General features: G+C 47.9%; 4 protein-coding genes and 1 long non-coding RNA gene across 6 annotated transcripts; 1 reads left to right on the forward strand and 4 right to left on the reverse strand.

Annotated features, from left to right (window-relative positions):
• Nucleotides 1-1,169: 1,169 nt before the first annotated feature.
• On the reverse strand, nt 1,170-15,665 carry DCAF15 (DDB1 and CUL4 associated factor 15). The gene is made up of 13 exons (XM_066593726.1): nt 15,538-15,665; nt 10,719-10,816; nt 5,966-6,101; nt 5,778-5,884; nt 5,296-5,417; nt 5,058-5,216; nt 4,564-4,977; nt 4,363-4,454; nt 4,162-4,290; nt 3,230-3,312; nt 3,048-3,152; nt 2,834-2,949; nt 1,170-1,794 (listed from the first exon to the last, which is right to left on the reverse strand). Exons 1-13 carry the CDS (start codon nt 15,625-15,627, stop codon nt 1,739-1,741), a joined length of 1,707 nt encoding a protein of 568 aa, XP_066449823.1. The 5' UTR covers nt 15,628-15,665; the 3' UTR covers nt 1,170-1,738.
• Nucleotides 15,666-30,269: 14,604 nt separating this feature from the next.
• On the reverse strand, nt 30,270-48,362 carry CC2D1A (coiled-coil and C2 domain containing 1A). Its single transcript, XM_066593727.1, has 29 exons — nt 48,216-48,362; nt 44,958-45,081; nt 44,632-44,732; nt 44,361-44,429; nt 43,627-43,758; nt 43,270-43,546; nt 43,067-43,185; nt 42,528-42,600; nt 41,629-41,697; nt 40,694-40,824; nt 38,518-38,590; nt 38,168-38,319; nt 37,945-38,032; nt 37,011-37,183; nt 36,826-36,936; nt 36,469-36,527; nt 36,122-36,238; nt 35,474-35,541; nt 35,341-35,399; nt 34,481-34,532; nt 34,308-34,407; nt 34,142-34,232; nt 33,540-33,671; nt 33,258-33,310; nt 33,112-33,172; nt 32,914-33,040; nt 32,498-32,574; nt 30,763-30,810; nt 30,270-30,681 (listed from the first exon to the last, which is right to left on the reverse strand). Exons 1-29 carry the CDS (start codon nt 48,276-48,278, stop codon nt 30,661-30,663), a joined length of 2,820 nt encoding a protein of 939 aa, XP_066449824.1. The 5' UTR covers nt 48,279-48,362; the 3' UTR covers nt 30,270-30,660.
• On the forward strand, nt 38,225-84,846 carry BRME1 (break repair meiotic recombinase recruitment factor 1). 2 transcript variants are annotated; one of them, XM_066593729.1, is made up of 7 exons: nt 38,225-38,351; nt 50,117-50,153; nt 53,246-53,445; nt 53,805-54,611; nt 61,008-61,129; nt 68,240-68,311; nt 84,595-84,846. In XM_066593729.1, exons 2-7 carry the CDS (start codon nt 50,129-50,131, stop codon nt 84,692-84,694), a joined length of 1,326 nt encoding a protein of 441 aa, XP_066449826.1. In that variant the 5' UTR covers nt 38,225-38,351; nt 50,117-50,128; the 3' UTR covers nt 84,695-84,846. The 2 variants fall into 2 exon arrangements, with proteins under 2 accessions (XP_066449826.1, XP_066449825.1); XM_066593728.1 differs by lacking the exon at nt 38,225-38,351 and adding an exon at nt 48,439-48,557.
• LOC136612954 (uncharacterized) lies at nt 73,889-81,690 on the reverse strand. The gene is made up of 2 exons (XR_010790430.1): nt 81,031-81,690; nt 73,889-78,426 (listed from the first exon to the last, which is right to left on the reverse strand). It is a non-coding gene; the product is annotated as an uncharacterized lncRNA (long non-coding RNA).
• A 4,028-nt stretch (nt 84,847-88,874) lies between the features above and the next one.
• Nucleotides 88,875-89,366, reverse strand: NANOS3 (nanos C2HC-type zinc finger 3). Its single transcript, XM_066589502.1, has one exon. It carries the CDS (start codon nt 89,364-89,366, stop codon nt 88,875-88,877), a length of 492 nt encoding a protein of 163 aa, XP_066445599.1.
• Between the last annotated feature and the right edge of the window lie 54,813 nt (nt 89,367-144,179).

Below are 144,179 nucleotides of genomic sequence, written 5' to 3' on the forward strand. Positions count from 1 at the left end.
ACACCCATGGGTAAAACGCACATGGGCAAGCATATCGGGTAACGTTTCTCAGCCCAATGTCGCGCTCACCTGTGTGAATGTAGCTTCAGTCCAGGAAAGCAGTCGTGTAATTTATGAACTATCTATGAGGGTGTGTGGGTGGGGCTAGCAGACCCTCAAAAATAAGCTCTACTCAGCCCCTGCTGAGCGCTGCAGAAACAACTTGTAAGTTCTTAAAACCAGCTGCACATTATCCCGTAAGTGACAGACAGCGAGCAATCTTAAGTCATCACTGTCCCATGTAAATGCCAGACCCAACAGTGTACTCAGTTTGAAATTATGAAATTTCTCACTAAGTGATTACTGAGCGACTTCTAACTCCGTGTAAACAGTCGCTCATCTTTGAATGAAAACCTGTTCAGTGAATAGAGACGGCAGGAAGAGATCTCCGCCTCCATCCGCTGAACCATCGCTTGTGTGAAGCCACCATCAGCTACAAAACAGACCGCAATGGCATGTGAAGCTATGCAGTTGCAACATCCACAGTGCCACCTGGTGGATGGCGTGCATTACTACAAGTATGATTTCATTGTAGCCAAAACTCACCTCTAAAAGTCCACTTAGACAACGATTATCGCTAAAAAGATGTCGCTCAAGCAACTTTTGAGCGATAATCATTGTGTCATTTACAATGCAAGATGAGCGGATCCCCTTGCACTGCAAGACTAGGTGTCCCCGCTTGTCTTCTGCATCCAGCTGTTTTCTGCACGGACTGCAGGGTATGCAGAATAGAGGTGGACCGCTCTGTTCTTCATACCCAGCCTGTGATCAGGGAGCGGGATACAGCTGAAACAATAGTATCAGCTGTATCCCGCTGTGAATCCCTGATAAGGCTCATCGTCGTCTTTCAACAATGAGCGACAGCATAACGAAAACGGCACGATGTAAATGCAGTTACGCAACGATTATCGCTCAGAAGACGGCTTTTGAGCCATAATCGTTGTGTCTAAATGGGCCTTACCATTTCACAAAGAGGGAGACGTTGAGAGGAAACTAGAAACGTCAAAAACAAGATGTGTAGAATATTCAGGAAACCATGAAAAAAAAAATCATGGCAGCCCACAAGGGACCAAAGTCCTCCTTTTCAGACACTTGCCATTGTCAGATCTCCCCCCTAAAGCACAGGAGACTCCATATGTTACAGTTTTATTTCATCCATCTGCCCAGAACAAGCAGGCATCACGTTATACAGCTTTAACATCCATCAGAAGGAACAAACTCCTTAAGGTTCTGCATCCATAGAGGAGAAAATCAAGATAGTCGCTAGAGAAATAGGCAGACTGAGTGCAATGAGCCCCACTAACAACGGGGAACATGGAGCTTCCAACCTGACATTTGTGAACAGAAATAATGAGATTTATTTGACAAGAGGAGACGGACATAACAAAAAGGGGATACGGAATATATACACATATACATGCCATAAAAAAGAACCTCTGCTCCTTTCTGAACAGACAATGCAGGGGGAAAAAAAACATTAAAATGTCCCATGCCCGCAGCACCCATGTTATCCAGGACCGCGGTCTTCATACTACACACAAAAAGCAGCTCAGATCCTGATGCACTGCTGTGGTCTTCCAGGAGCAGCCACTAGATGGCAGCATATGAGGAGGGTTAATACAAAGGTCCCGCTTCAGCATCTCTAGGTGCACCGAGACGCTTGTGCTGAGGTAGAGTTAGTCTCTCCAGATAAGCCGGGTCACAGCACAATCCACGTGTATCGTACGCTGTCCGCCAAAACCTTCAGGGAACAACCTGTTGAGAGGAGACATGAGAGGGGCTTCAGAAAGCTGTACATCTGATAAACAAGGGTCTCCCGTTGACATCCCATTGGCGCCTAACAAAGGGGCTGCGTCGCACCAGCAAGCACGGTGCGCCTTAATCTTTACTGCAGGGAGTCCGTCAGCAACTATAAACATAAGGCTCATAACGGAGACCGAGGCTGGGAATGAGAGTTTAAGGGCATCTCCACATGGGGCGAAGTTGGCTGCAGAGTGCCCACAACAAAAAATCCCCATCATTTTGTGTGCAACTCACCCCCTGATGTGAAGAGGTGGGATCTGCACCGCAAATCCGCTGCAGCCAATTGACATGCTGTTGTATTAAATTCCGCACGGATTTCGGGTGGATTTTAGTTGCAGCGTGAACAAGATTTTGAAAGTCTTATTCACATTGCTGCTACTGTAAACACTGCAAATCCTACACTTACCCCTCACCACCGCATGCAACCAACGGACTACATCGGCGTGCGCATAGAAAGAACGAGGACTAGTCCCCTGCTATCCATGTCTGCACAAAGTAGCTCATTGCAGCTTTAACATACGGGGGGGGGGGGGGGGGGGGGGAGTGATGGGGAAGTAGAATGCATTTCTGGACTCGGCGTTTCAGCTCCTATGAGCCATAAGTTTAGTTTATCGGTCCATAGGAGCTGACAGACTGACTTTAGGGGGGCTGCGCCAATATATAAGATTATCCTCTGTGCACAGGATAGGGGTCCCTGCGTGAATGTAACAGAGGTCACCCTCCCCCATTCAGTTCAATGAAAGCACCAAAGATTGTCAAGTGCCTGTAACTGCAGTAATTCCACTGCTCCAACTAACATTTATGGAGTGGCGGCACGCATTTGGGACCACCGCTCCATTCATGCAGGGACCTTTGAGAACCCTTTGGTGCCCATTATTAGCCCAAACAGATCATAGTTATCGCCTATCCTATGGACACAAGAGTAGAGTCATCCCTTTAAGAGGTTTCCATTGATGTGACGGCACAATTGCAGCTGCAGATTTTGCTGTACCTTTATGTAGTGACTCATTCGTCATACGATTCACGAATCGGACGCTGTTCTCTGGAACCAGACATTTCATGACCGTATCCACGCAGTTTTTCCGGTATGCGCTCCACACGCTGCCGCTGGAAGAAAAATTAAATGAGTGAGAGACTTCAAAAATTTCTCAACAGAAATGGTTTAGAGCAAAAAAATAGGGAACAGAACAGAGGGCGATCGTTACCTGGTCTGAGATTTCACCGGAGTGAGATCATCCACCTTCAGGGTGCGGAAAACGGCAGTCTGCAGGTCCCAAGCGATTTTTATGCTTGTGTGATAAGTGATGGGCCTAGAAGATAGCGTGGACAGGTCTGAGCAAGACTCCGCAGATACAAGACAAGGCACAAGCGACTTAACGTCACCCACCTGCAAAACCCGTCTGGTGGATCAGGCATAGCAAGAAGCAGGAGACCGATGTTCATTACCACCTGGTTAGTCTCAGGACACGTCTGCACAGAAATCAGAACAGATTACTCAATCATTTGTCTGAATCCCTTCCTCAGAGCTGGACTCATTGAGAAAACCTGTCAGGTCCCCAATGATGCCCGAGCTGCGGGCACAGCAGTATATCATTACCACTCAAACCAGTGTGCCCGTCACTTATACTGAGTGCTTCAGGAGTTTTCAAAACGTACATTGCCAAGTTTGCAGCGGGCAATAGAGAGGCGTCCTGTGCGGCTCATTAGGTCAAATTCACCGCTTACCCTGCTGCTGATCGGCAGGTTCTCTGCATTAGGCTAAAGGCACACGGCTGTAATGAGAGTTACACCCCAGAAACTTAAGAGGCAACTCGTATTATACAGGACGAAGACATCCATTCGGGTGTTGTCCAACATGCATGGACACCGTACAACCATGAACACAGATGGAAATAGGTCATGCCATCCATCTGTCCATGGGAAAAATTGTGCATTTGTAAAGCCTCATAGGCTATAATGGGGCTGGGAGCCATCCACTGAATACACCGACGGCACACAGCCTAAAAGTACATCCGTGTAAGCTTTAGTGCATTAGTCGTCTGGCTACCAACTGCATCTTCATTTGAATGTTTTAACCCCTTCCTGCAGATGGACATACTGTTATTACCACAAATGTACACAAGAGCTGTGCCTTAAGCAGCGGGTCGCTAACACAGCCGACATCCCTAAATATGGCCAGGCTGAGAATTGCCTCTGGTCCTGGCCGTTTAGCGGTATCTAAGGAGTTTGTTAAAGTGAGACAGCGTTCTCTGTCAGTCCTTCAGCTCACCACAACGCAATTGTGGGATGCTGATGGACATGCCTATAGAGACCACTCACCTCCAGGATAACTATATCATAGTCATTGAAGGCGCAGAACTGATGAGACCAGGAGGCATCATGTCGGATGACTTCATTTATGACATATTCAAAGTCCAGGGTGAGTTGCTCCACAACCAGCTGTTGGCCCTGAGGAGACGAGACCGGATTAGAGACAGCAGATAAGGGAAGAAAAAAAAGGGATCAGAAAAGGGTCTGCACCTTAAAAACAGCTTTGTTATTCAACACTTTCAGCCGTTGTCCCTTCAGATCAGTGACCACGAAAGGTAGCGAGATCTTGTCATCTTCTAGTTCTGCAGAGAAAAACAATTAAAATGTGCCCAAACAGCCCGCTCCCCCGGAAAACAAATGCCCCATAGATAAGATCCCCCCCAAAGCCAAACACATAGGCAGCGCTCTCACCGCTCTCACGCATAGTGTGCGGCCCCTGGCCCAGCACGTATCGCAATTGTGTGTAGTTAATATAGCTGGGCTCATCTGGATGATTGTTGGCCTTCATGTATGCTGCGTTGTTAGGACGGGGCCAAGAGGTTTCTGAGTCACAATGCAGAACAACACTTGGCCTGCTTGGTCCGGGTCGCTCTCCTCTGTCCTCAGCCTCCACTCCAGACCCTTCTCGAGCACGTCGCAATAGGCCAGCCATAAATTCCCGAGCGCGGGTAACAGATGGGGGCGTTCCAGGACGAGTGGGAGAGCAGCATTCAGACGAGGGGGGAGAGTTACTGCTGGAGGAAGGAGCGCTAGTGCTGCGTGAGGAAGCACGGGCAAAGTGTTCACTCTGTCTGCTGTACAAAACTCGCCGGCATTCTGTATCACCTGAAAAGACGAACAATGGCGCATGAAATCATCTGTAAAAACGGACTGCAGGTGGAGGTGCGCAGAGGCTCGGTACTCACCTCCAGGGTGCACGGATACTGCACAAGCCACTAGGGTGAAGCTGGTATTTAGCAGAACAACGTGGTCCTTCTTGAGCTGAAACGCCGGCTGGAATGTGGGGAACGGGTAAACCACCTGGTACTTCGTATATAGCATGAAGTTGTGCAGCAGACAAGAACCTGCAAACACAAATACCGTAACCCGCTGGTGTACCAGAGACCCCCTCACATCCGTAGATGAAGCCAGAACAGCAATTACCTTGTGGGGACTCTCTGCAGTCTGTACAGGGGGTGACCGGGGGTGAAGACACCGTGCTGACATAGATATCTCTGTGGTTATCATCGGTGATCATGTTCATTAGCATCCCGCTAACAGATGTGCTGAGGAAGAGTATGGAAGACAAGGTAAGCTCTCAGGAAGAACACCCGTCCCAATCTCAGCCCGCACAGATGGAACCTCGTAATGAGCACCGACTTCCAGGTTTTCATCCTCTGCCACCACCACAGACCCAAACCCGGCTGCTTATGCGAGAAGTCAGCTTTGATCATGGCATCTAAACTGTTAAGTAACTCCAATCACAACAGATGCCAGTGGCTGTGAATTGTCAGAAACAGCTGATAGCCACTGGATATTGAGATTTGGCTCCTGAGCCGCTCCACGCACTCTGTGACCGCATAACGGTCAGGAAGGGGGGAGAGGAAATCAATACGAGACGAAAAGCAATTTGAGAAATGACTCACTTGAAGCCAAACACAATGAGTTTGGAGCTGTCGCCCGGCCACTCGCATATGGTCAGATACAAGTCACTATAAATCTCCTCCTCCTTAAACAGACGCACCTGCTGCACCTGGGAACGAAGAGGGGACACAAGTGATGAGGGCGTGATGTATACAGGGCAGTGCCCGCCAGCGTGCCATCAGGTACTCACCAGGCGCAGCTTGTTGTGTACTTGGAATTCCCACCAATAGAGGCGATAAGAGTAAAAGGAGAAATCATCATCCAAGACGTCGTTGGTGTAGGATAATACAAAGCGACCGCACTTGGTGAACCCCAAGAAGACGTGACTGGAGGAGGGAGAAGAGAACACAATAAGAATGTGATGAAACAAAAAACAAAAGACTAAAAACCAGCAAGTGGCGGAGGCCGCATCTTGTGAGGGAGAAGAGCTGGGTATTAGAGCACAGATCGCGGAGAGCAACCTCTGTACAGGGGAGTCTATGAGATCCGCTTCACAGGCACACCGAGTTGTGCCAACCGCAGGGTTTGAGGGGACGGAGCAGGGCTCAGGGGCCACCAGAGAGGTCCGGCATGCACTAGTGTGCACCGGTAGCGTTCGGCTGGGGCTATGAGCAGACGGGTTTATGACATCCAGTCTTACAAAAGACACAACAAAAGTCTGAACTGTGACAAACTGCAGACGGACCCCAGGAGCTACAATCACACAGCGCCATCTGTAGTAGAAACCGGATGGGAGGTCTTGCGACTATCTTGTTAGGTTACACTTAGACCCCACGTGATCTTCATGTCGTGCGACTGAAGTCAGCGTGTAGCCATGATCAGCTGCTACACAAGGACATACTTCACTTTATAGTTCACATGTTATCCACCTTAACCCATTAAGGACCGAGCGCTGGAAATTTACGGCGGGGATTAAAGCCTCCTGCTATCAGCCAGAAGCAGGACAGAGATAAGTGCATCCAAGGTGAGGCTTTAAAATATTTATTTTTATTAGTCACAGCTGATAACCTGGAGGAGGAGGGAGAAGTGGGTTTTAACCCTTTCTGCCTCCTCCTTTCTTTAGTACACATCGCTCAACGAGTGCTATGTACTAAAAAGTGGAAGTGTTCCTTCCACTACGCGAGCCCGGCAGTCACATGACCATCGGGTCCCCTGGCACGACAGAGCTACAGGGTCCTAAAAGACCCTGATTAGCTCTGCCAGTGACTAATGTCACTACAGGGGATGTTTTTTCCTGTTACTGGGGCTCCTATGGATGCCCCAGCTGCAGTGGGAAAGTGTCAAATCAAAAGAAAAAAAAAACAAGTCATGTGATTGTCCCCCAGAGGTGTTATATGACATCACGGGGGACATAGATGGGAAAAAGAATAATTACATACATAAGAAAAACAAAAATCACAGAATAAAATAATATATACACAAGAAAAAAATAACCCAAACTGTTGCTATAAGCGCCCTGTTAGCGCAAAACCATACATATTATATATCAAAACGTTCGAAACAAAATGAGGAACCCGTTCACGTACCTTATTTTAGCGTAAATATACTAATTTTTTTTAAAAAAAACAGCTATAAAATGTAAAAAAAAAAATCATTGAACTAAAAACACGAAGGAGTCAGTGAAAAAGAAAAATCGCCCTCTGTGTCACGGAAAAAAGAAAGCAGCAAAAATAACTGGTAGCTGAAAGGGAAAAAAAAACAAAAAAAAACGTAAAACCGCCACATGGGTAAAATTCCTAAAAAGTGCCTGGTCCTTAGGGGGTTAATACATGGACAGACTAATACCAATACCATGTCCTCCCTCTTTGTCAAACATAAGCTCTCAGAAACGGACCTCCTTGTCTTTTCACCCTCAACATCTCCATTCCAGTGTCCGGCACCATCATAACCCCCAGACGGCCCGCCCGATGCCTTGGGGGTCACACTGGACTCGGACCTCTCCTTTTTTTAATACTGTAGTTTTATTTGGAGTTTTCAAAGTTTACAGTAAGGTGGTGAACATTTTACTGAGACGTGTTACAGTCATTGGTATACAACGAGCATAGATTACAAAGAAGTAGATTAGACTGAGGGGATACAGATTTAGAAACTTTTGGGGTAATCCTCTTGTTGTATCCCGGCCCAATCTTGGTTTTGGACTGTTAAATAAAAGAAACAGTGTATAATCGGCCTGGCCAGGGCCTAACTTGGTTTTAGGGGGGAAGTGGAGAGGTGGGGGAGGGGTGCCTGAGAGAGGTTGAGGATTTCCCATGGGGTGGACATGGCCAGAGACAGCCTTGGTTTATGTAGTTGTAATATGGTAGATATCGATTGTTGCTTTCCCTGTTTTTTTTTATAGGGAGGCTCTGACCTCTCCTTTACCCCCCACATCCAATCTCTGGCCCAAACATGCCACATGCACCATATTGCTAAAATATGTCCGTTCCTCAGCACGGACACGCTAAAGACACTCGTGGTCGCCCTAATCCACTCCCGACTCGACTACTGCAACTCGCTACTCATCAGCCTCCCCCGCACTAGACTCGCTCCACTCCAATCCATACTAAACTCCTCTTCCTCGCCAGCCGTTCCTCAGACGCCTCTGCCCTGTGCCAGTCACTGCACTGGCTGCCCATACATTACAGAACTCAAGTCAAACTCCTCCCCCACAAAGCTCTCCATGGCGCGCCCCACCATACATCACCTCCCTCCTAATCGTACACCACCCAGCCCGCACACTCCGACAATACTCTTATAGTACGAACCTCACATGCTCACCTCCAGGACTTCTCTAGAACAGCACTGATGCTCTGGAACGCTCTACCCCAAAACATCCGGACAATCCCTGACACACAGAGCTTCAGACGCGCCTTAAAAACGCACCTCTTCAGGGAGGCATACCAAGTCTCCTGACCTAGTCCCCCTGCCCCTCCCCATATCTTCCACCCCACTTATTATATACGACCTCTACCCCTGCACCTCCTTACCTTCCTAATAACGGATTTCCACATGTCACTCCCTACTGCCTCATCTCCCCCACCCTGTTTGTATATCACATGTAACTGTTGTATTATCTGTGGCTGCGGAATAAGTTGGCGCTATACAAAATGTTATTATATACATTAAATCTAAAGCTCTGATCACCAATTAAGGAGGTGATCACGTACCGGTGAGTCTAGCACCTCGCACTCACTTTGCCTTTGCTCCCTTTTTTTATGTCCCCTTCCCCTTACACATTTCATATTGGTGGTGTACACCCGATCCAACACAAGCAGAATTACCTCCGCAGTGCAGCCAGGGGGCGCACTACATATTTTCCTTAAGAGATAAAATTCTCCTACTGCCATTTTTGAGGACTAGTTTTAGGGGGGCAGAATAGAAGGGCGTACAGGGCGAAGAACTTACTGAAGAGATATGCGAGGTCATATAGCCCAAGTTAATAGTACCCCGAAAGGAATAGCACCCTGTTTGTGCCACAGGCAGCAATAGCGCCCCCCGAGGGTCTCCACAGGCTTATAGTGTCACTTTCACAGACCAGGAAGTAATGGTGCCCCCTTTTTCTGTCCACACAAGCTTACAGCGTCCCAACAGGCTGATACCGCCCGTCTGTGCGCCCAAAACTCTTCCTTCATGCCCCACCCCCACCCCCCAGACAGCAGTCTTTACTCCCCCATGAGGCACCAAATTTTGGCATTATGTTTTGGTATTTAGCCACACCCCTTCCCACCAAACACCCCTCTCTTGTAAGCCACACCCCTTCCCACCAAACATCCCTCTTCTAAGCCACACCCCTTCCCACCCAACACCCCTCTTGTAAGCCACACCCCTTCCCACCATACATCCCTCTCTTGTAAGCCACACCCCTTCCCACCAAACACCCCTCTTCTAAGCCCCACCCCTTCCCACCAAACACCCCTCTCTTCTAAGCCCCACCCCTTCCCACCAAACACCCCTCTCTTCTAAGCCCCACCCCTTCCCACCGAACACCGCTCTCTTCTAAGCCCCACCCCTTCCCACCGAACACCCCTCTCTTCTAAGCCCCACCCCTTCCCACCAAACACCCCTCTCTTCTAAGCCCCACCCCTTCCCACCAAACACCCCTCTCTTCTAAGCCCCACCCCTTCCCACCAAACACCCCTCTCTTCTAAGCCCCACCCCTTCCCACCAAACACCCCTCTCTTCTAAGCCCCACCCCTTCCCACCAAACACCCCTCTCTTCTAAGCCCCACCCCTTCCCACCAAACACCCCTCTCTTCTAAGCCCCACCCCTTCCCACCAAACACCCCTCTCTTCTAAGCCCCACCCCTTCCCACCAAACACCCCTCTCTTCTAAGCCCCACCCCTTCCCACCAAACACCCCTCTCTTCTAAGCCCCACCCCTTCCCACCAAACACCCCTCTCTTCTAAGCCCCACCCCTTCCCACCAAACACCCCTCTCTTCTAAGCCCCACCCCTTCCCACCAAACACCCCTCTCTTCTAAGCCACACCCCTTCCCACCAAACACCCCTCTCTTCTAAGCCACACCCCTTCCCACCAAACACCCCTCTCTTCTAAGCCACACCCCTTCCCACCAAACACCCCTCTCTTCTAAGCCACACCCCTTCCCACCAAACACCCCTCTCGTCTAAGCCACACCCCTTCCCACCAAACACCCCTCTCTTCTAAGCCACACTCCTTCCCACCAAACACCCCTCTCTTCTAAGCCACACCCCTTCCCACCAAACACCCCTCTCTTCTAAGCCACACCCCTTCCCACCAAACATCCCTCTCTTATAAGCCCCACCCTTGTCTAGTGAAGCCCAAGAAGTATCCACCGAGTCGGGCACGAGCCGCGGACGCCTGTTATTGACGCAAATTGTGGAAGAATTCTGTCCCATTTCGCTAATAATCCCCCCGATGTTCTGCTGACCTCCATGGGGTGAACGGGGGCCTAAATAAAAAAAAAAAAAAAAAAAGAAATTACCCCTTTTTCAGGAACTCCTCGTCCACGATGCTGCGCAGAGACACACAGAGGCGCGGCGGAAGCTTCCGGAACAACCGAGAGGCCAGCTGTCCTGTGATCTGCAAGAGACACGTTATCTGTGTTAACAGGACTGTAACAACTAGTAGTTATCGGCAGGAGCGCCGACCGCGCGGCACGTACCGGCACACAAACCAACCGCGCCTAATAGGGGGAGCCCAAACCAGGAGCCCCCCCGCCTACATTACAGAGGTCTGGTGGCTTGAGAGCCTTTAACATGGCCTGATGGCTGGGTATGGACATTCGCTTCCCCAATCATCGGGCCTCGTGAAGGCGCCAGCTGACAAGAAGTGCCGGGTGATCGCATTTGATGATCCCTGCCGATCAGATGATTCCCAGCGCTGATAACATTGTAGTGGTCTGGTTTGGTACTACAGGCACACCATGCACTGAATTCAATGCAATACCAACTACGGCCACTGCACTACAGATAGCGCAATCTGCTGTCAGGGAGAGTGGATGCCGACCGAAGAGTGTCATGCAAGAAAAACATGTACAGCAGCCGCCCGGCGCCGCGCTCGTTAGTGTAAGTGCCGCAGCGCTGGGCCGTCATCACATCAGTTGCATCCATTTCCTGTAAGAAACCAACTGATATACCAGCGGCGGCGGCCGGGCCACAAGTGTGAAGCCTGTAAGGGGCAGAAGTAACCAGCAGATTATGGGACTTCAACAGCGCTGCAGGGACGCCGCTATCTGCCTCACGTTCCGTACGGACCGCGCCGCGAACCTCTCCTATAGGGCTGTGAGAGGGACAGCGAAAACCAATGTGCTTGCATTGGCTCCAGTCAGCGTGTATCATGTGCGCCCGTACATCGCACGCGTGATATGCTATTATGTCACACTTGTGCGAGCCTAAGGGAGCGACTGATATGCAGCAGCCGCATTTACTAATAGCCATTTTGTAGTATTGCAGACCCGGCTGAAGCGGCACCAACCATGGATCGTGTGCGGGACGGGCGGCTGCTGTACCGCTCATCTCCAGCAGAGGCGCTCCAGTATTTTAGGCAATAGGCCTTTGGGAGCCAAAAGATAGGTAAAACTAAAAAAAGCAACATTTCGGTGCAAAACGTCTTTTTCTTAATGAACTAAACAGAATGAAAACCGTGCGGTAATACCGCGTCCGTAAAACATGGGAGAGTGAAGAAGAGGTTCAGTAACGTGCCGCCAGTAGAGGGCAGTGTGAGAAACCGAGTGATCATACACGATGTTACAGCAAGCCTTCAGGCTGTGGATGACAGTAGGTTGGGTGGCACATGATTGCAGCGTATAGATGTATCTGCCACCCTCAGCCCGACACGGGGGGGGGGGGGGGGGGTATAATGAAAGCTCGCGGTTCCATCATGTAGTTTTGTTAGATCTACAAGGTTACTTGGTTTCTCTCGCTGAGAACAATCAGAACACAGAAGAGAAAACGCTGAAACGGCCGCTCATCATTCGCTGGGATCTTGGGGAAGAAAGCAATAAAAACTGTCAAAAAGTGGTTTGTAGCAACGAGCGCAGTAAACACCGCGCAAAACTCAGCAAGTAAACTGCCGTGATCCGGGCCGCCGCGATGCGGGAAGTATCACAGAAATCGGATCGACCCAAAGAACAGTTATTACTTGTACTGCGGGGGGCGCCGCAACCAGACAGGAGAACAACGCCGCCCGCAGAACCCTCTCAGGGCCATCCAGGCACTACAATAAGGGAAGAAACGGAAAAACAGATCATTTCTGGCAAAAATCACCCAGAACTCCTATATATTATCTATTTCACTGATGAATCCAGTTGGTTTATGGATGTGTGAGGCGGGGGAGGGGGAAACCTCAATGCAGGAGTGCTGGGAGGGGGTCTGAGGCGGGGGAGGGGGTCTGGGTCCAGGCTGTAGATGCTATCAGCTCCACATGTGATTTACACTCCTGAGGACACTGAGATCCAGCGGGGGAGGGGATTATACAAGGACCCAGCGGAGAGCAGAGCCAGCGGGGGAGGGGATTATACAAGGACCCAGCGGAGAGCAGAGCCAGCCGGGGAGGGGATTATACAAGGACCCAGCGGAGAGCAGAGCCAGCGGGGGAGGGGATTATACAAGGACCCAGCGGAGAGCAGAGCCAGCGGCTCCAGGGACACCAACACAACCGTGTAACACCAAACAGTAATGGTGGCCGCCGTCATCAGCCGGTCTGTAATACGGACGAGGGTCCTAAATGCAGAACATCGGACAGAGCGACACACACACGGCTGAGGACTCCGGTCAGCCTACAACACCCGCCTGCAGCACCAATACACGGATGTGGCCCCAGTTTTATGTGTGTCCCTACCCCATCGCCCCCAGTTTCTCGTCCCCTTCGATCGCTCGGCGGTCCCGTCTCTGCCCCCCCCCCCCCATATATCGCTCGGCGGTCCCGTCTCTGCCCCCCCCCCCATATATCGCTCGGCGGTCCGGCCTACTCGTCCCCCCCTATATCGCTCGGCGGTCCGGCCTACTCGTCCCCCCCCCCCCCTATATCGCTCGGCGGTCCGGCCTACTCGTCCCCCCCCCCCCCCCCATATCGCTCGGCGGTCCGGCCTACTCATGTCCCCCCCCCCCCATATCGCTCGGCGGTCCGGCCTACTCATGTCCCCCCCCCCCTATATCGCTCGGCGGTCCGGCCTACTCGTGTCCCCCCCCCCCATATCGCTCGGCGGTCCGGCCTACTCGTGTGTCCCCCCCCCTATATCGCTCGGCGGTCCGGCCTACTCGTGTCCCCCCCCCCCATATCGCTCGGCGGTCCGGCCTACTCGCCCCCCCCCTATATCGCTCGGCGGTCCGGCCTACTCGTCCCCCCCCCCCTATATCGCTCGGCGGTCCGGCCTACTCGTCCCCCCCCCCTATATCGCTCGGCGGTCCGGCCTACTCGTGTGTCCCCCCCCCTATATCGCTCGGCGGTCCGGCCTACTCGTGTCCCCCCCCCCCATATCGCTCGGCGGTCCGGCCTACTCGCCCCCCCCCTATATCGCTCGGCGGTCCGGCCTACTCGTCCCCCCCCCCCTATATCGCTCGGCGGTCCGGCCTACTCGTCCCCCCCCCCTATATCGCTCGGCGGTCCGGCCTACTCGTCCCCCCCCCCCCATCGCTCGGCGGTCCCGGTTTCTCGTCCCCCCCCCCCCATCGCTCGGCGGTCCCGGTTTCTCGTCCCGTCCCCCCCCCCCATCGCTCGGCGGTCCCGGTTTCTCGTCCCGTCCCCCCCCCCCATCGCTCGGCGGTCCCGGTTTCTCGTCCCGTCCCCCCCCCCCATCGCTCGGCGGTCCCGGTTTCTCGTCCCCCCCCCCCCATCGCTCGGCGGTCCCGGTTTCTCGTCCCCCCCCCCCCATCGCTCGGCGGTCCCGGTTTCTCGTCCCCCCCCCCCATCGCTCGGCGGTCCCGGTTTCTCGTCCCCCCCCCCCATCGCTCGGCGGTCCCGGTTTCTCGTCCCCCCCCCCCATCGCTCGGCGGTCCCGGTTTCTCGTCCCCCCCCCCCATCGCTCGGCGGTCCCGGTTTCTCGTCCCCCCCCCCCCCATCGCTCGGCGGTCCCGGTTTCTCGTCCCCCCCCCCCCCATCGCTCGGCGGTCCCGGTTTCTCGTCCCCCCCCCCCCATCGCTCGGCGGTCCCGGTTTCTCGTCCCCCCCCCCCCATCGCTCGGCGGTCCCGGTTTCTCGTCCCCCCCCCCCCATCGCTCGGCGGTCCCGGTTTCTCGTCCCCCCCCCCCCATCGCTCGGCGGTCCCGGTTTCTCGTCCCCCCCCCCCATCGCTCGGCGGTCCCGGTTTCTCGTCCCGTCCCCCCCCCCCCATCGCTCGGCGGTCCCGGTTTCTCGTCCCCCCCCCCCATCGCTCGGCGGTCCCGGTTTCTCGTCCCCCCCCCCCCATCGCTCGGCGGTCCCGGTTTCTCGTCCCCCCCCCCCCATCGCTCGGCGGTCCCGGTTTCTCGTCCCCCCCCCCCATCGCTCGGCGGTCCCGGTTTCTCGTCCCCCCCCCCCCATCGCTCAGCGGTCCCGGTTTCTCGTCCCCCCCCCCCCCCATCGCTCGGCGGTCCCGGTTTCTCGTCCCGTCCCCCCCCCCCATCGCTCGGCGGTCCCGGTTTCTCGTCCCGTCCCCCCCCCCCCCCATCGCTCGGCGGTCCCGGTTTCTCGTCCCCCCCCCCCATCGCTCGGCGGTCCCGCTTTCTCGTCCCCCCCCCCCCCATCGCTCGGCGGTCCCGCTTTCTCGTCCCCCCCTATCGCTCGGCAGTCCCGCTTTCTCGTCCCCCCCTATCGCTCGGCGGTCCCGCTTTCTCGTGCCCCCCTATCGCTCGGCGGTCCCGCTTTCTCGTCCCCCCCTATCGCTCGGCGGTCCCGGTTTCTTGTCCCCTCCCCCACCTCAGGCTAATTTCTCAGTCTGTATTTATGTTTCTGTGATCGCTGCCATCCATAAATGCTGCAGGGACCCCGCGGTCAGGATGCAGCGGCCTGGGACCCTCTACCGGGAGTCTGCAGCTTCGGGCTGTGGCAGCAGCTCCCCGGTATTGGCCGCAGGCTCGGGGTTTTACGTCACAGCTCTATTCAGCGCGGTTCTCAGACACAACGGCCGCAGGAAGGACCCGCCGGGTCACGTGGTCTCTTACTCCGCACAGCAGGCCGGGAAGTCACACGTCTCCATACAATGATATAACTCAACGACTCCGTGAGCTCTACGGGCAGAGCGGCCGCCGGCGTGACCGGGGCTAGCAGACACACACGCCCGCCTCTCCGGTCACACACGGCTCTCTCCCCGCGACGTAGAGTTACCTTCGCGCGGTTCAGCTGCCTGATTATATGGTCCCTCGGGCCCCATTTCCGGCTCCCGCTGCCCCGGTCGGATTTCGAGCTCGGCGCCATTTCACCGCCGGTTCCTTCGCTTCCGGCAACAAACTCCGCCCAAGCTTCCGGTGACGTCACGATGCAGCATTTAGAGCTGCGTCATTGGATAGAGAGGAACTTTTAGAAGACGAGTAGTGATTGGCTGTACGCTGCATTCTGCGGGAACGCTGACCAATCGGGGCGCAAGGAAGGAGTGGCCACCATGGTGACCGACAAGCGCTGAGAGCTCTGGAAAGGCAGTAGTGCGGCGCACAGCACACTAGGGGGCGCTGTCATACCCCAGACTTTATCATGGGCCACTTCTTACGTGACCTGAAAGCTGAAGGTGGTTCCAAACTAACGTGCAAAACCTGGAGGCCCAAATAAGTGCAGGACACAGAGACCCTCAGTGGAGCCCCCTAGAGACCAATAGAAGTGTTACACCCACCCAATATACACGCCCACCACAGGCGTTACAGCTCCAAGAGATGGCAGCCGGCGCTGCCCGCTGTAACTTACTGTACATATGGCCACAGATGGGGCAAGACCTATCTTTTCATGCGCCGTATAAAATAGGTCGCCGTTTTCGGTCGCCGTGGTTCTATTTTTTCATCGCTCATCTGAATGAACACATTGGAATCCAAGACTTCTGATGGCCGTTATAAATGGCGCAGCTACATTATGCTGCGGATATAGGCCTAAAACACAAAGTGCGCAAGAATGCAACACCCATCGCATAAATATGCAGCGCAGACGTGACACATGGCCTACGGCCTCACTCAGACGAGCGTATTTGGCACATGTAATACGCTGTACGCAGCAAACACACAAGCCATATGCCGATTATATGCAATAGACTGATAATGGTGCATATTGCGCACCAAAATAGGGCGCGCTGCTGGGTTTTTTTTTGCACGCGTGAAAAAAGGAGGTCTGTATGGCCCAATATATATCCATGGGCTTGTAGCACTGTGTATTACATGCGGAAAAAATACGAGTGTAAGGCCGCTTCCACACGGGCGACGTGATATAGCCACGAGAAAATTGCAGTAGTATTGCATCAGTGGTCTGGGCGATATCGCTGCGTTTTCTCGTGACAATATTGTGATTTTGTGTCGCTACACAGTCGCACGACTTTATAGCACCACGTGGGGGGGACTTGAAATATAAGCCCTACCCCAAAAAAATAAGCCCTAGCTGCATACATTAAAAAACCACATACATCACTTAAGAAGTGTTGTCAGCTACGCCACGTCTTCCCCCTGGTCCCCGGCACTGGTCTCCAGGCATCTCTTCCTGGTCAGAGATTTAAAAATCCCCACCTACAGGAAGTAATCACAGACAAAATGGGCTTATTTTGGGGCTTTTACAGTAGGATCTTCTACTGTAAAAGTTGCATCGCACCGCATGAAAACTGCATTTTTGTGTGATGCAATACATAGGGAGGCGGTACTATTGTACCTTGTCACCACCGGAAGCTTGGGGTGGTGACAAGGTACCATCTGTCAAAAAAATTTTGTAATGCCCCCAGCTTCTGATTGGCTGAGGGCGTGTGTAATCCCCCAAGTGCCGGTCTGACACAGCAGGAGGACAGCGGCGAGGCTGGGAGCGGGGCCGGCATCACCAGAGGTGCTGGAGGACAGCAGCCAGTGTCGTTCTGAGACAGCAGGAGGACAGCGGCGAGTCTGGGAGCAGCGAGGCGTTGAATCCCCCAAGTGCCGTGCTGACACGGCAGGAGGACCATGCCAAGAGTGGGAGCAGCGCTGACAGAGGTGGCGGCTGAGGCAGAGGGAAAGCGGACCACAATAGTGGGTGACCAGGGCAATTTTTTGCCTGCCCTGGAGGGTTAGGGTTAGGGGTTCATTTTCCTGTTAGGCTTCCATTTATAGCTGTAAAGGTTTCTGCAATTAGAGCTAATAACGTAAGGCTGACAGGAAAACTAACCCCTAACCCTCCAGGGCAGGCAAAAATCACTACAGACGCTGCAAGGATCTTCAGGAATTTAGCCAATCGGGAGCTAGGGGTGTCACAGGGGCGTTCCTCCATCCAAGCCCTGTCAAACCCCTAGCTTCCGGTGGTGACAAGGTACAATAGTACCTAGGAAGGCTGCATAGGGAAAAATGGGCTACAAAAGCTCGCAAATCGCGGATGTATAGAGCATGCTGTGAGCTGTATTATCGCAAAGTCACAGCCTACAAAACATCGCTTGTGTGAAAGAACCCATAGGAAAGCACGGGCTTCACATACATGAAAAAAATCGCAGCCTACTAATACATGTTAAATCCGCTCATGCGAGTGAGCGCTAAGAGGTTACTGGTCATACAGCAGATGAATTATATATAATAGCTCTGTTGGAGGACCCCTTTAACCCCTTATTGACAGCCCTATTGCCTTTTTACGGCCTAGCTAAGTGGGCTTTAATCCTAGAGGACATAAAAACATGTATCCTCTTTGGATTAAAGCCCTGTGGGCTGAGGATGTGACAGCTCCATGCTATCGGTGCCCGGAGGTAGCTGACAACATGGAGCTGTTATAGGGGGCCGCGGGGAGCCCCCACCCCCAGCAATTAAAGTAAATAAAAAGTTAGAGTTTCAACTCCCCTTACGGAGCACATCCATGAGGGACGCTGAAAGTACTCACCTCCCTCCTCCATGATGTCCCACGATGATCTGATCTGGAACGGACCCTCTGCTGTCTTCTGTGCATGCGCAGCCAAGGTAGCCGGGAACCAGGAGATGTCACTGGGGACCGCTGTGAATGGTCCCTGGGCCAGTGATCGCCGCTATCCAATGGATAGCGGCGATCACTGAAAAGTTGGAAAAAGTCAAACAAAGTTAAAGTTTAACCTCCCCTCATGGATCTGATCCATGAGGGGAGGTGAAAATACTTACTCCGGTCCTCTGCAATGTCGCAGTCTTCCTGGGACCTGAAGTCCCCTTCTGCGCATGCGTGCCCGACGTCATACATCGGGCGCACGCACAGAGGGTCTCACGCCCTGGCAAATTTAAAATCCCCCTGCTCCTGGCTACCATGTGTAGCCGGGAGCAGAGAGATGTCACCGGGGACCGCTGTATGTGGTTACCGGTGATGTGATCATTGGATAACAGTGATCATTTAAAGTAAAAAATATATATATATTTTAAAAAAAGTTTGAAAAAATGTTAAAACTGTTTAAAAGGCTTACGTTTCATCTTACAGATCATATCTGTGAGGGAGGATAAAATTACGTATCTAAGGCCCCCGGACCTTACCCGGCTTCTGTGCACGATACCATCGCCAAAGTGGCGGGCGCATGCGTAAAAGCCACAGATTGCCAGGGTAATTTAAAATTTCCCTGCTCCTGGCTACCAAACACAGCCGAGAACCTGGAGATGTCACGGGGGGCCGTGGTACGCGTTCCCTGATCACGTGATGGCCGCTATCCGATGGATGACGACGATCACATAGAAGTAAAAAGAAGTTAAAATTTCACCTCTCGCCATGGATCCAATCCATGGGGGGAGGTGAAATTACTTGCCTTAGGCCTCCTGCACACGGGTGTATTTGCATTGGGCGTCCGCCTCCGGACTCTGCAGCAAATACAGTCCATAGTATTTTAATGGCAAAACGCCATTTCATCTCCACGTCTGGATATCGATTGTGATTTTCTGCTCTCGGAGAATAAATCGCAGCATGCTGCAATTTTGTGCTGGTTACGCACGTCCAGCCGCCGGACAGATACTCTGGGGGAATTGGGTTGAACTTCGCTGCGGGAATCCCACATGCGGGGTTCGACCTGCCCGTGTGCAGGAGGCCTAAGGCCTCCAGCGATGTCTCCCGATGGGATCTTAGTCCGTTGACCTTTTACTGCATGCACAGGTTGGCAAAATGGCGAATGGAAGGGCGGAAGCTGGGGAGGGTCCAGGAAATTTAAAATCTCCTTGCTCCTGGCTACTAAAGGTAGCAGAGAGCCTGGAGCAGTGACCGAGGGCAGCGGTGAGCGGTCCCCAGTCACATGATCGCCGTTATCCAACGGATAATGGCGATCACGTAAAAGATAAAAACAATTGAAGTTCAATTCTCCTTGCAGTTTGGGCCCCGTTGTGCAGCCAGACAGAAGACTGTCTGGGCCATAATGGGTATATTTCAGAACACGGGATAAACAGGAGTATCCGTTTTGGGGTGAAAGTCTTCATTCATCTGTGTGCTGCACAAAAAAACCTATTTTTAAAATGACACAATTGCCAAAAAAATGAAAATTGTAACTTTTTCCTTCTGCTTTGCTTAGATTCATTCAAAAACTGTGGGGTCAAAATATGCAGTACACACCTAGATGAATTCGTTAAGGGGTCTAGTTTTCAAAATGGGGTCATTTGTGGGGGTTCTTCATCATTTTGGCCGCTCAAGATCTCTACAAGTGGGCAATGGGGCCTAAAACACCTTCACCTGCATTCAGTGAAGGCTTCATTTGCATACCTAATTGGTACTTAATAAGCTGAGCAGCTACTTAATAGTTTATGCAAAATGATCGCTCCAAACTGTCACTGTCCTTTGAGCGATCTTTTAGCGATCCTCGGCTGGTGTAAAAGGGCCTTTAATGGTTAAAAAAAAAATCAAATGTGTGCCAGAATAAAGTATACAGATGAAAATAGATATCTTAGCATAAATTTGTACAGTATGTTTGCACAGATTTTAGATATTACAGTTGAAAATGGGAAAAAATAATTTTTTCCCCCCAAATTTTCCCAATTTTGGTGCTTTTAATATATATTCACACATTCTATCGGTCTATTTTTACCACCTAAATGAAGTACAATATGTGGCGAAATAACAATGTCAGAATCACTGGGATATGCAAAACCTCTACGGAGTTATTCTATGTTAAGGAGACACGTGTCAGATTTCCAAAATTTGGCTCCGTCACTAAGGTAAAAACAGGATTCGTCACTAAGGGGTTAAATTTAGAATCGGCAATAAGGCTACCGCAATTCGAGTTCTCTCATGCGTCCAAATTAATTAGTGATCATCATCGGAGAAAAAAACAAGAGACTTGTCAGCAGCCAGCAATGGGAGGGGGCGGGAGCTTAACAACTAGCCCCGCCCCTGTCCCAAACCTCCCATTGCAAACAGCCAGCAAGGAGCAGAGAGGAGGAGAGAAGGGGGAGGGAGTTTAGCAGTCACGCTGCTAAACTCCCTCCCCCCTCCCCTCTCCGGACGTTGTCATTGGCTCCCATAGGAGTCTATGCAGCGGCCGACGTATTCCGGGCAGAAAGACAGTTCCAGGACTGTCTTACCAGCCGGCTGGGTGCTTTTACGCTGCGGAAATACGCCTGTGTGATCTGATGCATTGGAATCCAATGCATCAGATGGAAGCGTATATCAGCCGGCCGTGAAAATGGTGGCAAAATACGCCCGTGTGAAAGAGCCCTCAGGAATAAAAAATTATTGTATGCATCAAAAGCGGCAAGATGGCCACGACAAGATCATCGTTACCTGCGTCCAACCGGTCAGACCACACATGGAATGTCATGTCCACCTCTGAGCTCCCGGCTACACGCTAGTAGAACTGGAGCTATGAAGCTTGCACCCCATTATCAGATGGAAGGATCTGGTGGTAGGCCTGGACCGTTCTCCATGGGAGTCACCAGCAGGTTGGATGGGGATTCTGGAGACGGGATTCATACAGCAGCCCTTTCAGGCTCAGCTGGCTTGTGGGGGGTGTTGGATGTGGCCCCTGCAGGGACGGATCCGCTAAGGGCCCTTGTAGATGAGCTGATTGTCGTTTGAATGAGCGGGTGACATCATCGTTGGCTCGTGCAGCCGGTTTATATAGCAGACACATTGGTGGTGCGTTAAATCAACAATCATTCACATTCGCTGTGTAAGTTAGAAGAACCGAACGAGCGCCATTTATACTATTAGCGAACGAGCCAACGATGATTTTAGTGCCGGCGATGTTTGAGCGTCCATGATGCTTTTTCCTGAAAATAATCTTGTATCGCCGCGGCTTGAGATTTTCTTGCGCGATAGACAATAGGAGTTGCTAATGTTAAAAACGCATCGCACGAACAAGTTCTTGCATTGCGATAAAGTGGAGGCTCCATAGGAGAACACGGGCGAGAAAGAAAAAAAAATCATGAAATGCAGAAAGATAGGGCGAGCAGCGATTTCCAAATCTCGCAACATCGCATGATAAAAAACATCGCAGATGGGAATGAAGCCTTCGAAAATCATAGATTTCAGAATTCAAAAATTGAGCGATTCGCTCGCCAGTGTGAAGGCAGGCTGGGTAAAAGAAAGCAGAATGCTCAGCTGAAAGGAGCTTTTACACGGAATGATTGTCGCTCGAAAAATTGTTTAAAGCAAGCAAAAATGAACGCTAATGATTGAATGTGAACACGGCGAACGGTGAGCGACAAATCATTCACTCAATTATGTTCAGCAGGCAAAAAATTATTGTTCCGTCTAAACAGCCTCTGTCCAATTGTTCGCAGACTCCAGGGGAAAGGGGTGATTTCCTGGCAGTAAATGCTCTGCGATAGGCTCCCGGCAGAACAAATTGCGATCCTCTGACAGCAGTGGCAGGGGACTCCCTGCAGCAAGAATTTTTGGGGAAGAGGGGGGGCTTGACATATAAGCCCTACCCCGAAAATAATCCCTAACTGTACAAAAAAAAAATATATATATATAAATAATCATCTTAGAAGCGCTGTTATCTCTGCTGTGTCTTCTAGCAGTTCCCCGACACTCTTCTGCTTCTCTTCTGGTCGAGGATTGAAAAATCCCCGCCTTCTGAAAGCGCTGCCTCTGATTGGCTGAGTGCTGTGACCAATCGGAGGGAAAGATCAGCTGTCATTCAATGAATGGCTGAGCGCTGCCTCTGATTGGTAACAGCACTCAGCCAATTAAAGGCAGCGCTTTCAGGAAAAGCTGAAGAAGAGGGCCGGGGACCTGCTAGAAAACGTGCCGGACATGACAGCGCTTCTAAGGTGATGTATTTTTTTCCCCAACAATTAAGGATTATTTTGGGGGTAGGGCTTATATTTCAAGCCCCCCCCCCAAAAAAAAAATTCTTGCAGCGATCCTCTCCCATTGATTGCAATGGGGCCAGCGCTGCTGCTGCCGACCCCGTTGAGAACAGTCGGTGAGATCGCAAACAGAATGGACATGCTGCGATTTTGTTTTCACGCTGTATTGAAGTATTAAAACATCGCACATGTGAATGGAGCCATTGGCTTCATAATTTTGTGATTTCTCGCAGCACTGGGAAATCGTGCGATTTCATCGCCAGTATGAAGGCACCCTTAGTCTGTGTGATGGTGTTACATGGTTCCTACCACATAAACCCCAGTCACAGCTACTAATGATCACACAGCTCCTGTCACACAGTTATAATGATCACAGCTCATCCTCCTGTCTGTATACCTATGGTCTGTCACTTATTCAGGTGAATATAGAAGATAATGATAATTAAAGCATCCCCCTAGCAGGCAGAAATGGTATAGCTCCTAGCTAATGCTGTGCTGTTGCATTATAGGATTGATAGGAAACATTTAAGTAAAATAAATCATTATCACAATAGTGCCTGATAAGCATCAGACAGGCAGCTGCATTGCATGAAAGTGGCTAAATGAAAACAAAGATCTGGTACCGTGTTAGCCAGTAGAGCAAAATGTGATTGTTCCCAGCAAGAGAAACGACGTAATCTTGTAGATATGATACCTTTTAATGGCTAACGAAAATACATGATGTAATAATAGCGAGCTTGCGAACCAACGCAGGGCTCTTCTTCAGGCTTATGGATTGGATCTGAAGAGGCATGGATATTTATACACACTTATAACATACATACTTATGACAAGGCACAGATATGGATGTGATTGGTTCGCACTTAAAAGGAATTCTGCAACAGCAAACAAACTTCTTTTGTCTAGGCACTGATAGCGGAGTGAATGTTTTATGGTCCCTAAATTACTGTTGGGGGGGGGGGGAGGGGAGGTCGGCAGGCTAGAAATGCTACAAAAAGGTACACTGACATTTTTAACTAAACACTGATAAGGGAGTGAATGTTTATGGTCCCTAAATTACTGTTGGGGGGGGGGGGGAGGTCGGCAGGCTAGAAATGCTACAAGAGATACACAAACATTTTTAACTAAACACTGATAAGGGAGTGAAAGTTTATGGTCCCTGATTTACTGTTGATGGGGGTCTTATCTGTGCAATAAATGTCTCACACTTCCCATTCACGCATAAATCCTGGGGAATAATTTAACCCAGTATTCAGCGTGTCAAAGGTTGTTATCAATTTATATTCCCAAATTCTTCTGTGGTTTTGTGACTTGAAACTACCCTTCAATATCAAAACTCTCATATCTCCTGTGTCATGTCCGTGGTTAGAGAAGTGCTCGGCAACAGGTAATTCTCTTTTTCTGTGTTCAATCGTGTGGCGATGAGATCTCATCCTGGCTTTGAGTTTCTGTCCTGTTTCTCCAACATAAAGCCCCCCAACAGGACATTTACTGCACAGGATCAGGTACACAACATCGGACATGGAACATGTGAACGTCCCTGGGATCTTATAGTCCTGCTGTGTGTTGGGGATCCGTATCCTGTCCGCAGTCAGTATATGTGAGCAGGTCTTACAGCTCCTTACATTACAGGGATAAGTTCCTTTTTGTGTGTCAGAGGGTAATGCACTCCTGATTATAAAGTTCCTCAAGTTAGGAGGTTGCCTGTAACACAGAAGCGGAGGGTCCAGGAATATGGTTTTCAGACGGTCATCCTTGTGCAGGGTATGGTGGAGTTTTCTTGCGGTTTTCCTTAGTACCTCTAGTTGCGGATTGTAGGTCACTACTAGAGGCACACGATTGTTTCTTTCCTTCTCCTTGTATTGGAGTAGTTGATTTCTGGGTATCCTGGTGGCTCTGGTGATTTGGTCATCAATTGAGGTGGGATGGTAGCCCTGATTTATAAATGTTCTTTTAAGATGGTACAAATGTTCCTCTCTGTCTGTTGGGTTGGAGCAGATCCGGTTATACCTGATGGCCTGGCTGTAGACAATGGACTTTTTGATGTGTTTAGGATGGAAACTGTCCCATCTGAGGTATGTGGGCCGATCAATCGGTTTTCGGTACAGGGATGTCTGTATTGAGTTGTTTAAAATCTTTATGGTGGCGTCCAAAAAGTTGATTTCTGTATGCGAGTAGCTTAATGTCAGGTTTATGGTGGGGTGGAATGCATTGAATCTTTCATGGAATTTTATTAATTCTTGTTCGGTGTTGGTCCAGATGATCATGATGTCATCAATGTAGGCCAATGGTTTGCTGGGGCAGGAGGCCAGAAAATCACTCTCCAGTTTTGCCATAAAAAGGTTGGCATATTGCGGTGCCATTTTACTACCCATGGCAGTCCCCGTGAGTTGCAGGAATATCTCTTTGCCAAAGGAGAAATAATTGTGTGTGAGAATGAATCTTGTGAGTTGCAGCACTGCATCAGAGGCGACCCCATTGGCCTCAAGGTGCGCCTGGCAGGCAGTCAGTTCATCCTCGTGTGGGATGTTGGAATACAAGGATTCCACAATGATAGTGGCCAGGATGGCGCCATTGGGGAGGGGACCTACGGTTGACAGTTTGTTCAGTAGGACCGTGGTGTCTTGCAGATAGCTGGTTGTGTTGCTCACCAGTGGTTTGAGGATGCCTTCCACCCATCCTGAGATTATTTCAGTGAGGCCCTCCAGAGTGTGACGGGCAATCAGCGTAGGGGGCAGGGGTGCAAAATGTGTTTTTTGACAGCCCTTTAAACTACCCACGTAATATTAAGTCCTCCTTGTGCCACTGAAACAGCCATGACCCATTAAGGCCCAGATCTCACAAGACCTCTGAAGATTTCTTGCAGTGTCTGTCCAAGACGTTATAAGCAGATCTTTTAAATCACATGAGGTGCGGCCTCCATGGATTGGACGTGTATTCCAGCAGAGACGGTTGATCGGGTAAAGATCTGGGCCATGCGGAGAACAATTCATCACCTTGATCGTGTTCCTGAACAGTTTTGCAGTGTGGCGGGCACATTATCCTGCTGAGAGAGGGTAGTGCCATCAGGGAATCTCTGCCATGAAGGGAGTAAAATTCCCCAGTTTTCATTCTTTAGACCACTTATGACAGGTACTAACCTCTGCATACCAGGAACACTTCACAAGACTGGCCATTGTGGAAATCCTCCGACCCCGCCGTCTACACATCACATCGCCCCTTGTCACAGTCGTTCAGATCCTTACCTCTGCCCATGTTTTCTGCTCCAACACATCAACTTCAAGAACTGCTGCCTTATATAACACTAGGGCAAGTTTAAATACCCATCATGAGAAATAGCAAAACACTGCCACCTGTTGGGCAAGTATTGTAACTGCAGTCAGAATTACTAGCAACCAATCAGATTCTAGCTCTCATTGTGAGAGAAGGTTTCAGTATCAAAGTCAGCACGGGATTGGTTGTCTATGCCGGCGCCATTTTTACACAACCTGTAATAGCTCTCAGATACCTTTTTTAGTATTTTTGGTAGTTCTTTTGTAAAGTGCATTAGCCCAGCTAAATACGACGGCCGACACAAACAGATCAGACACAGTGTGTAATATAGTATTTATTTAATGTGTCGATCATCGCATATACAATAACTACACAATGCATAGTGTTTATTGCAATAGCACTGGTCACGTAGCAGCGGCAGCCATGTTTGTGACTGGCACGGTATACTGGTAGTAATACAGCAGAGACTTGTCGGAACGTTATGTTACTGTGACAGAAGCCTAAACCTTCGCCAGATCCCAGGGATGGCGCTGCAGTACAGGGGTGCAAAGTGGTCCTCCGCCTGAGGGAAACCTCTCACTAGTGCCACCTACTTGTGACTACCCTGTAAGGCAACGTCAGCACTTTTAGGGTATTTTTACACGTAGCGTAAATGCGGAGGATGATCTGCGACATTTTACAGTACAGGGCGTGTGAATGAGATGTCAGGAAACGGCAGCCCCACTCTGGGAAGAATCGGCAGCGTAGATTGACCTGTGGTGTGGATTCTAAATCCGAAGCAACTTCACACGGGCGGATGCGTTTTTGGACTATGTACAAGCCTTTTTGGCACACCAATCGGCGTATTTCACTGTAGGTTTTGTGCACACAGCACATGTTTATTTGTGTGCAGCAGCCAAACACGCCTCAATTTAAATGGCTATTTAGCCTAATGAGTTCCAGATGTATTCTTTTTTTTTCCCTACGGAATTGCGCGCGCATTCGTACACCTCCCATAGACTTTTATGGGGATCCTTGGTGCACAGATGCACGCAAAAGGTCAACAGGTCCTATTTTTTTTTTTGCGTGCGCAAAAAGGAGACTTGAGAATCAGCCCACTGAAATCAATAGGTTCTATTCTCTGCGCACTGCGTGCGTAGATTGTGCGCACGCAAATACGCCGTGTAAAGGGCCCTCATACAGCAGATGTTTACTTCTTGAAAGGAGGCGAAATCTGTGCCATATGCAAACCAAACCCTGCATGGTAATACATGGGGAGTGACACGGACCCACACCATACAGAACCTGCAGCTTGCTTGCGTTCGGACAGGCGGAGCATGCGGCCTGGACAGTAAACACTGAAGCTTCCGCAGCAGGAGCCATGCGGAGATTATTTCAAAAACCATTCTTCCAAAAAATGTTCACCTCTTGAAATCCACAGATCTGCAGCATTTTGGCCACCGCGACTTTCCAGCCTATTTGCTGCTGCAGAGTCTACAGCGACTCTATCCTGTACGAACGTACCCAGTAGGTGCATTTACACGGTAGATTTTCGCACGCGATTTCTATGCGTTGCGAGGCACAGAAGGCGCACGGGAAACGAACTATTGTTTTTAACGTTTGCATTTATGTTTGCAATTTTTCTTTCGCAGCACTACAAGAAGCAGCGAGTCCTGTTTTTGGGCGATTCTTGCCTATGGGAGCTGGAAAAAAAATTAAAAATCACATTGCGCTTGCGTGTACATGCGACTTTCATACAAGTGCGACGCCTTTTTGCTCCCATAGGGAATAATGGGCGCTTCACCTACATGAAAATCGCAAGGGCAGCGATGATATTGTCGCACAAAACGCATCACTTACGGGTTTGCAAGTGTAATATAGATCCAAGCGATATTGCACTCGCCGTGTAAATACACCCTTATAGAGACTTGAAATATGACCCCGGGCTGTTTAACCCCTTCCTTCTTTGCACAGAACTTCAAGGGGGTCAAAAGTAACCAAAGGGGCTTCACGGTGTAAATGCTGGGGAATGTTCAAAGCAAGTTTTGCTGTAGAAATCCTGCATCATTTCCAGTCGAGCCGCGGAGAGAGGATTTCTAGAGTCTCTGCAGATAGAATTGGAAGTTTCCACAGCAAAGTCGTGTTTTTCAAAAGCGTTGCAGATTCAGAATCCGCGGGATTTCAACCATTTGTGTGCAGATTTCCAGCGGTTTTAGTACCACATAAGCCCCCACCCATTATCCTATATGTGAAGATACTGACATGTTCCAGATAACCTGGAAGGACATTATTGAAGATGAAGCTGTGTATTTTGTATGATGGCGCACACAAACATCCTGCGGGAAGGATTTATGTTGCCACATATTCTATTCTGTATGTTTATTACACTACAGACATTTACTGACCTTTGGAGGATGATTTTTGCCCCATGCTGTATTGTGTTGAGGGATCTATGTAGTGCCCAGACACTGATGTACTAGTATCTAGCATAGTGATGGCCAGAAGCCGTACATGCACCATTTTTGTAGGTGCTGCTTGTATTATTTGAGAGTGTCATTATAATGGGTGCAGCCGCATCTGGGCCCTTGAGCCTCAGGGGACCCATAAGGTCTCTCTTCCCCATATGAGAAGGGGGCCCAATAGATTACATTGCATGTTACCCCTCTGTAATATAGTCCATACCCTGATCTAATGCCCACTTTTGAAGCAGTGTCTGATATGCCTGTCAGCATATATCTGAGCGGTAGCTTAATACACTGCATTACAGAAGTGCTGCGCTGTATTATGTAAGTGAAGCAGATGAATGCATGGTCAAGTATACTAATATTCCGCACAGTAATAAAGATTTTTTTTTTAAAAAAAGCCAGAATAGTTTTATTTTTGTTTATCCCACCTCCAGAAAACATAATAAAAGTGAACAAAAAGTTTTGTACTCCAAAATAGTACCAACAGAAATAGTACCAACCAAGTAATACAAGCCCCCATAGAGGTACGTTGGTGGAGAGATAAATACGTTCTGGCTCTCTGAATGTAGTGACATGAAAACATTATTATTTTTTTTTACTTGCTTTTATTGTGCAAAAGCAAGAAAACGTAAGAGCTAAAAATCTGAGATCACCAGAAATCGTAGCAACTCAAAGCAATGAAAATATAAAAACTTATGGCTTTCGAAATCTGAAATAAAAAGTTAAAACCCTAAATTAAAAAAATCAAGCGCCCAATACAGGCCGTTTCATTAAAGGGTTAAAAGTTTCTATATTGACTTACAGGATAGCTACCTATAGGTGGCACTAGAGAGACAGTTGCTTTGCTTTTGCATACTTTCTCTCCCAGGTAGCATTGCTCCCTACCTTTGCTTGATCTCCACAAGGAGCAGGGGTACCTCTGGTTGGTGGGGGAGTGATGCTGCAGTTGTGGCGGAGGGTCGTCTTACAACTCTGTTACTGCCACCTAGTAAAGGAGTAGGCCTCTCTATGAAGGATACTGGTTCAGCAGCAATATGGCTGCCCTGCAAATACGCCGCAGTGTACTTTAATGCTAGATATTTACAATTTACATAACTCTACTACAAAGTGTGCTAAGTGTGACAGGAACCTTCATGCACTCAGCTGAGGTAGCCTCTGACCACGCCGCCCGCTACATAACATCCCATTCACCCTGCACTCAACACGCGGGAGTTAAAGGGGTTGTAAACAGCAAACTGACGGTGTTTAATACCAGGACAGAGGGGATGGCAGCCGTTGTACATGGTTTCATTTTTGACCAGAAACAGCGCCACTTTCCTTCGTGGGCATGACTGGTATTACAGTGAATGGAGCTCAGCTGGAATGACAGTCCCCGACCATGGTGATATTCCTTTGATGCCACACTTTTGGTGACATGCCAATTGGCAGGATGGTGATGCTGGCAGAGGGTGGCACTTCATTCACAGTCATGGCTGCTGCAGAGGCCGAACCACAAACCTGCTGATTTAGAAGCCCTTTACATGGAACGACTGCCGGGCGCATAGGCATCCGACTATCACTCCTGTGCGAAAGTCGCAGCCATTCATGGTAAACAGGAGTCACTCAGACAACGAACGGCTCCCATTTACACGGTCGGACGGTCGCTTGGTTTGTAGTTCTGCAATAAGCAAAGCGACTCGGACTGGCGAGCGACTTCATTGCCCCGGGACAATTAGGACCTTATTTCTCTGTTTCCAGTGAGGACTTGGCCATAATCGTCCGGACAAGTGCCTTTAAGCATGAAGCGGAGAGTAATTCATCATCCATTTTAACATGGGGGGTGATGGTTGAGGCAGTTTGTGTGTTTACAACTCCTTTAGCACACAAGCAGACCGGACGGAGGACACATAACAAGGACACAAAAACGTGATGCCCACATTAACACGACAGACAGCGGTGGTGATGATACAACGGCGGCCATATTATTGTAGGTCTTTATTACTACTCTTAGGCGCAGCTCTATGTTATCTACATTAGAACGCCTATCATTTACACATAAAAAGCGCATGGACTGATGGGAATGATCAGTTATCATGGAGTGTGGAGGAATCGGGTACAGAAAGGTGCGGCATCAGCTATCGGGAGAGGACAAGGACAAGGACGCGCTCACACTCACACCACCCGCACACTCGCTGCTGGTTAGCACTAGTGTTAGTGTAGCCGAGTGTTAACAAAGTGCTGAAAGGTTTGATTGTCACGAGAGATGATAGCATGCCAATGTAGTGTGCTCGGAGGTATAAGGCACTGATCCCCAGCGTCTACGGGAGTATACGGGTGGGGGGTGTAAACATCTGGATCCAAAATACTCTTCATCTGGACATTTTCTGCAGCTGATGAGAGAAAAGTGAAGAAGAGGTCAATACTGATGTTATCCAACCCCCCCTACAGTATAACGCTTCCACTGCACCCACCTCATTGCCTACAAGGTTCCTCTTGTATAAAGCCTCTTTTGCTCCATCCTATGAGGCAATAGAAGAAATCAGTACTGGTTCCATAAGAGCAAATCTCCATACAAAGTCCCCGGCACACAGAGGTACATCGTATTCTATGGACATCATACAGGGGTATTACAAATAATCTTCCTGATTTAAAACCCTCATAACTCACGCTTAATGATACAGAAATTTGACATCAATGGAAACAAACTCAAAACGTTTTGTCACACAACATCAAAATGTTTCCCCATCAGAGGTGTCACTGTCGCCCCCTTTGTCACTGGACACACATGGAGCCTGCATTTAAGTTCCTGCCATACATGCTGTAGCAGATCGACATGGAACGACTAACGGATGCAATGACTTCTAGGATGCCGCAGATCCTGCCTGGTGGGCGGTGAGGGGGACATGAAGACTAACACCCCCTAGAGAAAACATCACAAGGTGTAAGGTCTGGGGGTGCACGGAGGCCAAGAAGAAGTTCATTTATTGTCAGCACCTGTGCAGTCGACAGAGTTACCTATTGAGCTCACTGCTGACAATGGGGAGGGGGGCAGTCATGTGGGAACCTCCTGTCCCAGCTGTGGCAGAAGCCATATCTGTAATGTCCAGGTACGAAATAGACAGTTTGCTAAATGAGGCCCCAAATTTTTAACAGTAAGACGTCCTTGTTGCTCAAAGCAACCAATCACAGCACTGCTTTCATTTTACCTCATCTGCTAGAGCAGTGGTTCCCAAACTTTTTCAGCCATGGAACCCTTTCTGAAGTAAAAGTTTCTTGTGGAGCGCCTATTATAATTCGCCATTGGTCCCCGCTGTACTCAGCCCTGTAGCGGTGTTCAGACAGCCTGTAAATGAAAGTCCAGGACCTGCGGTCGACATAGCAATGCTGATCACATGGCTGGAGCCGGAGCCCCTGGTAATCACTTAGGGCTCCGTGGACCACACCTTGGGGAACCCTGTGCTAGAGAAATGAACCCTGCTCTGCACTTGGTTGCTATGGACAACAAGGACATCTTATAGTCGAGTTTTGGTAAATTAACATTTTGTCAAGTTTCTGTTTCCATTAATATCAGAGTGTCAATGGAGGGGGTCACATCGGGAAGATCATTTGTAATAACCCACCGAATGGCCACTTTATCAGAGACCTCCATCTAGAAGCACACTGGACCTCCTGACCTTCCGAACCGTAGACATTTAGAGAGACGTCCATCTACGGCCACCAGCTCCAACTGTGAACAGCTGACAGGATGGATTTATAGATTAATGCCACTTACGCCAAGAATTCTGTCCCTCCATCCGCACAGTGCAACAGAAATCTGGATTAATCTGACCAGGTGATGTTTTTTTTGCTCAGTGATACAATTTTTGCACTCTTTTGCTCCCTGGAGTCTCGTCTTTCAGAAGATCCTTCTTGCACTATACCCATCCATAGTAAGAAATGCTGAGCTGTGCGTTTGGACACGTTAGTTGGAGCTCCAGAAGTGTGTTTGCTTGCCGTTTCTTTGACTGTGCAGCTCCTGCTGGTCAGAACGATTCTTGACCTCCTCCTCTGACCCCTTTTGGCAATGAGTGTTTTCCATCCACAGGATCGCCTTTCACTGCTTTTTTCCCTTAATCACACCATTCTCAGTATACTCTCTACACAGTTATACAAGAAAAACGACCGTGTACATGGGTGCTTAGACACCAATGATCATTGGCCACTTACCCTGTTCCCCTCTTGTCCCAGTTGCCGAGCAGAATCTGAGTAAAACTGCAAGTACCGCTCCAGCTGCCGCACATACTCTGAATGGGGGAAGAAGGGTGAAATGATGCAAAACCTGAAGAAGTCTCAGAGATTCAGACAATAACATTTTATACAATCTTGGTTAGTTAGCTTGGAGGCTTTATGTGTCATAGATATCCATAAGGAACCCTATGGTGGTCTCACAGCAGTGGTGTAGCTATGAGGGGTGCAGAGGCTGCGGTAACACACAGGATCTGATATTTGAGGAGGTCCCGAAAGACCCCTATAGTACCCAAGGTGATAGCAGTAAGTCGTAACATCTGTGCAAAACCTTCACGCTTCATTAATCCCCCGCAAGACACAACATACAATGCGTCCGGTTTCCCCTTTTTGCTCACCTGTGCGTATGGCAGGTCCTCCTTGGCGTAGTTGCTGCACTTGTTGCTGGCTGCGCTGAGTGACATCATGAAGCAGAACTACGAGGTCTTCAGGAGGGTTGCGGTGCTGCTGTCTGTATGCGAGAATCTGAAGGAGAAGCAGAAGAGATTGGAGTCCAAGGAGAAGAATGAGAATGAGCCCTGTAGATGTATACCCACCTTCTTCTCCAGCTTCTCCTTCTCAAAAGTCAAGACACTCAGGCAGTGAAGGGTCTGCGGGCTGAAATACAAAGACAGGTGGGTGTAAAGGAGAGCAGAGACCAAGCTGCTGCAAGTCATGCAGATCATAGAATCTTTGGACCCACCTACTAGAAGAAGATTTAATTGGAGTTGGCTGTTTGGGTTTTGGAACGGGAGCCTGTAAGACATGAAGAGGGGTGTCAATATCGCCTCAAATACAGAAGATCCCCAGCAAGACTTTAAGACATATAGTCTGTCTTTAAGAAAGCTGGGTAACAGCCAATGTGGCTGCCACAACAGTAAGAGAGGCAAGACATGAGTCCGGCATGACGGCCCCTGCTGTGTAGTGGTGGGTACCAGTCTCTTGCTCTGGGTACTAGTTGTGGGGAGTCTAGTAGTAGTACTACCGGAGGAAGGACGATGGGTTCTACGACCAGCCATTTCTCTGTGCTGCTGCTTAGTTGTTGTGATGAGAAGGGCTCACGTATTCGGACGCACAGCTCTAATTTCCCCCCTGTGGGTCTGCGGCCATCCATCACCTATAAGAAAAAGATACATTTACTGATGGAGAAGATAATGAAGTCAGAAAACAAGAGATCAGTCTCAAATGCATAGAGAGAGCAGTGCAGAGGGAAGTGATACCCTGTTTCCCTGAAACTAAGACATACCACAAAAATAAGACATGGCACGATTTTTCAGGATTTTTAAGGATGCAGAATGATTTTGCAGGCTTTTTGAGTATTCTTGAAATATAAGCCCTGCTCCAAAAATAAGCCCTAATTACAGTTAATAAAAAAGCCAATTTAAATAGTGTCCAGGGAGCCATACATGTAAAAAAATGAAATCTTTTGGAGCAAAAATTAATATACGGCACAGTCTTATTTTCGGGGAAACGGAGTACATATACAACAACACAGTGGTATGGGTGGGGGGTTACATATAGAGCAGTATGGGGCGGGGGTGTAACACCTATAGAACAGCATGGAGGGGAGGAATAAGAGTAAATTACCTCCAGAATATCACGGATCTCACAACTGTTCTCTAAAGTCTCCAACTTGAGATGCGCCGTTCCCAGAATGCGGTCAGACTTAAAGAGCCCCCTACAGACATAACAGTATTAATACTGAATTACTAGTTGGCGCTGTATCCCATCTCCTGTCCTTCTGCCATTTTACCCTTTCTGGATGACTTCAAATTTGATCCCCTTGGCTTGTATCGCCCTCTTCAGGCCGCGGTGATTGCGATTCATCTGCAGATTAAACTTCTCTTTGTAGACTGGAGACAGAGGAGACATTGTGAGTTGTGGTACAAGTAATCTGAATGCAGGTCACCCCCGACCCCAACTAACCTGGAGAGTTGGTGCCTTTTATCACATTGGTTTTATCCCTCTGCGCCTCCTCCTGCAACGATGAAACGAGGTTTATGTGCATTTTAGCAGAATCATTTCTTATACTCTATATGGCTCTTTTCACATTTCCTTATTAATTTGGCGGCTGTTGAGGTACTTAAGCCTTAACGATCCCATCGGAACTGAAGCCCATTTACATGAGGAAACACTTTACATGCAAAATACTAAATAGAGACACAACAGACAAGAGATGCATCACCAGCAGCTTACTGATGGTTTCCACATGGCACCAGGCTCCGTTTTCACACAACCAAGATAGTCGCAAAGTTCTGACTAGCTAGTCTACAATGCACATTGATAGGGTGTTGGACTACTGATGCATTACATCTGCTGCTCATATGATCAGTGCTGGCCAATCAGAGAGAAGCGCAGTGTGCATTAGGTAGTTAGGAGGAGGAACCCGGGCCTGAAACTGGCAGATCAAAGGGGACAACAGCACAGAAGAACAGCAGCAGGTACTATAACTCTCGCCTCTACTGCAGAAAACAATTTTGTCCCAAGACCGAATGGGTCACTTTAAAGGGGTTTCCAAGAATTACAAAAACCTTAGGTGCCTTCTTCCTAAAACAGTGCCCCACTTGTCCCCAGGTTGTGTCAGCTATTGCACCTCAACATCACTGAAGTGAATTTAATTGACTTGAGTTGCAATACCACACACAACCTGTGGACAGGTGGGGCATTGTCTTAGGAGGAAAGCACCCATGTTTTTCTAACCATGGAATAACTCCAATAAACAGGTGCACTGATTCTATAGGGTACTATACATCCATGCCACGCAGTACACGATCAGCAATTCTTACCAGACTAGGGTAAGCAAATTCAAAGCGCACAAAAGTATCCATGTCACTGGGCGACGAACCTGTAACAAAAAACGTATCAGCGGAAAGCGAAGATGAAGGGCAAAAAGATAGACAAGACACTGATTGGGCCTACCTGTGGGTAAATTCACAGCTTTTTTCACGTATAACACAAGATCCGAACTAGTCAGTTCTGGAAATATCCTGTAGAGGGCAGACAAGAGTCAGAAAGAGCCTAGCACTCCTAGATAAGTATACATCAGAGCATGCCAGAATTAAAGAGGCATTCCTAAAATTAACTTTTATCACCTATGCATAGGACAAATGAAAAAAAAAATGATTGGTGCAAGTCTCACCGCCTCTGATCCCAAGAACGAGGGTCCCATGTCCCTCTATCCTCCTCACTGCACCCCCCGCAGTGAGGAGATTGAATGAAGTGGTGGTCGAGCGTGCGCGGTGCTGCTCCATTCATTTCAATGGGGCTGACAGAAATAACGGAGTACAAGTTCTCGGCTATTTCCAGCAGTCCCACTGAAGTCACCGCACATATGTGACCACGTCTCCATTCACTCTTCTCCTCATTGCCAGGGAGGAGATCAGCGAGCTCGCAGGGAGGAGGACAGGGTAATGTACCGCTATCTCATGGGAAAGAACGACTGTACAAGTGATCGTTTGTCCCCATAAGCCAATTTTCGGTGTATGTAAATGAGAAACGAAACAAGCGCCAATTAACACCCTGCCGATCAGCGCTCGCTGCGTTGGGTGTAAAAGGACCTTTACTCACTTGACTACGCTGACTGTCCTCTCCTCGTAGTGACAGTGCGGCAGCGGGAGCCCCCGCGCATGCGCCTGTTTCACTATCTCAATGTACTTCATGCACTCCTCCGCCATCTTCTCATACCTGCAGATATAGAAAAGACTTATTAGTGAGGAGTAGGAAAGTGTGATGAACAAGGGGCCAGATGAGAGGAGCAGTGAGGGATCCCTACTGCTAGTAGTCATCCTCGAGGAGGAGGCCACATGAATATTTAACCCATGCACGTGGTATGGAGAATTGGTTCAGAGACAGAGGCATTAAGCATGGGAGAACATTAGTCGTACACCGATCAGTCAAGATTTGCGAGCACTCACTTCACCGTCTCGGTGATATTTCCCAGATGAGTGAATTGCTGAGAATACGACTTAGACATCTGCGAGAAGAATGGAATGAAAGAAATAGTCAGTAATAGCAGAAACTAATCACATTGGGACATACTGCCCCTACCGGACAAAGTACGATGCAGAATGCTGTAGTAGTGACCTCTATGGGTGAAATTGTGCAAATGCGTCATATATAAAACTGCAGTAATAAGGAAGAGCATCCAATCAAATTCTCCCCACTCCTCCTACAGGGGGCGCTCTCCTCCGTTTATGGATGGTGCCGGTAATTGTCTGCTCTTCCCCATTACTAGAACCCTGTGTGCGGCAGCTATGTATTATAAATCCCACCTCGTGTTGTTTCTTCAGCTGCTCCATCAGCTTGGCGTACTTCTCGCTGTTCTGGCCTTTACCATGCCGGTCCAGGGTGAAATCCTCCTGGTTTACAGGAGCGGCGGGCACCTGAGGACGACATTGACAACTCAGCTTCTGAGTATAGTGGCTGTCAGACCACATTGACCACCTCCACTCAGTACCTTAGTAATATCTACAGGCAGGCCTCCCCGTGAAGCCTCGATCATGAGGTCCAGGCCCTTGGACTGGCGCAGGTACATCTTGGCCCCTTCAATGTCCTTGTGCTGCTTAGACCGGAGGGCGGCCGCCAAAAGCTGCTTCTTTCTTCCTTCTAAAAACTGAAGCTGCTGCAGAGCTGCATGAGGGGGCAAACGCGAAAACTTAAAGGGGAAGGGTAGATGAAAGCGAGAACAGGCATATATACTGAACCATCACTGCATTAGGAACACCCACTCAATAACGGGCTGGGCCACCTTCCTGGGTGATCATGGCTTTCAGACGTCGGGGAGCAGATGCCACAAGATGGGGAACATCCTCCATACTCTACTCGCTATATGCGGTTGCTGAGATACAAGACGTACCACCCAATGCTCACCTGTAGGACCAACTACCTGTGGCCTGCCGCTGTCTGATCTTCTGTCGGATGTCCGTCCATGGTTCAACCAGTCTTGGTACATTCTTGATACTGTGGTTCATGAACAGCCAACAAGTGCGACTGTTTCAGAAGTACTGGCACCAACAATCTGCCCGCGGTCAAAGGCACTCAAGTCACCGCGCTTACCCATGACTGCCAAATGTTGCCTTCTGCTGTGCAGAGGTCAGCGCAGTATCAGATGCGACCATCATGTGGTACGGGGTTACTGATCACAAGAGGTCATGTGCCAAATGTTCCTAATACAGCAATTGTCCAGTGTAGTGAAATTCCTTTAATTCAGCATCAATAGGATTGTTAAATACCAGATTATCAGACGACCACAGACTAGTATATAGAACTTTTTAAGTCTAGTCTGTGCTTCTGGTATTAGTACACATTTTTTGGATTATTGGCTGCCAGATTAAAGGAAATGTGATTGTGAAACACCAGATGAGGAATGCAGTCCACAACTTTCAACAAACCTTTTCCAGACAGTTTTGGGCTCTTGGGTGGAGAAGGTTTAGGTGCTGCCGGCTGCAGATTAGACCCGGGTCCTGGGCGGGCAACAGTCTGTAAGGACAGGGAAATGAGCCTTACAATGGATCTGTACTCTACAGGTTACATTTTATAATGCGGGACAAGTCCCATAAAGGGGTTCTCTAGAAGCGGTAATAGTGAAGAGCCTATTAGGAGTGTCTAATGAACCTTTGGAGCTCCAGCAGGCACTTTCTTTTCCTCCTCCTCCTCCTCATCATCACCGTCACCATCCTGATTGGCCAGCTTCATAGCGGTCTCCAGCACACCAACCAGACTTTGCTCCTGAGGGACACCTTCCGACCCGTGGATTGGTGGGAAACCTGAACGCCAAGGAGACCAGGAAACAAAAACGGTAAGCTAAAGTAAGGCGGACGAGCTCCTGAGTGCTGTGCAAGTATGCAATGTGTGCATGAGCTACATAGCCAGCGTAGAGCGTAGGGCACATGAATGGTAAGCTGTACCCTATGAATCAGGGGGCTTCACCCATTGTCTTGCTGACCCATATTCTCCATACAGACCTGGAGGCACCGGTAGCTCTGCCAGGTTGACTTGTTTTCCAGCCTTGTGGCTCCGTATGGTATCTTGGTATTGCTGCAAGAGGAAGAGAAAAAATACACAAAGCTCATTAAGAGAGGGGTCTCACCAAAGCAGATATCGAGAATGCACCCCCGTGCGTCCTCCTCACCCACAGTTGCACGTCTGCTACATTCACGTCAGTGGGACCACGGGAGATAGCCGAGCACTGAACTCAATTATCTCCGGCAGTCCCACTGAAGTGAATGCAGCAGAGGTGCCCATGAGCTCGGGACACGCCAGGGACTGCATTCTTGATGCCAGCTTTGGTGAGACAGCGGCTTTAAATTGCAAACACATTACAACAAAATCTACCTGAGCAACACCACGGCTAGTTATAAGGGTTTTCTTCTTTTATGTAAAAAGGTCTCTGCTTGCTGTCAGTGAATGGAACCAGTCTTGATTGCATGAAGAAGCTGAAAACCTATTTAGACCCAACACTTCTCACAGCTGTTACTATTGTATTTAACTTCTAGAGGATTATCTAGACTGGATTCAATACTAACAAACCCTCAGCTGGGAGAAATATTCAGTCTGTAAAAGGTTTGCTGCCCCTGAAATTAAACAATGAATATTCACATTCACTGACAGGAAGCAGAAAACGTTAAATATGCTGAAAATAAAAATACAAGTACAGAGTAAAGGCCCACTTACACCGGCCAATGATTGATTGACAGGAAAAAAAAGAAAAACTTATCGGCGATCGTTTTAGCGATAATCGGTGCGTGTAAATGTGCACCCATTGTGCACTTTTCGGGCACTGCTAGCTGATCATTAAATTCAGTGCGACCTAAAAATCATCAGTCAGTCTTATCAGCAGTTCTCCACGGGTAGTGCTGAAAGCATTGTTTCCCCTTGGAGAACAAAGGATCTGAGAGCAGATAAGAGCCCTCGGGCTATTAACTGCATCAGGGAAGGCTTCATTTGCAAAACTTAATTGCTTTTTTAGTAGCTGAGTAGCTACTTAAGGCCCATTTACATGAGCAGATAATCGCTCAAACAACAGTTTGAGTGACAGCTTTGAGCGATCATTTTGCATAAAAATGAATTGGTATTTAAGTAGCTACTTAAATACCAATTATGTATGCAAATTAAGCCTTCACTGAAGGCAGCTAATAGCCGGAGGCTATTATCTGCCCTCAGATCCTTTGTTCTCCATGGGAAAACAATGCTGTCAGCATTGGAGAACGACTGATAAGAGTGAATGACGATTTTTAGGTTGGACTGAATTTAACGATCAGCTAGCAGTGCCCGGAAAGTACACGATGGACACACATTTACACACATCATCGGCTGGTGTAAATGGGCCTATTATCTGTGCTCAGATCCTTGGTTTCCCCTCGGGAAACAATGCTATCAGCACTCCCCCACACAGAAATAGGACATGCGCGATTTGTTTACCGCACGAGTTTTCACGCAGTCAAATTGCGTCTGTCTGCATAGGATTGTATTATCTAATGCAATCTTACGGCAGCGTGCACGGGCAAAAAAAATCCCGCTGCGGAATTTCCACCCGTGTGCAGGAGGCCTTATTCAAAAAAGGAGCAGATTTGGGGATTTAATTACAAACTACAGAAGAGAGGTACACAATCCGCACGTCACAACCTTCAAAAAGGGAAGGTTCAAAGTTTTTGAGACACCCCAGTAAGTTTCAGTTTTTGCCGCACCTCAGCGCTGTTTCTTGTTTACAGTTTAATAGGAAAATGGCGACACTACGGGGAAAATCGTTTTGTGTGCTGGAGCTTATCAAGTGCAACGTGACCTCCAGCATCCATTCCAAAAACAGCCCCTTCGTCACAAGCAAATTTATGAGTGGCACAGAAAAAGTGTTGCATGTGCAAACAGAACAACACGAGCCGCTCACACACGTTTCGAGAAAATGTGGAACATTATAGAGGCGCACGGCCTATAAGTGGAACTTATCGGTAAGTCATAGGCTTTGAACCTTCCTCTTCTCAGTGATGTGCGGATTGTGAATCTGTCTTTTGTAGCTTGTTAGTAATTCTATCCCCAGATCTGCTCCCTCTTTTTGAATAACCCGTATATTAGAAAGTCGCAGACGGTTTTATTATACAAGGATTCAGTCTTTATACAGAGCCAGTGATACAATCCCGCTCTCACCTTGACGATGCGTTCATGCATCCGTGCCTTGCGATCGTCTCCCTTTGCCTTTGCCTGATCAGCAGCGCTGCGGTACCTCTCCATCCTTTGCTGCAGCGCCTCCAAGGTGTCCTTAGGGGGAGGAGGTAAACCTGAGACAGGAGGGCGGTGACTTAGTATATAAGGACAGTCAGACCTTCACATATAGATTATACTTGTATAGAATCCTTCCTGATGGCTGGGTCAGTATCACAGTCAAGTGGTGACACCTAGGCCGCCTGCACACAAACGGATTTGTATTGGCACCCGCAAGGCCGATCCGCTGTTAAGGCCCATAGGAATGCATGAGCCTTCCGCAGCTCCGTGCACACATGCGGATTTGAATTGCAGTATCCGTGAGCGGGAAAAAGAAAAAGCAGCATGTTCTATTTTAGCGCAGAATCCGCACGGATGGGCTCCATCTCTATGGAAGCGTTCAAATCGCGGTGCAGTCGCAATTACATAGCGGATGGGCACAGATTTTAACATATAAAATGAATAAAAGGAAGCAGGAATGTGTAATCACCTGCTTGAACTCTTTTTTCCGCATGGACAATCCACTGTGAATCCGCGTAGATCAGTGCGGAAAAACGAGCGCATCCGCTATAGGCCACAAATAATCGCAATTTGTTCCCACGCGGAATCGCAGCTCATCTGCTGCGGAAATCCGCTTGCGTAATCTGGCGTTGCCATGTGCAGGCGGCCTTAAACGCGTATCCCATCTGGCTTTCATGGTACATGCCATTAAAGTCTGAGAGATGCAGGTCCCACACAAGTTCTTGGCAAAATTGAATGTGGTGGTTGAAACCAGTGGGGCACAGCGGGCTACGCCCCTACTCTCAAATGACAGAAACAGCATAACTAATGAGATGTTACAGGTGTATTCCTCTCTGTCCAGCAGAGGGCGTAAAACTCACCTGAGGACGGAGAAGGGACTGCGCTCACTGGAGACTGAGGAATCGTCGTCTTACTTGGGACCAATTGATCTAATCAAAAAATACAGGAAGAGTTCAACAACAAATTCTACATAAAGTCCCCTAAAATAGTCTATTACTGGTCGGCTGTCAGTGAATGGAAACATTCTTGTTTACATCCAAAGATAAAAACCCATCCTGACTGCTCTCAGGGATGAGAATTTGTTACAATGTATCAATCTATGCAGTTCTGTGGGAGCGGAAGTCAGCAGCAATACCTAAAGGAACGCTGATACATTGTAACAAACTGCAGCTGTGTGAACGGGTCCGGATAGGTTTTCAGTTTGCATATAAACAATAGTGAGGAATTCTTACATTAAGTTGATGACAAAGTTTCCGAATATTTCACTATGAAGGGATGAAACCATTTTCATCCACCCCATTAGTGAATAGTGAGGAGAGTTGAGCGTTCCGGACCCCTAGGAAGTGGCTAAAGGGCAGACTAGCTACAAACAGCGTCACCGTCTCTGGACGACCCGGCACATCTTTGCAATATACAAACAGTCCAGTTATTTGCATGGGAAGTGTGTTATGCTTCATCTTTCCTGTGGGGGCGCTGCAAGGAAAGTGTATAGATGTTGTCAAGTTCCCTTAATGTTTACATGCTTGATATCATGGCATCTGTAATGCCCAAGGGTTGCGTCTGGGACTGTAGCTGAGATACATTGAGATGAAAGGGCCTTAGCTGCAATACCACACACAACCTGTGGAGAGGTGTGGCGCTGTTTTTTGAAAAAAGCAGCCATGGACTTTAGGCTTCTACGTCACTTCCCAAAGTGCTGCATGCAACGTCTCTCAGAAACCCGAAAGTCCATCACAACTATCAGGGTGGGGAGACTCACCTGGTGGAGGAGGGAGATTGTCCAAGTCCACCGACTGTCCAGAATCTAACGCAGACAACATTGGGTCTAGAGACTGTAAGGAAGAGAACAGGAGGATCATCACCATCACCTGTCGAATTATAATCAGCACATGCAATTTCTAGGAAGAACGTTGGGTGACAACCAATATGGCTGCTATTACAATGTTCACTGTCACTCAATCTTCACAAAAAGCATTTAAAGGGGATGTGGGGGTTCAATTATAAAAAAAAAAGTCAGGTGACTGCTGCAGCCAATCAGAAGCTGCAGAGTCACCTTCCCGAATTCCAAGCATCGCGGTGCCCAGGATGTGAGCGCTGATGCCAGGAGAACAGAAAGGGGATGCTGCGGCCTCCGATGGTCTGCCGCCCACGATTCGGTCAGCTGTACTCCTGCCCGGCTGGTAAAAATGTTTAACTATAATGACTGATTAGGATGTGGGGAAGGAGTCTCTCTACTTAATGCGCTGCGGAATAAGTTGGAGCTATACAAATAAAGACTATTATTATTAATGCTGTCACCTTGGCAACGCGGTAATACTTCGTGGCCATCTCGGTGTCTCCCTGCTGCTTGCTTTGAATGGCTGCCACTTTGTACTCCCTCTGGAGATCCATCACTCGTGTCCTGTTCTCATCCATCACTGCGAGGACAAGAATGGGAGTCCCCATCAGACTGTGCCCACATCCCAAGGTTTCCCCAGTACGAGGGACATGGCGCTGGTTACCTGGGCTTGGAGTGGCTGGAGCTGACGAAGTGACGGGCGCTGCTACGGTCACGGGACGTGGAAGGCTCTGAGGCTTCATGGGCACCGGGGGAGGGGTCTTGCTTGGTACAGGGGCCTGTCCTGGGATTCCGTTCACAGCCGGTGGGTCCGGTGTGACGACAGCAGCGGGCGGGATAATGGGAGCACTTGGGTTTTTCCCAGTTGCCACTGGAGGAGGGATGTCTTCTGTGGGCACAGATCCACCCTTCTTGGCAGTACGCAGCAAGTCCTCCAGAGTCTGGGAGATTGAAAGCAGAGACAGGGGTGAAGAAAGAGGGAGGAGAGTACAGCAGAGACATTACCCGTAGGACACCGTACCTTCACCCCTCGCTCGTATCTCCGGATTTTGTTTCCTTCTCCTGCCTGTTTGGCATTACTCAGAGCTTCCTTGTACATGGCCAGACGCTCCTGCAGTGTGCCCTCCATGCCCCCTGCTGAAGCTGGTGTAGCCTGAAGTGGACAGAATACATAGACTGGACACCAGAAGAGAAAAGCCGCAATGCAGCTGGGTCAGCGAGTTCAATTTCCAATGCAATGCCAGTCATAATAGTACCAGGTCAAAGTGGGTCAACGCAAGGATAACTGGTGCCAGGATAAAGCAGTCAACAGAGCAGTGCCAAGGGCACGCAATAATACCAACCTCCAGAACAGAGCACTAAAATAATATCAAACGGCGGACAAAAGCTTGGCATCAATGTAAAGTGTCTGATGCCAAGACTTACCAGTTGGCACAGTGGCATCAGGGCAAAGAAATCAATATCCTGATATCAGACACCGATCAGCCGGAGTCTGACCTCTGAGTCAGCGCCAATGTGAAGGTGCTGCAGCACTGAGATGCCAATACTCCTTAAGGTTGCCTTCACACGTGGCATATCTGGGTGCGGATTTCACCCTCTCACTAATGGTGAAACTGTTTCTGCACCAATCCCGCCATGTATGAAGGCACCCTTAACAGCAGGGCATATATATTATAAAACACATTCATACATACACCCTACATGGACGGGGCGGGCGCTGCAGGATTTACAGGGTGCAGATAGCACTGACTATACCTGTGCTGGCGGAGGGGACAATTTCGGCTTTTCTTCTTCTCGCTCCCCTAGAACTTCATCCAGCTCTGCCTGCGGACGATAACAAGAGCTAACAATCTGATTGGACATTATATATATATATATTCCGTGATGATTTCCCATGGACTGACCGACTATCTCATGTGTACGGTCTCCTACGCACACAGCCTAGCTCCCAACCGGGGGGGGGGGGGGGGGTTCACATACTTTTATCACTCCTGTTCACTGCTTATCATAAGTCTTCTCTGCTCACCATCAAGTCTTCATCATCTTCCACGTCATCATCAACATCCTCGTCGACATCCTGCATACAGAGAGCGGCCATACGCTCAATATGCTCCATGGGGAGAGGAGCTGCAGGACAGAAACGGGGAAAGCATTAACACATGCGCGGACGGGTCACATGACCAGCGTGATCCCTGAACATGTCTCACCACTACTACCTGTATTGGCGAGTGTAGTGGTACAGCGGTGGTGTAACTACAACTCTCAGCATGCCCCGGGGGAGGGCAGGCGCAGCGGATGACACGGGGCAGACGTACAACAACATGTTCTTTATTGGAACACCCCATTACTCACTTTTTCCTTTGGGTTTCTCCCCCTTTGCAGCCCTGTCGCCCCCCGTGATGGCCATAAGCTCCGCCTCCAAACTCCCATCATCATCCGAGTCTCCAGCTTCAGGAAGACCGAGGAGGAACGGGGCCTGTAAGAGCGAACACAGCAACAAGTATGAATAAGGGCCCTTTAACGCGGCCGATCCAGCGGGAATCAAAATAATTACCGTTCAGAGTAAATGAATGTCTTGAATGAACGATGAATGAAAATTAATTCGCTTTTCGTCTGTCATTGTTTCTGCATGCAGAAAACTGAATGATCACCGGCCCGTGTGAACAGGCAGTCATTCATCTATGAACGGCGCCACTTTACTATGAATGGAGGCGGGTGGCCGGAATAATCCCCGATCCGCTCCTCCTCCATTCACTGAGCGATGATCGTTCCTGTATGAAAGCAGAGGAGCGATGATGGTTGGGGCGATGATGGTTGGGGCGGTGATGGTTGGGGCGGTGATGGTTGGGGCGGTGATGGTTGGGGCGGTGATGGTTGGGGCGGTGATGGTTGGGGCGGTGATGGTTGGGGCGACCTGTTGGGCATCCGACAGATCACACCGTGTAAAAGGGCCCTGAGCTGCATGTGATGATAGATGTGTATACATGGCAATGCCAGACTACATACGCACATATACACTGATTGGCCCCTTTATTAGACCCCCGGCCCGCTCACGGTTGGCGCCGCCCTGTATGTATATTCTCCCCGTGACCCCGGAGTGCGCCATAAAACCGCGTGACAAGTTCTCCGTGAATCAGTTTCAGTGTGAATCCACATTAGATGGGAGAATCCAGCGATCTGAGTGACTCCCCTCCGTTCCTCCCCGCTCCCCGCCGCATCTATAGAGACGAGCGGGCAGGTACTCACATAAGGCACTACTCGCTCGAGTGGTTTGTCTTATCAAGTATGCCCGCTCAGCTCTAGTCTCTAATAAAGTAGCCATGGTAGGTCCGCGCGTGTATACGTGCGGCAGTGACAGGTAGGTCCGCGCGTGTATGCGTGCGGCAGTGACAGGTAGGTCCGCGCGTGTATGCGTGCGGCAGTGACAGGTAGGTCCGCGCGTGTATGCGTGCGGCAGTGACAGGTAGGTCCGCGCGTGTATGCGTGCGGCAGTGACAGGTAGGTGCGCGCGTGTATGCGTGCGGCAGTGACAGGTAGGTGCGCGCGTGTATGCGTGCGGCAGTGGCAGGTAGGTGCGCGCGTGTATGCGTGCGGCAGTGGCAGGTAGGTGCGCGCGTGTATGCGTGCGGCAGTGGCAGGTAGGTGCGCGCGTGTATGCGTGCGGCAGTGGCAGGTAGGTGCGCGCGTGTATGCGTGCGGCAGTGGCAGGTAGGTGCGCGCGTGTATGCGTGCGGCAGTGGCAGGTAGGTGCGCGCGTGTATGCGTGCGGCAGTGGCAGGTAGGTGCGCGCGTGTATGCGTGCGGCAGTGACAGGTAGGTGCGCGCGTGTATACGTGCGGCAGTGACAGGTAGGTGCGCGCGTGTATACGTGCGGCAGTGACAGGTAGGTGCGCGCGTGTATACGTGCGGCAGTGACAGGTAGGTGCGCGCGTGTATACGTGCGGCAGTGACAGGTAGGTGCCTGTCTATATCTACGGCAGTGACAGGTAGGTGCCTGTCTATATCTACGGCAGTGACAGGTAGGTGCCTGTCTATATCTACGGCAGTGACAGGTAGGTGCCTGTCTATATCTACGGCAGTGACAGGTAGGTGCCTGTCTATATCTACGGCGGTGACAGGTAGGTGCCTGTCTATATCTACGGCGGTGACAGGTAGGTGCCTGTCTATATCTACGGCGGTGACAGGTAGGTGCCTGTCTATATCTACGGCGGTGACAGGTAGGTGCCTGTCTATATCTACGGCGGTGACAGGTAGGTGCCTGTCTATATCTACGGCGGTGACAGGTAGGTGCCTGTCTATATCTACGGCGGTGACAGGTAGGTGCCTGTCTATATCTACGGCGGTGACAGGTAGGTGCCTGTCTATATCTACGGCGGTGACAGGTAGGTGCCTGTCTATATCTACGGCGGTGACAGGTAGGTGCCTGTCTATATCTACGGCGGTGACAGGTAGGTGCCTGTCTATATCTACGGCGGTGACAGGTAGGTGCCTGTCTATATCTACGGCGGTGACAGGTAGGTGCCTGTCTATATCTACGGCAGTGACAGGTAGGTGCCTGTATATATATATACGGCAGTGACAGGTAGGTGCCTGTATATATATACGGCAGTGACAGGTAGGTGCCTGTATATATATACGGCAGTGACAGGTAGGTGCCTGTATATACACGGCAGTGACAGGTAGGTGCCTGTATATACACGGCAGTGACAGGTAGGTGCCTGTATATACACGGCAGTGACAGGTAGGTGCCTGTATATACACGGCAGTGACAGGTAGGTGCCTGTATATACACGGCAGTGACAGGTAGGTGCCTGTATATACACGGCAGTGACAGGTAGGTGCCTGTATATACACGGCAGTGACAGGTAGGTGCCTGTATATACACGGCAGTGACAGGTAGGTGCCTGTATATACACGGCAGTGACAGGTAGGTGCCTGTATATACACGGCAGTGACAGGTAGGTGCCTGTATATATACGGTAGTAACAGGTAGGTCCGTGTGTATATACATGGTAGTGACAGGTAGGTCCGTGTGTATATACACGGTAGTGACAGGTAGGTCCGTGTGTATATACACGGTAGTGACAGGTAGGTCCGTGTGTGTGTGTGTATGTATATATATATATATATACACACACACACACATACACGGTAGGGACAGGTAGGTCCGTGTATATATACGGTAGTGACACGTAGGTCCGTGTGTGTGTGTATATATATATACACGGCAGTGACAGGTAGGTGCCTGTATATATACGGCAGTGACAGGTAGGTGCCTGTATATATACGGCAGTGACAGGTAGGTGCCTGTATATATACGGCAGTGACAGGTAGGTGCCTGTATATATACGGCAGTGACAGGTAGGTGCCTGTATATATACGGCAGTGACAGGTAGGTGCCTGTATATATACGGCAGTGACAGGTAGGTGCCTGTATATATACGGTAGTGACAGGTAGGTCCGTGTGTGTATATATATATATATGTATACGGTAGTGACAGGTCCGTGTGTATATACACGGTAGTGACAGGTAGGTCCGTGTATATATACGGTAGTGACAGGTAGGTGTGTATATAGCAGGCACTCCGTATTCTCCAAAGATAAGCTCACCCCTTTGCTGGGCGCCGCTGGCCTCCCTCTCCCGCCTCCCCGGGCCTCTCTCCGGCCGTTCATCCTTCTCACTACGGTGAAAACAAGTACGAATTACCGGGCTGTACTTCCGTGTCCGCTGTCACGTGACAAAACGAGACTACAACTCCCAGCGTCCCCCGCGGCTTCCTGAGGGCAACGCGTCACGTGATCCATGTGCGGTAAAGGCGGGAAGAGCCGAGTAGAAAGCAGGGGAGGAGCTGAAGCGTCCTGTGTAATAAGCTGTGTGCATATATGTACCCTGCCTATAGTGCCGCCTCTGCTCGGAGCCGGTGTATACTACATACAGCAGGTCTATAGGAGGTATATAACAGAAGACCGAATGGGCTGTTGTTGGGGATGATGGGAGTTCTAGGAAGGGCTGAGGAATGTCTGGCTGTGAGGTGGCCGGTCATGTGACCTCTACCGATCATACATAGAATAGAACCCGTAGATTTCGGTGGGGTTTTTGTGCAACCCCCCCCCCCCCCCCCCCCCAAAAAAGCTCAGCGCGCTCCATCTTCGCTCCATCTTCCTACACATTTGCGCATCAAAAGCCCCCATAGGAGTCAATATGCACAAAATACGCTCGGAGACGCGTGAGCCTCCACAGGTGAAAGAGCATCTGGAGCGCCCGACTAATTAGCCGTGTCAATCAGTGCATGTTTTTTCTGCTGGGTGCCAATGAAAATGCCTTCTGGGCGCCAAACGTACAGAAAAATACGCCGATGCGCCTCGCGTGACTCTGGCCGGAGGGCCAGGACCTAATCATTGCAGGATGGGGCCACGCTACATTCTATATCCAGGGGCCGCACCAACCGTACAGACCGCCATGTTCTAGTCCCCGCTAAGCTGGCCAGTATCCTCTATGCTCAGGTGATCGCCTAACATTACAGGCCGGAGCCTGAGGCTGCACTACTGACAGGTTCTGATGACAGCCTGACCAATTCTGGTTTCTGTTGTCATGGAGATGGTGCGCGGCTCCAAATCGCGGTCCACACATAACGGTCATGTATTCAATAAAGGTCTCCATGTCAGCGCTGCAGCTGAGAGCGATCAGGGATCGCAGTGTCAGTAGTGCAGCCTCAGGCTTTGGGCCTGTAACTTCAAGAGGTCGTATCTCAGCCTAGAAGAAAGATATTATCAAACGGTTTCCACCAATGTGATCTACAGCCAAGGATCTCTGGGAGAGTACCCCGTTGTTGTAGAGACCACGGCGTCCACGATTCTGGGTCACGCCACTTGTATCGCATCCCATGGCTGGAGAGCAGCTTAAAGGGGTTTGTTGGAGGCCAGAAAGAAGAGCCTGCTGTGTTTCCACAAGTCTGGTGTTGCGGCTCATCCCCATTCATGTGAGCGGAGTAAACTGCAATACCAGACTCGGCACGTGAACATAGGTGGCGCTGTTTCTGCAAACACAGCAGACGCTTTATTCTAATGCTGGAAACCCCCTTTAGGTCGGCTGCACACGGGCGGATTCGGATTGCGGAATCCACGATCATCACGATCCGCAGCATTCCGCATCCGTTAGCAAGAGTCGAACATTCACATGTCCGCTCACACAAGTGCGAAGTCGATGGAAGCCATCCGACCCCGTGGCCCTTCTGCAATTGTGGAAAGATCGCCGATTCCGCATCTTCGCATAGCGACGGCGCAGTAAAAGCCGCGATTAAAAAAAAACAAAAACTGTACTGCGTGTATCCGACGGCGAGCCGCCCAGAGAAATACAGGTACACGCGGACGCCAGTCCCGTACAGGGCCGGCTCCCACGTGCGGAATCCGACCCGTTCGTGTGCCGCCGGCCTGATGTCTCCCCCTTGTCAGAATATTTGGGCTGCAATGAACACATTTGTAAAGACGATTCCCCATTTTTTCTCTTTTAGGTATCTGAAGCAATGAAGAGGAAAAGGAAGGCCACAAGTGAGGATGCAGAGTCACTATCATGTGTGGCCACTTACAGACCGCGGCCGCTGTGAAATGAATGGAATCGTGCCGCTCCATTCACTTTAATTGGACTGATGGAAATAGCCGAGTGCCATGTTCGGCTATCTCTGCCCCATTCTCAACTACATTACAGAAACGGGAGAGGGGATCCGGACTGTGAAATAGGGAGGACATGTAATATTATCCACTGACCAGAATACGTCTTCAAAGAATAGCAAAACTTTTTTTTTTTTTATAAATCCATAATACAACAAAATAGATAACACTTTGTAATATTTCTTATTAGAGGCAAACGCCCCTTTTCCACTTATCAGACACTTCTGGGCTGATTACTCTGCTTATAAGATGAATATCCACAACTCTGTACACTGACTGACCAGATTAGCATAGAATAGATAAATTATGCTTGTCTCCTCCTCTTCCCCTTTCATAGACTTCTACTGCGGTTATCTGATCTGGCTGTGTACAGGTCTAATCAGTGCATGCAGAGTGAGTGATCAGTGCAGAAATGTCGGTGGAGAAGGAAGCATTTTCCTCTAGTAAGATATATTACAAGTTGTAATATATGAGGAAATCGGGGTTACACAATAGTTTACAATCTATGAGGAAAGAGTAGTGAGGGTCCTGATCACAAGAACTTAAAATGTATGAGAAAATAGGGGTGAGGGTCCTGATCACAAGAGCTTACAGTCTATGAGGAAATAGGGGTGAGGGTCCTGATCACAAGAACTTAAAATCTATGAGAAAATAGGGGTGAGGGTCCTGATCACAAGAGCTTAAAATGTATGAGAAAATAGGGGTGAGGGTGCTGCTCACAAGAGCTTACAATCTATGAGGAAATAGGGGTGAAGGCGCTGCTCACAAGAGCTTGCAATCTATGAGAAAATAGGGGTGAGGGTGCTGCTCACAAGAGCTTACAATCTATGAGAAAATAGGGGTGAGGGTGCTGCTCACAAGAGCTTACAATCTATGAGAAAATAGGGGTGAGGGTCCTGATCACAAGAGCTTACAATCTATGAGGAACTAGGGTGACACAAGAGCTTACAATCTATGAGGAAGTATTGTGACACATGAGGTAGCAGTGCTTCTGCTATTCTATAGTCCGTCCATCTTTTATATAAATAGGATACTGTACACACAGCTATATGAGCCGGTATCTGTGTATGTACAGGTGGGACGTGTGTTTTTGAGTGTGGGGGATACTGCCAGATGAAGGAATCAGATTCTGATGGAGAATGTAGAAACGGGGTCGATGAAGAAGAGTTAAGGCCCCTTTACACGCAATGATAATCGCTCAAACTTTGTTCAAACCGCTGAACTCAAGCGATAATCCTTATGTGTAAACGCGGTCAGTCATGCACTATTCGTTCAATTATTATTACAGCGCTGGTATTTAGCCAGCATAAAATCAATCGTGAAGCTGCTGAGAATTCGCTCCATATAATTGCAGATAGTTTAGTCTTTTCAGCAACTTAAAGAGTGTTTTGTTTGCTTTGCATACACAATGAGTGCAGTGTTTACATATGCCAATGGGGGGGGGGGACAACATACTCATTGTGTATACAAGGGAGAAAGACAATGGACTCTGCAGGCCAGATAATCTCTTGTGCAACTCCCCCCCCCCCCCCTGGGTTTACAGAAACTAATAAGTGACAATACAGATTAGTAGGTGTGAGTCATTTTATTTTAAAAATGCCTGCAGTTCGTTTACAATTTCATTCAGGTGTGCGGTTGTTTAAGCAATAATCGTAGCGTGTAAAAGGGCCTTTAGATAAGACAATGTGGTAGGCCTCCTTAAAAAGATGTGATTTTAGGACACACTTTAAGCTGTGGGTGTTGGGAAGTCACCTGATTAGCGCGTTCTAGAGAACTGGTGCAGCTCAAGGTAAGTCGTGGAGACAAGAGTTGGAGGATCGGAGAACAAAGGCTACTAGAATGGCTTCACGCAGAACAACTATTGTTCAGTCACTGGAAATAGTTACTACAGCGAGTTTGAAGAAGTATGAACGACCATTGTGTGCGTCTACAGAGAGCGATTGTAGTTCATGTTCGCTGTAACTGAAAAGCACCCCATGCTGCAAAGTTTATTGACTAGTTGTAGAAAGATAACAGTTAGGCTTCTTACACCCCTGCATTAGGGGGTCACATTGTATTCTATAGCGAAAAGGGCTACCAGTGTAGTAACTGACACAGGGTGGAGGCATTAGTGCAGTGGCTGGCATGGGGTAGAAGCATCAATGCAATGGCTAGCCTGGGTGTAGAGGCATCAGTTCAGTGGCTGGCATGGGGTAGAGGCATCAGTGTTGTGGCTGGCATTGGGTAGAGGCATCAGTGGAGTGGCTGTCAAGTGGTAGAGGCATCAGTGCAGTGGCTGGCACGGGGTAGAGGCATCAGTGTAGTGGCTGGCATTGGGTAGAGGCATCAGTGGAGTGGCTGTCAAGTGGTAGAGGCATCAGTGCAGTGGCTGGCACGGGGTAGAGGCATCAGTGCAGTGACTGGCACGGGGTAGAGGCATCAGTGCAGTGGCTGGCACGGGGCAGAGGCATCAGTGCAGTGGCTGGCACGGGGCAGAGGCATCAGTGCAGTGGCTGGCACGGGGTAGAGGCATCAGTGCAGTCGCTGGCACGATGTAGAGGCATCAGTGCAGTGGCTGGCACAGGAAGGAGGTATCGGTGTAGTGGTTGCATGGGGTAGAGGCATCAGTGCAGTGACTGGCACGGGGTAGAGGCATCAGTGCAGTGGCTGGCACGGGGTAGAGGCATCAGTGCAGTCGCTGGCACGATGTAGAGGCATCAGTGCATTGGCTGGCACAGGAAGGAGGTATCGGTGTAGTGGTTGCATGGGGTAGAGGCATCAGTGCAGTGAATGGCAACAATACGTTTTTGCTGTTTCTACAGTAAGAAAGCTTTCCTTTGGGACTGGGACAACCGCCAATTCCTTCCCATATAGAAACGGATGAACCGGTCATCAAGGCCTGATAACTAGGGATATATTTGCAAAACAATATGGGAAGTATTGACTACAGGCAGAGATTCTCTTTAAGTCATTCATGTATTTCCACTCGTCAGATTCCAACTCCACTTCTAGAAACATGGCAAAAAGCAGTGTCATGTCTCCAGGACCGAGCGCTTCACAGCCCGACCCAAAGGAGTCTGCAGAGAGCCATGTGAAGGAAGACGCCTCTTTAGTGGACCACAACAAAAACGTGGAAGCTCCTCATCAGAACATGGATGATGAGACTGATGACCACCAGCCAGGACCCTGCTCGGCGAGTATCTCAAAATCTTATATATGTGTAGTGAGGTCAGCAGCGCAGTATACATGGACTGCATACGGAACCGCGGACACAACACCCACGAGCTTTTATATGCTTGTGTGCTCTAGGCATAATACTCTAGATGTGGTGGCATAGTGATGGTACTGAATAGTTGGACCATAGACCACAGCAGATGAAGGGGCCACAATGATGCGGTCGGTGGAGTGGGGTCCGTTCTTCTTTACTGGTAGATCTGTTGAGTTCCTCACATTAGTGATGATATCACATCTGGAGCAGCGATATCATTAGCATCAGCTCTTGTGCAGTCTGTCAATGTAACACAAAAATGTTTACTTCTTCATTTATTTTAGAGCCCCGCTGATGCAACTAATCCAGAAGTGTCCTCTCCATTGCCACTTACTGCCAGACCCCCAGCCTGCTACCAGGAGGATCATCATGATGTAAATGCTGGAGACAACATCGTCCTGATAGAGACAGACGCTACAGAACAAGTCAATGATGGTCTCACGGGTAATATCTGCTCTTTGCCCATAGAAATGGCCGAAAGTGACGTCCTATGCCCTAATGAGACAGACATGGCAGGCGCCAGTATTACAGAGACCATAGACATCAGCGGGCAAGTAAATGGAGACTATCAGATGAGTGATACCTCTGATTACCCCATTATGGAGGGGAGATATAAGACAGGTGATGTGAATGGTTGTAGGGCAGGAGATGTCTATGAGACAAAGGAGAGCTCTCAAGAACAAAAGCTTGATTTACAAGAAGCATCCCAGAAAGTTCAAGCCATTAAAGAAACCTCAGATCTTCCAGATGTATCAAACACTCCAAATATTCCAGAAATCGCCTTCCATTCAGACCAGCAGGATTCCCAGGGAATAAAAGATGTGACCCGCTTACCTGACTGCGATGTGAAGCTTCAGGGAAGGGACGAGGAACGTTGCCAAGATCCCAAATCAGAACCACAAGTTGTAGGATCACCAGGAGAGACCTGGGCAAAGCCGACAGACCCAACTCTCCTGTGTGGAGTGGAAAGTATCCCGTCACACCAGACTGATGTCAGGTGTGAGGATCCCAAAGGACTGACCAATGGCCTGGACCTGCCGGACAGACGGCTCCTGGGAGCCTTGGATAAGAGCTATTATGATTCCAGAAAGGTACGTTATGTGTTTTAAAGGAATGCTTCAGGCAGAACTAATAATGTGCCAAAGAAAATCAAATAAACCTGTCACTAACTTCATGCTGTTCAAACCATAGGCAGAATGAACTCAGGACAGGCACGGCCATTGTAGTCATGCGTGTTGTATTCTGAAACGCCATGACATTTCAGAAAAGGCATGCTTTAAATAGTCGCTTGGAATGGGTCTAAATATCACAGGGGTGCGGACCCACCGGCCTCTACCTGTCTGGATCAGCTAGATTAACAGGTTTCTCGGTGTACACAAAGAATTGAAAAGTGGTGTAATAAATGCCCTTTAAAAAAATAGAGCTTGCGATTTAACATGGCTGTACACATTAAATGAACGACAGCGAAACCCATTGATTTTACCAGCGGACCATCTAATGTGTAGAGGGAAGTGATCCCGCTCTCCTCCAATGGCAGATGTCGGGAAGCAGCATGTTGGATTTGGACATACTTCATCCTTTGTTCTTATGAGAGATAAGTCGCCAGTGGGGTCAAGCAGCGACTTATTTCCCTCTCCCTACTGAGAAGACATGCGTGGACAGCTAAACTGATCATGTATGTGTATAATGTGGTCAGAAGGAATAGCTGTCAGACTAAAATGCAAGTTTCACACGTATGAAAAAAATCGCGGGTTGTTCCCATACTTATAATGATGATAATTTCACTTGCATGCACATCACATGAGACGATGCCATTTGTTTGTCTCCCATAGGAAATAATGGACAACACTACCAAAAAATAGGATGTGCTGCAATTTTCTTTCTCAGCCTCTCAGACCGACAGAATAATCACTCATGTAAATTAACCGATTTAAAATAATGGGTTCTTTTCACATGCGATGGCCTTGGTCACACGGGCGTTGTTTCCCGTGATTTGCAGATCGCATGATGGATGCGCATCCGCAAATCGCGTGACCGGGGCCGAAAAATCGCCCGAAAAATCTGCTCCTAGCCGCGTTTCATTAGAAACGGGCCGGAGCAGTGCAGCGCTGTCCAGTGCATTGAATTCAATGGAGCCGGCAATACAACTGGCTCCATTGAAAGCAATGCGCTGCGGGCGATCGCGGGATGAATTGTCGGGAAGGGCTTAAAAATATAAGCCCTTCCCTGAAAACCATCCAAAACTGTGTAAAAAATAAAAAAAAAATATATACTCACCTTGTCCCGGCAGAAGGAGTTCAGCCGCGGCCGGCCGGCAGTTCTCCTGAACTGCTGTGAGTAGTATTCAGCAGCCGGGGATTTAAAATCCCCGCCTGCTGAATGAGCTGCCTCTGATTGGTCACAGCCCTCACCAATCAGAGGCAGCTCTCACTCACCCATTCATGAATGGGTGAGTGAGTGCTGCCTCTGATTGGCTCAGCACAGGGACCAATCAGGGGCAGCTCTCAGCTGTCATTCAGTTTTGGATGATTTTCAGGGAAGGGCTTATATTTTTAAGCCCTTCCCGAAAATTCATCCTGAGATCGCCCGTAGCCCATTGCTTTCAATGGAGCCGGCTGTATTGCCGGCTCCATTGAATTCAATGGGCAAACATCATTCTTCTCTGCCACAGCTTTTACAGCTGTGGCAGAGGAGAATGATTTGTGTAGTATATGTTCTCAATGGGGTCGGCGCTGCTGCCGCCGGCCCCATTGAGCGCATATAGAGAACAGGAATCGCAGATCGCAGATAGGCGTGATCTGCGATTTCTGTTCTATAATAAATCGGACGAGCGCATAAAAAGCGCTCATGTGTCCGATACCATTGCAAAGCAATGGTTCTATAAAAACGGCGATCGCATGCGCAGATCGCACAAAAAATCGCCCATCTGACCGAGGCCGATCTGTGCATTGAGCAACACGCAGAGATCACGTGTGAAAAACTCCCTGTAATTACGCCCTTTTACACTGAATTGGATCGTGTAAATTTGTACGATAATCGTTCAATGGAAATAAGGCAAACGACTGAATGACAAATGGTAATTCATCCGCTTATCGTTCGTCCTTCATTTTGTGCTGACATAAAAGTCACCGTTCAGTCGTTCTCCAGTCGTCATGTGTAAAATGCGATCGTCCTGTCGTTCCCATTCTCTTATACAATCCCCACGCTATTACTATGCCCTAGATGTACAGCGCAGTGTGCTTAGTCCCACATGCCAATGATGTAAATGTAGCTTATGGTGCAGGAAGGGGTTAATTAGTGCGCAGATGAGCAGTGAGAAAGTTTTATGGTCTCTAAATTGATGTTGCTTCAATAACATCTAGGAATCCGCACCACGGACAGAGGGGCAGCAGGTCTCTGCTTTACATTAATTTAGGGGCAATAAAACTCTCAGGCCGGCTCACCCCACTGATCAAGGCTCCAACTCATTCTGTTACTCTCTTATCTCTTTCTCCTTTTTTGTTTTTATTTCTTTGCGATAGATATATACCAAAGCAATGGGAAAAAAAAGAAAGCGATAAGAGTATAACAGAATGAGTTGGAGAGTAAAGCCCCATTTACACGGGACGATTATCGCTCAAAATTCGCTCCAACGATATCTTTTGAGCGATAATCATTGCGTGTAAATGCTACCATCGTTTGCTTTTCGTCCGAACAATGATTTTATGTTGAGTTTAAAATCCATTCGGCCGGGCAGCTAGTAGCAGAGATGGCACACAACGATGATTTTCCACGGGAGCGCTGATAACTTTGTATTCAGCTGCAGTCCTGTGGCAGAACAAAGGGGCTGTATGCAGATAACAGACCACCTGCAGTTCTCTGTACACAGCTCAGGGAGGCTCATATACATGCAAATGAAGCTAATAAGCTGCTAATGGGCATTAGTGCCCATTAGCAGCTTATGCAAAATGATCCCTCAAACTGTCATTCTCCCTATCTTTCAAACGAATTTTGAGCGATCATCTTTGTGTGTAAATGGGGATTAAATCCTTAACATTTTAAGGACACAGGGCATACACGTCCTGCAGCTTCGGGGTACGTATTGAGGAGGATCGCGTGTCAATCCCGCTCCATACAATGCGGGTGCCGGCTGTTACCTCCAGCTAACCCTTTAAATGCCGCCATCAATTCTCAGAGCAGCATTTAAATGCCACGGCTGATGTTTGGGCGTCCTGTACAGTCCCCCCATGTAGGGTCCTGTAATGTCCCCCCACATTGTCATGGCAGCCGGGGACCTTCTGAAAGGCCCCCGGGCTACCATTGTAGAGTGCCTATCAAGTCTTGTCCATGGCTTGGCTTAATAGAATGCCCTCTAGAGACTAAAAAATAAGTTTTAAAAAGTTTTACTAATTATTAAAAAAAATAAAAGGTAATAAAAGTAAAAACCTTTTGCCATATTTATAATAAAAGAGTCTAAATAATAAAACAAAAAAACATATTTTGTATTGCTGCGTCATTAAGGCTGCCTGACCACAGGTGATGATCCACTGGCGTGTTAAACTTTCCATACAGTTGCTATGGAAAACGCAGCGCCGGTGTCCATGAGCAGAGAATCATAGCCAGAATCATAGAGATTATCTGCTCGCGGGATTTAAGTCGTGGCATGCCGCTTTTCTCCGCGGTGAGCCTATCTCTTAGATAGGCTCACAGCTGAGACCTGTCAGCTCTTTCCCCTCGTCCCCCACGGCGGAATATCGCTGGTGATATTCCGCCTCGGCCATGGACAGAGGCCCAAAAGTCCGATCTATCAAAGTAACATTTTACTTACCATGCATGGTGAACACCGTCAGGAAAAAAAATGAACGTCATAATTGCGTCTTCCCCCATCTCCAGGAAATCATGTAATTAAAAGCAATCAAAAAGTCGTTTGTACTCCAAAATGGTACTAATAGAAACTGCAGGACTTCCCGCTAAAAATGGGCCCTCGCACAACTATGTTAATGGAAAAATAAAAAAGTTATGGCTGTCAGTATACGGCAGCAGAAACTTATTTTTAAAAAAATTAAAGGGGCTTTCCAGGAAAATACTATTGATGATAACCTATCATCAGGATAGGTCATCAATAGTTGATCGTCCGGGGTCCGCCGCTCGGGATCCTGACCGATCAGCTGAGCCAGCGGAAGTCTCCGTGTAGTGGCTGGCGCTTGTAGCTGCAGGCACGGCTTTCATTGAAATCAACAGGAGTCGTGCCTACACATACAAGTGCCAGCCACTACATTGGAGGTTGGCACGGAGACTTTTGCTCCAAATACACAGATGTCAGAGCGGAAGCCTCCGCGACAACCTCCTTATAGTGGCTGGCGCTTCTAACCGCAGGCACGGTTTCCACTGCCACTACACGAAGGCTTCCTCTCCGACCTGTGTGTTACTGCGGCACTGACAGCATGTGTTTACTCAGCTGATCGGTCGGGGTCCTGAGCTGTGGACAGCAGACGACCAAGTCTTGATGGCCTGTCCTGATGATAGGTCATCAATAGTATTTCACTGGAAAACACCTTTTAACTATCTTTGAAAAATAATGTAAGTTCTGCAGCAAAAAAAAACTATATAAATTTGGTATCGCAGTAATTGTACAGACCCATAGAATATGATTATCATGTTTTTTTTTGTCAGTGTGTACCCGTAGAAAAAAGACGCACCCAAAGATGGCGGAATTTCTTTTTTTCCCACTTAGAATTTTTTTACATTTTTCAGTACATTATACGGTACATTACATAGTACCATTGAAAAATATAGCTTGTCCGGCAAAAAAACATCAAGCCCTCGGACAGCGACGTCGTTTAATTTTTGTAAAGCACAGAATAGGTGATTAGAAGCATTTTTGCAATATTCTGTATGTGTTCACTAGAAAACCTCCTATTCAGCCATGTAGCTAGGAGCCGTGTCGTGTCTTCACTGTTGGGGGCTAATCACACTGCTGTATTTTGCCTCCGTTTTACGTAAGGAATATAGAAGTGTGTCCCGGCCTGTCCCATGCTTGGAGTTGGGGACAGATCTGCGATCGGCCGGGTTACACAGCCCCGTCATGCAGGCACAGCAGGTTACATAGAAGCCTTTATTAATCACACCTGTTTTTTATTTGATTCGTTTGTCCCTATATTTCCCAATAAATAAGCGCATACTGTTGCCCCCCGGCCCCTCTGTGGAGTTGGCAGTCATTTTAGAACTACTGACAGATTGCTGAAGTGAATTGGGGATAAAGGAATGAAAATAGAAAAGGAATGATAAATAATAAAAAATGAACGCTGATAGGTCCGTGTAAACAGGCAGTCACTCACCTATGAAGGACTGCCTGTTTACTGTGATTGGAGGCGGTTGGGCTGGAACGATCTCCGCCCTGATCTGTATCACTGCGATGGCTGTCAGGTGTATCTGTGCTTGACAGTCGAGCCACGTAAAAGAACTCATTTAAGGGTGCATTCCCACGAACGTATATCAGCTCAGTTTTCACGCCAAGCCGATATACGTCGTCCTCATCTGCAGGGGGGAAGGATGGAAGAGCCAGAAGCAGGAACTGAGCTTCCGCCCCCTCTCTGCCTCCTCTCTGCCCCTCTGCACTATTTACAATAGGGAGAGGCAGAACAGGGCGGGGCTAATTCTCGGAACCTAACCCCGCCCCGTCTCGCCTCCTTTTATTGCAAATAGTGCAGAGGGGTGGAGAGGAGGCAGAGAGAGGGTGGGAACTCAGTTCTTGCTTCTGGGCTCTTCCATCCTCCCCGCCCTGCACATGAGGACGACGTATATCGGCTCGGCGTGAAAACCGAGCCGATATACGCTCGTGGGAATGCAGCCCACAGCTGATATTGGCCCGGGTGAAAGGGCTCTTATCTAGTGTAAATTTTTAAAAAAATGGTTCAGTATTAGTAATCGCTGAGTTTCAGTCAGCATAAAAAACATCGCTGGATCGCGGGCTTGTCGTTGCACTGTTAAGAATGTGAAGCGCTGTGAAGAAGGTGAAGCGCTGAGCGAGAAGCCCGTAACCCAGTGGTGATGTCTACATGAGCGCTAACGACCTTAGCAGTGACTTCAGCACTCATGCAGTTGCTTAGATGACTGTCGTCCCATTTAAAAGATCTCCTAAGCCCCTTTTACACGAGCTGACAGGCGTTTTAGCAACTCAACAGCGCTAACATCACCACTAAGGTTGTTGGCGCTCGTGCAGTGCTTTCAAACTGTAAGTCCTGCCAGCTGCTTTCTGGCTTCTCGTTCCTTACTCAGCGCTTGCTATAGGCACGAGAAGCCAGCAAGTGCTAACGAGGTTGTATAATCTGACAGAAAAGTCAACTTAAACGACTGCTAACAACAAGTGTGCGGTAGTTTCGCTTTCACACTTAACGATTATCGCTGACTTTTGTCCATTTGAACAAATTTTGATTTATAATTGTTGCGTGTAAATGGGCCTTTAGACTAACTACAATCTGTCATGTACTGACTCTTTGTGTTTACAGAGTGTTGGGAACCACATCAGTGACCAATGGACCTCAGCAGCGCACAGACAAGAGACACCGCAGGCCAACTCTTCACCAACAAGTCTATCAGTGAATGCGTCGCCAGCACAGGATACAAGGAGGTGAGTGATAATTCCACATTTGGTTTATCCATAAAGGAGTAGTTTGAGTTTCTTTTTTCAAATCTGTGTTTCCCAAGCCCACACATTATAAAACATTCTAAGCTCACCATTCCCGACTCGCCTTATATCCAACATCGCACCTCCTACGCTATGCCTGGTCTGTTTAAAGGCTGCAGTCACCCCCGGATGTCATGGGCTGCTGTAGTTCATCACATCCCTCACATAGGCTGACTGCAGCATTAGGCTAACTTCACACAAGTGAGCACAGATTCACGGCCCCATTTTGCGCGCGCCAACATGCATTTTCCTTGCAGATGTGAGGCATTTTTGTCAAAACTGCCTCGCATCACTTCGGGTAAGCAGCGATCCTCTGCCGCATCTATCAGCTGCAGAAGATGATCACAGAGTTTCTCCTATTGTTTTCAATAGGAGACCTCGCATTACATGCGCAATGGGTGCTGCGATGAGAGAACAGGAAGAAACATAGGACATGCCGCGGTTTGTTTCCCACATTGCATCACATTACAGTGTGTTGCGGGGAAAAAAAAATCGCTCACATGTATGACCCCATTCAAAAGAATACGGCTCATATTCGTGCGAGATCTGTGTGTCTAGCAATGCACAAATCTTACGCAATTTTCTCACCTGTATTCTGTTCATTCCATACAAATGGATATTCAATCCGAAATACATATACCACTTGATATACCTTTTTTTTAACAATAAAGTCTATGGACTTCAGATGCCTGTACATTGGCACCCATCAGAGGTATAGTATATTTTAGGAAACCCTCCTGACATATGAGGGCCCTTTTACACAGGATGATTGTTGGACGCAGAAGTGCCCGACAGCTGTCCCAGCACGAGGTGCGCCTGTGCTTTCAAGACGGAGCATGCCGGAGATCACTCTGGCCACCCCCTGCATTCACAGTAAACAGGCAGTCATTCATAGATGAACATAATGTTTACACAGGCCAATCATCATTTGATTTTTATGCCTGCATGATAAATGATGAACAATAAGCAAACAAATTCTCGTTCATCATTCGGCTCGTGCACACTTGAGATTATCGTTCAGATTCCTGCGATCTGAACCATTAAGGCTCACTCACACGACCGTATGCGTAAAATGTTGCATGGGTCACGCTGTGTTTTACCAGTCTCTGTGAGCCGGGGGAGAGCCGGCTATTGCCACTTATGACCGTGTATCTCACGCACGCAGTGTGACTTTTTTTTTTTTAATTTCCCGCTCTGTCTTCTAGTGGAGTTATGTATGTATCGCCAAACATAACCAATGTACTACTTATAGGCAAGTATAGGGTTCTCGCTGCACGATACGCTGTGAAATAGAGCATGCTGTGACCTTTTTCACGTGTGTATCTACACGCAGTGTTTGCACGCTAATGTGAACAGATCAATGAAAGTGCATGTAGTTTCATTGACTCCATTCACCACGTATTACTCGGCCCTGCATTATGTACCTAATACTGGCCGAAATGACGGTCGTGTGAATGAGCCCTAATCGTCCTAAAAGGGCCCTATTACACGGTACAATTATTGTGCAGACAATTGCTACGTCGATTGGTCTGCACAATAACTGGTAGGTGTAAACGCCCCCCCGAGCAATCTGTTATATTATTGGTTATTGGATCTTTCATGCGGACCTAAAAATAATCGTTTGGTTGGTTTACACAGGCATCTTAACGATTCGCTGAATAGAAAGAAGTGGTAGAAGGGTCTATTAGAGGCACCCTATGATCCAATGAACAATTGAATCTACCCAATTGTTCAGTGTAAATGTATGCCAAACCAACAATATACGATAACTAGTTCGCAGCCGGGGCCTTTACGCCAACACACACTGCAAAAACACAATGTGAAAGCTTCTAGTGAAAAGATATATTGGCTCCACTGTGAGGTGATGGGAGATGTCATGTAGACACAGCTGCCTCCTCCCATGTGTCCCTAAGGTGTCGGCCGCCCACCTCAATAGCCTCCTTATCTCCGTCTGAGATTCACCTTTGTCTTCTGCAGGATTTAGGACTCTTATCTCGTGTTATTGTAACCTCTCAGGATGTAATGGGGGAGATGGTTCTGCTATGTAATTAATGTATATAAATACTGAAGAACCACATAACCCCCTAAGTGTAAACACTGCCGACTAAGTAGCTGAGAAATGAAAAATCCCTTCCTTATGATCTCTACTGCATGTCACATATCCGATAACAGCCATAGAAAATGCAGTTAAACCAATAGCAGTAAGGCCTCATGTCCACGCGCAAAACTGAATTGCAGAATCCCTGCGGGTCGCTCGCGCGACAATCCGCAGTTCAATATGCGCATAGACAATCGTTGCAGTGTGACTCTGCAATTTTTTTTAAACTCCCCGCTTTGTTTCACAGCGAGGTTGTGTATGAAGTTGCCGCCCATACGCAGTGTCTACACGCTCATGTGCATGGATCCATGAAAGTCCATTATACTGCCGTGCTCCGCACATGTAATACACCGTGAAAAACCGCCCGTGGACGTGAGCCCTCAGGGTGCTTGTAGATGGAACGACTATCTTTCAACAAATCGCTCAAACGAGTGAAAGTGAAGAATAATCATTCAGTCTAAACGAGAGCCGACAACTAAACGACGAATGAGAATCGTTCACTTTTTGTTTGTCATTCATTATATGCAGCATAAAAATCACCGTTGGCTTGTTCACGTATCATTCAGTTTAAACAGCGTTCATGCAGTTGTTTTCATTCACTTATAAAGCAAATGTAAAGACTGAATGATACTGAACGGTTCTCCTTTGAACGAACCAATGATGCCTCAGCCTGTCTAAACAGGCTGCACGAGAGCGAACGAGGTAGCAGTGACGGCACTCACTCATGCAAACGAGAATCGGCTCGTCTAAAAGGACACTAAGCTAACGGTAATTAATTCCAGTTTCCAGGTCCAGATGAATAATGGGCCATTAACACGGGACGATTATCACTCAAAATTCATTCAAACTAATTCGATCAACAATCGTGCAGTGTAAATGCACCAAAATCACTCACTATTTGTTTACAGGATGGCAGTCTTGTCGTTTTGTGTAAATGCTCCCTGCTCATCGCTTAACCCCTTAGTTACCACCCCATTGCTTTTTTACGTCCTGCTTTAGTGGGCTTTAATCCCCAGGGACATAAAAACATGCTTCCTCTGGGGATTAAAGCAACGTGGGCTGTGGACGTGACAGCTCCATGCTGACGGTTACTGTAGGTAGCCAACAACATGGAGCAGTCATGGGCGGCCGTGAGAAGCCCCCCACCCCGCCCCCCAACCTGGTCATGCGATCATCTCTATCCAATATTAAAAAAAAGTTAAAGATTCAGCTGCCCTCATGGATCATATAGAGCAGCTGAGAGTACTCACCCCAGTCGTCCCCAAATGTCCCGCAGCGATCTGGTCTTCTAGGAGCTGACGCCAGTCTTCTGCACATCGCGTTAGACATCATTACGTCACCCGCATGCGCAGGAGGCCTGGGAAATTTGAAATCTCCTGGCTCCCAGCTACTGAAGGCTGGAGATGTCACTGGGGACCGCTGTGACCGGTCCTCGGGCCCGTGATCGCCATTATCCAATTGATAGCGGCTATTACGAAAAAGTAAAAAAAATGTCTAAAAAAGTTAACGTTTCAGCTGCTCTCATAAATCGGATGTCATCGGCGATCACTGTACGTGGTTCCTGGTCACGTGATCACCGTTGTCAATTGGATAACGGTGATCATGTAAAGTTAAAAAGTGTAAAAAAAAAAAGTTTAAAATGTTAAAGTTTCATCTCCTCTTACAGGCCGTATCCGTGAGGGGAGATATTACATACCCAAGGTGTCCGGATTTGTCCCCCGATGGGATCTTTATCCGCGGACCTTCCCTAGCTTCGGCGTATACGCACCGTCAGCAAAATGGCGGACGCTGCTCAAAAGTCAAGGATTGCCCAGGAAATTTAAAATCTCCTTGCTCCTGGCTATCAAAGGTAGCCGAGAGCCTGGAGATGTCACAGGGGGCCACGGTATTCAGTCCCTGGTCACGTATTCGCCGTTATCCAATGAATAATGGCAATCACGTAAAAGTTTAAAAATGGCAATCACGTAAAAAAAAAGAAAAAGTTGAACTTTCATCTCCCCTCGCCGATGCAATCCGTGAGAGGAGATAAAACGTCTTACTGGAGGTCTCCGCATTTGAACCCCCGATGCAATCATCCTCCACAGACCTTCCCCGACTTCTGCACATGCGCCCACCAGCAAAATGCCGGGCACCTGCGTAGGACCCGGGGAGCCTGAAGCAGTGACTGGTGAAACATACCCATTGTGGCTCTGATCTTGTGTCCATATGCACAACTGGGCCCACACCAAAAAGGGGAGGAGCCGGTGGCTTTCAGAAAAGACGTTTTGCTTGAAGGTGTTTTAGGCCCCATTGCCCACTTGTAGAGCCCTTGAGCGGCCAAAATGATGGAGAACCCCCACAAATTACCTCATTTTGAAAACTAGACCCCTTAATGAATCCATCTAGATGTGTACTGCGTATTTTGACCCCACGTTTTTTGAATGAATCTAAGTAAAGCAGAAAGAAAAAATTATGACGTACGTTTTTTTAAAAAAATTGTGTCAGTTTAAAAACTTTTTTTTTTTGTACAGCACACATATGAATGAAGACTTTAACCCCAAAATGGATCCCCCTGTTTGTCCCGTGTTCAGAAACCTATCCATTGTGGTAATAATCTACTTATAGGACACATGGTTAGGCCTGTAATAGGGGGAACACCTGTTGGATTTCAGGGCACAATAGAATAAATTCCAGACCTCATTGCTCACTTGTGCAGAAAAACTACTTTCTAAAACACCCCCCCCCCCCCCCGGAATTCTGCGCCCTTTTTGGCACTCCTTTGGTAGTCAGAAGCAGGGAGATTTAAAATTTCCTGTGCAATCCTCGACTTTTGCGCACGCTACCGCCATTTTGCTGACGGCGCATGTGCAGAATCCTGATAAGGTCCATGGACGAGGATCGCGTCGAGGTTCAAATGCGGAGGCCTCCGGTAACAAGCTTCATCTTTTCACACCGATCGGTGAGGGGAGATGAAAGTTCAACTTTATTTTACCGTTACATGATCACCACTATCCATTGAATAACGGCGATCTTGTGACCAGGGACCACTCACCGTGGTACCCCGTGAAATCTCCATGCTCTCGGCTACCTTTGGTATCCAAAAGCAGGCAAATTTTAAATTTCCTGGGCAATACTTGGCTTTTGTGCATGCATCCGCTATTTTGCTGACGGGCGCATGCGCAGAAGCCAGGGTTGGGTTAGCGGATAGAGATCCCAAATCCGTGGACCTTAGTTTGATCCATAAGGGGAGATGAAACTTTACCTTTTTAAACTTTTTGTATTAACTTTTTTTAACTTTCCATGATCACTGTTATCAAAAGGATAACAGTGATCATGTGACCGGGAACCGCATACAGCAGACCCCGGTCACATCTCCCTGCACTCGGCTATCTTTTACAGCCGGGTGCAGGCATATTTTAAATTTCCTGGGCTCTCCGGCCTTCTGCGCATGGGGGCAGCTGAATCTTTAACTTTTTAAAACTTTTTATTGACTTTATTGCGATTGGCGCTGTCCATTGGATAGCTCCGATCGCATTGCCGTGGGGGGCTCATCACTGCCCCCCATGACAGCTCCATGTTATCGGCTACCTCTGGTAACCAACAGCATGTAGCTGTCACATCCACAGCCCACGTGGCTTTAATACTCGGGGAGGACTCTAGCTAGGATGTAGAAAGACAATTGGGCCGTCACTAAGGGGATAATGTTGAATTTGTATGTCTCCTAAATGGTTAAAAAAACTAACGTTTTTCAAATGTGCGTCCACAATAAAGTAAACTGATGGAAATGTATATCTTATCAAAAATTTGTACAGTATGTTTGCACGTATTTGAGATATTGCAATTGTAGATGTAAAAAAATGACAATTTTGTACATTTGTTCCCAATTTTGGCACTTTTATTATATATGCACAAATTCTATTTTTACCACCTAAATGAAGTACAATTAGTGGCGAAAAAACAATGTCAGAATCACTTGGATATGCAAAACCTTTACAGAGTTATTCTATGTTAAAGAGACACAGGTCAGATTTTCAAAATTTGGCCTGGTCATTAAGGCACAAACAGGCTTGCTCACTAAGGGGTTAATATAAAAGGTGAAGCGAGAAGCCCGCAATCTAGCGATTAAGTTAGTCAGTGTAAACGCTCTGCACGACTGCTTACGCGCTTAGCGGTGACATCAGCTCTCATGCAGTTATTTACCCGACTGTTGGCCCATGTCAAAGGGCCATTATATCCTAGGATAGGGAAGGGAGCAGCAGAAGTAATTGCTGAACCACTCGGCCGTAATCTTTGAAAATTCCTGGAGAACAGGAGAAGTCCCAGAAGTTTGGAAAAGCGTAAATGTTGTCACTATCTTCAAAAAAGGGAATAAGGTGGATCCAGGAAACTACAGGCCTGTGAGCCTGACTTCTATATCGGGGAAGATCTTTGAACAAATTATTAAACAGCATGTATGCAAGTACTTGGATTAAAATGGAGAAATTAACCAGAGCCAGCATGGGTTTGTAACAGACAAGTCATACCAGACGAATCTAATTTCCTTCTATGACAGAATCGCCGACTGGGTTGATCAGGGAAATGCGGTGGATATAGTATATCTTGACTTTGGTAAAGCATTTGACAAAGTATCTCATATCATACTTATTGAAAAAATGAGCAAATATGGGAGTTACAAGGCAACTGTTAGGTGGATTCACAACTGGCTGAGTGATCGTACTCAAAGAGTGGTGATAAATCGAAGAACATCCAAGTGGAAGAATGTATCAAGTGGGGCACCACAAGGACCCGATGACCCTGGAGGTCCCTTACAACTGTACGATTTTATGATTACCTTGATGGCAGGCAGAATCTTACCCCACCTGGATAAGCGGTGCTGCGAGCATCTAGTGGACACTTCTCCTTGCTTTTCAATTGATATACACAAGTTCCTCTCAATATCAAAATATTGATGTCATTTTTTTACTCTTCCTTGACAGACCTCAACAAAGGACAACAGAAGATGCGTCCTCTACTGTACAAGGTCTCATCATGGAGCTATCAAATATAAAGTGAGGCAACAATATTTCTGTAACTACTATAATACTGCACTCTACACACAAGAATATAACTATTATAGTACTGCCCTTATGTAGAAGAATATAACTACTATAATACTGCCTCCTATGTACAAGAATATAACTACTATAATACTGCCCCTCTATGTACAAGAATATAACTACTATAATACTGCTCCCTATATACAAGAATATAACTACTATAATACTACTCCCTATGTACAAGAATATAACTACTATAATACTGCTCCTATGTACAAGAATATAACTACTATAATACTGCCCCCTATGTACAAGAATATAACTACTATAATACTGCCCCCTATGTACAAGAATATAACTACTATAATACTGCTCCTATGTACAAGAATATAACTACTATAATACTGCTCCTATGTACAAGAATATAACTACTATAATACTGCCCCCTATGTACAAGAATATAACTACTATAATACTGCTCCCTATGTACAAGAATATAATTACTATAATACTGCTCCCTATGTACAAGAATATAACTACTATAATACTGCCCACTATATACAAGACTATATCTACTATAATACTGCCCCCTATGTACAAGAATATAACTACTATAATACTGCACCCTATGTACAAGAATATAACTACTATAATACTGCCCCTTATGTACAACAATATAACTACTATAATACTGCCCCCTATGTACAAGAATATAACTACTATAATACTGCCCCTATGTACAAGAATATAACTACTATAATACTGCTCCTATGTACAAGAATATAACTACTATAATACTGCTCCTATGTACAGGGATATAACTACTATAATACTGCCCCCTATGTACAAGAATATAACTACTATAATACTGCTCCCTATGCACAAGAATATAACTACTATAATACTGCCCCCTATGTACAAGTATATAACTACTATAATACTGCCCCCTATGTACAAGAATATAACTACTATAATACTGCCCCTTATGTACAACAATATAACTACTATAATACTGCCCCCTATGTACAAGAATATAACTACTATAATACTGCCCCTATGTACAAGAATATAACTACTATAATACTGCCCCCTATGTACAAGAATATAACTACTATAATACTGCCCCCTATGTACAATAATATAACTACTATAATACTGCCTCCTATGTACAAGAATATAACTACTGTAATACTGCTCTTTTGTACAAGAATATAACTACCATAATACTGCCCCTATGTACAAGAATAGAACTACTTTAATACTGCCTCCTATGTACAAGAGTAGAACTACTAGAATACTGCCCCCTATGTACAAGAATATAACTACTATAATACTGCCCCCTATGTACAAGAATATAACTACTATAATACTGTCCCCTATGTACAAGAATATAACTACTATAATACTGCTCCCTATGTACAAGAATATAACTACTATAATACTGCCCACTATATACAAGAATATATCTACTATAATACTGCCCCCTATGTACAAGAATATAACTACTATAATACTTTCCCCTATGAACAAGAATATAACTACTATAATACTGCCCCCTATGTACAAGAATATAACTACTATAATACTGCCCACTATGTACAAGAATATATCTACTATAATACTGCCCACTATGTACAAGAATATAACTACTATAATACTGCCCCTATGTACAAGAATATAACTACTATAATACTGCCCCCTATGTACATGAATATAACTACTATAATACTGCCTCCTATGTACAAGAATATAACTACTGTAATACTGCTCTTTTGTACAAGAATATAACTACCATAATACTGCCCCTATGTACAAGAATAGAACTACTTTAATACTGCCTCCTATGTACAAGAGTAGAACTACTAGAATACTGCCCCCTATGTACAAGAATATAACTACTATAATACTGCCCCCTATGTACAAGAATATAACTACTATAATACTGTCCCCTATGTACAAGAATATAACTACTATAATACTGCTCCCTATGTACAAGAATATAACTACTATAATACTGCCCACTATATACAAGAATATATCTACTATAATACTGCCCCCTATGTACAAGAATATAACTACTATAATACTTTCCCCTATGAACAAGAATATAACTACTATAATACTGCCCCCTATGTACAAGAATATAACTACTATAATACTGCCCACTATGTACAAGAATATATCTACTATAATACTGCCCACTATGTACAAGAATATATCTACTATAATACTGCCCACTATGTACAAGAATATAACTACTATAATACTGTCCCCTATGTACAAGAATATAACTACTATAATACTGCCCCCTATGTACAAGAATATAACTACTATAATACTGCCCCCTATGTACAAGAATATAACTACTATAATACTGCTCCCTATGTACTAGAATATAACTACGATAATACTGCCCTCTATATACAAGAATGTAACTACTAAAATACTGCCTCCTATGTACAAGAATATAACTACGATAATACTGCCCTCTATATACAAGAATATAACTACGATAATACTGCCCTCTATATACAAGAATATAACTACTATAATACTGCCCCCTATGTACCAGAATATAGCTACTATAATACTGCCCCCTATGTACAAGAGTATAGCTACTATAATACTGCCTCCTATGTACAAGAATATAACTACTATAATACTGCCCCCTATGTACAAGAATATAACTACTATAATACTGCCCCCTATGTACAAGAATATAACTACTATAATACTGCCCCCTATGTACAAGAATATAACTACTATAATACTGCCCCCTATGTACAAGAATATAACTACTATAATACTGCCTCCTATGTACAAGAATATAACTACTATAATACTGCCCCCTATGTACAAGAATATAACTACTATAATACTGCCTCCTATGTACAAGAATATAACTACTATAATACTGCCCCCTATGTACAAGAATATAACTACTATAATACTGCCCCCTATGTACAAGAATATAACTACTATAATACTGCCCCCTATGTACAAGAATATAACTACTATAATACTGCCTCCTATGTACAAGAATATAACTACTATAATACTGCCCCCTATGTACAATAATATAACTACTATAATACTGCCCCCTATGTACAAGAATATAACAACTATAATACTGCCTCCTATGTACAAGAATATAACTACTATAATACTATCCCCCTATGTACAAGAATATGACAACTTTAATAGTGCTCCCCATGTACAAGAATATAACTACTATAATACTGCCCCCCAATGTAAAAGAATATAACTACTATAATACTGCCCCCTATGTACAAGAATATAACTACTATAATACTGCTCCCTATGCACAAGAATATAACTACTATAATACTGCCCCTATGTACAAGAATATAACTACTATAATACTGCCTCCTATGTACAAGAATATAACTACTATAATACTGCCTCCTATGTACAAGAATATAACTACTATAATACTGCCTCCTATGTACAAGAATATAACTACTATAATACTACCTCCTATGTACAAGAATATAACTACTATAATACTGACCATTATGTACAACAATATAACTACTATAATACTGCCCCCTATGTACAAGAATATAACTACTATAATACTGCCCCTATGTACAAGAATATAACTACTATAATACTGCCCCCTATGTACAAGAATATAACTACTATAATATTGCCCCCTATGTACAATAATATAACTACTATAATACTGCCTCCTATGTACAAGAATATAAGTACTGTAATACTGCCCCCTATGTACAAGAATAGAACTACTTTAATACTGCCTCCTATGTACAAGAATAGAACTACTATAATACTGCCTCCTATGTACAAGAATAGAACTACTAGAATACTGCCCCCTATGTACAAGAATAGAACTACTAGAATACTGCCCCCTATGTACAAGAATATAACTACTATAATACTGCACCCTATGAACAAGAATATAACTACTATAATACTGTCCCCTATGTACAAGAATATAACTACTATAATACTGCCCACTATGTACAAGAATATAACTACTATAATACTGCCCACTATGTACAAGAATATATCTACTATAAGGGCGAGCACCCACTGGCGTTTGCGTTTTCCGCGGGAAAAAAACGCAGCGTTTTCGCCGCGTTCCCCGCGATTTTTCCGCGCGTTTTTCGCGCCGTTTTCGCGGCTTTTCCATTAATTTCCATTGACTTTCATGGGTGCATTAGGAGAAAAATAAGGACACATATGCAACTGACAGTTCCTATGTTAAAAACGCAAACGCAACGCAAAAAAAACGCCAGTGGACAGGAACACATGTTATCTCTATGCCAGTGCAGGAAAAACGCAAAACGCAGGTAAAAAAACGCCAGTGGGTGCTCGCCCTAATACTGCCCACTATGTACAAGAATATAACTACTATAATACTGCCCACTATGTACAAGAATATATCTACTATAATACTGCCCACTATGTACAAGAATGTAACTACTATAATGCTGCCCCCTATGTACAAGAATATAACTACTATAATACTGCCTCCTATGTACAAGAATATAACTACTATAATACTGCCCCCTATGTACAAGAATATAACTACTATAATACTGCTCCCTATGTACTAGAATATAACTACGATAATACTGCCCTCTATATACAAGAATATAACTACTATAATACTGCCTACTATGTACAAGAATATAACTACGATAATACTGCCCTCTATATACAAGAATATAACTACGATAATACTGCCCTCTATATACAAGAATATAACTACTATAATACTGCCCCCTATGTACAAGAGTATAACTACTATAATACTGCCTCCTATGTACAAGAATATAACTACTATAATACTGCCTGCTGTGTACAAGAATATAACTACTATAATACTGCCTCCTATGTACAAGAATATAACTACTATAATACTGCCCCCTATGTACAAGAATATAACTACTATAATACTGCTCCCTTTGTACAAGAATATAACTACTATAATACTGCTCCCTTTGTACAAGAATATAACTACTATAATACTGCCCCCTATGTACAAGAATATAACTACTATAATACTGCCCCCTATGTACAAGAATATAACTACTATAATACTGCCCCCTACGTGCAAGAATATACCTACTATAATACTGCCCCCTATGTACAAGAATATAACAACTATAATACTGCCTCCTATGTACAATAATATAACTACTATAATACTGCCTCCTATGTACAAGAATATAACTACTGTAATACTGCCCCTATGTACAAGAATATAACTACTATAATACTGCCTGCTGTGTACAAGAATATAACTACTATAATACTGCCTCCTATGTACAATAATATAACTATTATAATACTGCCCCTATGTACAAGAATATAACTACTATAATACTGCCTTCTATGTACAAGAATATAACTACTATAATACTGCCCCCCTATGTGCAAGAATATAACTACTATAATACTGCCCCCCTATGTACAAGAATATAACTACTATAATACTGTGCTGGATTACGGTTTCTCCAGCAGGCTTTTGGGGTATTTTGTCGCTTCCAAATTGAGTATCGTGTGCACACATCATCGAACCAGAATCAGACACCAATGTTGGTCTAAAACTGGGAGAGTCTCTACCATGTGTAGAGGCTCAGGCTTTTTATTATAACACATGACAACCGCCCTTCAATGGGCGTGCAACAGATTACATCAGTAACATATAAGATTCTCATTTGTCGGATCATACAGAATCCCCCACCTCTCTGCCCACCCCCTCCAAGTGTTGAGGTGGTATGGACTTCGTCCTCTAGCTGAAGTCATCTCCGTGTAGTGATGACTCATTGTTTACCTAGCTTCAGGATGAGGAGTGGAAGGGGGCTAGACAAACACTCAGTATTAAACACAGGATATAAGGATATACACGACACTATGGCCCTTAACTCTTAGAAGCTGGTTGTGCAACTTGTGTAACTTCTATGTACTTAACTAACATTAGATCAGACATCCATTGTCTAGCAAATACTATGATTAGATTGTGTGTGTGTCCTTTAAACTCCTCAGAGCTGAAAGTCATTACAATAGCAAAATACATTTGGGTTATATACAAATAGCGATAGACATTTTATACTAAATAATTATCATGTCTATCACAATCCCCCCTTAAAATGTCTATCCTCTAATTCTTTATCTAATTTTCACAGTCTTCTGCGCATGAGCCTATAACCGGAGCGCGTTGAAGGTTCGTTTTAGGGTCTTCAAGGGGGTGTAGGACTTGTCCACTCCTTCTGGGGATGCATTCAGCAAACTCATGGTGGGAGCGGCTTTTCCAGCATCAGTTTCACAGGTCTCTCTGACACAGGGGATAACACAGCAGACTAGAACAGAAAAGATAATCAGTTCACATACAACAGCGACGCCCGTCTGTGCCAGGATCCTTTACCACCCGCTCATCCATGGCGAGTGCTGGTCCCAAAAGTTAGCTCTTTTTAGTTAGTGTGGTCAGCTTCTTAATAGCAACTGCGTCTTTACCCGCGGGTCACGTGTCGTCTAGGATGTAGGTATGACAAGTCTCCCCTATCATCTTTCAGACACTCCCCTTTTTAGCTAAAGTCGTCTCTAAGGCCATTCTATTTTTACAAAAAGTCATAGTCGAGGTAGGTCCTATTGGTCGACTAGTCCCTATAAGGCGTCTCTAGTATAATTTATAGACCGCTGCTAATTATAATAAACATAATTAATCCAGTCAACATTTATTTACCCTAATGATCAGGAAAATGGACTCGAATCTAGTTTTAACTTGGTCTCTAATTTTTAAAACTCGTCAGGTACCCCCCTTGGCTATCCTATGACGTCAATGTACACGTGTAGATCAAAACTACCACCAGCTGTCTCTCTTCTCGCTCTAGTATAATGTTACAATACTAGTAGCGTGCACAGGTACGCACGGCGTGGGACTCCCTAATCTTCACCCACACCAATGTCCCTCCTGGAGATAGTCCTAATGGTGAACACGTCCAAGTCGCCTCACCCTTGCGTCAGGGTTTTCCCACTGCCCGTAAGTCCCTACTCCTAGGAGGGGGGGGATCCCTACCTCACCTCAGAGGGAGGCCATGGATTCCCTGGGCTCATTTCCGGGCATCCATACCCTCTATCTGTACAAGTTAACACCCCACAGGGTGTGCCCTCGCCGGAACCTAAGGTCTTCTGCACTATCCCTAGGCAAATGGGAATTCCACTGACAATCCATCTTAGGAGATCGGGGCAGGCACAGTACTAGTACATTTCTCCTTTTCTTTGGTAGCGTACGTGGTTGGCATTATCAGAACTGGCTCTTCATCTTTTTCAAACAAGGGAAACGTTGGTGTCTGACAGGATGTGGAGGAGCATAAGGGCTTTACTAAGGCACACTCCCCTGTCCAATTACCCTCCAGGCGGGTCCTCTACCTCATGTCTCCACAAAGCCAGTAAACGTCTCCTAAGGACTGGACCTGATTCTGCATCTATTCCCCTCCTATCATACTGTAGGAGGAGCAATACCCGTTGGTGAGTTCCCCAAAAATCTCCCTCCACCCTGCCTATTTGCCCGGCAGGTGTAGTTTCCAGGGTAGTCAGTAATACTCTCTCCGGTGCAAAACACTTAAGTAGTTATAGAGTATTCCTTCTTCCATTTCTCACGGACGGTGTAATTAGCGGAAATGTTCGTGAAGAGACTAATAAACCACTCTTCAGCATCTACAGGGAGATTTAGGGGGCCCATCCCCGAGTGTAGTCGGGCACTACCGCACACGCAACAGTTAGACTTGTTGCTCCTGTTAGCATTGTACCTCATCAACTCCAACCAGAGATTCTGGTCAGAGTAGCCAGTCGCTACTGTCAAGGTGTCCTCAAAAGGTAGGGTCGGCTATGATCATCATGTTCGTCAAGGTCTTTATCTTACGGCGGAGGGGGTTAATTATGGGCACGGGACTAAGTGAAGGCTTCCATTCGGCTGCATCTACCATACCCCTTATTTTAAACTTCCCTAAGGGATCTGTCCTCCCGTACCGGTATGTCCCCAGACTATAAATCTCCCCCGTCCCCCGGGCTTGGATCTCCCATGGTTAGTGTAACAACCGCATTAAAACCAAGCAGCATACTAAGTTCAGCCTTCCAATACCTGCTGTCCTTATTATTCTCAAGGAGGGTTATACGACCAATTAGGGATTTCCCGCTCTTATTTTTCTTATTTAAGGCACTTCGCGGTTTATAGGACTAGTCTGTTCCTGCGTTCCATCCCACTAATCCCCAATAACGGCAGTCTTCTCCCCAGACGTTATCAGTGGCGCAAACATATTGTATTCCCCGGGTATATAAGTCATATAACCAGCTGGACTGAGCTAAATCTGGCCTGCGGTGGGATCTTGCGCCTAGACACGGGACCACAGTACAATAGTCAAAGGAATATGCAGCTACTTAAGCATTGGACGAGTTATACTAGAAGGTAACCATACCCCCATATTCTTCCGACTAAGGATTCCAGTTGCTACCTTCCTCTCTCACTAGCCCTAACCAGAGTAACGTCTTTGGCACAACTAAGACTGGTCTCCCGGATCTGAAGCTTTCTTACAGTATGAAGCATGGATCCATGTAAGTTTTTCGGCTAGTTTCACAGCTGTGGCAGTAGTCAGAAGCACCTGGTAGGGGCCATCAAATCGGGGCTCAAGAGGGTGCTTCCTGGGGAACTTCTTGACGCACACCCAATCCCCAGGCTGCAAGATATGTGTCCCAGTGTCTGCCTCTGAGTCTGGAAGAGAACACCTGTGCATAGGCTTTAGTTAGTTCTTTAACAACGGAAATCACATACTCAGTCAACACATCAGATTGTAATTGTAACCACTGAGGATAGTAACAACCTAGCCTTGGGGCTAGCCCAAACAATCTCGTAGGGAGATAATGTATAATCCCCCCTGGGTTCATATCTAACACTGTATAAGGCTATTGGATGACAGTCTTTCCAAAGTGGCGTCATTTTTAAGTATCTTACTTTTTAGCGTGCCACTACGTCTCTCCACCTTTCCACTACTCTAAAGATGGTAGAGTATGTAAAAGGCCTGGGATACACCCAGAGCAGACATGACATGTTACATTCACCTGCGAAGTTTATACCTCTGTCTGACTCTGAATCACTTCTGGTACCCCATATTCACAGTTTACCTCGTTCATGAGCTTCTTTGCGGTTACCTACTTGTTTACCTTGGTAACAGGGTCGGCCTCCAACCTGCAAAGACATCAACAACAACAAGCACGTAGTCATACTTCCCAACAAGTGGGAGCTGAATGTAGTCAATTTGCAATCCCTGAAATGGGTAGAGTGGTCCCGGCAAGTGTGGTGTGGCAAATTTACTTCTGCCCTGACTTACCCATGGCATAGATCATGCTAAACCGGACAAATGATGCAGCAGCTACAGAGAACCCAGGAGTCGCCCGTCCTCTTTCAAGCGTCGTCGTCATTACTGCTTTACTAGGTGGGTCTTTGCGTCCATCAGCTGGGCCATCATGGGATACAGGAACTGTGGTGGGCAAGTGCTGTTGACTGTTCACCACACGCTGTCCTGTTTCTGCTGCTCCCATATTAGTCCATTTATTCTTTCCTTCCTTGCTGGCTGGTAACTTTAAAAGTCTTTAGCATATCAAAGTCCAAATTTTTGTCAATGTCCAAAGTTTTTTACCACTGACTCATGCTGTCAGTATCTTTTCTTCTTTCTTCCACGGCTTGAGGGCCGCTGCCTTTGCTGCGCTGTCAGCGAGGGTGTCGTCTCTCGCCTCTCCAGTGTAGGAATCGGTGCAAACTCTCAACTTTGTCAGGTAGAAGCAGGGCCTCCATGCGACTCTGTACCGCTGCACCATTCTCAATTGGTTGTCCTGCTGAGGTAAAAACTGTCTGGCCTTCCATATTGGGCCGTAATCATGAGCTATGCCAAATGCATACCAGGAGTCAGTGTAAAGGATTGCCGGTCTTACCTCTCGCCACTCTACACGCCTCAGTGAGGGCCTTCCATTCCGCTTATTGTACTGTGACATGCGGAGGCAGAGCTTCTGCTTCTAGGACATCTTGTTGTGTGACCACTGCATATCCGATGTGGAGTCATCAATCCTCACCCTGGTACCATCTGCAAAAAGCTCAACATATGCATTATCAACAGGGGTTCTGGTAACTGTTTGCATACCTGCAGTTTCTTACTGAATTAGTACTAAATAATCGTGCTGATGTTCTATTTCACATGGCTCAGAATCTTGTAGCACAAAATCATTTTTTTTTTTTTTCAAACCCAATAGCTGATCTACAACACCTAGATCATCTATGACCCAGATCACCTATGCCTCCCCCCTTTTGAACCGCAATACTCAATGGAAAAAGAGTCATTGCGTTCAAACTAGTAAACCAAGAGGCACAAAAACAAGCACTTTGTAGGTCAAGGTGACATTGTATGCAGCGAAGTCTGAGCGAAAATCTCCTTAAAAAAAAATTTTTTTTCTTTTTTTTTTTTTTCCCTTTCAGGTCGCAGTTAGTATTTTTTTTTAACACAAGGGGGCGCCACACAATTCAAATTTTACGTCACCCAGTGTAATAGTATTTCAGGGTATGGCCAGCGTTTAGCTTTTACTCTCCTGTCGGAATATAATTATAGCTTCAGTGTAAACTGACACTAGAATATACAAAAGACTTAAAGAAAAACTAAAGAATATGGATGAATTAACATCCTACTCTGGGCAATTCAGTCCCTCTTTCTTCACATAAAAAGTAAAATTACTTCACCAAATTGCATGAAAAAGTTTGCTGGGTGACTATAGTGAAATTATTCCATCTGTAGGAGCCTTCCATAACATCATCTGTCTGAGTATCCATTGGAGAAGCGGGCAGTGGAAAACAGAGCCCCTGGGAACATGAGAGAGCGTCCCCTGTCATGTATTCCCGGCCTCTGCCCCCCATGCATCAACTCCAATCTTCCATGCACTATAAACCAGCTTAGTCATCTACTATGTCCCAAGCTGCATCTCCACAAAGGTTTATTTCCCTGAACTTATCACACATCCAAAGTGGCCACATCTTGGAGCGTAACAAAGTCTGGTCAAACAAAACCTTTGTTCAGACAATCATGATGTTAGCACTGGATACAGTGGCATTGGGAAATATAGGCTTCCCAAATGCAGCAAAATGGCCGCCAGAGGCAGAAAGGGGCGGGGCTACAAATCTCCCAAGTGAGGCAAAATGGCTGCCGGAGGAACGGGCGGGGCCAGGGGCAGCAGCACTCCCAGGTGAGGCAAAATGGCTGCTGAGTAGCAGCACTTCCAGGTGAGGCAAGATGGCCGCTGGAGGAGGAAAGGGGCGGGGCCAGGTCCTGTCCCGGATGGGGAGGGACCGGAAGTAACATCACACACCCTGAAAGTGAGCACATGGGGGGGGGGGAGTAACTTCAGGGTGGGGGCAGGCCTCACTACATTTTCTGCAGAGTCACACTATGTTGGATTGTAAACATTGCAAGCGCGGCCGCCATTACAGGGAGGGGCTGTAGTCAACACAAAGACATTACATTGTTCATAAGCAATACACATACCCCCCTACATGCTTTCCCCTCTTCAATCTCTCAACTATGTTATACCTCCTTCTAGCAATCTAAAAACACATTTCTTTCTGCTAGGCTTCCTGCTCATCTTCTGAAAACTTTCTACAATCTATCTTATCTGTCTATAACCTGGCATTTCTTTCTGCAACTTTTCCTGATCCTTTCCCATTGTTCAGTAACCAAATCACAAGCTCTATGACCTTTGTCCTTGCTCACTTTGCTCCCCATTCTCTAAACAACCTGCGTCTATGCCTGAACCTTCTCAATCTGCTCAACTTTATGCTACCTGCTTATTCTATTCTATTCAAAGTTTCTGGACACAATAGTGTTTCTCTTGTAAAATCTGCTTTCTTCAAATCCTTCCCATATAACCCCTCTTTCCCACTCAGAAAAGACAAAGGAAACAGAAAGGGTTAATTGAAAAAGCTTTCAGTTCACTCTCTTACCAGCACCCCTCCCCCAATAATCAACACTGCACATTCTTTCTATAATACCAGACAGACGGGATTACTGGAGAATACCCACAACGGCTCAAGGTATATATATATCTCCTCCACCTTTATATCAACCCAAGGTATATATCTCATCTACCTTTATATCAACCCAAGGTCTACTAGCAATCCCGAAGAGCACTTCCTGTACACGTCCTAGACAGGACATTTAGCTATACACAGAGACTGACGATTATTTTCAATGACCAAAACCTCAATAATATTCTGGAGAAATCAGCCATCACAAAGCACGACTATACTTCATACGTATATACCTTTCCACATATGAGAACATAACACGCTCAATCATAAAGTTAAGTATACGTATCATAAATCTTCCTAACCTCACACTAGTTTTACCTAGGAGCACGTGTCACTGGCGTGTTCCCTCAGACTTAAACAGCCGAGTCCGCCCTCCCGACACATTAACCCTCACAGAATTTATCTCTTGGTCTTGTATACACAATTTTTAACCGTCTCAGACATAACAGACACAGCATACAAAATACCCCTTAAGCAGGTTAAAACGGTGGTCTTTTCCGAGTAAGAAAGAACTATATTACCTGCCTTTCATTGATTTATCACTCTGGATCAGGAACAGGCAGAAAAGCAGTCAGAACCCAGATCACATCGGTAGATTTACATAAAGCAATCTTACCGTGTTCTGTAGATTTTCGGGCCCCTGAGTTCTGCGTGCCATCCGCCGATCTCTGTATTTTTCCAGAATGAAAGAAATCAAAATCTCTTAACTCGGTCCACCCAGAGACGCCACTGATCTGGAATATGATTTCTCCAGCAGGCTTTTGGGGTATTTTGTCGCTTCCAAATTGAGTATCGTGTGCACACATCATCGAACCAGAATCAGACACCAATGTTGGTCTAAAACTGGGAGAGTCTCTACCATGTGTAGAGGCTCAGGCTTTTTATTATAACACATGACAACCGCCCTTCAATGGGCGTGCAACAGATTACATCAGTAACATATAAGATTCTCATTTGTCGGATCATACAGAATCCCCCACCTCTCTGCCCACCCCCTCCAAGTGTTGAGGTGGTATGGACTTCGTCCTCTAGCTGAAGTCATCTCCGTGTAGTGATGACTCATTGTTTACCTAGCTTCAGGATGAGGAGTGGAAGGGGGCTAGACAAACACTCAGTATTAAACACAGGATATAAGGATATACACGACACTATGGCCCTTAACTCTTAGAAGCTGGTTGTGCAACTTGTGTAACTTCTATGTACTTAACTAACATTAGATCAGACATCCATTGTCTAGCAAATACTATGATTAGATTGTGTGTGTGTCCTTTAAACTCCTCAGAGCTGAAAGTTATTACAATAGCAAAATACATTTGGGTTATATACAAATAGCGATAGACATTTTATACTAAATAATTATCATGTCTATCACAATACTGCCCCCTATGTACAAGAATATAACTACTATAATACTGCCCCCCATGTACAAGAATATAACTACTATAATACTGCCCCCTATGTACAAGAATATAACTACTATAATACTGCCCCCTATGTACAAGAATATAACTACTATAATACTGCCCCTATGTACAAGAATATAACTACTATAATACTGTCCCCTATATACAAGAATATAACTACTATAATACTGCCCCCTATGTACAAGAATATAACTACTATAATACTGCCCCCTATGTACAAGAATATAACTACTATAATACTGCCTCCTATGTACAAGAATATAACTACTATAATACTGCCTTCTATGTACAAGAATATAACTACTATAATACTGCCCCCTATGTACAAGAATATAACTACTATAATACTGCCTCCTGTGTACAAGAATATAACTACTATAATACTGCCCCCTATGTACAAGAATATAACTACTATAATATTGCCCCTATGTACATGAATATAACTACTATAATACTGCCCCCTATGAACAAGAATATAACTACTATAATACTGCCCCCTATGTACAAGAATATAACTACTATAATACTGCCCCCTATGTACAAGAATATAACTACTATAATACTGCCTCCTATGTACAAGAATATAACTACTATAATACTGCCCCCTATGTACAAGAATATAACTACTATAATACTGCCCCTATGTACAAGAATATAACTACTATAATACTGCCACCTGTGTACAAGAATATAACTACTACAATACTGCCCCCTATATACAAGAATATAACTACTATAATACTGCCTCCTATGTACAAGAATATAACTACTATAATACTGCTCCCTATGTACAAGAATATAACTACTATAATACTGCCCCCTATGTACAAGAATATAACTACTATAATACTGCCCCCTATGTACAAGAATATAACTACTATAATACTGCCCCCTATGTACAAGAATATAACTACTATAATACTGCCCCCTATGTACAAGAATATAACTACTATAATACTGCCTCCTATGTACAAGAATATAACTACTATAATACTACCTCCTATGTACAAGGATATAACTACTATAATACTGCCTCCTATGTACAAGAATATAACTACTATAATACTGCCTCCTATGTACAAGAATATAACTACTATAATACTGCCTCCTATGTACAAGAATATAACTACTCTAATACTGCCCCCTGTGTACAAGAATATAACTACTATAATACTGCCTCCTATGTACAAGAATATAACTACTATAATACTGCCCCCTATGTACAAGAATATAATTACTATAATACTGCCTCCTATGTACAAGAATATAACTACTATAATACTGCCTCCTATGTACAAGAATATAACTACTATAATACTGCCTCCTATGTACAATAATATAACTATTATAATACTGCCCCCTATGTACAAGAATATAACTACTATAATACTGCCTTCTATGTACAAGAATATAACTACTATAATACTGCCTTCTATGTACAAGAATATAACTACTATAATACTGCCCCCCTATGTGCAAGAATATAACTACTATAATACTGCCCCCCTATGTACAAGAATATAACTACTATAATACTGCCCCCTATGTACAAGAATATAACTACTATAATACTGCCCCCCATGTACAAGAATATAACTACTATAATACTGCCCCCTATGTACAATAATATAACTACTATAATACTGCCCCCTATGTACAAGAATATAACTACTATAATACTGCCCCTATGTACAAGAATATAACTACTATAATACTGTCCCCTATATACAAGAATATAACTACTATAATACTGCCCCCTATGTACAAGAATATAACTACTATAATACTGCCCCCTATGTACAAGAATATAACTACTATAATACTGCCTCCTATGTACAAGAATATAACTACTATAATACTGCCTTCTATGTACAAGAATATAACTACTATAATACTGCCCCCTATGTACAAGAATATAACTACTATAATACTGCCTCCTGTGTACAAGAATATAACTACTATAATACTGCCTCCTATGTACAAGAATATAACTACTATAATACTGCCCCCTATGTACAAGAATATAACTACTATAATATTGCCCCTATGAACAAGAATATAACTACTATAATACTGCCCCCTATGTACAAGAATATAACTACTATAATACTGCCCCCTATGTACAAGAATATAGCTACTATAATACTGACCCCACTATGTACAAGAATATAACTACTATAATACTGCCCCCTATGTACAAGAATATAACTACTATAATACTGCTCCTATGTACAAGAATATAACTACTATAATACTGACCCCTATGTACAAGAATATAACTACTATAATACTGCCCCCTATGTACAAGAATATAACTACTATAATACTGCCCCCTATGTACAAGAATATAACTACTATAATACTGTCCCCTATGTACAAGAATATAACTACTATAATACTGCCTCCTATGTACAAGAATATAACTACTATAATACTGCCCCCTATGTACAAGAATATATTTACTATAATACTGACCCCACTATGTACAAGAATATAACTACTATAATACTGCCCCTATGTGTGAAAAAGATGAATTGCAGCATGTCCTGTTCTGGTCCAGTTTCTCATAAGACAGTCACCTAAAAAGGAGTGCGCACTCATACCATCTGTGTTTGCGCCATTTTTCATGCTAAGCAAGAGAAAAGTTTGGCCTCCTTCCTTTTTTTATTTGTCTATGAACACAACCTCCGTCCGTGTTTCCATGAATGTCTGTACGGTGATAACTAATAACTAACGGCTTCTTTCTTGTGTTGCAGTCGTCTCATTATGAGCACTTACCGAGAACTCAGGCAGAAGAGAGTGCGACACACCCCAGGTAGAGGGGCCGCGAGCGGTCGGAGGCGACGTGAGATGTGACACCAGGGGGCAGTGTTTTTATTGTATGCTGTTGTTTTCCATCTGCTCAGTGTTACTGTCCCCTTGGAGCTGGTGACGTCACTGAGGTGGAGGCGCTGTATACCTCGCTCCTCTCTGATCTCCCTGCTGTTCGTTTTTACTGTTACATCCTATTGACCATAAAATTATGTTTAAAACAAAAAGTGGCGCCATTTATTTACTTTTCTCTTCTCTCCCCACTCAATGTACTGAACTGGTGGGACACTTGCCCCCAATGAATGGCCCCCTGACAAGCCGTTCCAGTGGCCAGAAAGCTTCTCCCACCCTCAATGCGGTCTAAAACTGCACCATCCAGAAATCGCCATGGTTTTAAAGGGGTTTTCTGGCAGCAGATATTGTTGCTCCTCAGGATAGGTTATTATCAGGTCAGCGGGGTCCGACGCTCAGCTGATTGAAGTGGCCTTGGCGCTTGGGCTAGCTCTGTTGTCACAGGGCCCTGTATAGCAGCGCAATCCCGTTCACTTGCATGGGACTGAGCTGCTCTCAACCATGTGACCAATGAACGTGACGCCACGGGCCTGAGAAAACACTGCAGCGCACCGCCCTCACCCAAGGCCTGCGGGATCGTCGATCAGCTGATGATTAAACGCACATCGGTTTTAGAGGAGGAAAATGGGGAAAAAAATATTTTGAACTCGGCCGGACCAGAAGAGCTGAGTGACAATGTGATGACGATTCCATTGGATGTCGCCCGACTGTCCAGGAACCCTGCAAGGCGTTGTCTTGTCCCTCATTATTACGTCTCATTTAGATCATCATCAGAGATTTCATTCAGAGCCTGCATTGGGGATTTTGGTTAAAATACTGGATGAAATAATGCCGCTCTCTTTCGTCCTGTAAAATGGTGAACGGCTGAACAGAAATCCCCCCCATCGCCGACTTGCCAGACCCCCTGCTGGTAAAAGTCCAATCAGCAGCAGTAGAAGCATTTGCTCACTCATACAAAGCCACTGGCTGCCGCTGCATGGCGCTCCGCATAAGCCGACTCCTCCCCCCACCTCCAGTACTTACTGTATGAGTGCAGGAGATGGAGGCGGAGTCTGGATATGCAGTGAGCCAGTAGCACTGCTCCAGTGAGATGCTTCTACTGTTGGTTGCTGGAGTTTAGGGAGCGGAGCTCTATAATTAAGTGGGGCCATTGGGGAGCATTGTTATTATTGGGGGGCACTGAGATGATGCGGTAGCGACACGATGGGGAGGCATTATTACTATGGCTGGCTCTGAGAGGAGGGGATAGCAGCAGTATAGGAAGAGTGTGCAGAGACGAGTTGTGACTGGTAGAAGACTTCATGGCGGTCTCAGCCCAGATAGAGGAAAATAATGGATGTCACCAATCAGGAGCCATCAGCTGTGATCACCGGAGGTAACCGCACTGTAATCACTAATACTGTGGAGTTGCTGCCTGATTATTATACACAGTGACTGCATTATTTACAGGTATACTAGATCTGAGCTGCTGTGTTAGAAAAGTTGTCTTATAGAATATATCAGTTCCAGTGCCATCATGGCATCGGGCAACTCCAGACTCCATAATAACAAATGGCCCAAGCATCCCCCCCAGAGATACTAGATGACATGGTGACTATGCCCTTTGTATGCCCCTCCCTCGTCCTGAGGTTGGAGGACAAAACATGCAGCATGAGCCCAGCTGTTGGCCAGACACAAAATATACTAAAACTCACCCTCCAGTTTTGGGATAAAATGATGGGGCTCATTTAAAAAAGCATTAAAAAGGTCGCACATTTCTGTGTAAGTGGATATTTGCACATCAGTTTACAACCTGTTTGTGCCAGCCTCACAACTTTTCTGAAAAGCTTGTCGGAAGGGGGCGCGGCCCGGACCAACAGATTAATGTATCATTTACAACAGGAATCGGCGTCAATTATGCCAGGTCGGACTTGGTGTACATTTCTGAGAAAGTGCATGGAGCTGCCAGGATGCGCTTAATACACGAAGAGGCGTCCGCCAGAGGAGTTTATACTAAGCCTGGCGTCAGAAATGCGGAGGAGGAGGAGGAGGAGGAGGAGGAGATATCTAACCTGCAGTTCTCTGCTGTCCCTCCGATCGGCCAGTTCCAGGCCCGATCTTCAGACTACCTGATCTCCAATGCAGTGTGCCTGCTCTCTTATTGGCCACATCTACGCCCGAGGTACTGCTTTACTGCTCTGTTCAAAGGAAAGGGGACTCCTGCGGCCAAATGGCTCCTGTCTCAGGATGGAACCAGACTACAATGGGGTCCATTCGGTTTCCGCTGACATGCCCTGCTTTTGGATGTTAGAAGAAGCACTACATGCAGCGCTTTTTCTTCCGGTGTTTTGATTCGGATCTACAGCAGAACCTCCGACTAGAGGTCCAACGTAGATGTGAGACCGGCCTTAGATGGCCAGTAACAAGAGCCATAACCAATGGATCGAAGGGGCAGCAGGGGACAGCTGCAGCTAGTATAGCCCCCTTCCCCTCCAGACCCCGAAACTGGAGGGTCGCTCTCCATCAGGCTGCTGCACTGCAGACAGGGCTATCTGTTTCCGGCTCTGTCTGCACTGACTGCAGGCCTGACAAAGTGCTGATCGGATGGCATCCTGAGTGGTGGACCGCCATCAATCATCTACATCAGTAGTAAAGTCCCTGAAAACCCATTCAATTCTATATGGATGTAGGATGGGCCAAGCTAACCCAGCCTGACGCTGCTATTATGCCAACCACTGTGCCCCCCCCCCCCCCTTAGGTCTCTCTCACATGGGAGGTTTTTTAGAGCGTTTAGCGGGCATTCATTTCTGTGGGGCTTCTCAGAGAACGGTTTAGCGCAGCATTTATAACATGCGCTAAAACAAACGCTGTATGTTCTATTTTCAGCGTTGCAGCACATTTTTGATGCCCTGCAGCGCCCATTAAAATGAATGGGGTGGGGAAAAAATGGTGACGTCTTCAGCTTGCTTTACCTCCGTTGTTATTGCACAAAATATGCAGTAAAAAGGCAGGCAAACACCAAGACGCTGCATTAAAAACCGCTTGTGTGAGCGCGGCCTTATAAATATGTCTTTAAAGGAGTTTACGGGGCCATAAAAACAGTTAAATGGGCTTAAAATAGGTGTTGCATCTTCTGTGCCCACCATATGGAAGCCGGAAGAAGCAGGGGTAGTCACCTACCGTTCAATGTGCATGTGACCACTCTGCCACTCATAGGCTTCAGTGGCCTTAGAAGGAACCCTAAGGAAGGTTCCTTGCGCGGAGCCGCAGCGCTGGACGAGGAGCTCCTGGGATAGATGAGGATTCCATTGTTATTCATTTGAAGCTCTTATAACATTTTTTTTTAATGTCCCGGAAAACCCAATTAAATGTTACAAACGTGACAACTGAAGCTCCCAAGAACAGCTGAGACTTGTAGTGCCTCTGGACTGTTACCCAGAACATGAACCCCATGTGCAGGATTGTGTAGTGGCCCAGTGAGATGTTCTATCTTGGGGTCAGCGCTTCCATTTACAGCTTTTACTGAGAAGCATCAATGTGCAGCTCATTACTATATAACCTCTATAGTACAACTACTGATACCCCGTTTCCCTGAAAATAAGACATAGCATGATTTTCCAGAATTTTTGAGGATGCAAAATGATTTTTCAGGCTTTTTGAGGATGCTTGAAATATAAGCCCTACTTTAAAATTAAGCCCTGCTAACAGTTAATTTAAAAAGTCAATTTAAATAGTGTCCAGGCAGCTCTACATTGAAAAAAGTTAAACCCTTTTTGAACAAATATTAATATAAGACACTGCCTTATTTTCGGGGAAATGCGGGTACATGCTTGTATAAAACAGTTGGAGCTGCCCTTTAATATATAAAGCACACAACACGCAGGAGTTCAGTAATGGGAGTGCTTTACTATAATACTGGTACTATGGAGTGGGCAGTGCCAGCCAGCATGGTGCCCTACACTCGGCCCAAACAGCGATATAAATACAAAATAAACTTTTATAAAATACTATTAAAAATATAAATAACAAAACATCAAGAATAAAAGTGCAAAATAAAACCACAAGAGGAGGTCCAGAGCCAGGCTGGTGCCCACCGCTCACTGCATGCCAGCTGGAGGTACACAGGTGTAAAGGCTAGTCATGCCTGGCACAGTCTTCAGTATCCAAGTGCCATCTACATGTTCTTTTTGCCATCATGGTTCCTGCCAGTGGATTGGTACACAGAGGTGTAAGTGTCCTTGGTGAGGGGGCAGAATCTTCTTGTGTGAGCCTGTTCCCCGGTGGCACCACACTGTGTGCACGTGTAGCTCCTGAGGATTGGGCACACCACTTTTCCTCTGCTGTCCTTCAGGCTGTGGGCCTCGTAGAATCTGGGCGCCTCCCCATTGTGCCTGCAGAAGGAGCACCCTGTAAAATGCGGGTTGCTCGATAGGTTGCCAGGGGCTTGGGGCGCAGGGGTCTCTGTTGGCAGCGGGCATCTCCTCTGCCTCTTCGTTCTTCTGCTCAGCGCACTTGCTCCTGCTTCTTGATTTGGACCTTCCTGGGTTACTGGTGAGGTGCCCCGATGTCCTGGAAGTTTGGGGGTCTTGCCATCAGCTGGTTTCTGCTCAGTTGTCTGGAGGGTAGCACTGAGGCCCAAGTAGTCTGTCCACATGTTAAACGACATGGTAAGTCCTTGATCTGTGCAGGGGGACATTAGATTGTCTTTTAAATGTACCTTGCAGTCCCACCTCCTGCCTCCCCCATCAGACAACCTGATAACGATTAACCCTACACCTGCCAGGTGCTGCCACCAATACACAAACCAGTGATGGGAAGAATTACAGTGAAGATTTCACATTAAATATGTTATTTTACAGTAAGTTAATCAGCGCCTCTCCGAAAATAAGAGAGCCTTATTTCCGTGGTTCACATCTTGTCCAGGTTTATTGGATACAATATAGTGGGCAGAGGTGATACATCTTACCTAGCGATGCTAGTTGACACAAGTGGTGGTTCGCAGCTGCAGTACCGCAATACGGACACAAGATGTCGCGGTAACACCCCGGAGCGCTGTGATAATATTTACATCCTGTCTCTGATACAGTATAATGAAGTTGCTTGTTGTTTCCTCCCGTTTTCCGACTTGCAGACAGAACGGCGACCTGCAGGGTCAGACTGAGGGCAGACTAGTAATGGGACGGATCGGAGAGGCTGGCTGCTACTTGTAGTTCCTGCTCTGCATTTTCTACACTATTCATGTAGTTTATACAGGTAATTTAATAGGGGAAGGAGTGGGGACTTGTTGTTTTATCAAACCGTGTTTGACAGAAGAATGGGAAAAGGGGAATCCCCTTTTAATTGTGTGGACCCCCTGACTTAAACCTGTTAACTGAGGGGACCCCTCAACATTGACTGTTTGTTATCACCAAGGGAACTGCTAAAAGAGGTGGGAGGTAGCTGCAGCAGTGGTCAGTATAGGGTCACGTATAGAGAGGCAACCGAAACCTACCCTTATCAATTTCCTTAGCCTGCCCTAATAGCTCCTTGAAGTAGAATTATTCAGTATGGATCCCCAAAAGGCGCTCAGAGTCAGGCTGGTGAACTACAGCCACTTGGATCTGCAGCGTGTCATCCATAGCAGCGGATTCTCAGTTCGGATTCCACCTCTTCAAATGAGAGGGTTGAATTCTGCACCAAAATCCACATTAAATCTGCACCAAATTGTGTGTTTTTGTGCGGATCTGCTGCAGAATGTCCGTCCTGTGTAGATTTCATGGCAAATCCGTCCTGTGTGGACGCAGGCTCAGGCCGGGCTCACACGCCCGGGTCGGATCCCGTGTGCAGATATCTGCAGCCGAAGACCTGTGAACAATTGTGGAAACGAATTGCATATGGCCGCCTATGGACAGTATATTGTCTGCGCAGAAGAAAGATCTCTCCCCAGGCCGTTGTTCATAGATGAATGGCTGGGGCTGATCGTCATTTTGATTTTCATGCCTGGGTCATTCCAGGACTTTGAGCATTGGAAGATATGTGCGGGTCACTCTTTTCGTAATACTATGTAGATTTATAACATATGTCTCCTAACGCTGAAATTCCAATACAAGTTAAGTAAAATTGGAACAAATATTTCATTTTTTTTGCCTGGACACTATTTAAATTGACTTTTTAAATTAACTGTTAGCAGGGCTTAATTTTGGAGTAGGGCTTATATTTCAAGCATCCTCAAAAAGCCTGAAAAATCATTTTGCATCCTCAAAAATTCTGGAAAATCATGCTATGTCTTATTTTCAGGGAAACAGGGTATATAGATGCCCCATACATTAATGTTTCTTACCACCAAATTTCAGAAATGCGTTCTTTGCAGTTTTGAGTAAAACTTCTTGATAGTGACCAACTCTATGCGGACAACCATTGTAGTGGTATCAGATATGACCAAACACACCTGAATATTCTTCACATCATGAATTGGGTGAGAAATCTGCTTTTGAACATAAAATTTGTTCAACTAAGCAATCTTTATGTTATTTCATATTAATCTACCCCCTGCCACTATCATTAAGGGGTTGTACCAAGGCTACAAGTCATCTCCTATCCACAGGGCATCCGCAAGATAGGGGATAATTTGCTGATCTTGAGAATGGGCCCCTTGTCCCCGTCCTCCTCACCGCTGGGTTACTGCGCCCCCTCTGCAGTGAGGACAAGTCTGAATAGACTTCTGTCATGCAAGCGCACTAGCACTCTGTTCACTATCAATGGGACTGCCGAGATACTCCAGTGGGCGCCACTTGGCTATTTCCGTTGAAATGACCGGATTGCTGGCTGCTCATGCTCGACCAGCGCTGTGACAGGAGAGCAGCACAGAAAGAGTCCTAATCTTGAGATCGGCCGGGGGTCCCCCACTGATTGGAAAGTTATCCCGCATCCTGTGGATAGGGAAGAACTTCTAAACCTTGTACAGCCCCTTTAATTATGCACCAGTTATCTGCGGTGCGCTACCCCAGACAATCAGGTAAAAGGTTCGTTCACACCAGCTTTTGGAAGGTACGTTTTACTGCTCCGTTCGGGGAGGAGGAAACAGCACCGCCCAGCCAAATAGTTCTGTGTTAGGATGGAAGCAAACTGCGACTAATGGACCCCCATTGACCATAATGGGGTCTGTTACATTTCCAGCCAGCAGTCTGGAATTTTGCTGGAATTCACTGGCTGAAATAGCGCGGCTTGCTGTACTATTTCGTCCCATTTTCTAGCAAAAATCAGTGACGGAGATTACAAACGGAACCTCCAACTCTGATGTGAATAAGTCCTAATCTCCAACACCCAAGGTTTTAAGGGAGCCCTAAAACATCTCTTCATGGCGGCCAATCACATCCTGTAATTTCCGCCTACCCCTCTTCTACATCCCCTCAGAACCTGATCAGTCTTAAAGGGTTTTCTGGCGACTTAAAGTTAAAGTTCTCCCCTTCATAAGGCGATAAGGTCTAATTTATAACTTGTTTTACAAAGCTGCAGAGATATTACTTTAGGGCTCCTTCACACGGTTGATTTTGCACCCGTATTCGCGCGTGCAAAATCGCTTATGCAAACCGTTGACAATAGAGCCCATTGATTTCAATGGAATCTCTCGCATGCAACATTTTTGCGAGCGCATTTCTGTCGGGGAAAAAAATACGCAACATGTTCTATTTTTGTGCGTAACTGCGCGATTTTGCATTTTTAAATGATAATACTGGGGGCTAATTAGGCTGCCCAGCCGGCTCAAAATTGGCGCGGGTGTGTTCTTCACTGATGTAAATGGGCACAGCAGCATAAAAAATATAGTAAAATGCACGGGTACGCGCGCAAAGTACATGATAGCTCTCTACTCATAGCGCAATCACGTCATACTCTCACATGCGTGTATACGCATACGGTCCTGTGCAGGAGCCGTCAGAGCAGGTCACATGAGCGTAATTTCGTTGCGTATTACATGTGCGATGTATGCGCGCCTAATATGTGGTGAGTGGAGTCAATGAATGTACATTGATTTTAATTGAGCCCCTCACGCTATTGTTTATTTAATGCGTATAATAAGCGCATACAAAATAATGGAGCATGTTCTATTTTACTGTGTATTATGTACAATAGAGCCCTGTTGTTCTCTATGGGTGCGTAATAAATGCTGTGGTGTGGCGTTTATACGCAACGTCGCTAAGCGGCAAACCGGGAAATTTAAAGAAGAAGAAACAAGTCAGGCTGTGCGTGACTGTGTACGTGAGATACAAGAGGATGTACAGAATTGCTGCCCTATGCAGCAATACTCCTGCTTACCGCCGGCTCACATAGCGGTAAAATGCTGCGTTATACACATACGCTCCTGTGAGGCGGTCCTTACTTGTGGTCTTCCATCCTGCTTATTTCTCCATTGGTCCAATGGTTACGACCTGTATGCTCCGCTCTTTTACTGGTCAGGCATGCTCGGTACCTTCAAATACTGTGATGACGACACAGTTTGTACAGTTGTGAATTTGCACTCGTCAGTAAGTGGCAGTGGGGCATTGTGGGAGATGGAGTTTTTGCTCTTCCCTTCGGCTATTGTAAAGAATAATGTGGAAATCTGTAGCTGGCTGCAAAGCAGCGGTGGTGCCGGTCAGGGAAAAGAGGCACTGGAGTTCAGTTAGATGATTTAGATGGAATTTGGAATAATGTTAAGAAGTGGAAATGTTCGGGAAATTTTGGCCAGTGTCTGTAATACCCCTTTAATTCAGTAGACCACCAGGAATAGACATTAACACACTTTATTACTAAACATGAACGCTCAGCCGCTGAGTTACTGGATCAAATGCTATCTTTTCTCCTTAGGGAGAGCATTTAGGTGAGTGAGTAAGGAGCTTCCAATAGGTGGCGCTGCAGAGGTATTGTACTATCTACCTTATTTGCATATTACCCAGAGGAGCGTGAATAGCCTTATAAAGGCCCATTTAGACACAACGATTATCGCTCAAAATTCGCCTTTGAGTGATAATCGTTGGGTGTAAATGTGCCCATCTTTCACTTTTCTGCCGAACGATAGATTTTATTTCGGCATGAAATCTATCATTCAGCAGAACAGCTGATAAGACGGACCGCACGCTGTGTTCTGCAGGGGAGCGTTGATTACATTGTCTCAGCTGTCAGCCCCACAGTAGAACAAAGGGAATTTATTCAGCGAACAGCGGGTGGTGTGTTCTCTAAATATCTAGCGTGGCTCACACGCTACTAATTGGTACTAATAAGCATTAGTACCAAGTATTAGTTTATTCAAAAATAATTGCTCCAAACCCACCTTTAGAGCCATCCTTGTCGCCTAATCGTACCTTTAGTCTCCTTACTCACTCACCTTCTAGGTGCTCTCCCTAAGGAGAAAAGCTAGTGTTCCTGACCCACGTCACAGGCCTCTCACTAGCCAAGCCAGAAACCTACTGCACACTGATGAGCAAACACCCCGAAACAGCTGTCTGTGTATGGTATTTTGGCTTGGCTTTCAATTACCAGTCATTGTTACAAAGCTTGTATAAAGAGTCTAGCATTGACTTGTGGGAATGCTGCCTTCCAATAGGTGGCGCCGCGGAGGTATTATTCCATCTCCCTTTTTTGAATCATAGAGAAGCACACGCAACTATAGCAAGATACTAAACCACCTTATCACTGAAGAGATGAAAGCAATGCACCAGCAAGGTCTGTTTGGCAGAAAGGATGGTAAATGGCGGTAGTTGCAGGTCAGATGGCAAAGCAAGAGCAAGTCTTCGTGACTGAATCAAAAAGTCGGAGACTCATAGTGACGCAGCACGTCCCATTAGAAGCATCTGGTAAAATTATCTTCACCTTATTAATCCTGTTCATCTTCATGCAAATCAGAGCCTGGTGCCAGAAGAATGACATCAGCCGTGGATAAGTGGAAGCGTGTTTCGGCACGGCCCATGCAGCACATAATTGTTAATTGCCGTGTCTTTTGCATCATTGTAAGCTCAAGTTATTGGCTCTGGAGAACGATATTCTCAGTAAGTGGCGGTGAACATGACATAGTTGGCTCTTCTGGAGGCCTTACTGCCCCGTAAAAAGTTTTCACGACCCCGTAGACTTTCATCATGTCAGTCCTAAACCAAATATCTGATCTATGTTAATTAGAAGTAATCTTAAGTAAATCCCGAGTTATTTCCTCCGAGTTGCCCAAGACAACCACTGCAGATGGTGGGGGTCTCTCAGAATCTCTATCAGTACAGGAGGGGCTCCCAACCTTCGCATGATCTTTGACTTTTTCTTGCAGTTCTCCTGCAGACTGCAGCAGGTTTTCCATGTACTTTTCTGCATCTGTTTTAACCTTTACCTTGATGTAGAGCGTTAACTGACATTGCATACATCATCTTCCTTCATTAGTGTCGGCCTAGTCAGTGTACACCACGTCACTAGTGACACAGTGTTCATTGCCCAGCCAGATGCTCTATTCAGCATTTTATCCTTTGCACATGCGTAGTCTCATCATAAAGCGGCGCATGCGCAAGGACTTGTCAGATTCCTGGCAATCTCCTGCTATTACACCTGCCCTGTCTGTGGGTATAAGGGGTGGAGCTGCAAAAATAGGATGGGGCACTGTGGTGGGTAGAAATAGCGCTGGCATGGAAGCCAGCGCTACAACTGAAGGTTATTGACCTCGGTCGGAAATAAAAATGACGAAGCTGGAGGTCCTGGACTGCAACAAAGTGGGCAGGCAGCGGAAAATGCAGCTGTAATAGTTTGAATGGCATAACAAAGGGAAAAAGATACTTGGGAGGATTTGTATACCCATCGTGAACAGTACCAGGGAGGAAAAAAATTTGGAGTGGAAAAACCCCTTTAAGCGTCCCTCATGGGAGGAACATCAGAACAGTCCTTCCTCCCGTAACAAATATAGAGGGCAGGCTGTACCAAAGTGGCAGCTGACATTGACAAATAGACGTATTGCTCTGCCAACTGCCCGGTGCCAGCTGCTCTCTGAGAGCCATTGTTTTCTGGTCATCCAGAGGTACCCATGGATGCCAACCACAGCCATGGAGAAGATGGAGAGTTGTCTGTCTTTGATTTATCTTGGCTGGTTGGAATGTCTTCCACAGGTAGGTGTGATCAAACGGCAGTGGATGTGGCCTGTCAGTACAATAGTGCGGAGTATTACGCTGTGGGTGGGGCCTAATGAGCTGTGATCTCCATTTTTGGCATGTTGAGGACTGAGGAAACCTTAGATTTCCCTGCTTGTTTGCCTTGGCTCTTGTGATCGGCTCACACCATTAATCAGAAATAGGAAGTACAGATGTCAGGAGAATATTAGTACAGGGAGTGTCAGTGCCGGGGCGTGGGAGTCACCTCCAGCGACCTGAATATTACAGCTCTCCAACGGCTGCAGTAATCATTGCCATCACATGTAACCCTTCACCCAATGTCCATCCTGGTGCATTCCAGTACACAGGGGGCACAGACCTGCCGTATCCTGGAGTCACCCCTCCACCACCCTCAGCATGATCATTCCACCAGGTCACCACACATATCCCCCGTATGGAGTATACAGAGTGTCTGTACTCCAGAACAATTAAAGGGATATCCGGGACAGACTAGCATCTTATAATCTAATGTCCGTCATCACAATGCATCACTAGGTGCACTGTACCCATTTTCTATCATGTGATGCTCCGCCTGAAAAATATCTCCACTTCCTCTGACATCTTGTCCACATTTTCTACTTCCTCCCATGTCTATAGCCTCCAACATCTGGTGAGCAGTGCATGATGGGAGGACAGGGGTGGAAGTACTGCGCTGTATTACTCATGCGCAGTTCAGAGTGCTGAAAGCTCCAGTCTGTCTGCTTCAGCCGGCTCTCTGGCCCTCTTAGTGGGAGGGAGGTTGGTGCCAGTAAGTTGCAGGACCTGTGAGCTGTGGGCGGAGCTACAGAGCTGGACGGTAAGAAGCTCTATGCATGCTGGGAGTTGTAGGTAACAGACTGTTGTGTTTACTGCTAAAGTGATGCATGAAAACAGCAGCAGATCGGCGGCTACACAGGAAGAAGAAGAGGGTCCAGAGCCGCAGGTGAAAGGTGCAGGTTGATAGGTGTACTTTCTAGATTTCAGTATTTTCAGTATTTCCATTTAGTGCCCGGAAAACCCCTTTGTCATGGTTTCATATCGTCCGAAAACCTATTTTTGGAGGAGATGCCAATGTATAAGCTGTCTGTCTATCCCTCTCCCAAATCTGTCTGTCTATCCCTCTCCCAAATCTGTCTATCTCTCTCCCAAATCTGTCTGTTTATCCTTCTCCTATATCTGTCTATCCCTCTCCCATATCTGTCTATCTCTCTACCAAATCTGTCTGTCTATCCCTCTCCCAAATCTGTCTGTTTATCCTTCTCCTATATCTGTCTATCTCTCTCCCATATCTGTCTGTCTATCCCTCTCCCAAATCTGCCCATCTCTCTCCCAAATCTGTCTATCTCCCATATCTGTCTGTCTCTCCCTCTCCTATATCTGTCTATCTCCCTCCCATATCTGTCTGTCTATCCCTCTCCCATAGCTGTCTATCTCTCCCTCATATCTGTCTGTCTATCTCTCTCCCATATCTGTCTGTCTATCTCTCTCCTATATCTGTCTGTCTATCCCTCTCCCATATCTGTCTATCTCTCTCCCATATCTGTCTGTCTATCCCTCTCCCATATCTGTCTGTCTATCTCTCTCCCATATCTGTCTGTCTATGCCTCTCCCATAATCTGTCTGTCTATCCCTCTCCCATATCTGTCTGTCTATGCCTCTCCAAAATCTGCCTGTCTATCCCTCTCCCAAATCTGTCTGTCTAGCTCTCTCCCAAATCTGTCTGTTTATCCTTCTCCTATATCTGTCTATCCCTCTCCCATATCTGTCTGTTTATCCTTCTCCTATATCTGTCTATCTCTCTCCCATATCTGTCTGTCTATCCCTCTCCCATAGCTATCTCTCCCTCATATCTGTCTGTCTATCTCTCTCCCATATCTGTCTGTCTATCTCTCTCCTATATCTGTCTGTCCCTCTCCCATATCTGTCTATCTCTCTCCCATATCTATCTGTCTATCCCTCTCCCGTGCCCGGAAAACCCCTTTGTCATGGTTTCATATCGTCCGAAAACCTATTTTTGGAGGAGATGCCAATGTATAAGCTGTCTGTCTATCCCTCTCCCAAATCTGTCTGTCTATCCCTCTCCCAAATCTGTCTATCTCTCTCCCAAATCTGTCTGTTTATCCTTCTCCTATATCTGTCTATCCCTCTCCCATATCTGTCTATCTCTCTACCAAATCTGTCTGTCTATCCCTCTCCCAAATCTGTCTGTTTATCCTTCTCCTATATCTGTCTATCCCTCTCCCATATCTGTCTGTTTATCCTTCTCCTATATCTGTCTATCTCTCTCCCATATCTGTCTGTCTATCCCTCTCCCATAGCTATCTCTCCCTCATATCTGTCTGTCTATCTCTCTCCCATATCTGTCTGTCTATCTCTCTCCTATATCTGTCTGTCCCTCTCCCATATCTGTCTATCTCTCTCCCATATCTATCTGTCTATCCCTCTCCCATATCTGTCTGTCTATCTCTCTCTCATATCTGTCTGTCTATCCCTCTCCCATATCTGTCTGTCTATCTCTCTCCCATATCTGTCTGTCTATGCCTCTCCCATAATCTGTCTGTCTATCCCTCTCCCATATCTGTCTGTCTATCTCTCTCCCATATCTGTCTATCTCTCTCCCATATCTGCCTGTCTATCCCTCTCCCATATCTGTCTGTCTATCCCTCTCCCAAATCTGTCTATTTCTCTCTCATATCTGTCTGTCTATCCCTCTCCCATATTTATCTATCTATCTCTCTCCCATATCTATCTGTCTATCCCTCTCCCATATCTGTCTGTCTATCCCTCTCCCATATCTGTCTGTTTATCCCTCTCCAATATCTATGTGTCTATCTCTATCCCACATCTGTCTGTCTATCCCTCTCCCATATCTGTCTGTCTATACCTCTCCCAAATCTGTCTATCTCTCTCCCATATCTGTCTGTCCATCTCTCTCCCATATTTGTCTCTCTATCTCTCTCCCATATCTGTCTGTCTATCTCTCTCCCAAATCTGTCTGTCTATCCCTCTCCCAAATCTGTCTATCTCTCTCATATCTGTCTGTCTATCCCTCTCCCATATCTATCTATCCCTCTCCCATATCTATCTATCCCTCTCCCATATCTGTCTGTCTATCTCTCTCCCATATCTGTCTGTCTATCTCTCTCCCATATCTGTCTATCTCTCTCTCATATCTATCTGTCTATCCCTCTCCCATATCTATCTGTCTTTCTCTCTCCCATATCTGTCTGTCTTTCCCTCTCCCATATCTGTCTGTCTTTCCCTCTCCCATATCTGTCTGTCTATCCCTCTCCCATATCTGTCTGTCTATCTCTCTCCCATATCTGTCTGTCTATGCCTCTCCCATAATCTGTTTGTCTATCCCTCTCCCATATCTGTCTGTCTATGCCTCTCCCAAATCTGTCTGTCTATCCCTCTCCCAAATCTGTCTGTCTAGCTCTCTCCCAAATCTGTCTGTTTATCCTTCTCCTATATCTGTCTATCCCTCTCCCATATCTGTCTATCTCTCTAACAAATCTGTCTGTCTATCCCTCTCCCAAATCTGTCTGTTTATCCTTCTCCTATATCTGTCTATCTCTCTCCCATATCTGTCTATCTCTCTCCCATATCTGTCTGTCTATCCCTCTCCGATAGCTGTCTATCTCTCCCTCATATCTGTCTGTCTATCTCTCTACCATATCTGTCTGTCTATCTCTCTCCTATATCTGTCTGTCTATCCCTCTCCCATATCTGTCTATCTTTCTCCCATATCTATCTGTCTATCCCTCTCCCATATCAGTCTGTCTATCTCTCTCTCATATCTGTCTGTCTATCCCTCTCCCATATCTGTCTGTCTATCTCTCTCCCATATCTGTCTGTCTATGCCTCTCCCATAATCTGTCTATCCCTCTCCCATATCTGTCTGTCTATCTCTCTCCCATATCTGTCTATCTCTCTCCCATATCTGCCTGTCTATCCCTCTCCCATATCTGTCTGTCTATCCCTCTCCCAAATCTGTCTATTTCTCTCTCATATCTGTCTGTCTATCCCTCTCCCATATTTATCTATCTATCTCTCTCCCATATCTGTCTGTCTATCCCTCTCCCATATCTGTCTATCTCTCTCCCATATCTATCTGTCTATCCCTCTCCCATATCTGTGTGTCTATCCCTCTCCCATATCTGTCTGTCTATCCCTCTCCAATATCTATGTGTCTATCTCTATCCCATATCTGTCTGTCTATCCCTCTCCCATATCTGTCTGTCTATACCTCTCCCAAATCTGTCTATCTCTCTCCCATATCTGTCTGTCCATCTCTCTCCCATATCTGTCTATCTCTCTCCCATATCTGTCTGTCTATCTCTCTCCCATATCTGCCTGTCTATCCCTCTCCCATATCTGTCTGTCTATCCCTCTCCCAAATCTGTCTATCTCTCTCTCATATCTGTCTGTCTATCCCTCTCCCATATCTATCTATCACTCTCCCATATCTATTTATCCCTCTCCCATATCTGTCTGTCTATCTCTCTCCCATATCTGTCTGTCTATCTCTCTCCCATATCTATCTGTCTATCCCTCTCCCATATCTGTCTGTCTTTCCCTCTCCCATATCTGTCTGTCTTTCCCTCTCCCATATCTGTCTGTCTTTCCCTCTCCCATATCTGTCTGTCTATCCCTCTCCCATATCTGTCTGTCTATCTCCCATATCTGTCTGTCTATCTCTCTCCCATATCTGTCTATCTCTCTCCCATATCTGCCTATCTATCCCTCTCCCATATCTGTCTGTCTATCTCTCTCCCATATCTGCCTGTCTATCCCTCTCCCATATCTGTCTGTCTATCCCTCTCCCAAATCTGTCTATCTCTCTCTCATATCTGTCTGTCTATCCCTCTCCCATATCTATCTATCACTCTCCCATATCTATTTATCCCTCTCCCATATCTGTCTGTCTATCTCTCTCCCATATCTGTCTGTCTATCTCTCTCCCATATCTGTCTATCTCTCTCCCATATCTATCTGTCTATCCCTCTCCCATATCTGTCTGTCTTTCCCTCTCCCATATCTGTCTGTCTTTCCCTCTCCCATATCTGTCTGTCTATCCCTCTCCCATATCTGTCTGTCTATCTCCCATATCTGTCTGTCTATCTCTCTCCCATATCTGTCTATCTCTCTCCCATATCTGCCTATCTATCCCTCTCCCATATCTGTCTGTCTATCTCTCTCCCATATCTGTCTGTCTATCCAGTAAACAGACCAGTGTACTTGTATAATCACTTTATTGTATGATTGCTGGTTTCAGAGACAAGAGAAGGGGAGTATATATATGTGTGTTCCCACCCAGGGTGTGAGTCATCGGATGCCAGATTCTTCTGCAGTGAGTCAGCAGTGCCAGCGCCAGTGAACAGCCCTCTGCCTGCCCAGAACAGTCTGCAACTGAGGCCTGGCACTGAGGTGTGACATTTGGGAAAGATGCACCATTCAATGCTAATGGTAGTAATAATGGTGACACGGAATGCAAAATGTGCACTATACTGCACAGGGGGTCTGTGGAAATTTGAATCTGACCTCTCCACCCAAATACCCAGTCATGCTGGTATAACCTGGGTATCTTCTGTATAGAATTATATATGTACAGCTGGTATAAGCTATACATCTCCTGTGTATAGTGATATGGAGCATGCTGGTATAACCTGGGTATCTTCTGTATATAATTATATGTGTACAACTGGTATAAGTTATACATCTCCCTGTACATAGTGATATTGAGCCTGCTGGTATAACCTGGGTATCTTCTGTATATAATTATATATGTACAGCTGGTATAAGTTATACATCTCCTGTATATAGTGATATGGACCATGTTGGTATAACCTGGGTATCTTCTGTATATAATTATATATGTACAGCTGGTATAAGTTATACATCTCCCTGTATATAGTGATATGGACCATGCTGCTATAACCTGGGTATCTTCTGTATATAATTATATATGTACAGCTGGTATAAGTTATACATCTCCCTGTATATAGTGATATGGAGCATGCTGGTATAATGTGGGAATCTTCTGTATGTAATTATGTATGTATAGCTGGTATAAGCTACACATTTCCAAATATAGTGATCCGGACCATGCTGGTATAACCTGGGTATCTTCTGTGTATAGTTATATATGTACAGCTGGTATAAGTTATACATCTCCCTGTACATAGTGATATTGAGCATGCTGGTATAACCTGGGTATCTTCTGTATATAATTATACATGTACAGCTGGTATAAGTTATACATCTCCCTGTATATAGTGATATAGAGCATGCTGGTATAACGTGGGAATCTTCTGTATATAATTATGTATATATAGCTGGTATACGGTACATAATCTGCATAAAGGGTTATGGAGCATGCTGGTATAACCTGGGAATCTTCTGTATATAATTATATATGCACAGCTAGTATAAGTTATACATTCTGCATATAGTGATATGGAACATGCTGGTATAACCTGGGTATCTCCTGTATATAATTATATATGTACAGCTGGTATAAGTTATACATTTCCTGTATCTAGTGATACTGACCATGCTGTTATAACCTGGGTATCTCCTTTTTAATTGCACCTACCCGTTAATCCCCCCTTCCCCCTCTTCTAAAAACAGAGCCCAAGATTCCCAACCTATGTGTCTTAGTTACTAAACATAAACATCTACTGCATTTAGTAAAATGGAGCATGCTGGTATAACCTTGGTATCTTCTGCATATAATTATATATGTTCAACTGGTATAGGTTATACATCTCCTGTATATAGTGATATGAAGCATGCTGGTATAACCTGGGTATCTGCTGTATATAATTATATATGCACAGCTAGTATAAGTTATACATTCTGCATATAGTGATATGGAACATGCTGGTATAACCTGGGTATCTCCTGTATATAATTATATATGTACAGCTGGTATAAGTTATACATTTCCTGTATCTAGTGATACTGACCATGCTGTTATAACCTGGGTATCTCCTGTATATAATTATATATGCACAGCTGGTATAAGTTATACATCCTGTATAGAGATGAGCGAACGTACTCGGTAAGGGTGATTTCGCAATCGAGCACCGCGATTTTCGAGTACTTCACTACTCGGGTGAAAAGTACTCGGGTGCGCTTTGGGGCGGGGGGTAGCAGCGGGGAACAGGGGGGAGCCCTCTCTCTCTCCCTCTCCCTCCCACTCCCCGCTGCAACCCCCCACTCACCCACAGCGCCCCCCAAGTACTTTTCACCCGTGTAGTGAAGTACTCGAAAATCGCGGTGCGCGATTGCGAAATCGCCCTTACCGAGTACGTTCGCTCATCTCTAATCCTGTGATATGGAGCATGCTGGTATAACCTGGGTATCTCAAGTATATATTTATATATGTACAGCTGGTATAAGTTATACATCTCCTGTATATAGTGATATGGAGCATGCTGGTATAATCTGGGTATCTCCTGCATATTATTATATATGTGTACAGCTGACATAGGTTATGCATCTCCTGTATATAGTGTTATAGACCATGCTGGTACAACCTGGGTATCTCCTGTATATAATTATATATTCACAGCTGGTATAAGTTATACATCCTGTATATAGTGATATAGAGCATGCTTGTATAACCTGGGTATCTGCTGTATATAATTATATATGTACAGTTGGTATAAATTATACATCTCCAGTGTATATTAATATGGACCATGCTGGTATAACCTGGGTATCTCCTGTATATAATTATATATGCACAGCTGTATAAGTTATACATCTCCTGTATATAGTGATACAGACCATACTGGTATTACCTGGGTATCGTCTGAATATAATTATATATGTACAGCTGGTATAAGTTATACATCTCCTGTATAAAGTGATATGGACCATGCTGGTATAACCTGGGTATCTCCTACGTATAATTATATATGTACAGCTGGTATAAGTTATACATCTCCTGTATATAGTGATATGGACCGTACTGGTATAACCTGGGTATCTTCTGGACATAATTATATATGTACAGCTGATATAAGTTATACATATTCTGTATAAAGTGATATGGAGCATGCTGGTATAACCTGGGTATCTCCTATATATAATTATATATGTACAGTTGGTATAAGTTATACATGTCCTGTATATAGTGATATGAACCATGTGGTATAACCTGGGTATCTCCTATATATAATTATATATGCACAGCTGGTATAAGTTATACATCTCCTGTATAAAGTGATATGGAGCATGCTGGTATAACCTGGGTATCTTCTGGACATAATTATATATGTACAGCTGGTATAAGCTATACATCTCCTGTATAAAGTGATATGGAGCATGCTGGTATAACACGGGAATCTTCTGTATATAATTATATATGTACAGCTGGTATAGGTTATACATCTCCTGTATATAGTGATATGGACCATGCTGCTATAACCTGGGTATCTCCTATATATAATTATATATGGACAGTTGGTATAAGTTATACATGTCCTGTATATAGTGATATGAACCATGTGGTATAACCTGGGTATCTCCTATATATAATTATATATGCACAGCTGGTATAAGTTATATATCTCCTGTATAAAGTGATATGGAGCATGCTGGTATAACCTGAGTATCTCCTATATATAATTATATATGCACAGCTGGTATAAGTTATACATCTCCTGTATAAAGTGATATGGACCATGCTGGTATAAGCTGGGTATCTCCTATATATAATTATATATGCACAGCTGGTATAAGTTATATATCTCCTGTATAAAGTGATATGGAGCATGCTGGTATAACCTGGGTATCTCCTATATATAATTATATATGCACAGCTGGTATAAGTTATACATCTCCTGTATAAAGTGATATGGAGCATGCTTGTATAACCTGGGTATCATCTAATTAGTAACTTAACATCTTGTAGAAATTGAGCATCTTCTTGCATTTCCCCTATGTATGAATCACTTATGGTACACAGTTTTAGTCGGAGTATTACTAGTGGGATGACGATACTTTGGGGAAGGGGTGATGTTCTGCACTGACGTTCTGTGGGTTTTCTACGCTCGATAACTTCCTGTTTGGTGACCGCAGTCTCGGCACGTTTCCTAGTAACCAGACACACACATCGCGTAGCAACGGCTGCAGTATGGAGGTGACAGACTTGTGTTACATATCTATGGAGATGACACAGATCCCCCACAACTGAGAGCCAACACGTGAGGGTCAGCCCCGCCATACGTCCCTGTGGTCGGACACAGATGACACACGGCTGATGTTATCTTCCACCATTGTTGCTATGATGACGGCTGGTTCTTCTAAAAATGTAATTATAGTTTAGCATTTCAATGTGGTTGATGGCGGCCATCAAAACAGCAACCATCATTCAGAAATCAAAAATAGGAAACGATCATAATAGTGTGCCACCCACAGATACCAACACAGCAGTGCGCCACCCACAGATACCAACACAGCAGTGCGCCACCCACAGATACCAACACAGCAGTGCGCCACCCACAGATACCAACACAGCAGTGCGCCACCCACAGATACCAACACAGCAGTGCGCCACCCACAGATACCAACACAGCAGTGCGCCACCCACAGATACCAACACAGCAGTGCGCCACCCACAGATACCAACACAGCAGTGTGCCACCCACAGATACCAACACAGCAGTGCGCCACCCACAGATACCAACACAGCAGTGTGCCACCCACAGATACCAACACAGCAGTGTGCCACCCACAGATACCAACACAGCAGTGCGCCACGCACAGACACTACCATAGCTGTGCGCCAACCACAGATACCAACACAGCAGTGCGCCACCCACAGAAACCAACACTGCAGTGCGCCATCCACAGATACCAACACAGCAGTGTGCCACCCACAGATACCAACACAGCAGTGCGCCACACACAGACGCTACCATAGCAGTTCGCCACCCACAGATACCAACACAACAGTGCGCCACCCACAGATACCAACACAACAGTGCGCCACCCACGGATACCCACACAGCAGTGCGCCATTCACAGATACCAACACAGCAGTGTGCCACACACAGACACTACCATAGCAGTGCGCCACCCACAGATACCAACACAGCAGTGCGCCACCCACAGATACCAACACAGCAGTGCGCCATCCACAGATACCAACACAGCAGTGTGCCACCCACAGATAGCAACACAGAAGTGCGCCACCCACAGATACCAACACAGCAGTGCGCCAACCGCATATACCAACACAGCAGTGCACCACCCACAGATACCAACACAGCAGTGCTCTACCCACAGATACCAACACTGCAGTGCACCAGCCACAGATACCAATACTGCAGTGCGCCACCCACAGATACCAACACAGCAGTGCGCCAACCGCATATACCAACACAGCAGTGCACCACCCACAGATACCAACACAGCAGTGCTCTACCCACAGATACCAACACTGCAGTGCACCAGCCACAGATACCAATACTGCAGTGCGCCACCCACAGATACTACAATAGCAGTGCGCCACCCACAGATATCAGCACAGCAGTGCGCCACCCACAGATACCAACACAGCAGTGCGCCACCAACAAATACCAAAACTGCAGTGTGCCACCCAGAGATACTACCATAGCAGTGCGCCACCCACAGATACCAACACAGCAGTGCTCTTCCAACAGATACCAACACAGCACTGCGCCATCCACAGGTACTACCATAGCAGTGCGCTGCCCACAGATGCCAACACAGCAGTGCGCCACCCACAGATACTACAGTAGCAATACGCCACCCACAGATACTACCATAGCAGTGCGCCACCCACAGATACCAACACAGCAGAGCGCCACCCACAGATACCAACACAGCAGTGCGCCACGCACAAATACCAACACAGCAGTGCGCCACCCACAGAAACCAACACAGCAGTACGCCACCCACAGAAACCAACACTGCAGTGCGCCACCCACAGATACTACCATAGCAGTGCGCCACCCACAGATGCAAGCACAGCAGTGTGCCACCCACAGATACTACCATAGCAGTGCGCCATCCACAGGTACTACCATAGCAGTGCGCCACCCACAGATACCAAAACAGCAGTGCGCCACGCACAGATGCTACCATAGCAGTGCGACACCCACAGATACTACCATAGCAGTGCACCGACCACAGCTGCCAACACAGCAGTGCGCCACCCACAGATACCAACACAGCAGTGCGCCAAGCAGAAATACCAACACAGCAGTGCACCACCCACAGATACTACCATAGCACTGTGCCACCCACAGATACTACCATAGTAGTGCGCCACCCACAGATATCAACACAGCAGTGCGCCACCCACAGATATCAACACAGCAGTGCGCCACCCACAGATACCAACACAGCAGTGTGCCACCCACAAATACCAAAACTGCAGTGTGCCACCCACAGATACTACCATAACAGTGCGCCACCCACCGATAGTACCATAGCAATGTGCCACCCACAGATACTACCATAGCAGTGCGCCACCCACAGATACCAACACAGCAGTGCTCTACCAACAGATACCAACACAGCAGTGCGCCATCCACAGGTACTACCATAGCAGTGCGCTGCCCACAGATGCCAACACAGCAGTGCGCCACCCACAGATACTACCGTAGCAATGCGCCACCCACAGATACTACCATAGCAGTGCGCCACCCACAGATACCAACACAGCAGAGCGCCATCCACAGATACGAACACAGCAGTGCGCCACACACAGACGCTACCATAGCAGTTCGCCACCCACAGATACCAACACAACAGTGCGCCACCCACAGATACCAACACAACAGTGCGCCACCCACAGATACCCACACAGCAGTGCGCCATACACAGATACCAACACAACAGTGCGCCACCCACACAGCAGTGCGCCATACACAGATACCAACACAGCAGTGTGCCACCCACAGATAGCAACACAGAAGTGCGCCACCCACAGATACCAACACAGCAGTGCGCCAACCGCATATACCAACACAGCACTGCGTCACCCAGAGATACCAACACAGCAGTGCGCTACCCACAGATACCAACACAGCAGTGCTCTACCCACAGATACCAACACTGCAGTGCACCACCCACAGATACCAACACTGCAGTGCGCCACCCACAGATACTACAATAGCAGTGCGCCACCCACAGATACTACAATAGCAGTGCGCCACCCACAGATATCAGCACAGCAGTGCGCCATCCACAGATACCAACACAGCAGTGCGCCACCCACAAATACCAAAACTGCAGTGTGCCACCCACAGATACTACCATAGCAGTGCGCCACCCACCGATAGTACCATAGCAATGTGCCACCCACAGATACCAAAACAGCAGTGCGCCACGCACAGATACTACCATAGCAGTGCGCCACCCACAGATACTACCATAGCAGTGCACCGACCACAGCTGCCAACACAGCAGTGCACCACCCACAGATACAGATACCAACACAGCAGTGCGCCAAGCACAAATACCAACACAGCAGTGCACCACCCACAGATACTATCATAGTAGTGCGCCACCCACAGATATCAACACAGCAGTGTGCCACCCACAGATATCAACACAGCAGTGCGCCACCCACAGATACCAACACAGCAGTGTGCCACCCACGAATACCAAAACTGCAGTGTGCCACCCACAGATGCTACCATAACAGTGCGCCACCCACCGATAGTACCATAGCAATGTGCCACCCACAGATACTACCATAGCAGTGCGCCACCCAGAGATACCAACACAGCAGTGCTCTACCAACAGATACCAACACAGCAGTGCGCCATCCACAGGTACTACCATAGCAGTGCGCTGCCCACAGATGCCAACACAGCAGTGCGCCACCCACAGATACTACCGTAGCAATGCGCCACCCACAGATACTACCATAGCAGTGCGCCACCCACAGATACCAACACAGCAGAGCGCCATCCACAGATACCAACACAGCAGTGCGCCACACACAGACGCTACCATAGCAGTTCGCCACCCACAGATACCAACACAACAATACGTCACCCACAGATACCAACACAACAGTGCGCCACCCACAGATACCCACACAGCAGTGCGCCATACACAGATACCAACACAGCAGTGTGCCACCCACAGATAGCAACACAGAAGTGCGCCACCCACAGATACCAACACAGCAGTGCGACACACACAGACACTACCATAGCAGTGCGCCACCCATAGATACCAACACAGCAGTGCGCCACCCACAGATACCAACACAGCAGTGCGCCATCCACAGATACCAACACAGCAGTGTGCCACCCACAGATAGCAACACAGAAGTGCGCCACCCACAGATACCAACACAGCAGTGCGCCACACACAGATACCAACACAGCAGTGCGCCACACACAGACACTACCATAGCAGTGCGCCACCCACAGATACCAATACAGCAGTGCGCCACCCACAGATACCAACACAGCAGTGCGCCACCCACAGATAGCAACACAGCAGTGCGCCACCCACAGATACCAACACAGCAGTGCGACACACACAGACACTACCATAGCAGTTTGACACCCACATATACCAACACAGCAGTGCGCCAACCACATATACCAACACAGCAGTACGTCACCCAGAGATACCAACACAGCAGTGCGCCACCCACAGATACCAACACAGCAGTGCGCTACCAACAGATACCAACACAGCAGTGCTCTACCCACAGATACCAACACTGCAGTGCGCCGCCCACAGATATCAGCACAGCAGTGCGCCACCCACAGATACCAACACAGCAGTGCGCCACCCACAAATACAAAAACTGCAATGTGCCACCCACAGATACTATCATAGCAGTGCGCCACCCACCGATAGTACCATAGCAATGTGCCACCCACAGATACTACCATAGCAGTGCGCCACCCACAGATGCCAACACAGCAGTGCTCTACCAACAGATACCAACACAGCAGTGCGCCATCCACAGGTACTACCATAGCAGTGCGCTACCCACAGATGCCAACACAGCAGTGCGCCACCCACAGATACTACCGTAGCAATGCGCCACCCACAGATACTACCATAGCAGTGCGCCACCCACAGATACCAACACAGCAGAGCGCCACCCACAGATACCAACACAGCAGTGCGCCACTCACAAATACCAACACAGCAGTGCGCCACCCACAGAAACCAACACAGCAGTACGCCACCCACAGAAACCAACACTGCAGTGCGCCACCCACAGATACCAACACAGCAGTGCGCCACCCACAGATACTACCGTAGCAGTGTGCCACCCACAGATACTACCGTAGCAGTGTGCCACCCACAGATACTACCATAGCAGTGCGCCACCCACAGATATCAACACAGCAGTGCGCCACCCACAGATACCAACACAGCAGTGCGACACACACAGACACTACCATAGCAGTGCGCCACCCACAGATACCAACACAGCAGTGCGCCACACACAGATACCAACACAGCAGTGTGCCACACACAGACACTACCATAGCAGTGCGCCACCCACAGATACCAACACAGCAGTGCGCCACCCACAGATAGCAACATAGCAGTGCGCCACCCACAGATAGCAACACAGCAGTGCGACACACACAGACACTACCATAGCAGTTTGCCACCCACAGATACCAACACAGCAGTGCGCCAACCACATATACCAACACAGCAGTGCGCCACTCACAGATACCAACACAGCAGTGCGCTACCCACAGATACCAACACAGCAGTCCTCTACCCACAGATACCAACACTGCAGTGCGCCACCCACAGATACCAACACTACAGTGCGCCACCCACAAATACCAAAACTGCAGTGTGCCACCCACAGATATCAGCACAGCAGTGCGCCACCCACAGATATCAACACAGCAGTGCGCCACCCACAAATACCAAAACTGCAGTGTGCCACCCACAGATACTACCATAGCAATGTGCCACCCACAGATACTACCATAGCAGTGCGCCACCCACAGATGCCAACACAGCAGTGCTCTACCAACAGATACCAACACAGCAGTGCGCCATCCACAGGTACTACCATAGCAGTGCGCTACCCACAGATGCCAACACAGCAGTGCGCCACCCACAGATACTACCGTAGCAATGCGCCACCCACAGATACTACCATAGCAGTGCGCCACCCACAGATACCAACACAGCAGAGCGCCACCCACAGATACCAACACAGCAGTGCGCCACCCACAGAAACCAACACAGCAGTGCGCCACCCACAGAAACCAACACAGCAGTACGCCACCCACAGAAACCAACACTGCAGTGCGCCACGCACAGAAACCAACACAGCAGTACGCCACCCACAAATACCAACACAGCATTGAGCCACCCACAGATACTACCGTAGCAGTGTGCCACCCACAGATACTACCATAGCAGTGCGCCACCCACAGATATCAACACAGCAGTGCGCAACCCACAGATACCAACACAGCAGTGTGCCACCCACAAATACCAAAACTGCAGTGTGCCACCCACAGATACTACCATAGCAGTGCGCCACCCACAGATACCAACACAGCTCTACCAACAGATACCAACACAGCAGAGCGCCACCCACAGATACCAACACAGCAGTGCGCCACCCACAGAAACCAACATTGCAGTGCGCCACCCACAGATACTACCATAGCAGTGCGCCACCCACAGATGCAAACACAGCAGTGCGCCACCCACAAATACTACCATAGCAGTGTGCCACCCACAGATACTACCATAGCAGTGCGCCATCCACAGGTACTACCATAGCAGTGCGCCACCCACAGATACCAACACAGCAGTGCGCCACGCACAGATACTACCGTAGCAGTGCGCCACCCACAGATACTACCATAGCAGTGCACCGCCCACAGCTGCCAACACTGCAGTGCGTCACCCACAGATACCAACACAGCAGTGAGCCACCCACAGATACTACCATAGCAGTGTGCCACCCACAGATACCAACACAGCAGTGCGTCACCCACAGATACCAACACAGCAGTGCGCCACGCACAAATACCAACACAGCAGTGAGCCACCCACAGATACTACCATAGCAGTGTGCCACCCACAGATACTACCATAGCAGTGTGCCACCCACAGATACTACCATAGCAGTGCGCCACCCACAGATACCAACACAGCAGTGCGTCACCCACAGATACCAACACAGCAGTGAGCCACCCACAGACACTACCATAGCAGTGTGCCACCCACAGATACCAACACAGCAGTGCGTCACCCACAGATACTACTATAGCAGTGCGCCCCCCACAGATAATACCATAGCAGCGTGCACACAGATTTCACTTAAAACATCGGACCAACAACAGATGCATATGGCACGACAACGTACCAACCACAGATTTCACCACAACAATGTGCCAGTCACCCATACCAGCATTACAGTGTGCACTAGAGCAGTCATGAAGGTCGGTCAGTGAGACCGGCAGTTGCCCTGGGTGGATGCAGACATAATAAGCGGCTACGCAGAGAAACTAATAAAACGTATTAATATGTCCTGTGGGTACAATCCAAATGACAAAGCTTGTGATGTGATTAGTAGCGGGCATGTACATGTTGTGTATAGGTGGTGGGTGGCAATCAGAACCGTCTTCTCTGGTGGGAACAAGGAACCTCGGTCCAACACTGCATTTAGTATGTGACTATCATAAGCCCATCAAACACATTCAGTAATTGTGGGGAGAGAAGCATAGTGCAATGTTGACACGATCCGTGACACTCTAATGTGTACAGGCGCCACCTGACTGTCTCGTGATGTCTGCTGCCCTTAAGGAACTCTCTGGGCAAAACTGATATGACTCCATGTGATGCCAGGCACGCCATGACTGTGTTTCCATTATGTTCTATGACTGTGAGGAAGTGCATGCAGAGGCAGAGAAGTGCAGTGGCTGTAAAAATTATTCAACCCCTATTGCAAATTACATTTATTTATGCCACGTTATATAGCGCGACACAAGTAATATAACAAGCGGGTTCTCAAAAGTCACCACAAGCTGCAACAGATGTTGTTTCAAGCACACCTGATACAACTAATGAAGGGCTTCATTGGTTACATCAGGTGTTCTTGAGATTAAAAAAAACCTATTTAATATCTCGACTGGGTACGGCTTTGTTGACTGTGACGTTTTATTTCATAGTAGACATGTCAAGAGAGTGGTCCAAAAATGAAGAGATCGTTGCCTTGTACAAAGTAGGAGAAGGATACGAAAAAATAGCAAAGGCGCTGACTGATCCTAGAGATACGGTTAGAAACAATTTATAAGTTTAAAGTTAGGGCTCTCTCAGGTGAGCGTTTACCGCATGCGTGCAGCGAGCATGCAGCAGTACACAATACATTGCCTACTGCTGCGTGCCGAAAAAAACCATACATTATCTTGGCGTGTATAATATGTGCCAACATAGAGCATGTTGCATTCTTTTTCATGCACGTATTTCACATGTTGTGTGGGAGGCACAGTGGAAAGTAATGTAAAGGTTGTTACCGCGTATTACACATACAAAACCCTGCGCACGTAACGCACGGTAAAAAACACCTGCTAGAAAATCACTGTGATATCGCAGCTTCGTTCCTGCGATTTTGTGCGTCGGTGATGCTTTTCTTGCACATGGCGTCACTGCTGTCTGCGATTTTGTGCGTCCGTGATGCTTTTCTTGCACATGGCGTCACTGCTGTCTGCGATTTTGTGCGTCCGTGATGCTTTTCTTGCACATGGCGTCACTGCTGTCTGCGATTTTGTGCGTCGGTGATGCTTTTCTTGCACATGGCGTCACTGCTGTCTGCGATTTTGTGCGTCGGTGATGCTTTTCTTGCACATGGCGTCACTGCTGTCTGCGATTTTGTGCGTCCGTGATGCTTTTCTTGCACATGGCGTCACTGCTGTCTGCGATTTTGTGCGTCCGTGATGCTTTTCTTGCACATGGCGTCACTGCTGTCTGCGATTTTGTGCGTCCGTGATGCTTTTCTTGCACATGGCGTCACTGCTGTCTGCGATTTTGTGCGTCGGTGATGCTTTTCTTGCACATGGCGTCACTGCTGTCTGCGATTTTGTGCGTCCGTGATGCTTTTCTTGCGCATGGCGTCACTGCTGTCTGCGATTTTGTGCGTCAGTGATGCTTTTCTTGCACATGGCGTCACTGCTGCCTGCGATTTTGTGCGTCAGTGATGCTTTTCTTGCACATGGCGTCACTGCTGTCTGCGATTTTGTGCGTCCGTGATGCTTTTCTTGCGCATGGCGTCACTGCTGTCTGCGATTTTGTGCGTCTGTGATGCTTTTCTTGCACATGGCGTCACTGCTGTCTGCGATTTTGTGCGTCGGTGATGCTTTTCTTGCACAGGGCGTCACTGCTGTCTGCGATTTTGTGCGTCCGTGATGCTTTTCTTGCACATGGCGTCACTGCTGTCTGTGATTTTGTGCGTCCGTGATGCTTTTCTTGCGCATGGCGTCACTGCTGTCTGCGATTTTGTGCGTCCGTGATGCTTTTCGTGCGCAGGGCGTCACTGCTGTCTGCGATTTTGTGCGTCCGTGATGCTTTTCGTGCGCATGGCGTCACTGCTGTCTGCGATTTTGTGCGTCGGTGATGCTTTTCTTGCAGATGGCGTCACTGCTGTCTGCGATTTTGTGCGTCCGTGATGCTTTTCTTGCGCATGGCGTCACTGCTGTCTGCGATTTTGTGCGTCGGTGATGCTTTTTGTGCGCAGGGCGTCACTGCTGTCTGCGATTTTGTGCGTCGGTGATGCTTTTCTTGCACATGGCGTCACTGCTGTCTGCGATTTTGTGCGTCAGTGATGCTTTTCTTGCGCATGGCGTCCCTGCTGTCTGCGATTTTGTGCGTCGGTGATGCTTTTCTTGCGCATGGCGTCACTGCTGTCTGCGATTTTGTGCGTCAGTGATGCTTTTCTTGCGCAGGGCGTCACTGCTGTCTGCGATTTTGTGCGTCCGTGATGCTTTTCTTGCACATGGCGTCACTGCTGTCTGCGATTTTGTGCGTCGGTGATGCTTTTCTTGCGCATGGCGTCACTGCTGTCTGCGATTTTGTGCGTCGGTGATGCTTTTCTTGCACATGGCGTCACTGCTGTCTGCGATTTTGTGCGTCCGTGATGCTTTTCTTGCACATGGCGTCACTGCTGTCTGCGATTTTGTGCGTCAGTGATGCTTTTCTTGCGCATGGCGTCACTGCTGTCTGCGATTTTGTGCGTCCGTGATGCTTTTCTTGCGCATGGCGTCACTGCTGTCTGCGATTTTGTGCGTCGGTGATGCTTTTCTTGCACATGGCGTCACTGCTGTCTGCGATTTTGTGCGTCGGTGATGCTTTTCTTGCACATGGCGTCACTGCTGTCTGCGATTTTGTGCGTCCGTGATGCTTTTCTTGCGCATGGCGTCACTGCTGTCTGCGATTTTGTGCGTCAGTGATGCTTTTCTTGCGCATGGCGTCACTGCTGTCTGCGATTTTGTGCGTCGGTGATGCTTTTCTTGCGCATGGCGTCACTGCTGTCTGCGATTTTGTGCGTCAGTGATGCTTTTCTTGTGCATGGCGTCACTGCTGTCTGCGATTTTGTGCGTCCGTGATGCTTTTCTTGCACATGGCGTCACTGCTGTCTGCGATTTTGTGCGTCGGTGATGCTTTTCTTGCGCATGGCGTCACTGCTGTCTGCGATTTTGTGCGTCGGTGATGCTTTTCTTGCACATGGCGTCACTGCTGTCTGCGATTTTGTGCGTCGGTGATGCTTTTCTTGCGCATGGCGTCACTGCTGTCTGTGATTTTGTGCGTCCGTGATGCTTTTCTTGCGCATGGCGTCACTGCTGTCTGCGATTTTGTGCGTCAGTGATGCTTTTCTTGCACATGGCGTCACTGCTGTCTGCGATTTTGTGCGTCGGTGATGCTTTTCTTGCACATGGCGTCACTGCTGTCTGCGATTTTGTGCGTCGGTGATGCTTTTCTTGCGCATGGCGTCACTGCTGTCTGCGATTTGGTGCGTCCGTGATGCTTTTCTTGCGCAGGGCGTCACTGCTGTCTGCAATTTTGTGCGTCGGTGATGCTTTTCTTGCGCAGGGCGTCACTGCTGTCTGCGATTTTGTGCGTCCGTGATGCTTTTCTTGCGCATGGCGTCACTGCTGTCTGCGATTTTGTGCGTCGGTGATGCTTTTCTTGCGCATGGCGTCACTGCTGTCTGCGATTTTGTGCGTCGGTGATGCTTTTCTTGCGCATGGCGTCACTGCTGTCTGCGATTTTGTGCGTCGGTGATGCTTTTCTTGCACATGGCGTCACTGCTGTCTGCGATTTTGTGCGTCGGTGATGCTTTTCTTGCGCATGGCGTCACTGCTGTCTGCGATTTTGTGCGTCGGTGATGCTTTTCTTGCGCATGGCGTCACTGCTGTCTGCGATTTGGTGCGTCCGTGATGCTTTTCTTGCGCAGGGCGTCACTGCTGTCTGCGATTTTGTGCGTCGGTGATGCTTTTCTTGCGCATGGCGTCACTGCTGTCTGCGATTTTCTTACACAATAAAATTGCTCACTTTTCTCATGAGAATGTTAACAGGAGTTTCTAATGTTAAAGATGTATCTCATCGCACGACAATCACAAGTTGGTGCTCTGCGATGCGATAAACAAGGAGGCTCCATGGGGAACATGGGCTACAAAACATGGCAGATCACGGCGAAACCATTTAAATAAGCCAAACCACAAGTTTACGGGCCGATGGATGAGCGGTGTGTGGAGGAGGAAGAATGAAGCATATGCTGAAAACGACATCCAGTGGCTCAGTGATGCTACAGTGAAGCACGGCGATGACGCTGATTCTGCGGTGAAGCACAACGGTGGCTCAGTGATGCTACAGTGAAGCACGGCAATGACTCAGTGATGCTACAATGAAGCACAGCGGTGGCTAAGTGATGCTACAGTGAAGCACAGCGGTGGCTCAGTGATGCTACAGTGAAGCGTGGTGGTGGCTAAGTGATGCTACAGTGAAGTACAGCGGTGGCTCGGTGATGCTACAGTGAAGCACAGCGGTGGCTCAGTGATGCTACAGTGAAGCGCTGCGGTGGCTCAGTGATGTTACAGTGAAGCGCAGCTGGGCTCAGTGATGCTACAGTAAAGCACGGCGGTGGCTCAGTGATGCTATAGTGAAGCACAGCGGTGACTCAGTGATGCTACAATGAAGCACGGCAGTGGCTCAGTGATTCTACAGTGAAGCATTGCGGTGGCTCATTTATGCTGCAGTGAAGCATGGCGGTGGCTCAGTGATGCTATGGTAAAGCATGGCGGTGGCTCAGTGATGCTACAGTGAAGCATTGCGGTGGCTCAGTGATGCTACAGTGAAGCACTGCATTGACTCAGTGATGCTACAGTGAAGCACTGCATTGACTCAGTGATGCTACAGTGAAGCACGGCGGTGGCTCAGTGATGCTACAGCGAAGCATGGTGGTGGATCAGTGATGCTACAGTGAAGTACGCCGATGGCTCAGTGATGCTACAGTGAAGCATTGCGTTGGCTCAGTGATGCTATAGTGAAGCACAGCGGTGGCTCAGTGATGCTATGGTGAAGCATGGCGGTGGCTCAGTGATACTACAGTGAAGCACGGCGGTGGCTCAGTGATGCTACAGTGAAGCATAGTGGTGGCTAAGTGATGCTGGTGGTTGATCAGTGATGCTACAGTGAAGCATGGTGGTGGCTAAGTGATGCTACAGTGAAGTACGGCAGTGGCTCAGTGATGCTACAGTGAAGCATAGTGGTGGCTCAGTGATGCTATAGTGAACCACGGTGGTGGCTCAGTGATTCTACAGTGAAGCATTGCTGTAGCTCAGTGATTTTACAGTGAAGCACGCCGGTGGCTCAGTGATGCTACAGGGAGCACGGTGGTGGCTCAGTGATGCTGCAGTGAAGCACAGTGGTGGCTCAGTGATGCTACAGTGAAGCGTGGTGGTGGGTCAGTGATTCTACAGTGAAGCATTGTGGTGGCTCAGTGATGCTACAGTAAAGCACGGCGGTGGCTCAGTGATGCTACAGTGAAGCGTGGTGGTGGCTAAGTGATGCTGGCGGTGGCTCAGTGATGCTACAGTGAAGAATAGTGGTGGCTAAGTGATGCTGGTGGTTGATCAGTGATGCTACAGTGAAGCATGGTGGTGGCTAAGTGATGCTACAGTGAAGTACGGCAGTGGCTCAGTGATGCTACAGTGAAGCATAGTGGTGGCTAAGTGATGCTACAGTGAAGCATGGTGGTGGCTCAATGATGCTACAGTGAAGCACGGCAGTGGCTCAGTGATGCTATAGTGAAGCACGGTGGTGGCTCAGTGATTCTACAGTGAAGCATTGCGGTGGCTCATTTATGCTGCAGTGAAGCAGGGCGGTGGCTCAGTGATGCTATGGTAAAGCATGGCGGTGGCTCAGTGATGCTACAGTGAAGCGTGGTGGTGGATCAGTGATGCTACAGTGAAGCATGGTGGTGGCTCAATGATGCTACAGTGAAGCACGGCAGTGGCTCAGTGATGCTATAGTGAAGCACTGTGGTGACTCAGTGATGCTACAGTGAAGCACGGCGGTGGCTCAGTGATGCTACAGCGAAGCGTGGTGGTGGATCAGTGATGCTACAGTGAAGTACGCCGGTGGCTCAGTGATGCTACAGTGAAGCATTGCGTTGGCTCAGTGATGCTATAGTGAAGCACAGCGGTGGCTCAGTGATGCTACAGTGAAGCATTGCTGTGGCTCATTTATGCTGCAGTGAAGCATGGTGGTGGCTAAGTGATGCTACAGTGAAGTACGCCGGTGGCTCAGTGATGCTACAGTGAAGCATTGCGTTGGCTCAGTGATGCTATAGTGAAGCACAGCGGTGGCTGAGTGATGCCACAGTGAAGCATTGCTGTGGCTCATTTATGCTGCAGTGAAGCACGGCGGTGGCTCAGTGATGCTATGGTGAAGCATGGCGGTGGCTCAGTGATACTACAGTAAAGCATTGCGGTGGCTCAGTGATTTTACAGTGAAGCACGGCAGTGGCTCAGTGATGCTACAGGGAGCACGGTGGTGGCTCAGTGATGCTGCAGTGAAGCACGGTGGTGGCTCAGTGATGCTGCAGTGAAGCACGGTGGTGGGTCAATGATTCTACAGTGAAGCATTGTGGTGGCTCAGTGATGCTACAGTAAAGCACTGCGGTGGCTCAGTGATGCTACAGTGAAGCACGGCGGTGGCTCAGTGATGCTACAGTGAAGCGTGGTGGTGGCTAAGTGATGCTACAGTGAAGTACGGCGGTGGCTCAATGATGCTACAGTGAAGCACAGCGGTGACTCAGTGATGCTACAGTGAAGCACGGCAGTGGCTCAGTGATGCTATAGTGAAGCACGGTGGTGGCTCAGTGATTCTACAGTGAAGCATTGCGGTGGCTCATTTATGCTGCAGTGAAGCATGGCGGTGGCTCAGTGATGCTATGGTAAAGCATGGCGGTGGCTCAGTGTTGCTACAGTGAAGCATTGCGGTGGCTCAGTGATGCTACAGTGAAGCACGGTTGTGGCTCAGTGATGCTACAGTGAAGCGTGGTGGTGGATCAGTGATGCTACAGTGAAGTACGCCGGTGGCTCAGTGATGCTACAGTGAAGCATTGCATTGGCTCAGTGATGCTACAGTGAAGCACAGCGGTGGCTCAGTCATGCTACAGTGAAGCACGGCGGTGGCGTAGTGATGCTACAGTGAAGCACTGCGGTGGCTCAGTGATGCTACAGTGAAGCACGGCAGTGGCTCAGTGATGCTACAGTGAAGCGTGGTGGTGGCTAAGTGATGCTGGTGGTGGATCAGTGATGCTACAGTGAAGTACGGCGGTGGCTCAATGATACTACAGTGAAGCATTGCTTTGGCTCAGTGATGCTATAGTGAAGCACAGCGGTGACTCAGTGATGCTACAGTGAAGCACGGCAGTGGCTCAGTGATTCTACAGTGAAGCATTGCGGTGGCTCATTAATGCTGCAGTGAAGCATGGCGGTGGCTCAGTGATGCTACGGTAAAACATGGCGGTGGCTCAGTGATGTTACAGTGAAGCACTGCGGTGGCTCAGTGATGCTACAGTGAAGCACGGCGGTGGCTCAGTGATGCTACAGTGAAGCATTGCGTTGGCTCAGTGATGCTATAGTGAAGCACAGCGGTGGCTCAGTGATGCTATAGTGAACCACGGTGGTGGCTCAGTGATTCTACAGTGAAGCATTGCTGTAGCTCAGTGATTTTACAGTGAAGCACGCCGGTGGCTCAGTGATGCTACAGGGAGCACGGTGGTGGCTCAGTGATGCTGCAGTGAAGCACGGTGGTGGCTCAGTGATGCTACAGTGAAGCGTGGTGGTGGGTCAGTGATTCTACAGTGAAGCATTGTGGTGGCTCAGTGATGCTACAGTAAAGCACGGCGGTGGCTCAGTGATGCTACAGTGAAGCGTGGTGGTGGCTAAGTGATGCTGGTGGTGGATCGGTGATGCTACAGTGAAGCATGGTGGTGGCTAAGTGATGCTACAGTGAAGTACGGCAGTGGCTCAGTGATGCTACAGTGAAGCATAGTGGTGGCTAAGTGATGCTACAGTGAAGCATGGTGGTGGCTCAATGATGCTACAGTGAAGCACGGCAGTGGCTCAGTGATGCTATAGTGAAGCACGGTGGTGGCTCAGTGATTCTACAGTGAAGCATTGCGGTGGCTCATTTATGCTGCAGTGAAGCAGGGCGGTGGCTCAGTGATGCTATGGTAAAGCATGGCGGTGGCTCAGTGATGCTACAGTGAAGCGTGGTGGTGGATCAGTGATGCTACAGTGAAGCATGGTGGTGGCTCAATGATGCTACAGTGAACCACGGCAGTGCCTCAGTGATGCTATAGTGAAGCACTGTGGTGACTCAGTGATGCTACAGTGAAGCACGGCGGTGGCTCAGTGATGCTACAGCGAAGCGTGGTGGTGGATCAGTGATGCTACAGTGAAGTACGCCGGTGGCTCAATGATGCTACAGTGAAGCATTGCGTTGGCTCAGTGATGCTATAGTGAAGCACAGCGGTGGCTCAGTGATGCTACAGTGAAGCATTGCTGTGGCTCATTTATGCTGCAGTGAAGCTTGGTGGTGGCTAAGTGATGCTACAGTGAAGTAGGGCAGTGGCTCAGTGATGCTACAGTGAAGCATAGTGGTGGCTAAGTGATGCTACAGTGAAGCATGGTGGTGGCTCAATGATGCTACAGTGAAGCACGGCAGTGGTTCAGTGATGCTATAGTGAAGCACGGTGGTGGCTCAGTGATTCTACAGTGAAGCATTGCGGTGGCTCATTTATGCTGCAGTGAAGCAGGGCGGTGGCTCAGTGATGCTATGGTAAAGCATGGCGGTGGCTCAGTGATGCTACAGTGAAGCATTGCGGTGGCTCAGTGATGCTACAGTGAAGCATGGTGGTGGCTCAATGATGCTACAGTGAAGCACGGCAGTGGCTCAGTGATGCTATAGTGAAGCACTGTGGTGACTCAGTGATGCTACAGTGAAGCACGGCGGTGGCTCAGTGATGCTACAGCGAAGCGTGGTGGTGGATTAGTGATGCTACAGTGAAGTACGCCGGTGGCTCAGTGATGCTACAGTGAAGCATTGCGTTGGCTCAGTGATGCTATAGTGAAGCACAGCGGTGGCTCAGTGATGCCACAGTGAAGCATTGCTGTGGCTCATTTATGCTGCAGTGAAGCACTGCGGTGGCTCAGTGATGCTATGGTGAAGCATGGCGGTGGCTCAGTGATACTACAGTAAAGCATTGCGGTGGCTCAGTGATTTTACAGTGAAGCACGGCAGTGGCTCAGTGATGCTACAGGGAGCACGGTGGTGGCTCAGTGATGCTGCAGTGAAGCACGGTGGTGGCTCAGTGATGCTGCAGTGAAGCACGGTGGTGGGTCAATGATTCTACAGTGAAGCATTGTGGTGGCTCAGTGATGCTACAGTAAAGCACTGCGGTGGCTCAGTGATGCTACAGTGAAGCACGGCGGTGGCGCAGTGATGCTACAGTGAAGCGTGGTGGTGGCTAAGTGATGCTACAGTGAAGTACGGCGGTGGCTCAATGATGCTACAGTGAAGCACAGCGGTGACTCAGTGATGCTACAGTGAAGCACGGCAGTGGCTCAGTGATGCTATAGTGAAGCACGGTGGTGGCTCAGTGATTCTACAGTGAAGCATTGCGGTGGCTCATTTATGCTGCAGTGAAGCATGGCAGTGGCTCAGTGATGCTATGGTAAAGCATGGCGGTGGCTCAGTGTTGCTACAGTGAAGCATTGCGGTGGCTCAGTGATGCTACAGTGAAGCACGGTTGTGGCTCAGTGATGCTACAGTGAAGCGTGGTGGTGGATCAGTGATGCTACAGTGAAGTACGCCGGTGGCTCAGTGATGCTACAGTGAAGCATTGCATTGGCTCAGTGATGCTACAGTGAAGCACAGCGGTGGCTCAGTCATGCTACAGTGAAGCACGGCGGTGGCGTAGTGATGCTACAGTGAAGCACTGCGGTGGCTCAGTGATGCTACAGTGAAGCACGGCAGTGGCTCAGTGATGCTACAGTGAAGCGTGGTGGTGGCTAAGTGATGCTGGTGGTGGATCAGTGATGCTACAGTGAAGCGTGGTGGTGGCTAAGTGATGCTGCAGTGAAGTACGGCGGTGGCTCAATGATACTACAGTGAAGCATTGCTTTGGCTCAGTGATGCTATAGTGAAGCACAGCGGTGACTCAGTGATGCTACAGTGAAGCACGGCAGTGGCTCAGTGATTCTACAGTGAAGCATTGCGGTGGCTCATTTATGCTGCAGTGAAGCATGGCGGTGGCTCAGTGATGCTACGGTAAAGCATGGCGGTGGCTCAGTGATGTTACAGTGAAGCACTGCGGTGGCTCAGTGATGCTACAGTGAAGCATTGTGTTGGCTCAGTGATGCTATAGTGAAGCACAGCGGTGGCTCAGTGATGCTATAGTGAACCACGGTGGTGGCTCAGTGATACTACAGTGAAGCATTGCTGTAGCTCAGTGATTTTACAGTGAAGCACGCCGGTGGCTCAGTGATGCTACAGGGAGCACGGTGGTGGCTCAGTGATGCTGCAGTGAAGCACGGTGGTGGCTCAGTGATGCTACAGTGAAGCGTGGTGGTGGGTCAGTGATTCTACAGTGAAGCATTGTGGTGGCTCAGTGATGCTACAGTAAAGCACGGCGGTGGCTCAGTGATGCTACAGTGAAGCGTGGTGGTGGCTAAGTGATGCTGGTGGTGGATCAGTGATGCTACAGTGAAGCGTGGTGGTGGCTAAGTGATGCTACAGTGAAGTACGGCGGTGGCTCAATGATGCTACAGTGAAGCACAGCGGTGACAGTGATGCTACAGTGAAGCACGGCAGTGGCTCCGTGAAGCTATAGTGAAGCACGGTGGTGGCTCAGTGATTCTACAGTGAAGCATTGTGGTGGCTCATTTATGCTGCAGTGAAGCATGGCGGTGGCTCAGTGATGCTATGGTAAAGCATGGCGGTGGCTCAGTGATGCTACAGTGAAGCATTGCGGTGGCTCAGTGATGCTACAGTGAAGCACTGCGGTGGCTCAGTGATGCTACAGCGAAGCGTGGTGGTGGATCAGTGATGCTACAGCGAAGCGTGGTGGTGGATCAGTGATGCTACAGTGAAGTACGCCGGTGGCTCAGTGATGCTACAGGGAAGCATTGCGTTGGCTCAGTGATGCTATAGTGAAGCACAGCGGTGGCTCAGTGATGCTATAGTGAACCACGGTGGTGGCTCAGTGATTCTACAGTGAAGCATGGCGGTGGCTCATTTATGCTGCAGTGAAGCATGGCGGTGGCTCAGTGATGCTATGGTAAAGCATGGCGGTGGCTCAGTGATGCTACAGTGAAGCATTGCGGTGGCTCAGTGATGCTACAGTGAAGCACGGCGGTGACTCAGTGATGCTACAGTGAAGCACGGCGGTGGCTCAGTGATGCTACAGCGAAGCGTGGCGGTGGCTCAGTGATGCTGCAGTGAAGCATTGCGTTGGCTCAGTGATGCTATAGTGAAGCACAGCGGTGGCTCAGTCATGCTATAGTGAACCACGGTGGTGGCTCAGTGATTCTGCAGTGAAGCATTGCTGTGGCTCATTTATGCTGCAGTGAAGCATGGCGGTGGCTCAGTGTTTTTACAGTGAAGGACGGCGGTGGCTCAGTGATGCTACAGGGAGCACAGTGGTGGCTCAGTGATGCTGCAGTGAAGCACAGTGGTGGATCAGTGATGCTACAGTGAAGCGTGGTGGTGGGTCAGTGATGCTACAGTGAAGCACGGCGGTGGCTCAGTGATGCTACAGTGAAGCACTGCGGTGACTCAGTGATGCTACAGTGAAGCACGGCGGTGGCTCAGTGATGCTACAGTGAAGCATTGCGTTGGCTAAATGATGCTACAGTGAAGCACAGCGGGGGTTCAGTGATACTGCAGTGAAGCACGGCAGGGGCTCAGTAATGCAACAGTGAAGCAAGGCGGTGGCTCAGTGATGCTACAGGGAAGCGTGGTGGTGGATCAGTGATGCTACAGTGAAGCGAGGTGGTGGCTAAGTGATGCTGCAGTGAATTACGGCGGTGGCTCAGTGATGCTACAGTGAAGCAGTGCGTTGGCTCAGTGATGCTATAGTGAAGCACAGCGGTGACTCAGTGATGCTATAGTGAAGCATTACGGTGGCTCAGTGATGCTACTGTGAAGCACGGCGGTGGCTCAGTGCTGGTACAGTGAAGCATTGCGGTGGCTCACTGATGCTACAGTGAAGCACAACGGTGGCTCAGTGATGCTACAGTGAAGCGTGGTGGTGGGTCAGTGATGCTACAGTGAAGCATTGCGTTTGCTCAGTGATGCTATAGTGAAGCATAGCGGTGACTCAGTGATGCTATAGTGAAGCATTACGGTGGCTCAGTGATGCTACAGGGAAGCACGGCGTTGGCTCAGTGATGCTATAGTGAAGCATGGCGGTGGCTCAGTGATGCTACAGTGAAGCATGGGGGTGGCTCAGTGATGCTACAGGGAAGCACGTCGGTGGCTCAGTGATGCTACAGGGAAGCACAGCGGTGGCTCAGTGATGCTACAGGGAAGCACGGCGGTGGCTCAGTGATGCTACAGGGAAGCACGGCGGAGGCTCAGTGATGCTACAGTGAAACATAGCGGGGATTCAGTGACACTACAGTGAAGCACAGCGGGGGCTCAGCTATGCAACAGTAAAGCACAGCGGTGGCTCAGTGATGCTACAGTGAAGCACAACAGTGGCTCAGTGATGCTACAGTGAAGCGTGGTGGTGGGTCAGTGATGCTACAGTGAAGCATTGCGTTGGCTCAGTGATGCTATAGTGAAGCATGGCGGTGGCTCAGTGATGCTACAGTGAAGCATGGGGGTGGCTCAGTGATGCTACAGGGAAGCACGGTGGTGGCTCAGTGATGCTACAGGGAAGCACAGCGGTGGCTCAGTGATGCTACAGGGAAGCACGGTGGTGGCTCAGTGATGCTACAGTGAAGCATGGCGGTGGCTCAGTGATACTACAATGAAGCATGGGGGTGGCTCAGTGATGCTACAGGATAGCACGGTGGTGGCTCAGTGATGCTACAGGGAAGCACGGCTGTGGCTCAGTGATGCCACAGGGAAGCACGGCGGTGGCTCAGTGATGCCACAGGGAAGCACGGCGGTGGCTCAGTGATGATACTGGGAAGCACAGCGGTGGCTCAGTGATGCTACAGTGTAGTGCGACGGTGGCTCAGTGATGCTACAGTGAAGCTCGACAGTGGCTCAGTGATCCTACAGTGAAGCACGGCAGGGATTCAGCGATTCTACAGTGAAGCGCGGCTGAGCTTAGTGATGCTACGGTGAAGCGCACCGGTGGCTCAGTGATGCTACAGTGAAGCGCGACGCTGGCTCAGTGATGGTAGAGTGAAGCATGCCAGTGGCTCAGTGATGCTACTGTGAAGCACAGCAGTGGATCAGTAATTCTATAATGAAGCACGGTGGTGGCTCAGTGATGCTACAGTGAAGCACGGCGGTGGCTCAGTGATGCTACAGGGAAACACGGCGGTGGTTCAGTAATGCTACAGGGAAGCACAGCGGTGGCTCAGTGATGCTACAATGAAGTGCGACGGTGGCTCAGTGATGCTACAGTGAAGCTCAATAGTGGCTTAGTGATCCTACAGTGAAGTACGGCGGGGATTCAGTGATTCTACAGTGAAGCGTGGCTGAGCTTAGTGATGCTACAGTGAAGTGCGCCGGTGGCTCAGTGATGCTACAGTGAATCGCGACGCTGGCTCAGTGATGGTAGAGTGAAGCATGCCGGTGGCTCAGTGATGCTAGAGTGAAGCACGCCGGTGGCTCAGTGATGCTACTGTGAAGCACGGCGGTGGCTCAGTGATGCTACTGTGAAGCACAGCGGTGGCTCAGTGATGCTACTGTGAAGCACAGCGGTGGCTCAGTGATGCGACAGTGAATCACTGCGGGGGCTCAGTGATGCTACAGCGAAGCACGGCGGGGCTCAGTGATGCGACAGTGAAGCGTGGTGGTGGCTAAGTGATGCTACAGTGAAGTACAGCGGTGGCTCGGTGATGCTACAGTGAAGCACAGCGGTGGCTCAGTGATGCTACAGTGAAGCGCTGCGGTGGCTCAGTGATGTTACAGTGAAGCGCAGCTGGGCTCAGTGATGCTACAGTAAAGCACGGCGGTGGCTCAGTGATGCTATAGTGAAGCACAGCGGTGACTCAGTGATGCTACAATGAAGCACGGCAGTGGCTCAGTGATTCTACAGTGAAGCATTGCGGTGGCTCATTTATGCTGCAGTGAAGCATGGCGGTGGCTCAGTGATGCTATGGTAAAGCATGGCGGTGGCTCAGTGATGCTACAGTGAAGCATTGCGGTGGCTCAGTGATGCTACAGTGAAGCACTGCATTGACTCAGTGATGCTACAGTGAAGCACTGCATTGACTCAGTGATGCTACAGTGAAGCACGGCGGTGGCTCAGTGATGCTACAGCGAAGCATGGTGGTGGATCAGTGATGCTACAGTGAAGTACGCCGATGGCTCAGTGATGCTACAGTGAAGCATTGCGTTGGCTCAGTGATGCTATAGTGAAGCACAGCGGTGGCTCAGTGATGCTATGGTGAAGCATGGCGGTGGCTCAGTGATACTACAGTGAAGCACGGCGGTGGCTCAGTGATGCTACAGTGAAGCATAGTGGTGGCTAAGTGATGCTGGTGGTTGATCAGTGATGCTACAGTGAAGCATGGTGGTGGCTAAGTGATGCTACAGTGAAGTACGGCAGTGGCTCAGTGATGCTACAGTGAAGCATAGTGGTGGCTCAGTGATGCTATAGTGAACCACGGTGGTGGCTCAGTGATTCTACAGTGAAGCATTGCTGTAGCTCAGTGATTTTACAGTGAAGCACGCCGGTGGCTCAGTGATGCTACAGGGAGCACGGTGGTGGCTCAGTGATGCTGCAGTGAAGCACAGTGGTGGCTCAGTGATGCTACAGTGAAGCGTGGTGGTGGGTCAGTGATTCTACAGTGAAGCATTGTGGTGGCTCAGTGATGCTACAGTAAAGCACGGCGGTGGCTCAGTGATGCTACAGTGAAGCGTGGTGGTGGCTAAGTGATGCTGGCGGTGGCTCAGTGATGCTACAGTGAAGAATAGTGGTGGCTAAGTGATGCTGGTGGTTGATCAGTGATGCTACAGTGAAGCATGGTGGTGGCTAAGTGATGCTACAGTGAAGTACGGCAGTGGCTCAGTGATGCTACAGTGAAGCATAGTGGTGGCTAAGTGATGCTACAGTGAAGCATGGTGGTGGCTCAATGATGCTACAGTGAAGCACGGCAGTGGCTCAGTGATGCTATAGTGAAGCACGGTGGTGGCTCAGTGATTCTACAGTGAAGCATTGCGGTGGCTCATTTATGCTGCAGTGAAGCAGGGCGGTGGCTCAGTGATGCTATGGTAAAGCATGGCGGTGGCTCAGTGATGCTACAGTGAAGCGTGGTGGTGGATCAGTGATGCTACAGTGAAGCATGGTGGTGGCTCAATGATGCTACAGTGAAGCACGGCAGTGGCTCAGTGATGCTATAGTGAAGCACTGTGGTGACTCAGTGATGCTACAGTGAAGCACGGCGGTGGCTCAGTGATGCTACAGCGAAGCGTGGTGGTGGATCAGTGATGCTACAGTGAAGTACGCCGGTGGCTCAGTGATGCTACAGTGAAGCATTGCGTTGGCTCAGTGATGCTATAGTGAAGCACAGCGGTGGCTCAGTGATGCTACAGTGAAGCATTGCTGTGGCTCATTTATGCTGCAGTGAAGCATGGTGGTGGCTAAGTGATGCTACAGTGAAGTACGCCGGTGGCTCAGTGATGCTACAGTGAAGCATTGCGTTGGCTCAGTGATGCTATAGTGAAGCACAGCGGTGGCTGAGTGATGCCACAGTGAAGCATTGCTGTGGCTCATTTATGCTGCAGTGAAGCACGGCGGTGGCTCAGTGATGCTATGGTGAAGCATGGCGGTGGCTCAGTGATACTACAGTAAAGCATTGCGGTGGCTCAGTGATTTTACAGTGAAGCACGGCAGTGGCTCAGTGATGCTACAGGGAGCACGGTGGTGGCTCAGTGATGCTGCAGTGAAGCACGGTGGTGGCTCAGTGATGCTGCAGTGAAGCACGGTGGTGGGTCAATGATTCTACAGTGAAGCATTGTGGTGGCTCAGTGATGCTACAGTAAAGCACTGCGGTGGCTCAGTGATGCTACAGTGAAGCACGGCGGTGGCTCAGTGATGCTACAGTGAAGCGTGGTGGTGGCTAAGTGATGCTACAGTGAAGTACGGCGGTGGCTCAATGATGCTACAGTGAAGCACAGCGGTGACTCAGTGATGCTACAGTGAAGCACGGCAGTGGCTCAGTGATGCTATAGTGAAGCACGGTGGTGGCTCAGTGATTCTACAGTGAAGCATTGCGGTGGCTCATTTATGCTGCAGTGAAGCATGGCGGTGGCTCAGTGATGCTATGGTAAAGCATGGCGGTGGCTCAGTGTTGCTACAGTGAAGCATTGCGGTGGCTCAGTGATGCTACAGTGAAGCACGGTTGTGGCTCAGTGATGCTACAGTGAAGCGTGGTGGTGGATCAGTGATGCTACAGTGAAGTACGCCGGTGGCTCAGTGATGCTACAGTGAAGCATTGCATTGGCTCAGTGATGCTACAGTGAAGCACAGCGGTGGCTCAGTCATGCTACAGTGAAGCACGGCGGTGGCGTAGTGATGCTACAGTGAAGCACTGCGGTGGCTCAGTGATGCTACAGTGAAGCACGGCAGTGGCTCAGTGATGCTACAGTGAAGCGTGGTGGTGGCTAAGTGATGCTGGTGGTGGATCAGTGATGCTACAGTGAAGTACGGCGGTGGCTCAATGATACTACAGTGAAGCATTGCTTTGGCTCAGTGATGCTATAGTGAAGCACAGCGGTGACTCAGTGATGCTACAGTGAAGCACGGCAGTGGCTCAGTGATTCTACAGTGAAGCATTGCGGTGGCTCATTAATGCTGCAGTGAAGCATGGCGGTGGCTCAGTGATGCTACGGTAAAACATGGCGGTGGCTCAGTGATGTTACAGTGAAGCACTGCGGTGGCTCAGTGATGCTACAGTGAAGCACGGCGGTGGCTCAGTGATGCTACAGTGAAGCATTGCGTTGGCTCAGTGATGCTATAGTGAAGCACAGCGGTGGCTCAGTGATGCTATAGTGAACCACGGTGGTGGCTCAGTGATTCTACAGTGAAGCATTGCTGTAGCTCAGTGATTTTACAGTGAAGCACGCCGGTGGCTCAGTGATGCTACAGGGAGCACGGTGGTGGCTCAGTGATGCTGCAGTGAAGCACGGTGGTGGCTCAGTGATGCTACAGTGAAGCGTGGTGGTGGGTCAGTGATTCTACAGTGAAGCATTGTGGTGGCTCAGTGATGCTACAGTAAAGCACGGCGGTGGCTCAGTGATGCTACAGTGAAGCGTGGTGGTGGCTAAGTGATGCTGGTGGTGGATCGGTGATGCTACAGTGAAGCATGGTGGTGGCTAAGTGATGCTACAGTGAAGTACGGCAGTGGCTCAGTGATGCTACAGTGAAGCATAGTGGTGGCTAAGTGATGCTACAGTGAAGCATGGTGGTGGCTCAATGATGCTACAGTGAAGCACGGCAGTGGCTCAGTGATGCTATAGTGAAGCACGGTGGTGGCTCAGTGATTCTACAGTGAAGCATTGCGGTGGCTCATTTATGCTGCAGTGAAGCAGGGCGGTGGCTCAGTGATGCTATGGTAAAGCATGGCGGTGGCTCAGTGATGCTACAGTGAAGCGTGGTGGTGGATCAGTGATGCTACAGTGAAGCATGGTGGTGGCTCAATGATGCTACAGTGAACCACGGCAGTGCCTCAGTGATGCTATAGTGAAGCACTGTGGTGACTCAGTGATGCTACAGTGAAGCACGGCGGTGGCTCAGTGATGCTACAGCGAAGCGTGGTGGTGGATCAGTGATGCTACAGTGAAGTACGCCGGTGGCTCAATGATGCTACAGTGAAGCATTGCGTTGGCTCAGTGATGCTATAGTGAAGCACAGCGGTGGCTCAGTGATGCTACAGTGAAGCATTGCTGTGGCTCATTTATGCTGCAGTGAAGCTTGGTGGTGGCTAAGTGATGCTACAGTGAAGTAGGGCAGTGGCTCAGTGATGCTACAGTGAAGCATAGTGGTGGCTAAGTGATGCTACAGTGAAGCATGGTGGTGGCTCAATGATGCTACAGTGAAGCACGGCAGTGGTTCAGTGATGCTATAGTGAAGCACGGTGGTGGCTCAGTGATTCTACAGTGAAGCATTGCGGTGGCTCATTTATGCTGCAGTGAAGCAGGGCGGTGGCTCAGTGATGCTATGGTAAAGCATGGCGGTGGCTCAGTGATGCTACAGTGAAGCATTGCGGTGGCTCAGTGATGCTACAGTGAAGCATGGTGGTGGCTCAATGATGCTACAGTGAAGCACGGCAGTGGCTCAGTGATGCTATAGTGAAGCACTGTGGTGACTCAGTGATGCTACAGTGAAGCACGGCGGTGGCTCAGTGATGCTACAGCGAAGCGTGGTGGTGGATTAGTGATGCTACAGTGAAGTACGCCGGTGGCTCAGTGATGCTACAGTGAAGCATTGCGTTGGCTCAGTGATGCTATAGTGAAGCACAGCGGTGGCTCAGTGATGCCACAGTGAAGCATTGCTGTGGCTCATTTATGCTGCAGTGAAGCACTGCGGTGGCTCAGTGATGCTATGGTGAAGCATGGCGGTGGCTCAGTGATACTACAGTAAAGCATTGCGGTGGCTCAGTGATTTTACAGTGAAGCACGGCAGTGGCTCAGTGATGCTACAGGGAGCACGGTGGTGGCTCAGTGATGCTGCAGTGAAGCACGGTGGTGGCTCAGTGATGCTGCAGTGAAGCACGGTGGTGGGTCAATGATTCTACAGTGAAGCATTGTGGTGGCTCAGTGATGCTACAGTAAAGCACTGCGGTGGCTCAGTGATGCTACAGTGAAGCACGGCGGTGGCGCAGTGATGCTACAGTGAAGCGTGGTGGTGGCTAAGTGATGCTACAGTGAAGTACGGCGGTGGCTCAATGATGCTACAGTGAAGCACAGCGGTGACTCAGTGATGCTACAGTGAAGCACGGCAGTGGCTCAGTGATGCTATAGTGAAGCACGGTGGTGGCTCAGTGATTCTACAGTGAAGCATTGCGGTGGCTCATTTATGCTGCAGTGAAGCATGGCAGTGGCTCAGTGATGCTATGGTAAAGCATGGCGGTGGCTCAGTGTTGCTACAGTGAAGCATTGCGGTGGCTCAGTGATGCTACAGTGAAGCACGGTTGTGGCTCAGTGATGCTACAGTGAAGCGTGGTGGTGGATCAGTGATGCTACAGTGAAGTACGCCGGTGGCTCAGTGATGCTACAGTGAAGCATTGCATTGGCTCAGTGATGCTACAGTGAAGCACAGCGGTGGCTCAGTCATGCTACAGTGAAGCACGGCGGTGGCGTAGTGATGCTACAGTGAAGCACTGCGGTGGCTCAGTGATGCTACAGTGAAGCACGGCAGTGGCTCAGTGATGCTACAGTGAAGCGTGGTGGTGGCTAAGTGATGCTGGTGGTGGATCAGTGATGCTACAGTGAAGCGTGGTGGTGGCTAAGTGATGCTGCAGTGAAGTACGGCGGTGGCTCAATGATACTACAGTGAAGCATTGCTTTGGCTCAGTGATGCTATAGTGAAGCACAGCGGTGACTCAGTGATGCTACAGTGAAGCACGGCAGTGGCTCAGTGATTCTACAGTGAAGCATTGCGGTGGCTCATTTATGCTGCAGTGAAGCATGGCGGTGGCTCAGTGATGCTACGGTAAAGCATGGCGGTGGCTCAGTGATGTTACAGTGAAGCACTGCGGTGGCTCAGTGATGCTACAGTGAAGCATTGTGTTGGCTCAGTGATGCTATAGTGAAGCACAGCGGTGGCTCAGTGATGCTATAGTGAACCACGGTGGTGGCTCAGTGATACTACAGTGAAGCATTGCTGTAGCTCAGTGATTTTACAGTGAAGCACGCCGGTGGCTCAGTGATGCTACAGGGAGCACGGTGGTGGCTCAGTGATGCTGCAGTGAAGCACGGTGGTGGCTCAGTGATGCTACAGTGAAGCGTGGTGGTGGGTCAGTGATTCTACAGTGAAGCATTGTGGTGGCTCAGTGATGCTACAGTAAAGCACGGCGGTGGCTCAGTGATGCTACAGTGAAGCGTGGTGGTGGCTAAGTGATGCTGGTGGTGGATCAGTGATGCTACAGTGAAGCGTGGTGGTGGCTAAGTGATGCTACAGTGAAGTACGGCGGTGGCTCAATGATGCTACAGTGAAGCACAGCGGTGACAGTGATGCTACAGTGAAGCACGGCAGTGGCTCCGTGAAGCTATAGTGAAGCACGGTGGTGGCTCAGTGATTCTACAGTGAAGCATTGTGGTGGCTCATTTATGCTGCAGTGAAGCATGGCGGTGGCTCAGTGATGCTATGGTAAAGCATGGCGGTGGCTCAGTGATGCTACAGTGAAGCATTGCGGTGGCTCAGTGATGCTACAGTGAAGCACTGCGGTGGCTCAGTGATGCTACAGCGAAGCGTGGTGGTGGATCAGTGATGCTACAGCGAAGCGTGGTGGTGGATCAGTGATGCTACAGTGAAGTACGCCGGTGGCTCAGTGATGCTACAGGGAAGCATTGCGTTGGCTCAGTGATGCTATAGTGAAGCACAGCGGTGGCTCAGTGATGCTATAGTGAACCACGGTGGTGGCTCAGTGATTCTACAGTGAAGCATGGCGGTGGCTCATTTATGCTGCAGTGAAGCATGGCGGTGGCTCAGTGATGCTATGGTAAAGCATGGCGGTGGCTCAGTGATGCTACAGTGAAGCATTGCGGTGGCTCAGTGATGCTACAGTGAAGCACGGCGGTGACTCAGTGATGCTACAGTGAAGCACGGCGGTGGCTCAGTGATGCTACAGCGAAGCGTGGCGGTGGCTCAGTGATGCTGCAGTGAAGCATTGCGTTGGCTCAGTGATGCTATAGTGAAGCACAGCGGTGGCTCAGTCATGCTATAGTGAACCACGGTGGTGGCTCAGTGATTCTGCAGTGAAGCATTGCTGTGGCTCATTTATGCTGCAGTGAAGCATGGCGGTGGCTCAGTGTTTTTACAGTGAAGGACGGCGGTGGCTCAGTGATGCTACAGGGAGCACAGTGGTGGCTCAGTGATGCTGCAGTGAAGCACAGTGGTGGATCAGTGATGCTACAGTGAAGCGTGGTGGTGGGTCAGTGATGCTACAGTGAAGCACGGCGGTGGCTCAGTGATGCTACAGTGAAGCACTGCGGTGACTCAGTGATGCTACAGTGAAGCACGGCGGTGGCTCAGTGATGCTACAGTGAAGCATTGCGTTGGCTAAATGATGCTACAGTGAAGCACAGCGGGGGTTCAGTGATACTGCAGTGAAGCACGGCAGGGGCTCAGTAATGCAACAGTGAAGCAAGGCGGTGGCTCAGTGATGCTACAGGGAAGCGTGGTGGTGGATCAGTGATGCTACAGTGAAGCGAGGTGGTGGCTAAGTGATGCTGCAGTGAATTACGGCGGTGGCTCAGTGATGCTACAGTGAAGCAGTGCGTTGGCTCAGTGATGCTATAGTGAAGCACAGCGGTGACTCAGTGATGCTATAGTGAAGCATTACGGTGGCTCAGTGATGCTACTGTGAAGCACGGCGGTGGCTCAGTGCTGGTACAGTGAAGCATTGCGGTGGCTCACTGATGCTACAGTGAAGCACAACGGTGGCTCAGTGATGCTACAGTGAAGCGTGGTGGTGGGTCAGTGATGCTACAGTGAAGCATTGCGTTTGCTCAGTGATGCTATAGTGAAGCATAGCGGTGACTCAGTGATGCTATAGTGAAGCATTACGGTGGCTCAGTGATGCTACAGGGAAGCACGGCGTTGGCTCAGTGATGCTATAGTGAAGCATGGCGGTGGCTCAGTGATGCTACAGTGAAGCATGGGGGTGGCTCAGTGATGCTACAGGGAAGCACGTCGGTGGCTCAGTGATGCTACAGGGAAGCACAGCGGTGGCTCAGTGATGCTACAGGGAAGCACGGCGGTGGCTCAGTGATGCTACAGGGAAGCACGGCGGAGGCTCAGTGATGCTACAGTGAAACATAGCGGGGATTCAGTGACACTACAGTGAAGCACAGCGGGGGCTCAGCTATGCAACAGTAAAGCACAGCGGTGGCTCAGTGATGCTACAGTGAAGCACAACAGTGGCTCAGTGATGCTACAGTGAAGCGTGGTGGTGGGTCAGTGATGCTACAGTGAAGCATTGCGTTGGCTCAGTGATGCTATAGTGAAGCATGGCGGTGGCTCAGTGATGCTACAGTGAAGCATGGGGGTGGCTCAGTGATGCTACAGGGAAGCACGGTGGTGGCTCAGTGATGCTACAGGGAAGCACAGCGGTGGCTCAGTGATGCTACAGGGAAGCACGGTGGTGGCTCAGTGATGCTACAGTGAAGCATGGCGGTGGCTCAGTGATACTACAATGAAGCATGGGGGTGGCTCAGTGATGCTACAGGATAGCACGGTGGTGGCTCAGTGATGCTACAGGGAAGCACGGCTGTGGCTCAGTGATGCCACAGGGAAGCACGGCGGTGGCTCAGTGATGCCACAGGGAAGCACGGCGGTGGCTCAGTGATGATACTGGGAAGCACAGCGGTGGCTCAGTGATGCTACAGTGTAGTGCGACGGTGGCTCAGTGATGCTACAGTGAAGCTCGACAGTGGCTCAGTGATCCTACAGTGAAGCACGGCAGGGATTCAGCGATTCTACAGTGAAGCGCGGCTGAGCTTAGTGATGCTACGGTGAAGCGCACCGGTGGCTCAGTGATGCTACAGTGAAGCGCGACGCTGGCTCAGTGATGGTAGAGTGAAGCATGCCAGTGGCTCAGTGATGCTACTGTGAAGCACAGCAGTGGATCAGTAATTCTATAATGAAGCACGGTGGTGGCTCAGTGATGCTACAGTGAAGCACGGCGGTGGCTCAGTGATGCTACAGGGAAACACGGCGGTGGTTCAGTAATGCTACAGGGAAGCACAGCGGTGGCTCAGTGATGCTACAATGAAGTGCGACGGTGGCTCAGTGATGCTACAGTGAAGCTCAATAGTGGCTTAGTGATCCTACAGTGAAGTACGGCGGGGATTCAGTGATTCTACAGTGAAGCGTGGCTGAGCTTAGTGATGCTACAGTGAAGTGCGCCGGTGGCTCAGTGATGCTACAGTGAATCGCGACGCTGGCTCAGTGATGGTAGAGTGAAGCATGCCGGTGGCTCAGTGATGCTAGAGTGAAGCACGCCGGTGGCTCAGTGATGCTACTGTGAAGCACGGCGGTGGCTCAGTGATGCTACTGTGAAGCACAGCGGTGGCTCAGTGATGCTACTGTGAAGCACAGCGGTGGCTCAGTGATGCGACAGTGAATCACTGCGGGGGCTCAGTGATGCTACAGCGAAGCACGGCGGGGCTCAGTGATGCGACAGTGAAGCACTGCGGGGGCTCAGTGATGCTACAGCGAAGCACGGCGGGGCTCAGTAATGCTCCAAGGCTTGGCTTCAGAAGAAGTCCCCCAATATTCTGCAGTGGCCGTCTGACTTGTACCCCATCGTAAAACTTTGGTGGGATGTGAAGACAGCGGCTGCGCACCAACCCAAGAATATTAGTGACCTTGAGGCCATTGTCCATGAGGGAAAGGCTAGGATTCTGCAGGAACTCCGTCAGAAGCTGCTGCCTGGCTGTACATCACGTCTGCAGAACAGCAAAAGGGTCTCTACTAAGTATAGTAGCGTATTAATTTATCTTGACGCCACCAGGAATTCCTGGAGGAGTCAAGATTGACAGGGGGTAATGTCCCTTGATGCTGATTGGCTGGACAGCGTCCTCGGCTCCAGGTCCTGGAAGGGCTGTGCAGATCTGTACAGAAACTATACAGCAGTCGCCGGCGGTGTTAGTGCGCAACTCAAACAGCAAGTCGGTTCCCCGGCGGCGGAGCAGAAGGCAGAACCCCCCCTGACAGCAGGAGGGCAGCACGACTTCATGCAAGTTCTTTTGCCGGGAGCGGCATTAAGGGACCACTGAAGCGGCCGCTGGAAGGGAGCAGAGAGCTGCCGGCCAGCCGTACCCACAGTGCTTTGTCGGCAGCGGCACAGAGGGAGGTGTGATGCGGGTGGCGACACCGAGCGGAGAACCGGCAGCTGGGATAGAAAGGTGAGCTGGCGGCCGTCTATAAGGCCATGCGCCACTTTCTGGACACGACCAAGCACACATGCTGCAGCGTCTGGATTTTGTTTGTGCCAGCGCTGCAGCAATACGCTGAGGGTTACTATTCTAATTTGCGTTACGTTATCACATGTTAATGCTGGCATGTTACCGCTATAACATGGCACCATTAACATTTCAGCATGTAAGCCTAAGCAGAATAGTTACCCTCTGCATAAGGCTGCAGTGCTGCCACTAATAAACCCACACTATGCTGCTGCTAGCACCTTCGTCCCTTCACGCTATCAGAAGCTAGGGGTGTGACAGGGGCGTTGCTGCTGTCACACCCCTAGCTTTCTGGTGGTGACAAGGTACACTAATACCATACAGTAGAACCTCAACTAACGTAATTAATCTGTCCGGAAACAATGGACTTTAGTAGATATCAATGTTAGTTTAGGACATTGTTTCCATAGGAATTAATGTAAATCCAATTAATTGGTTCTAGACATTCCAAAAAACACACCAAACCCCATTTAATAGAGAATAACTCTGGTCTTTAATACCAAAAACAATAACAATACTGAATGAATATAAAACACAACTGTAAAGAATAAATTAACATTGCAGGGACATCATTATAGCAGTAAGTATCACTGTGTTATCTGTGGTTTGACATAGGACTGCAGAGACATCATTATAGCAGTATTTATAACTGTGTTATCTGTGGTTTGACATAGGACTGCAGGGACATCATTATAGCAGTATGTATCACTGCGTTATCTGTGGTTTGACATAGGACTGCAGGGACATCATTATAGCAGTATGTATCACTGCGTTATCTGTGGTTTGACATAGGACTGCAGGGACATCATTATAGCAGTACGCATCACTGTGTTATCTGTGCTTTGACATAGGACTGCAGTATTTATTTGCAAACGTTTCTTTACTGTACTGTACTCATCTGTACAGTACTTACATTTTGCAGTACAGTGGGGATTCAGGAGGCAGGCAGCGTTCAGCCGGCACTTTGGGGATACAGCTGCTGTACTGTGTCAGGAGGCAGGCAGACACAGCAGCGTTCAGACGGCACTGTGCACTGTGGAGAGGGGAGGGGGATGAGTAGACGCGCGCTGATGCAGGAGAAGCAGTAAGTGACCGGCATCAGCTGCGCGCCGGCTCACTGAGCGGCGCCCGGGGTCATGGAGCGGTTGGCGCCCTTATCTGAGGAATGCAGCTTTATTTGAGGGACTGCCGCTGCCCTGACACATCGACTTAAAGGGGTTGTCCCGCGCCGAAACGTTTTTTTTTTTTTTTTTAAACCCCCCCCCCCCCCGTTCGGCGCGAGACAACCCCGATGCAGGGGTTAAAAAAACAACCCCCACAGCGCTTACCTGAATCCCGGCGGTCCGGCGTCTTCATACTCACCTGCTGAAGATGGCCGCCGGGATCCTCTGTCTCCATGGACCGCAGGGCTTCTGTGCGGTCCATTGCCGATTCCAGCCTCCTGATTGGCTGGAATCGGCACGTGACGGGGCGGAGCTACACGGAGCTACACGGAGCCCCATAGAGAAGAGGAGAAGACCCGGACTGCGCAAGCGCGGCTAATTTGGCCATCGGAGGGCGAAAATTAGTCGGCACCATGGAGACGAGGACGCCAGCAACGGAGCAGGTAAGTATAAAACTTTTTATAACTTCTGTATGGCTCATAATTAATGCACAATGTACATTACAAAGTGCATTAATATGGCCATACAGAAGTGTATAGACCCACTTGCTGCCTCGGGACAACCCCTTTAAGTTAAAAACAGCTTTACTTAAAAGCAATGCTACTCAAGGGTTTACTGTACTAAAACGCCGGTCTTGGAGGGGCGAATAATGACTGCAGGAGTCATTCCAAGTGGCATCTTGTGGTGAATCTGGAGGAACCGCTTGTTCTATTGGTTGTGTGGAACTATTTATATTGTTCTTGTTTGATTGTTATTTTGCAAACAACAAAAATTTAGTAAATTTGCTAAATAAACCTGATTTGTCAGGATGAGGGGGGTAATTTGGATTGAAATTGTATACACAGAGACAGCAGAATATGTACCTGAACCTGTGAAACGCGTTTCACCTCTTGATCTACATCTATGTGAATATTAGTGGGCCGATAAATCTGGTTATTCAGTAACCGTGATCTGATCGCTGCTCTATTTGTCTTTCATTTTGGTTGTATGAGATCAATACATTCAGCTCAATCAATGCATTCATTCCCCAGGGATATGACAAGCCTCATCTCATAGTAGAGGACATTGTCCCGCTTCAAGGTTAACTGTAGGCAGCCATGTTGGATGTTTTCCATTGCTGTGCTCCGCTTTGTTGGGTGGGCTTCAGTCAGTCATCTTGTCCTCAATGAAGCCTGAGCTCACTGACGTATAACATCCTCAGATATGTCAGAGTTTCCCCTTAAAATGTGACCTGTATCATACTGTAAGGGCTTTTATCCATTTGCGTTTTTTTTAGAACATTAGAAAGTCCCATTGATAATCGCGTTAAAAAAAACGCAGCGATATCGCAGCGTTAAACAAACGCAAGTGTGTGGGAGCCCTAAGGCCTCCCTCACAGGCGCTTTTTTCCACTATTACTGCGATTTTCAAGCGGAGTCTATTCCATTTTTTGGCGTTTAGCGCACCTCATCAATAATAATAATAATCTGGGTCGGTAGTTGGCGGCATCAGTCGCATCAAGAGTCAGTTTCTTTAGCAGTGGGGGTATGATGGCGTGTTTGAAAGAAAGAAAAATAGAGGTCAGAGAGGTTGAATATAGTGGTAAGATGGGAAGTAACCACCAGGGAGAGGGACCAGAGGAGGTGTGAGGGGAGAGGGTCCCTAGCGCATGTGGTGGGGCCAGCAGAGGAAAGCAATTTGGAGACTTCTTCCTCTGTCGTTAATCTGAGTACAGATAGGAGCTAGATGCAGTACTGATGGAGAGTGCCAAAAGCCGTTGTTGCTGCTGCCGAAAGCGAAAGTAAATCGCAGCACAGCGCCGCGATCGAAAATGCGGTGCCTTGCCGAACGCCTGTGTGAGGAAGGCCTAAAGGGGTTTGCCCAGGATGTGAAACACATGGCTGTTTTCTTCCAGAAACAGTTCCGCACCTCTACGTGGTTGTCTCTGTGCCATTGAAGCAAATTGGGTTGAGCTCCAGTCCTACAGACAACCTGAGGACAGTTGTGATTCAGTTTTTAGAAAAAAAACATTTTTTTTCTTATATTGTACAACATTTGTAAAGCAGCCAGTCAGATCTCTTCTTCCATTTTCTTCCATGTGCTAGAAAAGTAAAATGATGGATTCTGATTGGTTGCTATGAGGCCCACTGTCCCCATGATAATACTCAGTTGTCGGAGCTGCACACTCAGCCAACTCTTAAGGGCCCTTTTACACGCAACGATTATCGCTCAAAATTCGTTCAAAAGGCCAAAGTGAGCGATTATTGTTACGCGCGAAAGTGAAACTATCACTCACTTATTGTTAGCGGTCGTTTAAGCTGACTTTTCTGTCAACTTACACAAACTCGTCAGCACTTGCTGGCTTCTAATGCCCAAAGGAAGCGTTGAGCGGAGAGCGAGAAGCCCATGAGCCGCTGGCAGGACTTTCAGTGTGAAAGCACTACACGATCGCTACCGACCTTAGCCGTGACGTCAGTGCTAGTGCAGTCTCTGAAAAGACTTGTCGAAACGAGTAAAAGGGGCTTCACTATATGAAGTTGAGCTATCCAGGTAATGTGATGCAGCAATAGAACAGCGCAGTCATGAGTCAATAGAGATTAAAGGAGATGTCTCGAGGAAGCAGTGATTTTTTTTTTTTGCCCAATCCCCCTAATTAAACATACATTACTAATTACCCCTGTAAATGACTTTCCTAGCTGGTTTGTACTTACCGTTCCAGCGTTTCAGCAACTTATAAAAGTTTCCCCAAGATGGCCGCCGGCTCTTTCCCCGTCGCTCGCTGCAGCCCGACGTGCGCGCTCCCGAGACGCTGCCAGCTGTGTCTCCATGGCAACCGGACGCCCCGCAGCCGCCGACCAGACGCCCCGCAGCCGCCGACCAGACGCCCCGCAGCCGCCGACCAGTCACCCACCGCCAGGCAGCAGGTAACCGGCGCTAGCCCCCGGCTCCCCAGCGCTACGCTCCCGGCTCCCCAGCGCTAGACCCTCAGCCCAGGTGAAGGCCCCGGAGCCCAGCGCTAGGTTCCGGAGCCCAGGTGAAGGCCCCGGAGCCCAGGTGAAGGCCCCGGAGCCCAGCGCTGGGCTCCGGGGCCTTCACCTGTCAGTGAACATCACCCCCGACCCATCACTTACCCCCCTGGCCCAGCGCTAGTTCCCCCGGCCTAGCGACAGCCCCCCCCCCGGCGCAGCGGCAGCCCCCCCCGGCCCATCACTTACCTGGACGGCAGGACAGCTGGACGGCAGGACAGCTGGGCGGCTTCTCCGGACAGCTGGGCGGCTCTGCACCTTCCTCTAACAGAGGAAGGTACAGAATGGCCGCTCCAGCGCGCTCCCGAGCAGTGACAGCTCATCTGCGCATGCGCAGAAGAGCTGTAGCGGGGAGCACACTGAAGCGGCTCGTGCTGAAAGGAGAAGACCGGACTGCGCAAGCGCGTCTAAAAAAGCAAGCTGCCAGCGAATTTAGACGGAACCATGGAGACGAGGACGCTAGCAACAGAGCAGGTAAGTGAATAACTTCTGTATGGCTCATATTTAATGCACGATGTATATTACAAAGTGCATTAATATGGCCATACGGAAGTGTATACCCCCACTTGGTTTCGCGAGACCACCCCTTTAATGATAACGATACTCTTCAGTAATAGAAGGCGCCGGGTTCCCTTTAAGCTCAGTGTCTCCAGCTATTGATGCGTTTGTACTGGGGGTCATTACCTTAATTCATACTCGCTATCTCCTTGTTGCATGTCATTCTGATTTCCGGACTATTCATGACTCAGAGCTTAAGGACTTCTCGGGAACAATCACCTTTCTTTATGACTTTGGCCTCTTTCTTTCACACCTGCCGCTCAGAGGCAATAAAATCTCTGTACTTATTAATGAACAGGCGTCTGCTTCTATAGGATATTGGCCATGGCAACACGTCTCCCCGTGTTCAAATCAACAATTCCATAATATCTGGTTGTCACAACAATCATCCTGAAGCCTCGGAACATGGACTGTTCTACAGTGACCTCCATTGTGCATGCACCCCACCAAATATGTAGCATGGTCCCCGGTACTCAGAGCGTCAGTATAGGTTAGACATGGGGGATTATAGCCGGGAAAGAGGCCGCTACTAAATGAGACACGATTTAATTGTTGGAAACATTTAACACCTCCGCAGTCATAGACAGTTGGTGATGGGTCCTCCCCCCCACCCCCACTTGCCCTCTCCCTCTATAGTCACTGCTGAAGATGACCTAGACCAGGAGCTCAAACTCATTTTCACCCAGGGCCACATCTTTCCCGCACATAGTAAATTATGGACAAGGAAGATTGGGCAGCCACTATCTTCCCGCCTCTTTTTTCAAACTCCTGCGCTCAGGCGTGAAGTTTGAAAAGCCAGTGAAGGGGAAGGGATCCCCCTTGCTCCGTGCCCATGATTTTAGTTGCACCCATGTTCTTTGGGATAAGCCCTTATATTTGCCTTCAAAGGGCCGATTGTAATTCTATAGAAAGGGCTTGTTCACATGAGCGCATTTGCGTAGCGTATTACATAGTAACATGGTATGTTAGGCTGAAAGGAGACAATGTCCATCTAGTTCAGCCTGTTTCCACCCCTCTTGTTGATCCAGAGGAAGGCAAAAAAAAACAAACAATGAGGCAAAAGCCAATTTAGTCCATTGGGGGAAAAAATTACTTTCCAACTCCATAATTGCAGCCAGAATAATCCCTGGATCAAAGTTTTGAAAGTTCCTACCTGACTCCAAGACCCAGATCAACAACCCCCTGGTCACCTAATGTCTATATCCTGTAATATCATAGCGCTCTAGAAAGGCATCTAGTCCCTCTTAAACTTCTCTATGGATTTTGCCATCACCACCTCCTCAGGCAGAGAGTTCCACAGTCTCACTGCTCTTACAGTTAAGAACCCCCTTCTGTGTTGGTGATGAAACCTGCTTTCTTCTAGACGTAGCGGATGTCCTCTTGTTACCGTCGCAGTCCTGGCTATAAACAGATCATGGGAGAGATCCTTGTATTGTCCCCTCATGTATTTATCCATAGTTATTTGGTCGATCCTTAATCTTTTTTTTCCAGGGTGAATAATACCAATTTTGGGTATTCCAGTCCCTTCATTCCATGTATTAGTTTAGTTGCCCTTCTTTGAACCCCTCAAGCACGGCTACATCTTTCCTGAGCACCGGTGACCAGAACTGTACAGAGTATTCCATGTGAGGCCTGACAAGTGCCTTATATAGTGGGAGGATAATGTTCTCGTCCATCGCCCCTATACCTCTTTTAATGCACCCCAAGACTCTATTTGCTTTTGCAGCAGCTGACTGGCATTGGTTACTCCAGTTAAGTCTACAGTCCACTAGTACCCCCAGGTCTTTGTCCATATCACTTTTCCCTAGCCATAGCCCATTTAGGGTATATTGGTGGCATCCGTTTCTCCTGCCCACTATTTTTTTTCGCATAATACACAGTGAATAGAACACATTGATATCAATAGGTTCGTTCACATCAGTGTATTTTATTACACAATGTGCAATTGCATGGGAAAATACCCAGCATGCTCTATTTTGAATGGAGACCGTCTGTCCCGCAGCCCATACGCAATTAATATTGCATATGGGTCCCGAGTACCCGCGTCATCGCTAAGCGACCGTGCAGGAAATACAAACATTGGAAAAAAAACCTACTCTGCATGACAAACGGCGAGCCTCCGCTGTCACCGCATTACAGAAAAAAACAGGTATGCAGGGTCGCCAGCCTGGCTTACAGCCGTAATCCACTGCAGGCCTCCCGCATGTGGAATCCGGTGCGCCCAGCCTGCTCGGAACATACACTATTCCATAGAAGCCAATGAATAGTTACTAAACTCACTCAAAGCATGACTTTGTGCATAGAAGTCATTAAATAGTCCTCAGACTTAGAGCATGCTTACAACTTTCCCATAGAAGTCATTGTATAGTTCTTGGGCTCAGAGCATTCTCTTAACTCTCTTCCATGAAAGTCAATGAATAGTTCTGGCCTCAGAGCATGCTCACAACTCTCTCCCAGGGAAGTCAATGAATAGTTCTGGGCTCAGAGCATGCTCACAACTCTCTCCCGTGGAAGTCAATGAATAGTTCTGGGCTCAGAGCATGCTCACAACTCTCTCCCGTGGAAGTCAATGAATAGTTCTGGGCTCAGAGCATGCTCACAACTCTCTCCCAGGGAAGTCAGTGAATAGTTCTGGGCTCAGAGCATGCTTACAACTCTCACTCAGGGAGGTCAATGACTAGTTCTGGGCTCAGAGCATGGTCAGAACTCTCTCCTATGGAAGTCAATCAGTAGTTCTGGGCTCAGAGCATGC

This window comes from Eleutherodactylus coqui, chromosome 2 (genome assembly GCF_035609145.1).
Source record: "Eleutherodactylus coqui strain aEleCoq1 chromosome 2, aEleCoq1.hap1, whole genome shotgun sequence".
NCBI lineage: Eukaryota > Metazoa > Chordata > Amphibia > Anura > Eleutherodactylidae > Eleutherodactylus > Eleutherodactylus coqui.

Bases quoted from the DNA above. Each gene is read 5' to 3' on its own strand.
- DCAF15 (XM_066593726.1), bottom strand. From the start codon at position 15,627: ATGGCGCCGAGCTCGAAATCCGACCGGGGCAGCGGGAGCCGGAAATGG. The intron at 4,291-4,362 runs GTGCAGACCCTT...TCGTCTCCTCAG, and splicing joins ATAACAAAGCTGTTTTTAAG to GGCCAACAGCTGGTTGTGGA. The intron at 1,795-2,833 runs GTACAGCAAAAT...TCCTCTCAACAG, and splicing joins GAATGAGTCACTACATAAAG to GTTGTTCCCTGAAGGTTTTG.
- CC2D1A (XM_066593727.1), bottom strand. From the start codon at position 48,278: ATGAACGGCCGGAGAGAGGCCCGGGGAGGCGGGAGAGGGAGGCCAGCG. The intron at 35,542-36,121 runs GTGAGTAAAGGT...TGCCCTCTACAG, and splicing joins AGGACAGTCAGCGTAGTCAA to GATATTTCCAGAACTGACTA. The intron at 32,575-32,913 runs GTGAGCAAAAAG...TCCCCCATTCAG, and splicing joins AGGACCTGCCATACGCACAG to AGTATGTGCGGCAGCTGGAG.
- BRME1 (XM_066593729.1), top strand. From the start codon at position 50,129: ATGAAGAGGAAAAGGAAGGCCACAA. The intron at 50,154-53,245 runs GTGAGGATGCAG...TCCACTCGTCAG, and splicing joins GAGGAAAAGGAAGGCCACAA to ATTCCAACTCCACTTCTAGA. The intron at 53,446-53,804 runs GCGAGTATCTCA...CATTTATTTTAG, and splicing joins ACCAGCCAGGACCCTGCTCG to AGCCCCGCTGATGCAACTAA.
- NANOS3 (XM_066589502.1), bottom strand. From the start codon at position 89,366: ATGTCGTTTAACATGTGGACAGACTACTTGGGCCTCAGTGCTACCCTC.